The sequence below is a fragment of the Pan troglodytes genome, chromosome 20 (genome assembly GCF_028858775.2).
Source record: "Pan troglodytes isolate AG18354 chromosome 20, NHGRI_mPanTro3-v2.0_pri, whole genome shotgun sequence".
NCBI lineage: Eukaryota > Metazoa > Chordata > Mammalia > Primates > Hominidae > Pan > Pan troglodytes.
The window spans coordinates 59443394-59577134 of record NC_072418.2 but is presented as its reverse complement, the minus strand read 5'-3'; the positions used below and the strand labels follow the sequence as shown (position 1 = coordinate 59577134).

At 42.9% G+C, this 133741-nt stretch overlaps 5 protein-coding genes across 18 annotated transcripts; 1 reads left to right on the top strand and 4 right to left on the bottom strand.

Annotated features, from left to right (window-relative positions):
* Nucleotides 1–8542: 8542 nt before the first annotated feature.
* ZNF71 (zinc finger protein 71) lies at nucleotides 8543–36388 on the bottom strand. Of its 4 annotated transcripts, none has more exons than XM_016936937.4 (4): nucleotides 36182–36372; nucleotides 30359–30443; nucleotides 18026–18152; nucleotides 8543–10706 (listed from the first exon to the last, which is right to left on the bottom strand). In XM_016936937.4, exons 2-4 carry the CDS (start codon nucleotides 30389–30391, stop codon nucleotides 9217–9219), a joined length of 1650 nt encoding a protein of 549 aa, XP_016792426.2. In that variant the 5' UTR covers nucleotides 30392–30443; nucleotides 36182–36372; the 3' UTR covers nucleotides 8543–9216. The 4 variants fall into 4 exon arrangements, with proteins under 4 accessions (XP_016792426.2, XP_016792430.2, XP_063658366.1 ...); XM_016936941.3 differs by having other exon boundaries at nucleotides 36291–36370; XM_063802296.1 differs by lacking the exon at nucleotides 18026–18152 and having other exon boundaries at nucleotides 36291–36388.
* A 12347-nt stretch (nucleotides 36389–48735) lies between these two features.
* On the bottom strand, nucleotides 48736–64611 carry ZNF470 (zinc finger protein 470). Of its 6 annotated transcripts, none has more exons than XM_054673001.2 (8): nucleotides 64110–64172; nucleotides 63602–63765; nucleotides 62756–62881; nucleotides 62177–62416; nucleotides 61274–61365; nucleotides 57110–57236; nucleotides 56897–56992; nucleotides 52856–54920 (listed from the first exon to the last, which is right to left on the bottom strand). In XM_054673001.2, exons 5-8 carry the CDS (start codon nucleotides 61331–61333, stop codon nucleotides 53050–53052), a joined length of 2154 nt encoding a protein of 717 aa, XP_054528976.1. In that variant the 5' UTR covers nucleotides 61334–61365; nucleotides 62177–62416; nucleotides 62756–62881; nucleotides 63602–63765; nucleotides 64110–64172; the 3' UTR covers nucleotides 52856–53049. The 6 variants fall into 6 exon arrangements, with proteins under 6 accessions (XP_054528979.1, XP_054528976.1, XP_063658364.1 ...); XM_063802294.1 differs by adding an exon at nucleotides 57646–57719 and having other exon boundaries at nucleotides 63602–64166; XM_054673004.2 differs by lacking the exon at nucleotides 62177–62416 and adding an exon at nucleotides 48736–48884 and having other exon boundaries at nucleotides 53355–54920; nucleotides 63602–64611.
* On the top strand, nucleotides 63619–86371 carry ZNF470-DT (ZNF470 divergent transcript). The gene is made up of 2 exons (XM_054672944.2): nucleotides 63619–64565; nucleotides 84680–86371. The coding sequence occupies exon 1, from the start codon at nucleotides 63619–63621 to the stop codon at nucleotides 64510–64512; it is 894 nt and encodes a 297-aa protein (XP_054528919.1). The 3' UTR covers nucleotides 64513–64565; nucleotides 84680–86371.
* Nucleotides 74822–93024, bottom strand: ZFP28 (ZFP28 zinc finger protein). Of its 2 annotated transcripts, XM_009436492.5 has the most exons (9): nucleotides 92714–93024; nucleotides 92421–92465; nucleotides 92225–92316; nucleotides 84317–84443; nucleotides 84049–84144; nucleotides 82512–82675; nucleotides 81444–81558; nucleotides 81020–81115; nucleotides 74822–77939 (listed from the first exon to the last, which is right to left on the bottom strand). In XM_009436492.5, the coding sequence occupies exons 1-9, from the start codon at nucleotides 92919–92921 to the stop codon at nucleotides 76231–76233; spliced, it is 2652 nt and encodes an 883-aa protein (XP_009434767.2). In that variant the 5' UTR covers nucleotides 92922–93024; the 3' UTR covers nucleotides 74822–76230. The 2 variants fall into 2 exon arrangements, with proteins under 2 accessions (XP_009434767.2, XP_512926.5); XM_512926.8 differs by lacking the exon at nucleotides 92421–92465 and having other exon boundaries at nucleotides 92714–93023.
* An 8675-nt stretch (nucleotides 93025–101699) lies between these two features.
* Nucleotides 101700–124065, bottom strand: ZNF471 (zinc finger protein 471). Of its 5 annotated transcripts, XM_054672490.2 has the most exons (6): nucleotides 123895–124047; nucleotides 120997–121118; nucleotides 120293–120380; nucleotides 115507–115633; nucleotides 113323–113418; nucleotides 101706–107597 (listed from the first exon to the last, which is right to left on the bottom strand). In XM_054672490.2, exons 3-6 carry the CDS (start codon nucleotides 120323–120325, stop codon nucleotides 105973–105975), a joined length of 1881 nt encoding a protein of 626 aa, XP_054528465.1. In that variant the 5' UTR covers nucleotides 120326–120380; nucleotides 120997–121118; nucleotides 123895–124047; the 3' UTR covers nucleotides 101706–105972. The 5 variants fall into 5 exon arrangements, with proteins under 5 accessions (NP_001092815.1, XP_054528465.1, XP_054528464.1 ...); NM_001099345.3 differs by lacking the exon at nucleotides 120997–121118 and having other exon boundaries at nucleotides 101700–107597; nucleotides 123895–123971; XM_054672489.2 differs by lacking the exon at nucleotides 123895–124047 and having other exon boundaries at nucleotides 120997–121580.
* Between the last annotated feature and the right edge of the window lie 9676 nt (nucleotides 124066–133741).

Below are 133741 nucleotides of genomic sequence, written 5' to 3'. Positions count from 1 at the left end.
GGAAACTGATGCACCAGAGAAACTAATTCACCTTTCCAAAGTTCCTCAACAGAGAAGTGGCAAAACCAGAATCTGAATGCAGTAGTCCATCTCCTGGAAGTGGCAATATGATGTTGCTACTTATACCTCATTGGTTGGAACCTAGTCACATGGCCACACCTAGCTGCAAGGGAGACTGGGAAATGCAGCTAAAATGTAAGGGTTCTAGTACTATGGAAGAAGGAGAGACCAGATGTTGGGGAACAATAAGCAGTCTCTACACACCCACTCTGGATCCTTGAAGATCTAAAAAATCAGAAGTTTGCAGTTATTCCTCAGGATGGGTCAGGGAGTAACTGAGATAAGTGTTCTTATACATTGGTGGTGGGAGTACCAATAAAGACATTGCTCTGGGAAGGTCTATCAGTTAGTTATTGCTGTATAACCAACCACGGCAACATTTAGAAGCTTAAAACAGAAACAACCATTATTTATTATAGTTCATGAAGTTATGAACCAGCTAGACAGTTCTGCTGATCTGAATTTGGCTGATCTTGGCTGGACTTGCTCCTGTATCTGTCCACAGCTTGGACTGTGGGCTGGGGGTTGTGCTGGCTGGCCTAGAATACCTTTGACCAGGATGACTTCCCCCATGGGCCTGTCAACCTCCAGCAAGCTAGCTCAAGCCAGTGCACATGGCTGAGCAGGGACCTGAGAGGAAGAGAGAGCACAGAGGCCTCTTGGGGTTTAGCCTCCGAAGGGACACACCATCATTTGTTGGCAGGGTTGGTTTCCCGGAGGCCTCCCTCCTTGGCTTGTGGATGGTCGACCCTCTGTACATGTCTGAGTCCTAATCTCCTTGTAATTACACCAGCAGATTGGATTAGGGCTGGCTCTTGTGACCTCATTTGACCTTGACCACCTGGTTAAAGGCCCCATCTCCCAATACAGTCACTGTATTGGGAAGTACTGGGGTTAGGACATCAATTTGGTGGGGGGCACAATTCAGCCTGCAACGCTCACCAGCCCAGACCCCTTCGGAGCTGTGCTTTCCTATTGGAGACCCAAGATTTATACAGTGGAGTTGGATGCTGTGTTGGATCATAAATCCTGTTGGCTTAACTTTCTTTTTATTATTTTATTTTTCCATAAGTTATTGGGGTACAGGTGGAATTTGGTTACACGAGTAAGTTCTTTAGTGGTGATTTGTGAGATTCTGGTGCACCCATCACACAGCACCATGTATGTTGTCTTTTATCTAAACCTCGCCTCCCCATCCCACGCTTACCCCCAAGTCCCCAAAGTCCATTGTATCACAGATTTACCTTCAAAACCTACCCAGAATCCATCACGTTCTCACCACCCCTGCCTGGTCCCAGCCACGCTCACCCCTCACTGGGACAATTGCAGGGGTCTCCCCGCTTCACCCCTGCTCCATTCTCCCTGCCCCCAGCCTGTTCTCCACACAGAAGCCCATCACGTCCCTCCTCTGCCCATAACCCTCCATGACTCCTACCTCACCCATCAAGCTGCAGTCTTCACCCCGCCAGCCAGCGCCCCTCCTGATCCAGCCCCCATCTGTTCTCTGTCCTCTTGTCACTCTGCCTCAGGCGTGGGCAAAACCCCAGGCCTCTGCCCTGGCTGTTCCTTCTTCCTGAAACACTTTCCCCCACATCCTCACCCGCCTTGTCCTGCCTCTGAGTTTCTGCTTTCCTGTCTCCTCCTCAGCGGGTCTCCCCACTCCACCTTCTTAAATCTGGAACCTGCCCTGACCCTCTGCATAGTACCCTCCTCTTTCTGAGATTTTTTTCTCCACGGCTTTAAAAAAAATCGTCACTTCCCAGAAGAACATCAACCCCACAAGGGCAGGGGTTTTGTAAGTCTTGTTCATAGCTGTTTCTCCAGCCCTTAGAACTTCATCTGGTTCAAATAGGCACAGTCTGTATGTCTTTCAATATAATTTATTCCAACACAGTCTGTATGTCTTTGAATATAATTTGGCCATGGAGGGTTATGGTCAGAGGAGGGACGTGAAGGGCTTCTGCGTGGCAAACAGGCTCGGGGCAGGGAGGATGGAGCAAGAGTGAGGCGGGGAGACCTCTGCAATCATCCCAGCAAGGGGTGAGCATCGCTGGGACCAGGCAGGGGTGGCAATTTATTCTGTTACTGTCATGGCTCAGAAATGCGCCCCCAAACACTGGGAATTTAACCTTTTATACCTGTACCTGATGTCTACATGTGCTGGTACCACCCTGGGCTTTGGGTAGCAGGAGGGCCAGCCTCCGCTCAAACTCTTGTTTTCTTTTTGGGCTGCTGTAACAATATCACAGACTGGGTGGCTTATACACAACAGACATTCATTGCTCACAGTTCTGGAGCCTGGTAAGGCTGAGGTCAAGGTGCCAGCAGACTCAGTGCGTGGTGAAGGCCCATTCCCAGTTCATAGAGGGAGCCCTCTTGCTGTGCCCACACATGGAGGAAGGAGTGAGGGAGCTCTCTGGGGTCCCTTTCATAAGGGCACTAATCCTATTGATGAGGCCCCACCCTCATGACCTCATCACCTTCCAAAGGCCCTATCTCCTAATACCATCACCTTGGGGGTTAGGGTTTCAACATGTAAATTTTGGGGAGACACACAAATTCAGACCATTGCACCTTTCTTCCAGGGTGTGGAGTTGGTCCTGGGAATTGGCTGACCCCCTACCAGAGACTGCACTTCCCATGACCCTTTGTGTGCAGGAGGGTGCAAGGAACACTGCTCACCAGTGGAAGGAGAGGAAAGCTATGTGTCCAGAAATGGCTTTGCCCTCCCCTGTCTGCTGCCTAGATGTCTACTTGAGAAATTACGGTGGAGGGAGCTTGGATCCCTGAGTCACCCCATGGAGTAGATCCTCCTGCTGAGGGAGAGCAGCAGAATCAGACTTGATGCATGAGGAATACTTTCCAGCGTGGGATATCTCCTGGTCTCTGGGGCTTGTTGATGCATCCAGTCCATGCCAACCAGCACAAGATCTGCAACCTCACCCGGAGCCTAACCCGTGCATAAGATGCTAGGACCATCCCCAGGTACCAAGTGAGCTCAGCAAGCACCAGCTTGTAAGTGATGGAACTAGCAGCTGGGCCCAGGATTCCCTGACCCCAGACCCCACCTGATCACTTGGTGGCCCTACATAGGCTGCAAGCCAGGAGTCAAATCTCCTTCTTCCCAGGGGTATTTTGTGTGGCCTGTCCAGTCCAGGCCCAAAGAGCATATATTTTTTGTTTGTTTTGAGACAGTCTTTCACTCTCCTGCCCCGACTGGAGTGCAGTGGTACAATCATGGCTCACTGCAGCCTCCAACTTCTGGCCTCAAGTAATCCTCCCACCTTGGCCTCCAGAGTGGCTGGGAGGACAGGCACACATCACCACGCCTGACCCAAAATAGCGTTTCTTAATAAATATGTAAATTTTTGCCATTTAGAAATCAGAAACATTGCATATAAAGTCTGGCTTTTCAGCTCCATGATCTCGAACTAATTATTAGTATTCTGAGCCTGTTTCCTCAATTGAAAGTGAGAATAGTATTACCCTATATTAATGATGTAAGCCCTGTTAATGTGTGTAGCTCTTTTATATAAATATTTAAGACTCTATTACAAATATAAACTTTCTATTAATAAATAGTAGTATGTATAATAAAATATTATTAGGGCTGTAAGGTGTGTGTTGGATGGTGCACCTGCTTGACTCAAATCACTCATGTTCATGGCCCTATGCCTGGCCTGTCAGGGGTCACAGAAAAGTCTGTGATCTTGGAGAGGATCCCTAGCTCATCTCATGTAATTTGGAAACTGCCACCACGCTGGGATTCTGCAGGAAGACCTTCCTCCTCTCCCCCATATCTGAGGCTGTGAGCTGAGGCCCAGCCTCTCAGTTGGACCATTCTCAGGCCAGGAATCTGCGGCTGCCAGGGGCATCAGTCCACCCAGGAGGCCCCTTCATCATGCTCTGGGGCAGGCACACTGGGTTCCCGGGTACTGACTGGGATTCCTACAATAACATGGTGTCCAGGCAGGGAGGAGCAGAAGGGCCTTCCCTCTGCAGCCTGGGTCTCCTGAGGCTGCCCCTCAGCCAAGACCTGGGCCCAGAGCCTTCTCCGGCTGCCCATGCTAAGGCCAAATGCAGGGGATTATCTCTGGCTAGAGCAAAGATTGTATGAACCATGCCTTTTATTTTCTGATGCTTTGACATTTTGAAGCCTTGCCGACCTTGGAGGGACTGTCACTCCCAGATCCGGGTGATTCCTAGAGACAGCAAAGAATCCCCTTGAGAGCGTGCCTTTCACAAGCAAACCACCCAACCCAGAGCCCACACCCAGCACCTCCCCAACTGGGCTCCCACACTCAGGGGCTCTGTGCACCTGCCCTCATCCAGGGCTGAGAACCAGACAACAAGGGCAGCCCTTGTGCCCCAGAACCGCTAAATTACTCAGAGAAGCCAATCCTGCTCCTTGCTGTGGAAGCGACAGAGAAGCTCCTGCCCCCGTCTTCCCCCAGCCCCCCCACCTCCTGACCTGCCCTGGGCTTCCCTGTGTGGCCTGGCACTGCCCTCGCCTCTCAGGAACTGTAGCAACTCTCTTTTCAATCCCTGGTGTCTCCTGACCTATGGGCCTCACCTTCTCAGAATAAGAATAAAACCTACATTTTAAATCAGACAGGGGCAGTGGACAAAAGGCTGAGGAATCCAAGTCAGATCCAGGTCTCCAGGGACTATGTTAGGTCCAGGGTGCAATGGGCTGCTGCCTCAGAAAACTCACTTGCTTATTCGTGATTCAGCCAGGAAGCATTTATTGAGCACCTACCATTAACTCTTTCATTCAATGGACATTTACTGAGCACCTACTATGTGCCTGTGACTGTGCCGTGCCAAGTGCTGGGGAAAACAACAGTGAGCAGAACCAGCAACATCCAGATCTCTACCTGAATGCCCGTGATGGAGATGGATGGTAAAGAAAGAAAACAAGTATCAATACAGACTGCAGTGCGTGTGATGGGGAATACGAAGCAGGGGAAGAAGGGTGATCAGGGAGGGCCTCGTTATCAGTTAGGGTTCTCCAGAGAGGCAGTAGTGATATAACTTAATATATTTATATATGTCCTATCATATAGATTGCCTTATTTAGATCATATATATCCCATATAGATATATCATATATATGGTATTATATATATTATGCATTTATTATATATACATTATTTATCTCATATAGATTTTTTTTTTTTGAGACAGAGTCTCACTCCATCGGCCAGGCTGGAGTGCAGTGGCATGATCTCAGCTCACTGCAACCTCCGTCTCCTGGGTTCAAGTGATTCTCCTGTCTCAGTCTCCCAAGCAGCTGAGATTACAGGCACCTGCCACCATGCCCGGCTAATTTTGTATTTTTAGTAGAGATGGGGTTTCACCATGTTGGCCACGCTGGTCTCAAACTCCTGACCTCAGGTGATCTGTCTGCCTCGGCCTACCAAAGTGCTGGAATTACAGGCATGAGCCACCTTGACTGACTGACCTTTTTTTTTCTTTTTTTTAAGAGAGAGAGAGTCTTCCCTTGTCACCCAGGCTGGAGTGCAATGGCATGATCATACCTCACTGCAACCTCTAATTCCTGGACTCGGGCAATCCTCCCACCTCCATCTCTTGAGTAGCTGGGACCACAGGCACACGCCACCACACCTGGCTAATTTTTCTAACGTTTTGTAAAGATGAGGTCTTGCTATGTTGCCTAGGCTGGTCTCAAACTCCTGGTCTCAAGTAATCCTCCCACCTTGGCCTCCCAAAGTGCTGGGATTACAGGTGTGGGTCACCATGCCCTACCCTATATATATCTTATACATATCCTTTTATATACCTCATATTTCTTGTTATACATATGGCATATGTATACTTTTATATATAAATAGATTTAATTTAAATAACCGGCTCATGCTACTGAGGGAGCTGGCAAGTCCCAAATCCATAAGGTAGGCTGGTAGGCTGGAAACTCAGGCCGGAGTTGGCACTGTAATCCTGAGGCAGAGTTTCTTACTCTCCAAGAAACTGGTTTTGCTCTTAAGGCCTTCAACTGATTAGATGAGGCCCAGCTGACATGGGTGGCATCCACATCTATAAAGTGTCTTCTCAGCACCACCGGGACTCACTGCGACGGGCCTGCTGGGCACTGGAGCCCAGCCAGGCCGACACGTGAAACTTGAGCATCAGGGACCTGAGGAAGCTCAGCGTGGGTGCCGGGCCAGGAAGGGAGAGGCCCCTGCGGTGGGAGTGGGCTGGGCCAGCGCTGGGACTGAACGAAAGCACAGTGTGGCTGAAGCAGAGTGAGCAGGGGGAGCGGGACAGGAGCTGGGAGAGGCTGCGTCACACAGGGGTTTGTGAGGAGTTTGGCATTTACTCCAAGTGATAAAGGGGTCATTCAGACCCCACCCAGCACCCATGACCTCTACCTCAAGGCCAGGCTTGGGTCAGGCCTGGGGACACAGGGACACAGGGCCCAGTGAGGGTAAACTCGAAGGCCAGCACATAACCCCAAATAGTGCCTTGGACAGATGTATGGGATAGAAGACTTGTTAAAAAGCAGGTTCCTGACCTGCTTGATCCTTGCCAAACCCACATTTTCAGGGGGGTAAATTTAATTTGGCTTCAGTAAGTACCTGACTGAGGAACTGGGGGGTGGAGTGGTGCCGTGGACTGCAGTCCAGCTTCTGGAGTCAGAATGGGTTTGAATCCAGCAGCTGTGTGACCTTGGGCAGGTGCCTGAACCTCTGCGAGCCTGATTCCCCATCTGTAGAGTGGGGGTGATGAGAGCGCCCCCTCAGAGTTGGACAAGTGACTCCGTCAATGTGGCCATTATTCCAGCCGCCTCAGGGTTCCTCTTGGGGAAACGTGGAGCCCTGAGTGGGGAGCTTGCCCAGGAGGCGGGAGACCAGGGATGTGAGACCCACCTGGTACCACAGCATCCCCCCAGAGGAGCCTCAATGCCCTCCACATCAGCTTGGGTTGCAGAGAAAAGAAACAGGAGGGACCTGAGAGGTGGCCTGGCTGGTTCTCTGGATGGGAGAGGGGGATGGTGGTGGTGCAGCCTCGATCCCGTCTCTGCTTCACACACTGGGGAGTCCAGGAAACCAAGGCCAGGAGCCAAGTCCTGAGGAATTCAATATGTCCATCTCTAGAAGTAGTCCAGTGTAGGCAAGGAGCACGGACCTCGGAGCCCAGGTGGACCCCAGCTCACACCCTGTCCCCTCCACTTCCATGCTGTGTGCCCTCAGGAAGCTTACCTTGCCTCACTGAACCTCAGATTCCTTATCTATACGACATGCACATGAATCCCTACCTCAAGGATCTTGTGAGGGTTAAATGAGCCATTTCATCTCTCCAAAGGGCCTTAGAAGGTCTTCCCCTCCATTTTGCCGCTAAAGAGTAGTAAAATCTTGTGTACATATTAGCTAACATTTGTTGACTGTTTTAACACTCCATTCTCTGCAGTGCATACATATTCTCATTTATTCCCACAACAGATGCAACTAAAGCAATGTCTGATCAAGACTCGCTGCTGGAAACCACCACAATCCCACGTGGGAAGCCAGCCCGAGGATGATGTTAAGAAGTACGAAGGGAGAGCCAGAGCATCACAGAGAACCACAGCTATGGCTCCAATGATGAGAGCCTGAATCAAACCCACCCTGAGGCCCACTTGACTGCCAGAATTTGAAAAACAGTCCACCTTGTTTATACGTGCCCGAGTGGCTGTTTTTCTTATTTGCAGAATGTGCTTGCTGATATAATTTTTTTTCTGTATTATTTATTTGTGTACACCAGTGTCAGGGAGTGTGGAACAACTGGAAATGCCAGAACATTAGCAACCAGTAGTATCAAATAACAAAATAAAAAGTATGGCCTAAAAGGCCCCAGAGAAAGTGCACTTTGGGGAACACTCTTATGTGTAAACAGAGCTTCAGTCGGCCTTAGGAAACTCACTCGAAGTTACTGATATGGTCTGTTGGTGCTTCCCTGTATTCACATATTGGAAACTTGATCCCCAATGTAACAGTATGAAGAGGGAGGACCTTTGGGAGGTCATGAGGTCAGGGCCCTTGTGACTGGGATTAGCACCCTTATAAGGGGCCTGAGGAAGTCTGCCGTTTACAACCACGTGAAGACACACATCAAGACACAAGCACTACCTATGAAGAACATACCCCATCAGACACCAAATCTGCCAGAGCCTTGATCTTGGACTTCCCAGCATCCAGAACCATGAGTGACAAATTTCTATTGTTTATAAATTACCCAGTCTAAGGTCTTTTGTTACAGCAGCAGGAAGGGACTTAAGACAGTTGCCTTCACATTTAGCTGCAAAAATCACTATAAAAATAATCTGTGCTCAGATGTATATACTTATTGAATCCATGCATATTTCTTTCTGAATATCAAACCTGCTGCTGTTTCTTTTCCCTCTTGCCCCTCCCACAATCACTGAAGCCGATTTTGACCAGACAACTGGCCAAAACAGAAGACTGTTTAAAATAACATAGTCTCCCTTAATTAAAAGTTTTATTTTTAAAAAACGTAACAGACCACTCTAAGAAACTTTGGCATTCAAAGCAGTAGTTACTGTTATTTGCTAACTCTGAAAAAAAAATTTTTCCCCTCACAAACAACCGGCAAACTCCTGCCACTTCCTAGCTTGGTGGCTGCCAGCGCGCACTGCAGGGAAACGGTGGGTGGAGGGATAGGAAGGCCCTCACGCTCCCAACCCACCGAGAAAACGCAGATGGTGACAAGCTGCATCTGGACTCCAGGATGTATCTGACAAAGAGGGAGATGTCTCCTCCCTCCCCTCCACCAGCTCCACTTTCCCGCTGAAGAAACAGAGATGTGGAGGCAGGCGTGACCTGTCCCAGCTCGTAGGACAGTTACTCAAGAGGGCTAGTCTGGAACCCTGATGTCTGTTACCAGCGGCCATGGCTCAGCTACAGTGAACCTTGAAGTGTCCCCAGATACGTCAGACATCGAGGGGCTTGCTTTCTGAGGCTCAGTAAGGAGGGGGCATGTGTGATCAGCCAGCCCCTCCACAACCCCACATTCCTGAGCTCCCCTGACCCCGAGTCCCCACCCCAGGGGAGAACTTCTCACAGCACTGCCGACAAAGCGCGCAGCCATCTGGCGTCCGTCTTGGGCACCGCCAGTGAGAGCCCTGCACAGAGGCGCTCAGGTGTGAATCCGCAGGTGGCGCGTCAGGTTCGTGTTGCGGCTGAAGGTCTTCCCGCACTCGCCGCATCGGTAGGGCTTCTCGCCCGTGTGGATCCGCTGGTGCACAGTGAGGGAGGAGTTCTTGATGAAGGACTTCCCGCACTGGCCGCACCTGTACGGCTTCTCGCCGGTGTGGATCCGCTGGTGCTCGATGAGGTAGGCGCTCTGGCTGAAGGCCTTGCCGCACTCGCCGCACACGTAGGGCTTCTCCCCGGTGTGCACGATCTGGTGCACGATGAGGGACGAGCGCCCCGTGAAGTGCTTCTTGCAGATGTAGCACTCGTAGGGCTTCTCGCCGGTGTGGATGCGCTGGTGCTGCGTGAGCGAGGAGTTCTTGCTGAAGGCCTTGCCGCACTCGCTGCACTCGAACGGCTTCACGCCGATGTGGAAGCGCTGGTGCTGGATGAGGTAGGAGCTCTGGCTGAAGGCCTTGCCGCACTCGCCGCACACGTAGGGCTTCTCGCCGGTGTGGTTCCTCTGGTGCAGGGTGAGCGAGGAGCTCTTGTTGAAGGCCTTGCCGCACTCCTTGCAGGCGTACGGCTTCTCCCCGGTGTGCGTGCGCTGGTGCTCGGTCAGGTGCATGTTCTGGCTGAAGGCTCGCCCGCACTCGGGGCACACGTACGGCTTCTCCCCGGTGTGCGTGCGCTGGTGCACGATGAGGTGCATGTTCTGGCTGAAGGCCTTGCCGCAGTCCCCGCACGCGTAGGGCTTCTCCCCCGTGTGGATGCGCTCGTGCTGGGTGAGAGAGGAGGTCTTCCGGAAGGCCTTGCCACACACGTCGCACACATACGGCTTCTCGCCCGTGTGCGTGCGCTGGTGCACAGTGAGGTTCATGCGCTGGCTGAAGGCCTTGCCGCAGTCCCCGCAGGCATAGGGCTTCTCGCCCGTGTGCACCCGCTGGTGGATGGTGAGGGACGAGCGCTCGATGAAGTGCTTCCCACAGGTGTCACACTCAAACGGCTTTTCTCCCGTGTGGATCCTTTGGTGCTTTATCAGGGACGAGCTTCGGCTAAAGGCCTTGCCACACTCGCTGCAGTCGTAGGTTTTCTTCTCCTCGCAGGGCATGGGGGGCTTACTGAGGTCTGAAGTGCTGGAGAAGTTCTTGCCACGCCTTATGGGTGGACAGGCCCCCTTTTCTGTGGGGTCGTCCAGCCGTGGTGGGACCAGGACACAGCTTTGGTTGGCAAATGCCTTCAGTTCATGACATGCGGGTACTGAGCCCCCTAAGAGTTTGTTCCCCTGGGGAATTCCCAATGGCTCCCACTCTGCACCTGCATCTCCCCGCGGCCTCTCTGGCCAGCTGCCTGGTTCCCACACTCCTTCTGAGCCAGGACCCCTGGCACCATTCCTCGTGGGTCCCCCCGTGGCCACCCCAACAACGGAGAGCTTGTCTTCCGAAATGTCATTCTTTGGATCCAACTCTTTCATTTCAGGTCTAGTCTCCCAGTCTGAAAAAAACAAAAACAGAAGATGCAAATACATGTAGTTAAAGATGCTGGGAGTGAGGAAGCTCCACAGCAGGAAGGAGCAAATGAAACCGACCCTAATGAGGCCCAAGGCACAGAGCGAGTTAGCAAAGAAGAATCTTGGATCAGAGAGGGAGGGAGGAGGGAGGCATGGAACTGAGGCCAATGTGGTTTATGAAGCAGAGTCAACACAGGAGGTGAACAGGGAGAGCAAATGTCCCTTCAGAAGAGGGATGACAGGCACTCCTGGAGAGAAACTGCAGTAGTGAGCTGGGCTTGCAGGGAGCAAAGGGCAGGCTCCGTAAACCTGAGTAGGAATGATTGCAGCCGGCTACTGACTTGCAGGGCCTCCTCACTTCATCCTGCAGATCCACAACCAGTCGTGCTCCTCAAGCAACAGTTTTTATCAGAAATAATAAGATGGCCAGGCACAGTGGCTCATGCCTGTAATCCCAACACTTTGGGAGGCTGAGGCAAGGATTGCTTGAGACCAGCCTGGGCAACATAGTGAGACCCTCCACCCCCGCCTCTACTAAATTTTTTTTTAAAAATTAGCCAGGCATGGTGGCACATGCCTATTGTCCCAGCTACTTGAGAGGCTGAGGTGGGAGGATCACTTGAGCCCAGGAATTCGAGGTTGCAGTGAGCTATGATCACGTCACTGCACTCCAGCATGGGTGACAGGGTGAGACCCTGTCTCTTAAAAAATAAATAAATAAATAAATAAATATTGAAAAAAGAAGAAAAAGAATAAAGAAATAATAAATAGCTAGCATTTATATGGCATGTGTTGGTTATTCTCTACTCCTTCGACCCACTTTCTATTCTCCACCCTTCTCTGACCTGCCCTGTGCTCAGGATGCTGACTTTGCCCACTGGCTTCCTGTGTGTTTGGCCAAAGGCAGGAAACTGGAAGTGAAATGAGAGAAAAATCGGGCATTTCTCCTGCCCCTTTGCCACTTCTCTGGTGTGGCTGCCCCCGGGTTGCTGGCTGCAAGATCCCCTCCCCTGGCTGGGGCTCCGGCTCCCGCTAGCTCATCACGCACCTGCCCTGGCTGGCCCCAGCCCTCCCGCACCCCGGCCCTCTCATCAGCCTCAGCACTAAGTGTTCATACACACAGGACCGCTCGCTTGAGCCCACAATAATCACATGACTTGGGGTCTCACAATTGCTTCTGTTGCTCCGTCACACGCTGCCTAGTTCTTGGGTGGCAGGCATTCCGTGGAGCTTGGGTTCAGACCCTCTTCTCTGCTCATCCACCCTCCCTGGCTAAATACCTCTGTGCCCACAGCTTCAATCACCTTCCACGTGTATCCTGTTCATTTCTAAACCTCGATTTCTAGCCTAGGTGGAGTCTAGACTCTGCATCAGGGGACTCATTCCCAGCATTTAAAAGTTGCTGTCCATGTGGCTGCTAGCTCATAAAAAACATGAAGATATGGCCACGTGGAGCCTCATTCTTATGGGCAACAAGACATTGCACGGGGCAGCAGCTGTCCCCCTCCTCCACATAAATGATCCACCTGGTAGTTCCTGAGGCCACCTGAGTTTGAGACCACTCTCCTGAATCACACTGGACCTTCAAAGCCACACGAAGTGAGTCTGGATCTAAACGTTATCCACAGGCTGATGCTGCTCAAACATACACCTTCAGCCCAGACCTGCTTTCTGGGCTATGTCCAAACTGTTCAAAAAAGCCCAGCATCTCAACTGGATAGCCCAAGCCTAACACATCCAATACGAAACTTGGGATTTCAGACTTTCCCCATGAAAAACATTTTTTAAAAAAGCAAAGCCCATCAAAGAGACTTAGTAAAATAAATCAGACATGAAAGGATGGATGCCATGTGATTCCACTCATCTGCGGTACCTGGAGGTCGGATTCCCAGAGACAGACGGTAGAACAGAGGATGCCGGGGGCTGAGGAGTGGGTGGGAGTTGGTGTTTAATGGGGATAGGGTTTCATTTGCGGGAGATGAAAAGAGCTGTGGGGATGGATGGCGGTGATGGCTGCACAACAACATCAATGTCCTTAAGGCCACTGAACTGTACTCCTAAAAGTGGTTAAAATGGTACATTTTATGTTCTCTATATATTTTTCACAGTTTTAAATATAAAATTTTAAAAATTGTTTTAGAGAGACTTAGCAGACACCCTGACTTGCCCTTTCCCTCCCACTGTCCTGACTGCTGGCAAGCATCGCTGTGCGCAAACAGCCTGAATCAGACCAAATCTCCCAGTCCCCACTGACAAAAAGCCAGCTGGCCACCACGGGTCCTTGCCTGAAATGCGACAGCAGCTCCTCTCTGTCCTCCCCACCCCATTCTCACCCCTGCAATGCGTCCTCCACTCCTCCGGGAGTGCGGTCTTCTGAGGAGTCAGATCAACCCTCCCGTGACCTCCCTACGGTACTGAGAATGATGCCAGGACCTCCAGCAGCCTCAGGGACCTCAGCACCCAGCAGGCCTGCCTGAATCGTCCCCTGCCCACCCTCCCTCCCAGTTTCTCATCACCATGCTCTCCCTCTTGTCCGTGTGTTCTTCCTGCCTCAGGGCCTCTGCACCCACTGTCCTGTGGACCTGCCGTGGACGTCCTTATCCTTCAGGCCTGTTTCCCCACAACCCCACGGGAGCCTTCCCAATCCACCCTACGTAAGGAAGGAAGGTCCTCCTGCCCACTTCTTTATGAACACTCAGTGACCTGTGGCAATTTTTCTCTGCCTGTCCCTTGATCTGATTATTATCGGCCCCCAGCAGGAGTCAGCTCCACTAGAGGCAAGGGCCTTGCTCACCCCCCAGCTCCCCACACAGCCTGCACACAGAAGGTACCAGATAAGCGAGTATGGAGCACTGGCAACACGCCTGGCACAGTGCTGAACAATTTGCACGGATCTCTGGAGACCCTCACAATCATACTTGAGTTACATACAGTAGTAGATAGTTATGACCATCCTCATTTTGCTGATGAGGAAACGGAGATACAAGAATGGAGTCAGAGATGTACTCGAGGGCACAATACACCTGAGGCACAGCAGGATTCAAGCCTTGGCAGTGTGGCCCCTGAGCTGTGGCTCCTGAGGAGTGGCTATATTACCATGCATCACTTTTCCCATCTCAGAGGAAAAGAACTGAGAAATACTTCATGCAGGAGAATGATTGTGGTTTAGAGACCCTAGTCAGGGTGTGGCACAATGTCCAGATGCTGGCACAGATGGTAGTGTGGGGTGTAGACTCGGTGGAGAGAAGACTGTCTCCAGGGGTGATGGTGAATTTTGTTTGGGGCCGATGGAGTCTGAGATGCTCTGGAATATGAGCTGGCAGCGATCAGAGAGGACCAGGAGTCTTGGTTGTGAATATAGCTGGAAGTCTCCTGGAGTGAACATGACCTGGAGAAATCAGGAGAGCTGGGGGCAGAATACCAGCAGAGGGACAGCGGGGAGGAAGCCACCTCCCTTTCTCAGGCTAAAACCCTGCAGTAGAGATCATCTGCAAACAGCAAACACTCAGCGCTTAACCACGACAGCTGTGATAACACAGTTCCACACCACCCAGATTAAAACTACCCGATCACACCTTTTCTCTAGTCAGGTCAGCAAAAGAGCAGGAAGTCTGACGGCATGGCCACTGTCATGGGAGACATCCAAAGCTTCTGCAGAGGGCACTTTCGCCAAAAGCCGTTAATGTGCAAAACGCTATTCATTCCTTTTGATACAAATGTAGGTGCATTCTTTTTTCACATTGCTAAATCTCTTGTCCTTCACAGTTTTTCAGTTTTCTGTCTTTCTTTGCTTGTTTCTGATTAGAAAGTAATTCACACTTGTTTTTAAAACATCAAACACCAAAACAGTAATGGAGAAAATGGAAGTCTCTGTAATCTCAGCATATTGGGAGGCTGAATCAGGCAGATCACTTGGTCAGGAGTTTGAGACCAGCCTGGCCAACATGGTGAAACCCTATGTCTACTAAAAATACAAGAATTAGCTGGGTGTGGTGGCAGGCACCTGTAATCCTAGCTACTTAGGAGGCTGAGGCAGGAGAATCACTTTAACCAGGGAGGCGGAGGTTGCAGTGAGCTCTGATCATGCCACTGCACTCCAGCTTGGGCAACAGAGCAAGATTGTCTCAAAAAAAACAAAAACAAAAGAAAATGGAAGTCTCCTGTAATCTTACTCACCAGAGTTAACAGTTTGGTTTATATTTTAGACTCCCCTCCAACGCCTGTACATGCACACACACATTTTTCCCCCAAATGGGGCTTTTGTCCAAGACAGAGTATAAAGGATAAGATTCCCTTGAGCCTAAAACAAAATATATAAAACAATGGTTGTGAAGACATTGAATATCAGGCAATGAAGGGCAAAATCCCTGAGAGAAGAAAATCAAACAAGGTGGGTCCTACAACTGCCCCAGCTAACTGCCTGGGAAGTTTCCAGGCTCTGACAAAGGAAAGGTAAATTGAGGTACAGTCTGGCCAACTCCCCAAGTTGAGGAGACAGAGCTGAGAGACCAAGGCAGATAGAGTTCCCAGGACAGATGAGAGAGGAATGAGCTGCACAGTGTTCTGAAGACCTGCAAGGAACTCCCTCCAGTATTTAGCAGACTATTGGTCAAAACGTGCATGTCAGGAAACTACCCAACACAGGAAAAAAACATCTGAAAGGATTTGAAAACAGTGACCGGAGCTGACACAGGGCTGGGAACAGTGCCTTTTCCTACCAATCAGACTGTAAAACCTTGTCATTCATGGGGCTTTGGGCAGAAAACCCCGAATGATCTTGAGGAGAATGTCATTCTAGACTGGGCACAAGTCATAAAAGCAAGATCTGAAAGGATGACATTGCTTGGTATTGGTGCAAAGGCACACAAACAGATGGACAGAACAGGATTCAGAATTGGACCCACACTTGTATGGACAAGTGATTTTTGATAAAAATGCAAAGGCGATTGGAGAAAGTGGTCTTTTCAACAAATGGTGTTGGACAACTGGACATACATTTGTCCCCCCAACATACCCCAATAAACTTGAATTAATACATCATATTAAGAATTCAACTCTAAATGGATCAAAGAACAAAATGTAAAACCTAAAACTATATAACTTACAGAAGAAAACCTCTGAGGCCTTGGGATAGGCCAAGATTTCTTACAAATGACACCAAAACCAAAAAATTGATAAACTGGACTTCATTGAATTAAAAACTTCTGCTCTTCAACAAATTGCACTGGGGCACCTGGATATTCACATGCAAAGGAATGATGTTGAGCCCCGTTCTTACATCACTCACAAAAATTAATTCAAAATGGATCAAAGACCTCAGTGAAGAGCTAAACCACTAAAACCTTAGAATAAAACACAGGAATAAATCTTCGTGGCTTTGAGTTAGATTGTTTAGATATACCACCAAAAATACAGGCAAGGAGAACAACAAAAAATAGATACATCGCACTACATCAAAATTAAAAACTTTAGAGTCAGAAATGATGCCATCAAGAAAGTGAAAACACAATCCACAGAATGGGAGGTAATATTTGCACGGCATATATCTAAAAAAAATCTTGTATCAAGAATACATAGTGGTCTGGCTCTGTGACGCAATGGATAGCGCATTGGACTTCTAGATAGTTAAAGAATACATAGTGAACTTTCAAAATTCAATAATAACCCGACAGAAAAAAAAAAAACAGGAAAAACACTTGAACAGATACTTTACCAAAGAGAATATACAAACATCAAATAAGCGCAGGAAAAGATTATCAGTATCAAATGAAAAGCGCAGTGATGAGACCACACACCTACAAGTGTCAGTATCAAATGAAAAGCACAGTGATGAGACCACACACCTACAAGGGAGGCTAAATTTAAAAGATAAAGCAATTAGAATGAAGCTTGTGTGCTGCTGGTGGAAATGTGAAATAGTACAATCACTTTGGAAAACAGGTTGGCAGTTTCTTAAACAAGTTAAATATACATGTAGCACATGATCCAGACTTTCCACTCAACAGAAGGAAAAGCAAATGTCTACACAAAGAACTGTTCACAAATGTTCACAGCAGCTTTATTTGTAATAGCCCAGAACTGGAAATGACCCAAATGTTGATCACCAGGCGAATGGCTAAACAAATAGTGGCATACTCATAGAGTGGAATAATACACAGAGATAAAAATAAATGAACTATGAGACATGCAATGACATGGGTGAATCTCAAAATAATGGCAAGTCAAACCAAAAAAAGCCAGACCAAAAAAAAAAGGGTACATACTGTATGATTCCATGTATATAAAACTGGAGAGCATGTAAACTCAACCACAGTGACATAAAGCAGACCAGGGGATCCCTGGGGATGGGGGTTGAGGAAGGGGAGAGAGGGGTAATAAAGGAAGATGAGGAAACTCTTGGGGATGATGGATATGTCCTTTATCTTGATCATGGTGATGGTTTCCTGGGTATGCACTATGTCAAAATGCATCAAACTCTTCACTTTATATATGCGTGGTTAATTACAGGTCAATAATACCTCCAGAAAAGCTGTTAAAGAAATAGGACCACAATCTGATTCCAAAAGTGAGTGTTTTCACCTAACAGTATGTTGTGGGACATCTTTTCATGTCAGTGCCTACAAACAGTCCTCAGCTTTGAAGAGCTGCCTGGTTTCCAACATATCGATAGGCCTTGATACGTTCAGTCAGTCTTAGACAGCTGGGCATTTAGGTCGTTTTCCTTGATTCTTCTTCCCATGGAAAACTTTGCATACTTACGTGAGAATTTCTAAAGGACAGATCTCTAAAAATGGAATCCTTCACTATTTGACTGATAAGGCCAAGCTATCCTCCAAAAGAGCTGTCCCAACTTTATACTCCTAAAATGACAGTCCTTTCCTCTACAGCCGCATAATATGGGCTATTATTCTTTTTTGATCTTTGTGCACTTCATGGGCAAAAACTGCTAGTACCTCAATTTGTGTGTCTCCAGTAGTAAGGTTTAAAAAACTTTTATAAAGTGTAAGTTTGTGTATTTCTAAATCTATGAATCACCAGCTCATAAGTTTGGTCCATTCTATCATTCGCTTAGTCTTTTTCTTATTCCCAGGAGCTGCTTACATAATTATGACCCTTTGAATGTAAAACACGTGAGAAATATTATTTCCCATACCATCATGATCAACTTTATTTTTAGCTTCAAGTAGAGCAAATTTTAAAACTTTCCATGTAGTCAGATCTGTTGATCTTTTTTTTTTTTAATTTATTTGTGGTCCTGAAGTTATGGGCCAATGACGAGTAACTCAACGAAGCTGCCCCTTACCCAGTGAGACCAGGTTCCTGTAGTTCTCCAGCATGACATCCCTGTACAGGTCCTTCTGGGCAGGCTCCAGCTGCTGCCACTCCTCCTGGGTGAAGTCCACAGTCACATCCCTGAACGTCACTGATTCCTGTAAGAGGAAACCCACATCCGCTCATCGCAGGGCCCTCCTTACAGAGGCGTGGAGGAATGGCCAGAAAAGCCAAGAGGATTTAGGGGAGGCAGATGGGATGTAGCGGAAGTGATTTCAATAAGATGCAGAGTTCTAAAGGGATCACTCACAGTTTTCTCTGTGTCTAGTTATATTGGGTTGGCACTCTGACAGAGAAATAAATCCCATATGAAACATTCTGGAACAGAAGGTCACAGATCTGAGAACCAGATGGAAAGGAACTGAAGGCAAAGTGAGTCTAACCCAGTGAATCAACAAATGCATTAGGAGCACAGCAGAGGCAGAGCCCCAGATGGAATCCAGGGGCACAGCTAACTTTTCTGAGCCCCTACTAAGCACCAGGCAGCAAGCCCAGTGCTGGGATACAGACACAAAAGGTTCAAGAACTAGTTCCTCATGGCAGAGGCAGACAAAGACACGTAATTTGGTAAACGCAATCAATCATGAAGGTATGAACAAAGGTCTTCAGGTGCCTGAGTAATGCCAGCTGTGGGGGGTGCCCAGGAAGACTCTGAGTAGTCTGTGAAGAGAACTGGTGGTTGGGTCTTTAGTGGGAGATTCTGGGTAGGGAAGAGAGCTTGGATCAAGACCCGAAGGTGAAAAGGCAGATGAGACTGCTGGGGATGGAGAGAAGTCCACGTGGAAGGAGCAGCACTTTGTGGTAGATGTCACAAGCTTTGTGGTAGATGTCACAAGCCTGTGGACTGAAAGAACCTGGCGGAGCAGGGTGGATGGTGATGATGAGGTAGGCAACACCAGTCATATATGCAGCAGCTGCTATGTGCCAGGTACTACTCTAAGTGGTTGGTATGGGTTGAATTATGAGCCCCTCCAATTCATATGCTGATGTCCCAACCTTCAAGGTCTCAAGAACATGACCTTATTTGGAAACAGGGCTGCTGCAGATGTAATTAGTTAAAATGAGGTCATCCTGGAGTGGGGGTAGGGGGCCCTAATCCAACAGGACTGGTGTCCTTATAGAAAAGGGAAATTTGTTTTTCAATTTTTTAAATCTCAATAGCTTTAGGGGTACAGGTAATTTTTGGTTACAGGGATGAAATGTACAGTGGTAAAGTCTGGGATTTTAGTGCACCCATCACCTGAATAGTGTACATTATACCCAATATGTAGTTTTTCATCCCTCACCCCCCCGCCACCTTGCCCACTTCTGAGTTTCCAAAGTCTATTATACCACTCAGTATGCCTCTGTATATCCATCGCTTAGCTCCCACTCATAAGTGAGAACACACAGCATTTGGTTTTCCATTCCTGAGTTACTTAACTTACGATAATGGCCTCTAGTTCCATCTAAGTTGCTGTAAAAGACATTATTTCATTATTTTTTATGGCTGAGTAGTATTCCATGGTATGTGTGTGTATGTATGTGTGTATGTGTATAAATGTGATATACATATATATTATATGTGTGTGTATCACATTTTCTTTATCTATGGGTTGATGGGCACGTTCCTTATTCATTGGTTGATGGGCACTTAGATTGACTGCATATCTTTGCAATTGTGAATCGTGCCGCAATAAACATACACGTGCAGGTGTCTTTTTGATATAATTACTTATTTTCCTTTGGGTTGACACCAAGTAGTGAGACTGCTGGATCAAATGGGAGATCTACTTTTAGTTCTTTGAGAAACCTCAATACTGTTTTCCAAAGAAGTTGTACTAATTTATATTCCCAGCAGCAGTGTATAAGCATTCCCTTTTCACCACATCCACGCCAATCTATTGTTTTTTGACTTTTTAATAATGGCCATCCTGGCTGGGGTAAGGTGATGCTGTGGTTTTAATTTGCATTTCAGAAAGGAAAAACGTGGACAGAGACAGACATGTACACAGGGACAAGGCTGTGTGAAGAATGGAGTTATGCTGCCACAAGCCAGGGAACTTGCCAGCAAGTGGGAGACAGGCCTGGAACAGAGCCTTCCCTTGAGCCTTCAGAGGGAGCGTGGTCCTGTGGATACTTTGATCAGGGACTTCCAGCCTCCAGAACTGTGACAGAATAAATGTCCTTTGTTTAAGCTGCACAGTCTGTGGTACTTATTTACAGCAGCCTTGAGAAATAGATACCATGCTGGCACATATTGATTCAGTCATTATTAACTTAAAACAGACCTACGAGTCAGGTGCTAACATTATAATATAGTATGCCTGTTTAAAAGTGATTAAGTGATTGTCTTTCATCCCCAAAAGCCCCCCTTCCACACTCTGCACAGAGAACTGCGGGCTTTGACTCTGCGATCCCGTGATGTTTCTGCCTTAGCAGCTACTCCCTGTGAAGCTCTGTCAATAGAGGGCACTGGAGGGAGGCTGGAAGGTAGAGATAAAAGAAACCAAGGCACAGACAGGGTAGGTTCCTGGACCAAAGCACACAGCTACTGCGTGGGACAGCCAGGCTTTGAACCTCATGGGCTGTCTCCAGAGCCCGAGTCCTCATCCTTGCAGGCTGCTGCCTCTCACGAACCACCCAGAGTGGCAGGTAATGAAAACTTGTGGTGCCCATACATGTAGTCCTGACTCTGACCTCTGACCCCCACCCTGTCCCCACACCTGCTCCGCCCCTTGTGCTCTGCTCCAGCCCTGCCAGCCTGCCTTCTCTCCTCGAATATCCCCCAGGGCACTTGCACTAGCTGTTTCCTCTGCCCAAAATGCTCTTCCTTCAGGTCTGGCCTAAGCTGGCTCCTTCTTATTCATTCTTTGGAAGGTCTGAGCAGGAGAGGGACAGAATCTAATTTAGAATTTTACAGGTGCACTCTGTATTTGCACACCCATGTTCCTAACAGCACTATTCACAATAGACAAAAGGTGGAAGCAACAAGTGTACACTAACAGACAAAAAGAAGAAGAAAATGTGGTCTCTATATACAATGAAACCTCATTCAGACTTAATAAGGAAAGAAATTCTGACACATGCTACAACATGGGTGAACCTTGAGGACATTCTGCTCCATGAAATATGCCAGTCACAAAAGGACAAATACTGCAACAACATTCCTCTCTAAAGGAAATACTCTCTCCAACTCAAATACTGAAACATTCCTCTCTGACACTCCTGATAGGAGAACAGACTGGGACAATGTCTATGGAGTGGCATTTAGCAAAATCTATCAAAACTAATATTCAAATTCTTTTGAACACTTTAGACTAATTCAGATATATTAACACACATGCAAAAACATAGATGTGTAAGGATATTTATTACAGTATCAGATGAAGAAGTAAAAAGACTGAACACATCCCAAATGGCCATCAGTAAGGGTTTGGATAAATCAGGTCAGTGAATCCACCACAGTGGAATACACACAACCATAACAAAAAAAAGGGGGCAGCCCCTTAGCTGCAGGTGCAGAATGATCTCCCGAATATACTGTTACATGAAAAAACAGATCAATGCCCAGAACAGTGTGTCTAGTTTGTTAACATTTCCATAAGAGGAAATAATAAAGGGAAATTTACACATATGTGCTTATACAGGCGCAGACCTCTTTATGGAAGTGAATGCAAGAAACTGGTAAGAATGCACAGCTGGTGGGGATGTAAAATGGTTCAGCTGCTTTGGAAGACAGTCTGGCATTTCCTCAAGTGAATAAACACAGAGTTACCTTATGACCTAGCACTTTCATTCTTGGTAGATATCTAAGAAAAATGAAAACAGAGTGCCACACAAAAACTATACACTGATGCTCATAGCAATGCTATTCGCAATAGTCCCAAAGTGGAAACGACTCAAATGTCCATCTCCTGATGAATGGATAAATAATGTGGTTCGTCCACACGACAGCTCTGACACACGCTGCAACATGAAGGAACCTGGAAAACATGACACCAAGTGAAAGATGCCGGACACAGAAGACCATATCGTATGCCTCATTTATACACAATGTCTGGAATAGGCAAAATCCATATCGTATGCCTCATTTATGTACAATGTCCGGAACAGGCAAAATCCATACCGTATGCCTCATTTATGTACAATGTCCGGAATAGGCAAAATCCATATCGGATGCCTCATTTATATGCAACGTCCGGGACAGGCAAAATCCATATCGTATGCCTCATTTATGTACAATGTCCGGGACAGGCAAAATCCATATCATATGCCTCATTTATGGACAATGTCCGGAATAGGCAAAATCTGTATCGTATGCCTCATTTATACACAATGTCCGGGACAGGCAAAATCCATATCGTATGCCTCATTTATATACAATGTCCGGAATAGGCAAAATAGAATGAAGGTAGATATGTGGTTGCCTAGGGGTGAGGGTGGGTTGGAGAGAAATGGGGAGTGACTGCCAATGGGTATGGGGTTTCTTTTTGGAGTGGTAAAAATTTTCTAAAATATTGTGGTGATGGTTGCATAACTGTAAATAAACTAAAAAGCACTGGATATTAATGTGTCTACTTTATATGGATGGATTTTACGATACGTGAATTATATCTCAATAAAGCTCTTAACCAAAATAGAATCTGGTAAGAGCAGGTGATGCCAGTAGTTTCAGGATGGGGAGGGGAAGTGGGAGAATTCATTTTCCCAGTTTACTAATTTTCAAATAGGTGCGTTTTACCTATTGTTTCTTCAATTAAAAGGTTAATATTACACATTTTATGTCTTTAAAATGTTCAGACATTTTACTTCTGGAAATCTATCCCAACAAGATAATCCAAAAATTGGGCAAAGCTTCATGCACAAAGATGTCCACTCCATTTTATTTATATGGGCAAGCCTTTGGACAACCATAACATCCATGGCATGGGATTCATTAAATAATAGCCTACCCTCATGGCCAATTATATAGCTATTTTCATTACAAAATTATGCAGAGCTTTTCCATGTAGAGTTGCTTCTGGGTTTCCAGAATTCTAAATAACCATTTTATCTCAACCACATGAAAACAATACACAGGAAAAAGACGGAAGGAAATGTTTCAAAATGTGAACAGCAGCTGTATCAGAGGAGTGACACTGTGAATATTTTCATGTTTTATGTGTATGTGTGTGTGTGTGTGTGTTGGCAGCCTCCAAGACAGCCCCGAATGATCCCCAATTCCTGGTATCCACAGCCTTATGTAGCCCCTTCACTGTGCCAGGGTGATTCTGTGTGATCAACAACATACAGCAGAGGTTAGTGTGGTGTCACTTCCAAGGAAAGGTTATATGCACACTCACTATTCACAATCGCCAAAAGGTGGAAGCAACCCAAGTGTACGTAAGCACATGAGTGGATAAGCAAAATGCAGTCTGTGCATACAATGGAATATTATTCCGCCTTTAAAAAAAAAATTCTGACACATGCTACAAGGGTGAACCTTGGGGACATTATGCTCAGCGAAATAAGCCAGACACAGAAGTAAAACTACTGCACGATTCCATGATTTAAATGAAGTATCAAGTCAAATTTATAGAGACTTGTGGAATGGTGGCTGCCAGGGGCGGAGGGGAGGGGGATGGAAAGTGTTTGTTTAATGGCTGCAGAGTTTCAGTTTTACAAGATCAAAGAGTTCTGGAGATGGATGGTGGTGGCGCTGCACATTAGGAATGCATTTAATGCCACTCAACTGTACACTTAAAAACGGTTAAGATGGCAAATTTTATGTTATGTGTATTTTAGCACAATAAGAAATTTAGGGGGGAAAAAAAGACAAAAAGGTTATAAAGATCACAGTTTTGGTCCTGGGCACACTCCCTCTTTTTCCCTTGGATTACTCACTTTGGAGGAAGCCAGCTGCCCTGTAGAGTCCTTTGGAGAGGCCCATCTGACCAGCAGCTGAAGCCTCCCACCAATGTCAGTAAGGAGTTAAGGCATCCCACCACCAACCACTGTGTGAGCCTCTCAGAAGGGATTCTCCAGCCTGGGAAGCCCTGAGAAGACTGAAGATCTTGAGCCACAGCCATGCCACTGCCCCACTCCTGACCCTCAGAAACTGTGTAAAATAGTAAATAGTTGTTGCTTTAAGCAACTGAGTTTGGGGGTAACTTGTTACACAGCCACAAGTAATACAGGGGGGTGAGTGTTTTTGTTTGTTTGTTTGTGTTTTGAAAGACAGTGCAGTGTCTTAAGGGCATGTCTGAGAAGTACAAAGACCTGTTATCAAACCCTGGCTTGGCCATTTTCTAGCTATGTGAATGTATGAAAGTGAACATCTTCAATTACCTAACCTCTGCAGGCTTCAGTTTCCTCCTCTGTTAAAAGGGGATAACAGCATCTACTTCATGGGGGGTTGTGAAGTTGTGTCTGCCTGAGCCACCACAGAATCCTCAGGTCCTAGAACAGCGCCTGGCACTTAGTAGGTACTCAATAAATGTTTGTACAGCAAATGACTGAATCCTTAAATTTCTTACATGGTACCTTGAACAGGCCCAAGAAAGCAATCGTATGTGATAGGAAGACACATAAAAAGCTACCTGCTTTGAGTATTTGCCCAAAATGAGCATACAACTCTCATACTCTCAATTATCATACTCTCAGGGCTGTGAATCAGAAATGCCCAGTCCTGCTGCCCAAGCAAGGAAAATGCAGGTACCTTTCCAAGAACCATCAATGAACATATTTAGAATATATCAGAATACGTATTAGATACCATTGATCTAGAATTCCTGTTTAGGGGTTAAAAATTCAACCATGCTTTTCTGGTAGCCCAGAAAATTGTAAATTAAAACACCAGTTAAATTTCTGATCCAGTTATATTTTGCTGGATCAAATTACCCATTTTCACTGTCTCTTTCAATATAAGTCAGCTTTGGTAGACAATATAAGTGGGTAGACTTGTTGAAAATGGCCTCAAATCCTTCACTAGTGGAGTCTAGTTCCCCTATCCTTGAATGTGGGCTGGCCTTAGGGACCTGCTTGACCAATAGAATCTGGCAGAGGTAATGTTCTGGGACTCTCAGGCTAGATCACAGAAGACTTCCAGCTCCTGCCTCAGCCTCCTGGAACACTTGCTCTGGGAGAAGCCAGTCATCACAACAGGTGTCTCATTATGTCTCATTACTCACATGCCATGCTGTGAGGAAGCCCAAGCAGCCACAAGGAAAATCCATGTGGAAAAAAAAAGATGCCCACTAAGGCCTCAGCAGTGCCATCCATACCACAGCAAGAGACAGACATGTGAGCAAAGAAGCCAGCAGACTACTCTAGCCCAGCTGCCATCCAACAGCCACCACACAAGGGATGCCAGGCACGAACTGCCCAGCTGAGCCCATCAACCCCAAAATAGTAATAAATTGTAGTTTTTGAGCCATTAAGTTCTGAGATGGTTACTACCCAGCAAAATATAACTGGATTGGAAATTTAACTGATTAACTTATAATTTTCCGGGCTACCAGAAAAGTATGGTTGAATTTTTACCCCCTAAACAGGAATTCTAGATCAATGGTATCTAATACATATTCTGACATATTCTAAATATGTTCATTGATGGTTCCTGGAAACACACAGAGTGATACTTCACCCTTTCGTGTATTCATTTGACCTATATTTATTAAGTGCCTGCCATGCACCAGGCACTGGGCATACAACTGTGAATAAGACAGACATGGTATTGGCACCAGGTTTCTTCCATACTAATTCATTAGCAAATAATGATAAAAATAACTAATGTTCATTAAGCACATACTACATGCCAGGTATTGTTCTAAGCCCACTGCACACATCATCTCACTTAATCTTCAAAAGAACCCTACTATGTAGGCACTTTTATCAGCTCATCTCTTTTACAAAAGGGGAGACTGAGGCACAAGAGGTCACACAGATGGGAGTGGCAGCATTTTAAACCCAGTCAGCTCAACTCTCAGCCCCAACATTAGATGGCCTCATCCACGTATAATACCAATCTAGCTGGCATCACAGCCAAGGAGCAGTTTAGTTTGGATCAGACCCTGAGATGGATGGCACGTCTTTTGCCTATAAAGAAGACAGTTGGATAAATATCACAGAGTGTCCCAGCTGGCGCTTCTCTTCCAGACAGATCACAAGCGATCCTGAAGCCACTTCCAGAAATGGTGCTTGACAGTCGACCTCCTCCCTAGTGTGATGAAGGCCTGCACGTCTCACATTATTGCTGGCTGATCACATCATCCATGCATGACTCTGCCACATGAAGATCTTGAGCCACGGCCACAGATTAAATTTCTGATCCAGTTATATTTTGCTGGGTAGCAGCCATCTCAGAACTTAATGGCTCAAAAACAACAATTTATTACTATTTTGGGGTTGATGGGCTCAGCTGGGCAGTTCGTGCCTGGCATCTCTTGTGTGGTGGCAGTTGGATGGCAGCTGGGCTAGAGTAGTCTGCTAGCTTCTTTGTTTACAAGTCTGTCTCTTGAGCTGGTATGGATGGCATAACTGAGGCCTTGGTGGGCATCTCTTTTTCTCCACATTGCTTTTCCTTGTGGCTGCTTGGGCTTCCTCACAGCATGGCATGTGAGTAATGAGAGACCTATTGTGTCCTACAGAGGGACCTGCTGTTCTGAACTGATTCAGTGGTACAACCCCCAAGGCACAAGGAACGAACGGGAGCTCTGAGCACACAGCGCATATGAGATGTACCTGGGCCTGAAGCCAGCTGTACACATTTCTATTTTGCTCCTATGGGGGTTTCAAAATTGTTTTTAATTGTTACTCACATGAAAAACACATCCACAATTTACCAAGAAAATGAATTTCTAGTTTCTCTTTAAACACCAGAATATCTGGCCACTCTAGGCTGGAGCTGAGTGGTGGCTGGCCCTTTGATGGGGCAAGAAAGCTCCAATTTGCTACAGGCCCCACCTGCCCACTTATTTATGTAAGACACTCAGAATGGTAATGCATAGCATACAGCAGGCACTCAATAACTGCCAGCTATTGTTACTGACACTCAGAGCTCACTGGCTCTCTCCAGCATACTGAGTCTCCCCACCACCAACTGAATCCCAAGGGGAGGCCTCACCCCCGCTGGCTAGTCCCTCTGTGGTCCTAGGATGCCCTTCGGGGCTTGGGCTCAAGATAGCCTCCTCTGCCTGAGGGGTCACCTTTGATAGAAAGCAGTTGGGCTGGTGGTTCAGAGTGTGGGCTCAGGAACCACGCTCTGCAACGGAATCCTGGCTCTGCCCCTCATGAGCTGTTTCCTTGGACAACTGTCTTTCTCTTTCTGAGCCTCATATGAGAGGCAGGCTTCCTGATAACAATGTCCCCCTCCACAGGGTTGTGAGGTTAAATGTGTACAAATATGGTCCAAGCACGGTGCCTCGTGTGATGGAGGAAGCTCTCAGTAAATGTCAACTCTTGCTATTATTTAATGTTGATATTTAATATATATCTTATGTACAACTATAGATCCTTATATGATATTATTTGACCTTTTGGCCCAATGTATCTTTCAGCCAGCCCAGCTAATAATTCCTCCTTTTCTAAAAATTTAAACTACTTGATTGAGGCGTGACTGATATATAAAAAGTTGTACATATTTAATAATGTACATAACTTGATGAGTTTGCAGATGCATATACACCCGTGAAACCATCACCACCATCAAGGCCATAAACGGATCCATTACCTCCAAAAGTTCCCTCTCACCCCTATATTTATTTATTTTACAAAATTGTAATATAACAATTCCTTCTGGAAGTCTTCCCTAAGTACACCCACCTAATTCACTCAATAACTATTCACTGAGCAGTCTCCAGGCACCAAGCCCAGACTGGCACCAGGGTTGTGCTGAGACACAGAACACAGCCTTCCAGGTCTGGGAGCCCATCGTGTTGGGACAGAAGTGCTAACAAAGGGCCTCTGAGTTCTCTGCACGTACGTGTCCAAGGCCCCTTTTTCTAGTACTCCATCTTTTTCGGTTTCCTGTCTAATGACACAAACCATTTCACCACAGGGAAAACTCTAAAGAGCTGAAACCAGACAGGCTCAATTTTTTTAAAAAATCGAATGTAATTACACTAGTAGTAATTAAAAAAAAAAAAAAAACTTAAACCAAAACTCCCAACCCTGTTGAAATAAAAACAATCAACAAATCTTTCTAAGTAATGTAGGTAAAAGAAGAATTCAAGGAAAGAATCACAGATGAGACAAAAATGAAGGCATCATGGTGCAATCGCTTAGGAAAACAGTCTGGTTGGTGGTTCCTTTACTAGTTCAACAGAGTTAACCAAATGACCCAACATTCCACTTCCAGGTACACACCTAAGAGAACTGAGAACATATGTTCAAAGACTTATACATGAATATTCATAGCAGCATTATTCATAATTCATAATAGCCAAAAAGTGGAAACAACCCAAATGTCCATCAACTGATGAAAGGATAAATAAAATATGTAGAAACACACACTGGAATATTATTCAGTCAAAAAAAGGAATGAAGCTCTATATGTGCTACCACATAGTTGAACCTTGCAAATATTATGCTGAGTGAAACAAGCCAGTCACAAAAGACCACACCATGTATGATTCCATTTATTTGAAATGTCCAGAATAGTCAAATTCGTAGAGACAGAAAGCTGATTACTGGTTGCCAGGGGCCGCGGACTGATGGGGGAAAATGGAAATGAGTGCCAATGGGTACTCGGCTCCTTTTCAGGATGATGAAAATATTCTGAAATGGACTGTGGTGATGGTTAACGCGACTCTATGAATGTACCCAAAATCAGTGAATTGTACACTTTGTGATACGTGATGTGTACCTCAACAAAGGTACCAAAAAAATGAAGACAGAGTAAACCAAAGCTCCCAAATAAGTCTACTGACACATTTATATAGCAAAATCAATTACAGGTAGATTCAAAAGTTCATTGTTAACATTCAAATGACAAATGGTGAAAAGGAAGAAAATATAGCTGCTATGTGACCTGTGGATGGAGAAACCCTTTCACAGCTTAAAGATGAAGAAAGACACCACAGTGGGAGAAACCAACAGATTTGATTTTAAAAATATGAAATGCTTTTATACAGAAAAAATAAAGTAAAATAAACAAAAAGCAAATCTGGGAAGAATATTTGCCACAAATATTTACACACACACATTTCCTTCTGTAAAGTCTTTAAAGCATACTCAGATTCCTGTAGACTGCTAAAGCACAAGACAGATCATTTCCCTGCCCACAGAAATGGCTAGTAAACATTTTCTAAGACTTGAACTTCACTAATAATACAAACAATGCTACTCAGAAATAAATCACGTGGCACCACTTGTCCCCTATCAGGCTCATCATGGTTTATATCATTTGTCATTTATATCCATTTATCATTTATTATCATGGTGCAATATTGCACCAATCTAAATATATCCAACATGCAGAATAAATGCCTGACAACAGCCATATAAATCATCGGAGACCCACTCAGACATGCTGGTGGGAATACATACCACCATAACTGATTAGGAAAGTAATATCAAAATACCTCAAAAACACCCAACCCAATCTTCCTCTTCAAGGAATCACTCCTAAAGAAATCACATAAGACACAAGGAAAGATTTGTGCCCAGTGTCCCTCAAGACACTGTTTATAACCAAAAAAAGAATACTTGGAAACCAATAAAGGTCCAACAACAGAGGAACCATTAAGTAAACCAGGGTATGGCCACTGAACAACACTTTTATGGGATCATTAAGATGGACGTTACAAAGGAGTTTTTAATGATGTGGAGAAATGCTCAGGATGAAATCTCTGATGAAAAAGCAATCTTTAACATTAAAATTGCTTAGCCAGACTCAAACATTCCAGAGTGATTATCTTTTGGGGTAAAATCATGGGTGAATTTGTGGGCCTCATTCCCATAAGCTTTTGTACTTTCATCACACATGTGGGCATTCACAAGGAGCATTTAGTGCGTTTGCCCATTTTAAAGGTCACACATCCAGCATGGTCCTGCGCAAGTTTTCACTCAATGTCACATGTCTAAACCACCACTTCCCACAGGTGCCCACCTGTGTCTCCTAAGAGTCCAGAGAGCTAGTTTGGCCATTCCAAAGCTTCCCTGTCCCCTACAACTGACCCCACAGCCAGGGTCAGCATCATCTGTAAGCACAGCCCTCTTCATCAGGGCAGACACAGCCCCAGAAGATGGGACTGGGGGCCTTGGAGAGGGTTCGAGCAGCAGAGGCTCACCCAAGGCAGGATTCAGCCTTTGGAAAGGAGAGTGACAGGGCAACATGACTCACCAGTGCCTCATCAGTCAGCAGCTGAGCAGCCATCCCTCTGCTGCCCACGGTGAATAGGAAGACAGGCCTGCGGTGGCCAACAGTGCTGTAGGGAGAAGAAAGAGGGAGGCATGCTGAGAGACCAGGCCTAGGCTGGCCTCACAAATGTAGACAGGACAGACACACACCCACTGAGAGACAAGCAGAGACAGACAGATAGACACACATACACATACATCAACAGTGAGTATTTAGAGGGCTTACTGCATGTAGGGAACTTGAATGTATATCACTTGATCTTCCAACCATCCTGGAAGGGAGGTACTACTTCTACCTTCCCATTTCACAGATGAGGAGACTGAGGCCCGAGGAGATTAAACCACTTGCTCAAGATTACAAAGCTGGGACTGGAGTCAGGCAGAGTATGTCTGGGTCCACATGCTTAGCCTCCAGGCTACAATGCCTCACAGATGCACTCCCATGTACACTCCTACAGATACGGTTAACACACATACACTCACACACATTCCCGCAGGCTGCTGAGGGCCACCGGACACCCTGCCTTCTCCCAATGGCCCTGCCCGGATCCCTCCTTGAGTGTGAGTGCTGGACTGAGGCCCCCTGAGATGCCCCAGAACCACCTGTGGCCTCTTTGGGCACTTCCCCCAGACTTCATGGGGTTACCATGAGGTTCAACTAGCAGATATGAGTGTAAGGAACTTCCACCCAGGGGCTCTCAGAGCCAGATTCGCCTAGAGAAATGCATCTTGATTCAATTCTCCTCCAGTTCTCCTGACAAGCTCAGGACAAAGTCTCAAGTGAAGAGATATCTTAACATCCCTGCAACCCATCACTCGCCCCTTGAAACAAAAGAAAAGCAGGAGAATAAGATCCTGTGATTTGCAACAACATGGATAAAACTGGAGGTCATTATGTTAAGTGAAATAAGCCAGGCATAGAAAGACAAACTTTGCAAGTTCTCACTTGTGTGAGCTAAAAATTAAAACAAACTCATGGAGATAGAGACTAGAATGATGAAGAAACCTGAGGCTGGGAAGGGTAGTGGAAGGGTGGGGGGAATGTGGGGATGGCTAATGGGTATTAAAAAAATACAGAGGGTTGCAGTGAGCCAAGATTGCACCACTGCACTCCAGCCTGGCAACAGAGCGAGACTCCATCTCAAAAAAAAAAAAAAAACCCAAAAAAACAAAAAAACACACACACAAAGAATGAATAAGACCTACTATTTGACAGCACAACAGGGTGACTATGATCAATAATAATTTAATGATACATTTAAAAATAACTGGCCGGGCGCGGTGGCTCACGCCTGTAATCCCAGCACTTTGGGAGGCCGAGGCGGGCGGATCACGAGGTCAGGAGATCAAGACCACGGTGAAACCCCGTCTCTACCAAAAATACAAAAAATTAGCCAGGTGTGGTGGCAGGTGCCTGTAATCCCAGCTACTCAGGAGGCTGAGGAAGGAGAATGGCGTGAACCCGGGAGGCGGAGCTTGCAGTGAGCTGAGATGGCAACACTGCACTCCAGCCTGGGTGACAGAGCGAGACTCCGTCCCAAAAAAAAAAAAAAAAAAAAAACACTAAAAATGTCATCAGATTGTTTGTAACACAAAGGATAAATCCTTGAGGTGACAGATACCCCATTTATCCTGATGTGATTATTACACATTGTATGCCTGTATCAAAATATCTCATGTACTCCATAAATATATAAATCCACTATACACCCACAAAAATTAAAAATTAAAATTAAAAAGAAAAGCAGGGTTCAGGCCCCAAACTTAGGGTGACCATAATATCTCATTAGAACTGCCTGGCTTTACTTCAATTTGTTTTAAAGTTTGTTTCCCTTCTTACAGCAAAACTCAGCTTCTTTTACAGCAGTCACACAGAATACCCTTTTAAACTAAGTTGATTTAAATTAAAAACAAAAAAATCAGTGAGCCAAATCAAGTAAATGGCAAAGTAAAAAAATAGGATCCATGACACAGATGAGGACAAATTCTTGGAGTCTGAGACATGCTGGCTCAGTCCTGGCTTCTCCCGTGATGGGGGGCTCACTACCTGTGCCACCAACACCTCTGACTGGAAATGAGTTTTTCTTCTGCTATAAACAGAAACATGCCTCTCTACATCTCCAACCCTTCAGGATCACCCAGAAAAGCCTCAATCCTCTCTAACACAATGCTCTTTTAGCTGGTGCACCAATTCTCAAAGTACCAGAATCACTGGGGATGCTTATTAAAATCTCACTCAGAATATATATTCCTGCCCCCCACCTCAGATCCTCTGAATCAAACTACCTGGGTAGGGCCCCTGAATCGGTATTTCTAAACAAGTTTCCCAGGTGATTCTGACACGTCTTAAAGCGTAAGAACCACTAAGACAAAGAAGAGCCTTTCTTAGGCCAAATGGTCCCAACTTCCACAAGTGAAAAGTAATTTTAATTGTGGGGGGGCATATATATAAGGCAAGTTGGCAGAAGCCTTTGGAACTCAATCGGGAACAATTTTGCCCCGGAGACATTTGTCAACGTCTAGAGACATTTGCCAAACTGTCATAATTTGGCAGGGGGTACTATGGGCGTTTAGTTGGTAGAGCCTGGGGATGCTGCTAAACACTGTACAATGCACGGGACAGGCCCCACAACAAAGAATGATCAGGCCCAAAGGTCAGTAGTGTGGAGGTTGAGAAGCCCTGTTGTAGAACAAAAGGATCACAAAGGTGTGGGCTGGGGGTTCCTACCACTTAATGCCTGTACACAGGCACCACACCTGGCCAACTGTAATCACTCAGTGAAAATGTCCTCTGGGCTAAAACTCTTCAAAACTCTTCGTTGGCTTCCTCCACCATTAGAAATCACTCAAAGTCTTCACTGCTGCCCACACAGCCCTTATGATGTGCCCCTGATGGCCTCTCCCCTTCCATCTCCTCTACTCCCCTCTCCCATGCTTGGCCCCAGGCCCCCTGGCCTTTGCATCTGCTGTTCCCTCTGGAGGGAATGCTCTTCCCATGACTACCCCTGCTTCCTGGTCAGCTCTAACGTCACCTCCTTGGAGAAGTCCTCTACCCCCAATCACCTGACCTCAAGCAGCAACTCTCTCCCCCTCTATTTTCTTGCAGTACAAACCACTATTGACAACTGTCTTTTTTAAAATAGTTGTTTTCAAGTTTGTCATCTGTCTTCCCTCCATGAGAACAGAAGCCCCCAGGGAGCAGGGATGATCACTTTTAGATTGTATTTCCGACATCTAGGACAATGTCTAACACACAGGAGGCACTTAGACATCAAGCTGAATGAACAGATGAGCTAACTTCTAGTGCTGGCCAGGATTCAAAGGAACAGGCCCTCTCACACACTGGTGAGGGAATGTGAGTCGCTCAACATTTTTCTGGAAAGTGAGCTGGCAATACACAAATCCCATAACCCAGCAACCCTGTTCCTGGGAATCTGCCCACACCAATAAAAGCGCCGTGTAAAAGTTACATATAGGAAAAAAAGATATTTATGGCAGCATTGTTTCTAGAGGCAAAAAAAACCCTGAAAACAAAATTAATAAACATTACTAAAGGAATCAAATCAAGGGTAGGGTCTCCATAGTATGAAGTATCAAGTCGCCTCTGCGAAGCAGAGTTAGTTCTGCATCTGTTGACATGTCTGTGGTTTCACTAAGTGAGAAAAGCAAGTTACCCAGTTTTATGCATACCTTTAGCCCCTTTGTGAAAAAAACAAACCAAAACATGTGGATGTGGACACATCTGTACAGCATTTTCCAGCCTGGGGAAGGCTGTGGAATGAGGCTGGGTTGGTGTCTGGAGGGCATGGAGTGGGAATGAGAAGGGGGTAGGGGTTATTAATTATTTTTTCTTTCTCTTCCTTTGAATTGTTTCCCTGGGTGTAGAAACTTCATATTACCATCAACATTTTTGAAACGCAATTTAATTTAAAAAAAACATATTCCTTGCAGATAGTGGTCTCTGACTTTCACCCCTGTCCTATGAGGTCAAGAACACTGGCCCATTTTGCCAGATCACAGCAGTGACCAGAGCCCACTTACCCAGTAGGCACAGAGCATGGGGCCCATGAAACCTTTAGGGGCCCATAGGAAGGTCTTAATTTCTTTTAAAATCATAAGAAAATATCGAATCCAGCCTAGATTACATTTGTCTTCCTATTAATGAAATAACAAAATGTAATTTTTAGTGCTTTAAAAAAACAATGGAGCAAGGGGCCCATGAAGGCAAAGTACCCTTAAAAATCATGCAGCGGCCCTGGAAGTGATTTGCCCAAGAGTATGGCCAGTGGCTGTTGAACCCAGTTTGGCCTTAGATCTGGATTCTTCTTCCTCTGAGCTTTTTGGCATTTCCTTCCTTTCTTCCATTTCCATTGTTTCCAAGCGGGGATTCCCTTGGGGAAAATCCTGCAACCTTGTGTCAGCTGAGCGGAAAGGGAAAAAAGGGATCTCCCATTTGTCTGGTGGTTAATTGTGGGGGCTCTGGAACCTGGATGCCTGAGGTAGCCTTGGGTGAGTACTTAGTCTGAGACTCAGTTTCCCCATCTGTAAGATAAGGATGATGATGGTCTCTACCTCAGAGTTACTGGGACACCTATAAACGGCCAGCACTGGCTGCATACACATTCCCTGAACAAATCAACCTCTCCTTGGTCAGAACAGAGTAGGGCACAGAGACCCTTTGGGAGTCTGATCCCACTTTAAGAAGATCCTGTGGGAGGCAGAAGAAACAGCCTTCCTTTTCCCCTCCTCCACCCGGCCCCTGTCACTCCCAGGCCCCTACGCCTCCAGAGCCTTCTATGGGCAGGAAAAAGCCAGGGAACTGTGGGCGGGCAGACTAGGAGAAGTGTAGGGTGAGAAGGTAGTGGCTCTGCTAGGCTCCCTTGTCCAGGCATATAGTCTTTGGAAGAGGCACACCCAGACGCACCCACCCCTGCAGAGTCACACGCAAACATCAAGAAATACTCTAGACACAGGTGGACACACAGAGATAGGGAAGATCCAGACAGGACTGGCCCCTGGAGAGACGCAGCCCTACACTCGTGCCAAGAGACATGCATGGAAAGAGCAGACATAGTGGACACCCAGAGGGCACCCTCCCACAGAGACACTCATGGACAGAGATCAAGGCTGACACACCCACAACACCAAAGACAAGGACACAGGCAGTCACTCAGAGATATCACCACACATGCATAGGCAGAGACCTGGAGAGACACAGCTCCACAGAGAGACCAAGACTCTGAAGAAGTGGGACACACACACACACACGCTACCACACATGACCCACACGGACACACATGGACACATTCACATTCATTCACAGACCCAGCCTCTGGACGACACGCAGTTTCTCTCTCTGTCTCATACACACACACACACACAAACACACACACACAATCACAATATCCAGAGACACAGCCATACCCTCAGGACGACACAATCTGTCTCACACACACATACAGACCCACACAGACACACACACAGACACATTCACAATACCCACAAAGACACAGCCTCATCCTCAGGATGATATGCACTGCCTGTCTCTCACACAGGCCACCTTCCCCCCAGGATGGCCCTGGTGTTCATGCAACTTTCCTACCTCCAACCCACTCACGCCTCTCCCTCCCTGGCCCCGGCCTCTCCTCAGCCCCTCAGCCTCCAGTCAGCCTCTCCTTAGCCCCTCAGCTTCCCCTCAGCCTCTCCTCGGCCGCTCAGCCTCTCCAGGCGCACCTCGGTCTAGCCTGCACGCCCTCTCCTGCGCCCGCACGCCCTGGACCTGCACCCAGCCCTGCACTCCCCGTACCTGGGCCTGCACGCCGTCTCCCCGAGGCCGCGCCCTCCCCGGGGCCAGGTTCCGGCCCCCGGCCCCCGGCACAGGTAGAGGGTGGGCGGGACCCCGCAGCCACACTCACCGGCTCGCCGCTCTGCCAGGACAATGACCGCGCCCGCTAGGCCCGCCCGACCGCAGTGCGCCTGCGCGGACTGCGCCGGACTACGCTTCCCAGAAACCCGCGCGCGCCACCTCCCCCAGGGTTTTTTCAGCCGAGCCCAGCCGAGCGGAGCCGAGCGGAGCCAACTGAGCTCCTCCATCTCACAGAGGCCTCCGCGGCCAAGGAGGCGGGGGCGAGAGGGAGGATTGAGGGGGAGGAGGCAGGGAAAGGGAAAGAGAGAGAAGAGACGGAGGGAGGAAGGGTGGAAAGAAAGATGGAGGGAAAGGAGGGGCGAGGAGGAGGGACAGGAGGGAAGAGGGGAGGAGGGAGAAAAGAAGTAGGAGAGGTGGGAAGAAGGATGGAAGGGGAGGAGGGATGGGGAGGAGCGGGGAGAAGAGATAGGATGGAGAGGGACTTGGGGAGGAGAGCTGGGGAGGAAGAAGAAGAGATGGAGAAGGAGGAGGGGTTGGAAGAAGGATGGCGGGGAAGGAGGAAGGGCTGGGGAGAGACTAAGGGAAAAGAACAGGTCAGAGAGGAGAGGAACCAACAGAAAGAAGAGGGAGCGGGGTGGGAGGAGGGAGGGGCAGGGAGGCAGGAAAGGAAGAGAATGGAGACGGCAAGGAGGAGGAAAGAAGAAAGGGTGGAAAGGGGGAAGAGAAGGTGGAAAGAACTATAAGGAAGAAGAAAAGGGTGGGAAAAGGAGGAAAGAAAGAGAAAGTGGAGTTGGGGAGGGCAGGACAGCCTGAAGAGAGGAAAGAATGGGTAAGGAGAGGGAGGAGGGAGGAGGGAAAACAGAAAAGGACAAGGGATGGGTGGAGGCAGAGAAATGAGGGGAATAAAAGAGGCGTGTCACATCTGCTGCAGACATTTCTGCAGTCCAGCCAATGGACTGGCCTGAGGGACCATCCCAGGCAACTTTAAACCTGATAATCATGCTTATCTTTAAAGAACATTTTTAAAGCATACAGATGTGCAAAGAAGAAAATGAGCATAGGTGTAGAATAAAATGTATAGGAGACCATCGGTTTGGACTGAGTTCCTGCACTAGGCCCAACAGATCAAATCGAAATGGAGCTACTCATGCTGAAGTTCCAGGCCACCAACTCCAACTAAGTTGTTATCTGACCTCCTCTCAGGAGAGAAAGAGAGAGATAATAGCCAAGTCCCAAACAGGCCAGTTTAGCAGGCATGATAAAAGAAATCCCCTTTGCTTTAACCTTGATAGGGAAAGTAACTTTGAAATGACCTATCCACTCTTGTTCTCTGTTTCTGCTTTCCTCAGCCCGTTTCTGTGTATGAAGCCATATTCCTCTGCTTGGATCACCAGAACACTAGTTCTATTTTATAGAAGGAGGTGTGGCTGGATTCTAGAATTGCAAATAAAAAACAACTAGATCTTTAAATGTCAATTCCCTATATCTTTAGATATAAGAAAAAAAGCATTAATCCTTGTTGTGAGTTTCCTTTGTTCTGACCCCTGGTCTCCACATTTTATGATTTATAAACAATCTTCACAGCCAAGCTACTTTCCAGATTAGTTGGGTAATACAGACAGGGGAGCTTACACAAGAGGAAAGGTAGGAACCAGGTGCCTGGCTGAGACCCTTTTCTATAGTAAACCACAAAGCCAAGTTTAAAAACATTTGCTGAACGTCCAAGTGGCCACAAAACCATCAACAGCAGCTAGCCTTAGGTGGTGATTAATGATGTATTTAAATGAAATATTTTATTCTGAGATAAATGTGGATTTATTCACGTCAGGTTGTAAAACATAATATAGAAATCATACAGAGAGACCTATGTCTCTTAGGTAATTTCACCCAAGGGCAACGTCTTGCAATATCACAAGTAGGATACTGACGTAGGTCCATTCAAGAGACAGAACATTTCCATCACAAGGATCTCTTCCGATATTTCCACAAGGATCCTTCATCTTGCCCTTTTATAGCCACACTCACTTTCCTCCAGACTCAATCATTAGTCTATCCTCCATATATACAATTGTGTCATTTCAAGAATGTTATACAAATGGAATCATACAGTATGTGAATGGTGGGATTGGCTTTTTTCATTCAGCACAATTCTCTGGAGATATATTCAAGTTGCTGTATAGAGAGAACTTAATTCTCTTGCATAACAGAAACTTTATACTCGTTGAGTAACATCTTCTCACCTCCCCCAGCCCCTGGAAACCACCATTCTAATTTCTGTTTCTATGAGGTTGACTATTTTAGATTCCACATGTAAGTGGAATCATAAAGCATTTGTCCTGTGACTGGCTTCTTTCACTTAGCATAATGTACTCAAAGTTTATCCATGTTGTCGCATATGACAGGATTTCTTTTTCTAGGGCTTAAAAATATGCCATTGTGTGTATATGTGTCTGTGTATGTGTCACTTTTTTTATCTGTCCATCTGTCAATGGACATGTACATTGTCTTCATCTCTTGGCTATTGTAAATAATGCTGTAATGAACATGGAAGTGCATTATTCATTGCAACCTCCTGGAGATCTCCTTGAGATCCTAGTTTCAATTCCCTGGCCATATACCCAGATGGGGATTGCAGGAATATATGGTAGTTCTACTTTTAATTTCTTGAGGAATCTCCAAACTGTTTTCCAAGAAGCACCACTACTTTGCATTCCCACCAACAGTAAACAAGGGTTCCAATTTCTCCACAGCCTAACACGTTACTTTTTTTTTTTTGAGAATAGCCATTGTAACTGGGGTGAAGTAATATCTTGCTGTGGTTTTGATTTGCATTTCCCTGATAATCAGTGATGCTGAGCATCATTTCATATGCTTGTTGGCTATCTATATGTCTTCTTTGGGAAAATGTCTACTTAAGTCATTTGCCCATTTTTAAATCGGGTAATTTGTTTTTTAGTGTAATTGAGCTGAAGGAGTTCCTTATATATTTTGAATATTAACCCCTTATCAGATAGACGGTTTGCAAATATTTCCTCCCAATTAGTAAGCTGCCTCTTCCCACTGTTAATTGTTTTATTACAGGATTTTGTGTGAACATAACTCTTCATTTCTCTGGGATAAATGCTCAGTAATGTAATTACTAGGTCGTATAGTATGTTTAGTTTTTTTCTTAACAAACTGTCAAACTGTTTTCCAGAGTGGCTATACCATTTTACATTCCTGGCATCAATTTATGAGAGCAGTTTTTCCAAATCCTAGCCAGATACCCAGGAGTGTGATTGCTAGATCATATGGCAAGGGTATGTTTAGCTTTGTAAGAAATCACCAAACTGTTTTCCAAAGTGCATACCCACAGCAATGAATGAGAACTGCTGTCCACAATCTTGCCACCATTTGATATTGAAAGTTCTTTTTGGATTTTAGTCATTCTAATAAGTGTGTAGTCGTATCTTCTTGTTGCTTGAATTTGCAATTCCCTAATGACATATGATGGTAATATGATGGTAAGCATCTTTTTCCATGCTTATTTACCATCTGTATATCCTCTTTGCAGTTTTTGTTAGATCTTTTGCCCATTTTTCAAGTGCATTGTTTTCTTATTGTTGAGTTTTATGAGATCTTTGTATATTTTGTATGTAAGTCCTTTAGCAGCTATGTGTTTTGAAAACATGTCCTCCCAATGGTGGTTTGTCTTTTAAGTCTAACAGTATTTTTTCACAGAGAAGTTTTTTTGTTTGTTTTTTGTTTTGTTGTGTTTTGAGACAGAGTCGCCCTCTGTCGCTCAGGCTGAAGTGCAGTGGCACGATCTCAACTCACTGCAACCTCCACCTCCCGGGTTCAAGCGATTCTTTCACCTCAGCCTCCCGAGTAGCTGGGATTATAGGCACCTGCTACCACACCTGGCTAATTTTTTGTATTTTTAGTAGAGACAGGGTTTCACCATGTTGGCCAGGCTGGTCTCGAACTCCTGGCCTCAGGTAATCCCCCCGCCTCCAGCCTCCCAAAGTTCTGGGACTAGAGGTGTGAGCCACTGCACCCGGCCCACAGAGTAGTTTTTAATTTTAATGAACAACTTATAAATTTTTTCTTTCATGTATTGTGCTTTTTTTTTCTTTTTTTAAATTATTTTGGATTGTGCTTTTCAATCTTGTATTTAAAAACTCATTGCTAAACCAAAGGTCACCTAGATTTTCTCCTGTTACTTTCTAGGAGTTTTATAATTTTGCATTTTTATATTTAAGTCTATGATCCATTTTAAGTTAATTTTGTGAAAAATGTGTCTGTTTTTTCCATGCAGACATCCCATTGTTCCAGCACTGTTTGTTGAAAAGACTGTTCTTTCCCCATTAACTTGCCTTTGCTTCTTTGACAAAGATCAGCTGACTATATTCATGTGGTTCTATTTCTGGGATCTCTATTCTGGTCCATTGCTCCTTCTCTATTCTTTAGGCAACACTACACTGTCTTGATTACAATAGCTCTGTCTTGAAGTCGAGTAGTATCCGCTCTCCAACTCTGTTCTTCTCTAGTATTGTGTTGGCTATTCTGAGCATGTTTGTCTTTTCATATAAACTTTATAATCACTTTCTCAATATCCACAAAATAACTTGCTGGGATTTTGATTGGGATTGGTTGAGTCTATAGATTAGTTAGGAAGCACTGACATCTGAACAATACCAAGTCATCCTACCCATGAACATGGAATCTCTCTCAATTTATTTAGATCTTCTTTGATTTCCAAGGACTGTGTATCTGAAGTTTCCCTTCTGGGTTCAATCGCCATCCTGACCCTTCCCAGTGGCTTCCAGTGGGGCTTTTCCTCTTTCTTCCCCAAAAGAGGAACTGGATGGTATGGGGGTGGGCCTGGTTCTCCAGCATAGAGATGCCACTGAGCTGCTGCTGCGGCCTCTGCTTTATGTGTGTGTGGGGATGCAGGGAGTGTGAGTGATCCCAAGGGAGGTTCAGAAGGGAGGGGTTGTTGGGGCCCCAGGTTGTTGGTCCTTTGGAACCAACCACAGCTATTCCTCCCCAGATGTTTCTTCCAGAGTGCCTGGCTCAGGATCCACGATTCCAGCTGTGAGTGAAGGAATTCAGTGTAGGTGCAGGAGGGCCTGTGTGTCCTGGTGCCCTGTGCCTCTAACCTCCCCCAGAATGTCCTGTCTGACATTTTTCCAGCTCAGGGGTGTTGAGTCCACGTTTTTAATTTGAATGATCCAGTGGCCACAATGACCCTCCCCACAAAATGTAGGAGGAGACCCAGAGCCCATTTGCCTTCCTGGGGCACCCCCAAACCTATAACTGCTCCCTGAGCATCAGAGATGCCTAGATGGGGGATACAGGGAGGTGCTACGTTCAGGTAAAGAGAGGACCTACTGTCAGATAATGTGACTGAATTAACGGGCTGTCAGTGCATGTGCCAGGTACGGAATTGGTTCTAGGGAGGGCACAAGGGATGGAGTGTGGGCCTCTCACTCCACGAGCTGAGCTGGAATGGGACCCTCTCACCTCTCCCAGTGAGCGGGCAGGAGCAGGCTCAGATTTGAAAAGGGGGCAGTCTTGGGGGATCCCCTGAAGTCCTCTCTGAGTTCTGGTCTCTGCCCCTCTCTCCTCCCGCCTCTGAGCCAGCAGCTGAATGTCCGTGATCCAGAGATCCCGGAACTTTGACACCCAAGGATGGTGGTCTTTGTTTCCTGGGTCTGTGAGGGGGGTTCAGTCTCTACCTCCTCCTGAATGGGGGCTTGCCTGGCCTCCCTGGGCCCCACAACTCCAATGCTCATCCTCAACCCAGAGCCTCCAGACCATGGCACCAACCTCCCCTGCCAGGTGAGCCTCCTCTGGGACTAGTGTGACCTCAGAGAGCCTTTAACTCAGCATTTCCCGAGAGTCCTTGCACAGGTTGTTGGGGGCCTTGAGGAAGCTTGTTAGGGGTTCCTGGAGGCAGAAGCCAGGGCCCCTATCAGAGCAGCAGGTGGTGGTGACTTGGGGGTGGCTATAAGCTCTCCTGGGACCTGGAGCTCAGAACTCAGTGGGTTTCCATCAAGCCTCCCAAGGCCTCTCTGTGGAGTGTGAGGGGCTGGAGGCTGACCTCTGGGTTTTGGGGGTGAGGCAGAGGACAGGACCGCAGCCTTCATTCAGCACCCTCACCTCCTTTTCCTTCATCTCCTTTGCCCAAGGTGGCCTCCCTCCTTGCCCCTGTGGGCTGGTGGGAGCTCTGGCTGCTGGTCCTCACCTGCTCAGAGAGTGGGCCCCCTCCTCAGTGATGCCCTCTGAATATTCCCCACCAGGCAAGCAGACCCTTTACTGCCTCCAGGACTCATTCCAAAACCTGGACCTGGGGCCTGTCTTCCTGGATTCAGCAACGAACTGCCCCTCTGATTTTAAGAACTGTGTGATCTCTCAGAGATGAGGTCCTTGAGATGTGTATTAGGCCATTCTTGCATTACTGTAAAGAAATACCTGGTGATTTATAAGGAAAAGAGGTTTAATTGGCTCACAGTTCTGCAGGCTGTACAGCAAACATGGCATTGGCATTTGCTTGACTTCTGGGGAGGCCACAGGAGGCTTACAATCATGGCAAAAGGTGAAAGGGGAGCCGCACATCACATGGCAAAAACACATGAGCAAGACAGAAGGGGCGAAATGTGCCACACATTTTTAAAGGACCTAATCTCACAAGAACTCACTCATTATCGAGAAGACAGCACCGTGCCATGAGGGACCTGCCCCATGATCCAAACGCCTCCCACCAGGCCCCATCTCCAGCACTGGGGATTACAATCTAACATGAGATTTTGGGCAGGGACAAATATCCAAACTATTTCAAGGGGTGGAGCCAGTGCCTAGGCTGAACCTATACCGCATCCTCAGGACCAACAGCCCAGGGTAAGAGTCCAGCTGGTACTTACCTGTCCCCACTCTCAACATGCATTCTCTATTTCTTTCTTCATGTCTTTCTTTCTTCTTTTCAATTAAGACTTTGTTTGTTTGTTTGTGTTCACTTTCTGGAAGTCTGAGATAATTGGCAACTTTTTCTGCCTTTAGCTATTTATAAAATATTCAACACTTGTGTTGTTTCATGTTGAATCTTGTTCTTAAAGCTCCTGTTCTTCTTGTTCAACTTACTGATGTGGCATTTTCAGGATATCTAAATCATTGTTCCCCAAAGAAGGAAATAGTCAAAAAGTAGATTGTAAAAATACATAGTTACAACTCAGAAGTTCACATAATTAACTTTACAGACCCTCCCCCTACAAATAAAACCCTTATGTCTGTTTTACCTGTTTCCAAATTAGTATGTGCATTCTAAATTATTTTGATTTTCAGTTTTAGCATTCATTTAAGCCATTTATGTCTATTTTGAGGCACATTTTTCCTCTTTTTTGATCATATATTTCCTTTAAAATTACTCAGATTTAATTAAAGCCCTTTGTACTCTTCTGAAAATACTTTATTTAAAACACCAATATGCTATTAATCAAAAACTGAGGAATCAATTTGAGTGACTCTAAATTGTGTGTAACTCAGACTGTCCCTGTTTGGGCACTGTATTAATAGTGCTTAGTCACAAGAACAGCAGCCCTTATGCCCTTATGAAGACTGTTCCTTAATGTTCCATGAGGTACATGCATTCTGAGTTCCAGGCTCCTTGGATACAAGGAACACAACAAACATGTCAGTGTGAAGGCCACATTGGGTGGGTGGTGGGAGTTTTTCCACTGTGATCTAGAAATGTCAATTCCTTCAACTTATCAGATGGCTCCTATGTCACTCCTGGCCAGCTTCCTGTAAAAGTCAAAGTTTGTCCTTCTGGGGTAAACTGCCAGAGACATTGTTCAGTTATTGCCAAGACTTCTCTTTAGTAAGAAATGGGAACTTGTCGGCCAGGTCTGGTGGCTCACGCCTGTAATCCCAGCACTTTGGGAGGGCGAGGTGGGTGGATCACAAGGCAAGGAGATGGAGACCATCCTGGCTTACACAGTGAAACCCCATCTCTACTAAAAATACAAAAAATTAGCCGGGCATGGTGGTGGGTGCCTGTAGTCCCAGCTACTCGGAAGGCTGAGCCAGGAGAATGGCGTGAACCCGGGAGGTGGGGCTTGCAGTGAGCTGAGATCGCGCCACTGCACTCCAGCCTGGGTGACAGAGCGAGACTCCATCTCAAAAAAAAAAAAAAGGGAACTTGTCCTCCTACAATTTAAACTGGGAAGTGCTATAAAGTTGGCAACCTAACTTTATGTTTCCCAAAGGATAGTGATATGGTTTGGCTGTGTCCCCACCCAAAGCTCAACTTGAATTGTACCTCCCAGGATTCCCACGTGTTGTGGGAAGGACCCAGAGGGAGGTAACTGAATCATGGGGCATGGTCTTTCCCATGCTATTCTCGTGATAGTGAAAAGTCTCACAAGAACTGATGGGTTTATCGGGGGTTCCGCTTTTGCTTCTTTCACATTTTCTCTTGCCGCCACCATGTAAGAAGTGCCTTTCACCTCCCACCATGATTCTGAGGTCTCCTCAGCCATGTGGTACTGTAAATCTAATTAAACCTTTTTTTCTCCCCAGTCTTGGGTATGCCTTTATCAGCAGCATGAAAACAGACTAATACAGTAAATTGGTACCAGTAGAGTGGGGTGCTGCTGAAAAGATACCCAAAAATGTGGAAGTGACTTTGCATAGCTTGAGCTTCCAGCCTCTTAAACCTTGCCTGAGAAAATTTCTGTTTGGCCTGATGTTAATTTCTACTTACATGAGAGCCAAAGAACTCCCAGTCCAGTTGTGGTAACAGAATCAGTCTACAATCGTCAATTAAAAATCTTACTTTGATTTTTTTTGAATTACATTGAATGTAAAGATCGATGTGTGTGTGCTTAAAGTAGATCAATATGTGTGCACTTCTTTTTAATAAAGAAAAAACTCTTTCAGTGGGAACAAAGGAATACGTGGCTGGTTCCTTTATGCAAGGTGTTTTGTTAGAACAAAATAAAGATGGAATAAATATGTGTGCACACGTTACAGGATTTTTAGCCCATTCTTCTCATGACTCATCTGATCTGCCTTCATTTTCACAAAACAAAACACCACATTTCCAGCTGTCATTGGAGAGTGAGAACATTGGGAAGGCTCTGTCACCTATCCATCCTCAGGATGACAAAACCCCACCGCAGCATTCCTTCCCCTGTCTGGCCCTTTCAGGGGGCAGATCATTGTGGTTTTGATACACATTTCCCTAATGGCGAGTGATGTTGAGCATCTTTTCATATACTTGTTTTTCATTCATATATTTTCGTTGGATAAATGTCTATTCAAACCTTTTGCCTATTTTTAATTGGGTTATTTGTCTTGTTATTGTTAAGTTGTAATTCTGGATTCATGTCCTTTACAGATAAATGATTTGCAAATAACTTCTCTCATTTTGTGAATTGTTTCACTTTCTCGATGGTGTCTTCTGAAGCATAGATTTTTTTGTTTTTTTGTTTTTAAGACAGTGTCTTGCTCTGTCACCTGGGCTGATGTGTGGTGGTGCAATCACAGCTCACTGAAGCCTTGATCTCCCAGGCTCAAGCAATCTTCTCACCTCAGCCTCTCGAGTAGCTGGGATTACAGGCATGCACCAACTCATCTATTAATTTTTTTTTTTTTCTTGTAGAGACTAGATCTCACTATGTTGCCCAGGCTAGTCTCAAACTTTTCCTCAAGTGATCCTCTCACCATAGCCTCCCAAAGTCCTGGGATTACAGGCATGAGGTACCATGCCCAGCCTTGAAGCATAGATGTTTTTAATTTTGATAATAGTCCAACTTGTTTTGCTTTTGTTGCTTGTACTTTGACAGTTATATCTATGAAACTATTTCCAAATCCAAGGTCATGAATATATACCACTATGTTTCTTCTAAGAGTTTTACGATTTCGGTTATTGCATTTAGATATTTGATCTATTTGCATTCATTTTCATATATAGTGTGAGGTAGGGGTCCAAATTCAATCTTTCTTTTTTTTTTTTTTTTTTTTGAGACAGTCTTGCTCTGTCGCCCAGGCTGGAATGCGGCGGCACAATCTTGGCTCACTGCAAGCTCTGCCTCCCAGGTTCATGCCATTCTCCTGCCTCAGCCTCCCGAGTAGCTGGTATTACAGGCACGCACCACTACACCCAGCTAATTTTTTGTATTTTTAGTAGAGACGGAATTTCATTGTGTTAGCCAGGATGGTCTCAATCTGACCTCATGATCCGCCCGCCATGGCCTCTCAAAGTGCTGGGATTACAGGCGTAAGCCACTGCGCCCAGCCCCAAATTCATTCTTTTGCAAGTAGATATCCAGTAATCCCACCATTATTTGTTGAAATGACTTTTCTTTTTTTTTTTTTTGAGACAGAGTCTCACTCTGTCACCCAGGCTGGAGTGCAATGGCGCGATCTCGGCTCACTGCAACCTCTGCCTCCCGAGTTCAAGCAATTCTCCTGTCTCAGCCTCCCGAGTAGCTGGGATTACAGGTGCACGCCACCACAGCCGGCTAATTTTTTGCATTTTTAGTAGAGACTGGGTTTCACCATATTCTCCAGGCTGGTCTCAAACTCCTGAGCTCAGGCAATCCACCTGCCTCAGCCTCCCAAAGTTCTAGGATCACAGGCGTGAGTCACCGCGCCCGGCTGAAACAACTCTTCTTATCCCACATTAAATTGTTTTGACATCCTTGTTGAAAATCAATTGAGCATAAATGTATGGGTTTATTTCTGGACCTTAATTTCTATTCCATTGATCTCTATAACTATCCTTATGCCAGTACTGCATAGTCTTGGTCACTACAGTTTTGATTTAAAATTGGAAAGTGTGAGTCTCCAGCTTTGTTTTGCTTTTTAAATATTGTTTTGGCTATTCTGAGTCCCTTGTGCTTCCATATGAATTTTACGATCAGCTTATCAATTCCCACAAAAAGGAAATTAGATTGCATTGAACATGTAGATAATGTTGGGAAGCATTGCCATCTTAATAATATTAAGCCTTCCAATGCATAAATTTGGGATTTTCTTTCAACAATATTTTATAGTTTTCAGAATCTAACTTTTGTACTTTTGTTGATTCCTAAGTATTTAATTCCTTTTGATGCTATTGTAGGTAGAATTTTTTAAACCTTATTTTTAAATTGTTCTTTGCTTCTGCCACCAGGAGCCCCAAAAAGCCTCCCCAAGGCCCCAATCTGCCCAAGGACTCTCAGGTCATGCTGAGTTAAAGGCTCTCTCTGAAGTCACATTAGTCCCAGAGGAGGCTCACCTGGTGGGGCAGTTTGGTGTCATTCCCATTTCAATTAGTCTTTTGATCAGAGATGCTCCTTCAGTTACAACCTCTCTACATAGCATTCTTGATCTGCCAGAGAGCTGGTGTAATGGTTTTAAAATCCATTAGACAAATGGTGTTTTTCTCACGGGAAGAATGAATGTATAGGTTTCTGGACTCTTGTCAGGAGACCTGATGTTGCAACACAAGAACCAATCCAGCATTCCTGCCTTTTGAAGTCTGAACAACATCCTTTACATTATGTTAAGAGATTTCTGGCCTTATAATGTAATTTATTAGCGGCCAGCATTTGGTACATGGATGAGTTCAACAAATTCTTAGAACCATGGCAGGCTACTCAAGCTACTTTGTCAATATATTCAGCCTCCTCAAATTTCACTTCCACAAATGCCCCAGATTTTTCTTAATCTACACTAGTAAACTAACTGCCGAAAATTCTTCTAAGATACAGTTACTCTTTGCCCTATTTTAATTTTGTACATATGTATGATTTTATTTATCTATTTTTCAAACAAGGTCTGGCTTTGTCACCCAAGCTGGATTGCAATGGTGTGATCATGGCTCACTGCAGCCTCGAACTCCTGGGCTCAAGCAATCCTCCCACCTCAGCCTCCCGAGTAGCTAGGTGCCACCATGACTGGAAAATTTAATTTTTTTTTAGATATGGGATAGGGTCATGCTACATTGCCCAGGCTGGTCTCAAACTTCTGGTCTCAAATGATCCTCCTGCCTGGGCCTCCCAAAGTGCTAGGATTACAGGCATGAGCCACTGTGCTCAGCCTGATTTTTGCATTTAATGTTATGGTCATGTTAAATTCACTTTGTTATTCCATGTGAGCAACAATGGAATGGGGGAATAAGATGAACTGTTAGCTGTCTCTTCAGAACAGCCGTATGTACCTATGCAAACAGATGTTAACAGGTGGTATATCACACGAATCCGGAAGTTCAGTATATTCCAATCCTTTGGATCATCTCCAATATCACCTTTCCAATAGTAGAGCTATATTTTTTTCTGTTCAATATTCTGTTACACAAGAAGTATGACCATATATCCTGCTTTGCTGAGGATATGAACACCTGTTGTCAAGTGCCCTGTGCAGTTAGCTACTCCTTTCACTCTCAAAAATGTCCCAGTTTGAACAATAAATTATATGGTAATTGCATTAATCAGTTCAGGCTGCCGTAACAATATACCACAGACTGGGTGGCTTAAACAACCAACATTTATTTTCTCACAGTCCTGGAGATTAAAAGTCCAAGATCAAGGTGCTGGCAGGGCTGGTTCCTGGTGAGGTCTCTCCTCCTGGCTTGCAGATGGCAGCATTCTTGTTGTGTCCTTACACAGCATTTCCTCTGTGCACATGTGGAGAGAAAAACCTCTGGTGTCTCTTCCTCTTATAAGGACACTAGTCCTATGGGATTAGGGCCTCACTCTTATGGCCTAACTTAACCTTAGTTTCTTAAAGGTCTTATGTCCAAATACAGTCATGTTGGGGTTTAGGACTTCAACAAGTAAATTTGGTGGTGGTAGAGGCCAGCATTTGGTGGTGCTGGTGGGAACACAATTCAGAACTGAATTCACAATTCAATTCACAGTGACTCTTGTGAATAAAGTATAAAATTTAACCAGCATTCCACTTTAACAATGCATAAAAATAGTCTCTAAATTTGGTTATGAGCCATCTTAACCCTATGACTTTAAACAATGTAAGATATCTTTCAACAATATCATACAAAATCCCTTAGTTGAATTTTTTTTGCCTTAATGCTAGAAATTCAAGAGCTAAACTTTAAGTTATTCAAAGCAGCTAGATACCAGTATTACATATACCTTTTGGATTCAGCATTCTCCATCCTCTTTAAATTATCATTATCCAGAACCCTAGACCTCTATTCATCCCAGGTGACTATAATGAATAATCAGGTGTTTGCTCATTGCACACCATGAGATGCTTTCCAGTCTAGAATATAAGTCTTATTTGCCCCATCTCATCCAAAAAGCAACTCCCAATACCTGATTTTTCCAAAGATTCTAATGCCCATTACCCAATCTTCGTACCAAATTCTGTATGATTGTTTCTTTACTTGCAAGCAACTGACCAACAGGAGGCAAAAATCAAGTACCGGAAAGACAATGGGTAGTTTGAGGAATCACAGACTTGGAAAGTACAAAAACCAGGGTGGTTCCAAGGACCAATCAAAAGAATAACTGCATCAGCTTTTAGGGAGTTGCCATTGGATGACACAGATCCAAATGCCTTTTGAAATTCAGAGACAATTTTATTGGCCACGTCCATCAGAAACATATGGTAGGGTATGGCCAGTTACTCAAAAGGAAAAGATGAGATAGTGCAGCCAAAAGGAGGAGGCAAGGGAAACTGGGCAGAGAAAAACAAATGCCTACTATAATATATATTTTGATTTTTATTTTTGATATCACAATTATGGGCCTATACTACAATACAGGTCTGCAATTTTTCATTTAGTATAGCACAGCTATCTTTCTATGACTACACACATTGATATTTTTTTCAACAGCTGCATAATTCCTATTGAATGGATATATACCATAATTAATTTATTTATTACCCTGATGGACACTTGTTGTTTTAATAGTTTACCATTAATTTTTTTGCCACTAATACATTTATCTACCTTTGTATATGTTGGTTTCCAAGGAATATTAATTCAAAGGGTATATACATAAAGCAATAGATATGTAATCAACAATGGAATTCCCTTGTTTCCACACATTCACCAATACTGAATGTTATCACTCGATTAGTCAGTCTTTTGGGGAAAAAGTAGATAATCACTTTAATTTGCATTTCTTGATTTCTAGTGATATTGGATAATTTTCATTAACTGCTTTTATTGCATCTTTTGTGAATGGGACATTAGTCCATTTTTCTAAGTTGCAGATTATTATTGGTTTGTAATAGTACTTTGAATATCACGAATTACAGTCCTTTATTATATCTGTTGCAAACACTTTGTGTCAGTCTCCCATTTATCTATTGACTATGATGTTTTCCACCATATAAAAGCCTAATGTCAGCTTTGGGGTTATGCATTAGTGCTTAAAGTCTATTTCAAACCAAGGGTACATATATATTATTCTGTTTTTCATGTACTTTAATTTTACATTTAGACCTTTAATCTCTCAGGCATTTCATTAGTGTGAAAGGTACAGATCTGTTTTTCCAGTGAGCTAAGTTTCCCAATGCCATTTGATCAAACCACCTTTTCCCCACTACAATGAAAAATCCTTTTTATCATATATAAGGAGAGTCTGAAAGCTCCACATTCTCTGGTGAGACTACCCATCCCCTAGCCATTATGCTTCTATCAGCAGAAGTGAAGAAGGAGCCCCAAACTCCATTTTCTAGCAGTCATGTACTCTGGATAACGGCTTCCCTCACATGGCCCTCTATACTTCCACAGAAAGCAGTTAAGAGGGAACCCAAGAGCTCTGGGTGCTTCAGTTGAAAAAAAAAAAAAAAGTACTCTTCCAGGGATGGCCATAACTACAAAAGGACAAGGGATTCCTCTTTGAGGTGATGAAAATGTTCTAAAATTGATGGTGGTGATGGTTGCACAACTCCGTGAATGACCTAAAAGCCATAAGTTGTACACTTTAAGTGGAACTTTGGGGCTCCCTCTTCACTTCTGCTGATGGATACAGAGAGAAGGATATGGGTGTTCTCCAGAATTGCTTTGTCTCAATAAAGCTGTCACTCAAAAAATACCCTTCCACCAGCTTCTAAATCAACATTTATATGAGTGAACATAACTGCCATGATCTCTGTTAAACCATCAATCCTCCCTTCCTCCAACACTCAAAGCATCATAAACAATATCTGCCTTGGGACTATCATGACTATTTTCATTATGCCTTTTGTGTCTCACAGTTACCTCTAGTTCTTCCCTCATCCTCTAATACCAACATGTTCTGGGGATAGTAAGGTGCCTGATCCAGCACTCCCTAGCTTCTTTTTTATATCATTTCTCTTTATGGGACATATCATATACTTATCACATGGCATGCATTTAATTTTTTCTGTTCTACTAGATCTGTAAGAGCACGTATTTTTGTCCATCTTGTACCTTATTGTATCCCCCAGCACCTAAAATAGTGTGTGAAACATTAGCAAATGTTCAATTAGTATTAGTACTACATTCCCAATGTAAACTACATTCCTCGTTAAAACCAAAATTCTACAGATGATCAGAATCAGCTTCTCAACTAAAAAATATATGGAAATTTTTACTGGAATATCAATGAATTTACAATTTAGGGAGAAATATTTTTATCAGATTTTCTATACAGAGGCATGTCTAGCCTTCCTATTTTTAAATATTTTAAAAATAAGTTTAAGTTGTAACATCTACATTGAGAAACTAATTGCAGAGTACATATTTTTATGTTTTGGCATGTCTTGTCAATCTCATGGAACAAGATGGAAGGTCTTATTGCATTTTATTTTATGCTAGAACAATTTAAATACCACACGAATTGTCTGTGGTACTTTTATAAAGGCCAAAGTATTGAACTACCCTTTTCAGTGTTTCATGGCTATTAATCTATTCAAGTTTTTTTGGCTTGTTACTTTTAGTTTACTACTACCTACCCTGGTTAGTCCTACATTCTACCAAATGCTTTTGTTCTTTGTTTTCCCTTGAGACAGTGTCTGGCTCTGCTGCCCAGCTGGAATTGCAGTGGTGTGATCATGACTCACTGCAACCTCTACCTCCTGGGCTCAAGCAATCCTCCTGCTTCAGCCTCCTGAGTAGCTAGGACTACAGGTGTGCACCACCACGTCTGGCTAATTTCTGTATTTTTTGTAGAGACAGGGTTTCACCATGTTGCTCAGGTTGGTCTCGAACTCCTGAGCTCAAGCAATCTGCCTGCCTCAGCCTCCCAAAGTGCTGGGACTACAGGCATGAGCCACCGCACCCAGCTAAAAGCTTTTGTTCTAATTGGCTGATTCTCTCTTCTCAGTGTCAGGTCAAGTGAGAGTTGCTCATCAACAATGTCACAGAGGGAGTGATAAGCCACCATGTTACCTTGTGTACCATAAATCTTTCAATTCTGAGTTTGTTCATCTTTCCTCTCTACCAGGAGAGTAGTCTTCTGTCTGCTCTAAAATCTTAGTCTTAGACTTACTGTTTGGTTTACTTGCTGCTTAATATGATAGTTTGTAAGGAAACCTTTACCTTAATGGCTAGCATTTATTTAGCAATAACTATATGCCAGTGTGTGCTAAATCCTTGAAATGGATTAGTTAATATATTTTTCAAATCAAGTGTTTTAAATGGGAAAATAACATAAATATGTATTTTTATTTTTAAAAGGTTAGGCTGCCTACAGTGTTAAACATGTAGTTGATAGGAGCAAAAGGGGCAACAGTTATGCTACTGCAGAAATCCAGATGAGATGGTTGCGTCTTGGACTATGATGATGGGACATGTGCTGGAAAAAAGCAGATGGATGCTAGAAGCATTTACGAGATTGAATCTATAGGACTTGGTGGTATGGGAGGGCAGAGGAGAGAATAACTGATGACTCTCCAGTATGAATTTGCTGATGATGAGCAAGATGTACACTCTGCCTGAAGGCTTTTCCACATTCTTTACACTCATAGGGCCTTTCTCCAGTATGAATTCTCTTATGTAGAGTAAGATGGGCAACCTGGCTGAAGGCTTTGCTACATTCCTTACACTCATAAGGTTTCTCTCCTGTATGAATTCTCTGATGCAGAGTAAGGGATTTACGATGGCTAAAGGCTTTCCCACAAACATTACATTCATAAGGTTTCTCACCAGTATGACATCTCTGATGACAAATCAAGGATGCCCTCTGCCTGAATGCCTTTCCACATTCAAGACATTCATACGGTCTTTTGCCAGTGTGGAGTCTCTGATGTTGAACAAGATATGAGCCATCACTGAAGGCCTTCCCACATTCAATACATTCATAAGGCTTCTCACCAGTATGAACTCTCTGGTGCTGAACAAGGTGTGCAATCTGACTGAAGGCCTTACCACATTCCTTACATTCATAAGGTTTCTCCCCAGTGTGTATTTTCTGATGTTGCGCGAGGTGTGCATTCTGGCTGAAGGTTTTGCTGCATTCCTTACATTCATAAGGTTTCTCTCCAGTATGAATTCTCTGATGATGAGCCAGATGCGTGCTCTGCCGGAAAGCTTTCCCACATTCTTTACATTCATAGGGTTTCTCTCCAGTATGAACTCTCTGATGAAGAGTAAGAGACCCACGATGGCTGAAGGCTTTCTCACAGATATTACATTCATAAGGTTTCTCTCCTGTATGAATTCTCTGATGTACTGTCAGAGATGAGCCATGGCTAAAAGCCTTCCCACACACATTACACTTGTAAGGTCTCTCTCCAGTATGAATTCTCTTATGCTGAATAAGTCCTATGTGATCAGTGAAAGCCTTCCCACAATCAATACAGTCAAAGGGTTTCTCTCCAGTATGATAATATCGCCGATGACGTATAAGAGAAGCATTCTGCCTGAAAGCTTTCCCACAGTCAATACATTCATAAGGTCTTTTCCCAGTGTGAATCCTTCGATGATGAGCTAGGGATGAACAATCACTAAAAGCCTTCCCACATTCAATACATTCATAGGGTTTCTCTCCAGTGTGGACCCTCTGATGTTGAGCAAGGTGTGCAAGCTGGCTGAATGCTTTATTACACTGCTTACACTGATAAGGTTTCTCTCCAGTATGAACTCTCTGGTGTTGAACAAGATGAGCATTCTGGCTGAAGGCTTTCCCACATTCAGTACATTCAAAAGGTTTTTCTCCTGTGTGTATTCTCTGATGTTGAGCAAGGTGGGCACTCTGGCTAAAGGCCTTTCCACATTCAATACATGCATAGGGTTTCTCTCCTGTATGAATTCTTTGGTGAAGAGTAAGGGTTGAGATTTTGCTGAATATTTTCTCACAGTCATTACATTTTAAAAGTTTCTTTTCTCCACGGTCTTGCTTGTGTTTTTTCACAACTGAATGTGTTTTTAAGCTTTTCTTATCTGTATGAAAATTAAATACTCTCTCTTCCATGGGAAAAATCTGTTTTATATAAGATAATGTATTCAGATGAAAAACTATCCCAGATTTGTTAGAGTGATCTCTTTTTTCAATAAGAGTATCTATATGAGTGATGGTCTCTTGCCTAAAATGTGTCTTCTGGTTTACAAGCTCCCTCTCAAACAAGTCTTCACATTTCCAGTTTTTCCCTAATGTTGAACATTCAAGGTCATAGCTTTTAAGTCTTTCCATTATTATTGCCGGGGGTAATTTTTCTTCATAAATATCCTGGTTTAAAGATAATGATTTGGTCACCCACACACACTCCAAGTCTGAAAGATATTAAGAAAGCAAATGTCTCCTTTATTAAATGCTAGAATAATGGAAATTTCGAAAATGAAAATGTGAATCACATAGTTATTGAAACCCGCAAGCAGAGGTACATGTTTTTATGGTTCTTATATAAGATTAGGTGATACAACCATGCTTGCACTGCTGTAATAAATCCTCCTTGGCCATGGTATACTATTTCAATATGACCTTTTAAGATTTTGAACCAATATTGATAATTGAGGTTTGTCTCTAATTTCTCTTTTTGGTGCTATTTTGGTAATTTTGGTATCATAGGATATGCTGTATTCATAAACAAAAATGTTTTAAGCTCTCTTTTTATTCTCTATCCCAGAACAATTTAAACAACATTGATGATATTTTTCCTTAAAGAACTATTCGGGGATGTGGCTTCTTTTCTTGGGGGAGGCAGTTCCTATACAACATTCTACATTTCTCTGATGGTAACTTACTTGTTTAAATGTTGTATCTCCTCTTGGTATCAGTTATGGTAACCTACATTATTATATTCTCCTAGAATATCATCTATTTTTTCAAATTATTTTATGGAGAGTTGAGGAAAATAGATTCACATGATTCTTTTAAGTTCTTATGCATGTGTGGTTATTTATAATTATTTTGTTTTTGTGTTTTCTCTCATTTGTCCTTAGTTTATATACTGTGTTGGTTTTCTAATGAAGTATGTACAATACTTTATTTTCAGTAGCACTACTGTTTCTAATTCATTTATTCCTACTTTTATTTGTAGACGTATAAATCACTACATATAACTTATCTGGGCTTTCCTTAAGTTCATTTTGTTCTTTTTCTAATATTGTGAATCAGATGCTTACTGATTTTCATTATTTCTTATTTATTAATGTACATAGGACCACAAGTAACCCACAATCCTCTTGTTGAAACTGTAAGAACTGAAAGTAGGGCCAGGTGTGGTGATGCATTCCTGTAGTCCTAGCTATTCAAGAAGCTGTGGTGGGAGTATTGCTTGAGCCCAAAAGTTCAACTCCAGCCTGGGTAACATAGCAAGATCCTGTCTCTAATTTTAAAAAGTAAAATAAAATAAAATAAAATGAAGAACTGAAAGTAGGAAAAGTCTATGCTTCAGGCCACAGATTAAACCAGGACCATCTCATTTGAGGTTCATTTTCTTGCAATATATTTCTGTCGTCTCTTATCTAGCTTTCTAAATCAGTAAAACAGCTACAAAGCGAGGCAAGAAAATTAAAAAAAAAAAAAAATTGAATAAAATACCCTGGGTCAAAAACCCCAGTGAGCACAATATAAGTGGGGAAATGATGTACACAGGGAAAGAAAGTAATATTCATGAGCTAATTTCTTCATCTTTTGTAAGGGTATCAGAAGACAATGTTTGGAATACCAAGCAGAAAAATTCTAAAAGATCTTAAAATATATAAATACATAAAGGTAACAACTTGTAGAACTAAAAACTTTTCTAATTCAAAGGGTGGAGTGGTATAAAGAAGAGAGTGAGAAAATAACAGACCTAATAAACAACCAAACAAGAATAAATAACACAAGAAATACAAAAAAGAAAAAGGCAGAGGGAAGAAAATAGCTGTAATACATGTTAACTCAATAAACTCACCTTTTAAAGAAAGGAAAATATTTAAACCAGTTCAAAAAACTAAACATCAGCTTGTCTAAAGGATTCAGAAATGTTTGAAGTCAGGGATGATGACAACAATATGGTGCTTGAGTAGAATTAGGTAAACATCAGTAAAACAAGAGCTCAGAAATAGACCCTGGTATGCATAAGATATCAATAAAGGTAAAGGAGGCAAGTTACACTAGTAGGGAAGAGAATAACCATTCAAAAACTGGTGTTAGAAGAACAAGTTTCAGTTTGGGAGGGAGTTTGAGAGGTGTTTTCCAACACATTTCAGAGACAAGAACATATTGAGAACAGTTCCTTTATCTCTAGGTATCCTCCACTTACCTGGGCACAGGCCTCTGTTCATCCCTCCTTTTATCACCCAAGGGTCTTTCTCTTGCTCCAGTAAGGAGATCACAACTGGTTTAGAAATGCAAAGACCTGCATGTAAAAAGACATATAAAAATTGCCTATGCTGTGGAAAACTATGGGAAATTCTGATAATGGCATAAAAGACTACTGAGTCATGGGGAGGCAAAAGGAGGAAGATACTCTTACCCACTGAAACTAGGTTCCTGTAGTTTTCTAACATCACCTTCTTGTACAAACTTCTCTGAGCAAGATTCAGCCACTCCCATTCATCTTGGGAAAAGTCTATGGCCACATCTGTGAAAGTCACTGAACCCTAAAATGACACAAATATGATCTTGCTCACTCAGTGTTCACATTCCAATGTAGCTCTAGGGTAAAGAGTTATGCTGTTCTCACTTTGGGATTAAAGACACTATGTATAAGTAACTGCACTAAGGGTCTAAATGATCCGGGTCAGGTAAGTTATTGGACAACTTTTCTGCCTAGTTATGCTGTACATATTAGGAAAAAGAAAAAAATGAGATACTCCTTGCTCTTCAAACATTTGCAATTCTAGGTGGCGAGAATACATTACCAATGAAAAAATGCTGACTACATTCAAAACAGGATATAATCAAGTGCTAACGCAATGCTATTCATGTTAGGAGCTAAATCACTTCTCTACATGGAGAAGCTAAAGAGCTCTGGAACTGTGAGAAAAACTTGCAAGGAAGGATGCTGACCTGATGAACATGATTTCAATCTCCACAATATTTTCTAAGAAATCTTAGTGTTCTTGAGATGTTAAGAGGTATGCCTAAAAAATGAAAGGAAAAAAACACCTAGCTACAGTCTTTTCTTCTGAAATAAAAATATATTTGTATTAGGAGAGAAGAACACATTTGAAAAGTTGTTTTTCATTTTCCTTTTTTATTTACTTCTTCATTTTGTAGAGACAGGGTCTTACTATATTGCCCAGGCTGATCTCAAACTCCTGGCCTCTCACAATCCTCCCACCTCAGCCTCCCAAAGAGTTGGGATTATAGGCCTGAGCCAACATGCCCAAAAGTTGTTTTTTGATAATCTAATGGGAAATTATCAGGAGAAATAATGTGATGTGAGCACATATCAAGCAACCTGTGTTTTGTTACATGAGCTCCATTTCCTAACCAACCCACAAAGTGATCCACTGGACTGTTACTGGGAGATTTTCAATTTTTTTTATGACTTCACTTATATCAACATCAGACTTTTAAATAAATACCAGTTTTGAATAAATCAGAAAAAAGGTCAGATTACTCCAATGAATTTGGTCTGTAGTACTGACTAGCTGGGTGAGGTTGGCCAAATTTAACTTCCCTGTGCCTCAGTTTTCCCATCTGAAAAATGGAAATATAGTACTTGCTTCATGGCAGCACTGTGAAAATTAAATGAAGAAACAGATCTAAAATGCCTGGCATGATGTAATTGCTTAAGAATTGTTGCCTATGATAAGGATGAAGAAGGACAGAAAGGAAAAAACAGAGAGAGAAGAAGAGAAGGCCAAGAAGAACAGGTGAAACATTTCATTTAGTATTTCAATCATAATTCTTACATCTTATTTTACCTAACTGTAGTATGCTACAATAGTTTAGACATGGTCTCTGAATCTAGATTACCTATATTAAAATACTGTTCTGTTTAGTTAAGCTATCAGCTTTGTTTTTAACCATTGAAGATATTTTTATAAACGCAAGAGAACAGTCTATTGTATTTACATATAATATTTCCCATTTCTGTTGCACTTCCTTCACCCTGATGCTCCAAGTTCCCTTCTGGTATCATTTCTATCTGAAGAACTCCCTTTAGTGATTCTTGTAGAATTCTGGCAGTGAATGTTCTTAGTTTTCTTTCCTATGAGTAACTTTATTTTATCTGCATTCCTAAGGGCTACTTTCCCTGGACATAGTATTCTAGGTTGACAGTTCTTCATCATTTTTCAGTGGCTGGTTTTTGAGATTTTTTTGTCTTTAGTTTTCAGCAGTTTGATTATCAACTAGAAGGCTTCTCCTGCAGCTCTTTCTGTCCACATCATTACCCACTTGCAGGTTTTGAGTCTCTTGAAGGTAAACGCACCATGGTCTGGTGGTACTTCAAATCTGGGACTTTTTCCCCAATCTGCCTGCTCCTTTTTTTTTTTTTTTTTTTTTTTTTGAGACAGGGTCTTGTTCTGTTGCCCAGACTGGAGTGCAGTGGTACAATCTTGGCTCACGGCAACCTCCGCCTCCCAGGTTCAAGTGATTCTCATGCCTCAGCCTCTTGAATAGCTGGGATTACAGGCATGCACCACCACACCTGGCCAATTTATATATATATATATATATATATATATATATATTTTTTTTTTTTTGTAGAGACAGGGTTTTACCATGTTGGCCAGGCTGGTCTTGAACTCCTGGCCTCAGGTAATCCACCCGCCTCAGCCTCCCAAAGTGCTGGGATTACAGGTGTGAGTCACTGTGTCCAGTCTGCCTGCTACTATTTACTTTACAGAGACCTCAGATTGCTGTTCCAGGCATGCTGTCCTGGTTTTATAGCAACTTTCAGTGGGAAAAAGAGTGGAGTGTGCATAGTCCATCTTAACCTTTATGACAAATTCTGCCACTCTTAAAATATTTTCCTCTGGCAACTGACATGAATGCTTTTGTTTAAAATGTCTAAATGCGCTAAGAAACAAGTTACCTTGGTAGTGTATGTTTCGTGGCATTATACCTAAGGAAAGGTGTCATGCTCTGGCCATAAGTTGTTATGCCTATTATAAAAAAAAAATTTTTGCCAGGCACAGTGGCTCACACCTGGAATACCAGAACTTTGGGAGGCCAAAGCTGGCAGATCACTTGAGGTCAGGAGTTTGAGACTAGCCTGGCCAACATGGTGAAACCCCATCACTACTTAAAAAAAAAAAAAAAAAAAAAAAAAAAAATTAGCCAGGTGTGGTGGCACAGGCCTGTAATCCCAGCTACTTGGGAGGCTGAGGCAGAAGAATCATTTGAACCTGGGAGGTGGAGGTTGCAGTGAGCCAAGATTGCACTACTGCACTCTGGCCTGGGCAACAGAGTGAGACTCCATCTCAAAAAAAAAAAAAAAGACAAAAAACAAAAAGAAAACTTAACTACTCCATTTTAAAAATTTTAATTTTCTAAGTTTGTAAACCAAATTCAATACTTTCTTACAATAAGCAATTTGCTGGTGAAACTAGATTAACAGTTTATCTTAATCAGAACATGAACTGTAGCTCTGAAGCTTCTATTGTTGGCCATAAAAATAATAAAATTTAAAATGTTCTAGGGTAGGGTCAGTTTGAGAAACTTTAATCCACAAGGAATGAAAAACTAGGAATTTAGTCAAAGAAAATAATCAGAGATGAGGGCAAAAATTCAACTACAAGAATAATTACTGCAACACTCTATTAATAGCAGATAATTGTCAACAATTTACCTACGGAACAACAAGGGACTGACTAAACAGATTATGGTATTCAACCTAGAAAGAAGAAAGGATGTAAAACATTCCTTGGCATTTTAAGATGTTCACGGCTCCATGGTCAAATGGGGAGAACAAACCTCTGCATACTCTGTTCAGAATGCCATCAATCCCACCTGTGCCTGCACTTCCTCCATTTCATTCAAGGCGTAACTCAGGAATCACTTCCTCTGTGAAGTCCCCCCAACCCTTCCTGCCCTCAGCAGTGAGTAGGATGGTGCAGGCTATATCCTGCTCAAGGATCCCTCACCAAGGAGGCAGGAAGGAGCTAAAATACGGTAGACTTCCTCTTGCCATATTGTGCGGCCTGTTACAGAGCTTCATCAGTAGAGAGGAAGGGGCACTTTTTTTTCTAATTCACCCAAAGACATGATATGGGCTATTAATGGCCCTTCCCAAGTATTCCACTGTGAGTCTACTCTCTGCTTGCAGCACTTCTCACACTGCGTAAGTGTTTGCTGCCTTTTCATTTCTCCAGCAGATTATAACCTCTCTGAGAATCAGGACTGAGACTTAGGAACCAGGCATGGAAATTTCCTCTGAGGATTGTACTTCTGCTTTGTCAGATGCCTATGAAAAGACTGAGCACGAGGGAAGGGCTCAGACTGGGTCATTTCCTGAATGAAAAATAAACAATGAGCAGGAAGAAGAGAAGGAATCTCTGAGAGGGCACTGGGCTGTGTGAGTCTATCCCTCACTCACAACCCCATCACATATCAGGAAGGGAAGAAACAGGAAACAGGCCTCAGGGTGGAACTCTTAAGCACAATATTTTCAGAAGAAAACAAGTATTACCAAATCCAGAAAAGCAAAACTATTTTAGTGGGGAGAGGGGGAATACTAACTCACCAGGGACATGGCTTTACAAAGTTTAATTCCTGCCACCTCTACCTCTTCCTGGCTCTTCATTTGGAGAAGAGCTTTACTCTGGGATTGTAGAGCTGGGGAGAAAAAGAAGTAGTGAGAAACCAAGTAGCACTAATAATCAAAGTCTGAAAATGCTTTCTTCCCTTCAGCTTCTTCTGTCCTCACTCACAGTCCTCACTCCAACTCCCCCACCCCACAGTCCTGATGCTCTTTGGGAGACTTGAAATATATAGCTGGGGTTCCCCTCTGCTCTGGGTTTTCAGGATGAGCATAATATCTCTTGACCCCCTCTCCCCATCAGCCACCAATTCATTAACAACAGATTTATTAATACTAGCCTGTGTGTGTGTGTACATTTTTTTTTTCTAAGACAGGGTCTCACTCTGTTGCCCAGGTTGGAGTACAGTGACGTGATCATAGCTCACTGTATCTTCAAACTCTGGGCTCAAGGGATCCTCCTGCTTAGGCCTCCTAAGTAGCTAAGATTACAGGCATGTGCCACCATGCCCAGCTAGTTTTTTTACTTTTGATAGAGATGGGGGTCTCACTATATTGCCCAATTGCTCACTATATTGCTTGAGGCCAGGAGGTGTCAACCTCCTGGAGTTAGGTATCTGGTCAACCTCCTGGCCTCAAGCAATCCTCCTGCCTTGGCTTCCCACAGTGCTGGGATTACAAGCATGAGCCACCATGTCTGTGCTGCATATATTAATAGTGTCTTTAAATCTCCAAAATCTTCAAACAGAATCGGGTATATTGTCACCATTTTACACAAGAAAGCTCTGGGAAGTCAAGTCTTTTTCACAAGTCACACAAATTTGTAAATAACCTAGTCACCAACCTAGGTCTGGCTGACTCTATCACAAAAGTTATTTGCTCATATACCAGAAAATAACAGAAAATAAGTCCTCTGTGCAGTTGGCCAGGATTTGTGAAGATTCTATAAGACAAATTCCGTGGAGAATTCCATCTTTTCCAGAGAGAGGCATTCCTTTCGTTACAACAGAGTCCATGTGACTTGCAGACAACCAAATGAAAAAATCCTCATGAGGCCCAGGATCTCATTTTCTTTTGTGACAAACTACAGTGTTGAAGCAGTCCCTTGACTCCACTGAGCCATGTTTCCTTAATTAGGAAGAGGATAAAGTATCTGAATTAATTCTACTTTCATCTAAATTCCACTGCCTTCTCAAAGGATTATCATAATGATGATAAAAATGAACACATTACATGGCAGGGACTATACCAAGTGCTTTACATGTATGAGGTCATTTAATCCTTATGACAGTACTGTGAGGTATATAATATTAACATCTCCATTTTACCTAAGAACTTAGAGTCATAAACTTTTTAAGAAAAAAACCCCAAACCTGCTCAGTGGAGGTTCTGGGATATGAACTATTTAGTTATTTAACCCTTTCAGAGTCAGTTTCTTTAATTGTCAAAAGTGGCTAAGAAACCTACCTGAGGCAGTAGTTGAGGAGACTACATGACAGCCAGTGACTCTGGAGTCAGCCTGTTCTGGATCTGAATCCCGGTTCTTCCACTTGCTAGTGATTACTTATCCTCTCTATGCTTCTGTGTCTTCATCTGTAAAAAAGAGGTAAGGTAGTTCCTACTTCATAATGTTGTGAAGTTTGGTGCTGATACTCCCAAAAGGTCTTAGAACTGTGTCTGGCACATAATAAACACTCATTAAACATTAGCTATTACTATAGCATGCAGGAAGCTAAACAAGCACAGAACAATATGGCTAAAAATAGCCCTTCTTCCCCCTTTCTCTTTATTGGAGTGGGAGGCCAGAGGGGAGGGAGAGACGCCCAAGGAATGGGGATATCTTCCGTTATTGACTAGAACGTGATTAAGCCATAGAAAGGCTGGAATGCCTCAGCATTTCTGGGTGAAGCTGTGAATCTCGCCTTCTTCCCAAATCCTACAGTGATAGATGGGACAAGGCTCTGACGGGTAAAAATCTAAATGCTGAGCTATTCCTTCAACAGCAGCAGAGTACCCAGAAGTAATGCTATAATGGGTAATATTACGGGTAGTGTTCTCTCCCCTGGGCCCTTAGTGATATACCAAGGACCTGAGTCAGGTTATCTGGTTAGGTGTCTCTGGCCAAGTCAAGGTCCCTCCCTAACTAAACTCAGCTCCACTCTGACCCAAGGTGACCCTCCAAATCTTTCGACTTCCAGGTCCACTAGCCTTAGAAACGGGGGACATCCTCCTCCAGCACCTGAACCCCGAAAGACAGCACCCAAAACCTCAATGTCCACTCCGGCAGCCGCATCCGTCATCTGTCACTCTTACCTGTGTACTCAGTCCCCATGGTCTTCGCTCCTCGCTGTCCTGTGGACATGGAGCCCTGTCCTGGGCTCTGCCCCTTCCAGATAGGGCTGACAGGAAATGCTTCAGCCGAGGCTGCCCCGCCCGGGCAACTTCCCCGGGCTCTAGGACTTTGCCCACACTGGGCTCTACGCAGTCGATACAGGGGAGAACGGGGTAAGCCTCCTCCGGCCGGGTTTCCTGCTCTTGGCCACTTAAAGTGCTTCACTCATTCCAACACACACCGCCTTCCGCACGCCGCCGGGACATGCACGCAGGCGCAGATTCGCGGCCACACACCGGACAGTCACACACCGGGCCGCCATCCCCGCGCGCGCTCGCCCCTCCTCAGCGCAGCACCGCACGCTCACTATGTATGGGCACTCACAGCCACCAGGCCACACGCGCACGCTCACGCCCGCCGCCCACACAGGAACCAGGACACCGCCCCCGCCGCGCCCCAGTCCAGCCTCGGCCGCTGCCCCGCCCAGACCTCCCTTCTCCTCAGCAACCGGCGGGACGTGCACTCGCCCGGCTTTGGGTCCTTTCCGGAAGTGGGCGTGTCCTCCGCCGCAATAGCCCCTGGGAAGTGTAGTCCCGAACGGAGGCGGCGTTCAGAAATCGGGCGCTGGCTTTGCCAGGAGCGGCTCCTCTCCAAGCCTGGCGGTCACTGCCCTGTGTCCCCTTTGGGGCCTCTCCTGGTCCTCCTGGTTGGATTAGGAGGCCTCTCAGCCCGGAGTCTGGGTCGCCGAAGTACAGGCCCCTTCACTGAAGCGACCCACGGCGCAGGGGTTTCTGGAAGCCATCGCCAGGCTCCGAGTGTTCAGATGCAGCTGCCAGGCTCAGGACGCAGAGAACTGGCTTCCAGCTCGCAGGCGCCTGTCCGTGGTGGGTAGGGTCGCAGGCGTGGGGTGTGCAGGAGCAGTGGGACAGCACTGAAACGCAGTCGGTAAGGCGTAGCGGCTACCCTCTGGAGAGGAAAACCATGACAGGGCGGGGCTTGGGGCGCGGGCGGGGCCTACGCGATAGAAAAGTGAGGAGATTGGGATTTGTCTGCTTTGCACACTTGTGACTTTCTGATGGTGCGCGTGTGGAACCTGTTTTATTTCATGCCTACTAGTTACTGCTCTCTGATATACGGTACGCCCCTCACCTCCCCCCACCCCATTTTATCTCTCCCTGCTGGAAGGAGGGTTCCAAGAAGGCACACAGCTTCCGTCCTGTTCAGGGTTATATTCTCAGTGACTAAAACAGCACATAGTAGGTGCTTAGTTTTTTATTTTTATTTTATTTTTTAGGAAATCACGAAATCTAGCATTGCCAGTCTCACCATGACACAACATGTTATGGGCTGAATATGTCCTCCCAAAATTAATATGGTGAAACCCTAACCCCTAGTGTGATGACGTTAGGAGGTGGGACTTTGGGGAGGTAACTGGTTTTAGATTAGGTCATAAGGGTGATACCCTTATGATGGGGTCAGTGCACTTATTAAAAAAGAGGAAGGAGGGGTCTCCATGTTTACACAACCACCAAGAAAAGGCCATGTGAGGACACAGCAGGATGTAACCCATTTGCAAGCCAACAGGGCCCTCACCAAGAACTGAATGCGCCAGCACTTTAACTTCCCAGCCTCCAGAATTGTGAAAAATAAAGTCTCTTAGTCAAGTCACTTAGTCTATGATATTTTGTTATAGCAGCCCCAGCTGACCAAGACACAGCATCATAGATACTGGCTCACCAGAAATTAACTCACCCTCCCAGTCACACTCAATCACCCAAGGCCACACAGTGACATCTAGACTGGACTCTCCTGGATCCAATTTATGTCAGACATCATAAACAACATAATAAAGCCAAGTCTAGCTGTGAAGATACTTTAACTATGAAACAGCAGATATCATCTTAGAGCTTGTAACGTTTGTGGTTATTTGAGTTGGATAAAAATGATAATATTGTCATTTTAGCTCTGGCATATAAAGAGCTCGGAAGCCTTCATTCCCATCCTCACAACAACAAAATCATTCAACAAACTGAAAATCAACTTTTCTTAGATCCATCAGAGAACTGAAGATAGAAAGGTAACTGACACCCCAAAATCCTGAGAAAGAAAAATACATAAAATTACAGCCAAGATTAGCTTACTTGAAGCAGAAGCCACTGGAGCTATAAACTGGTAAAAACTTTTATTTTTTATAATTTTGATGAATTGCTGGAGGCTTAGTGTGGGCTAACTTGTGAGTTAAAAACTCCTAGGGGCCTAATCTTAGATGGGCCCCCACACTTTCGTGAATTTTACCTCCAGAAATCCTATCAAATTATCTCAGTGAAGAATGGGGAAAAATCTCAGGTTTTTGGGCAAGGGGAGGAGAAAAGTAAGCACCACATTTCCCATAATAAACACCTGCACTCCAAGAAAAACTACTTACTAGAGTCTTGTTGGACCTTGGGGAGAGGCAATTGGCCAGCTCCAGTCCCTCTATAGCCTGTCTGTCTCAGTAAGGCAGGATTTTTGAAAGGCTAAGAAGTGCTTCTGAAGATCACAGTCCAAGGCCTCAAGCCCACTAGAAAAATAGTATTTAATAATAAGATTATAGAATGCTTCCCTCCCCACTGTACCTCACTGCCACACTAATGGGGCTCTGGTCAATAACAGTAGATTACAACAGAGAAAACTGCAAGGCACAGACTCTATTTAAGAAGGAGTTCTTAGGGAAGCCCACAGAAGGAGAAGCATCTTGGAAAAAGTAGACAACATGCAAGAACAGATGGGTAATATAAGCAGAGAGATGCAAACTGTAAGAAGGAATCAAAAGGAAATCCTAGCAATTGAAAACCATTGTAACAGACATGAAGATTACCTTTAGTGAGCCCCTCAGACTAAGACACTCTGAGAAATGAATGGGTGAGCTTGAAGATATGTTAATAGAAATTTCCCAAACTGAAATACAAAGAGGAAAAAAAAAGAATGAAAAAAGAAAAAGAACAGAATATCCAAGAACCATGGGACAATTACAGAAGGTGAAATATATGCGTAACTGGAATACCAGGAGGGGAAGAGAGAAAGGAGAGAAAATATTTGAATAATGACTGAGAATTTTCTAAAATTAATGACAGGACACCAGGCCAGTGTGGTGGCTCATGCCTGTGATACATACCAGCACTTTGGGGGGCCAGAGTGGGAGGATTGCTTGAGCCCAGGAGATTGAGACCAGCCTGGGCAACATAGTGAGACCCCATCTTTAAAAAAATACAAAAATTAGCTGGGTGTGGTGCTGTGTAATTGTAGTCCCAACTACTCGAGAAGCTGAGGTGGGAGGATCGCTTGAGCAAGCCATTATCCTGCCACTGCACTCCCTCCTGGGCAACAAAGCAAGACCTTGTCTCTAAAAGCAAGAAAACAAACACCAAACCACAGATCTAGGAAGATCAGAGAACACAAAGCATTATCACAAGTCACCTTTTGACATTATCACCAGCACTATTCAGTCCTTTTAATTTCTTTCAATCCTTTTTGTTTCAGATTAAATAATTTCTATCTATATTCAACTTCATTAACTGTTCTGCCACCTCAAATTTCCTGTTAAACCTATCCAGTGGATTTTTACTTTCAAACATTGTATTTCTTAGTTTTAGAATTCCCATTTTCAAATTGATTTACTCATTTGCTGAAATTCCCATCTGCTCATCCATTCATAGCATTTTCCTTTATGTCATTCAGAACAATTATAATAGGGGCTTTATCATTCTTGTTTGCTAATTCCAGTGTTTAAGGATTTGTATTGCTTTCTTCTCTTGAATGTGGCTTATGTTTTCACATATCTAATAATTCTTACTCTATGAGTAACACACTGTAGAGACTCTGTTGTCTCTACAGACAAAAAGTCTGTCTGAATTTTGTTTTTAGTAGGCAGTTCACTGTGTTGAACTCAATCTCCAACTCTTGTCTCACTGAGACAGGTAATGCTAAAGCCTTTGTTGGGATGCTTGGAGTTTGTCCAATACTTGTATAGAAAAGGGACTGTCCAGAAATTTTGGGTCTTAAGTGCTGGTGAAGGCTAAAAGGATAGTGAGAAATACTCCATTAAAAACTGGAGGAAAGAGGGTCCTTGTTATGTAATGGCAGAAAGTTTAGCAGCCTGTTATTTGCAGCTAATGCAGGAAGAAGAACTGGGTGACGTAGCTAAGATTTTCAAGGAATGTGCTGAATGTCCTGTTGCTGTTGTTTTCTTGCTGCTTACAGAAACATGCAAAAGAAGAGATATAAATTGAGGGAATAACTGTTAACAAAGAGGACATTAGGATTTTGAAAATTCTTAGCCTCTGTAGGTGGCAAACAATGCCAAAAACAAGAAAGGGCTTCCAAGCAAAAATGAAATCCAAGTTACTGCTAGGAAAACTGGTCTAGATAAAAACTAAGGGCATGGCTGTAAAATCCAGAACCTCAGAAAGACCAAAGCTGGTATCTCAGTACTATTTAACCACACAAAAGCTCTGTAAAGAGATTAAGGCGACCTGACAGACACTCTTATTCAAATAATTAGGCCTCTAAGAAGCTTATCTCAAAGAGATTTGTGGCTGTGGCTTTTGTCTTGTGCAGTGAACCCCAATGAGGTTCTCATGAAGCCCACAACATTTTCAGAAGATTCAGTAGAAACTCTGCCAAGTGGAGTGAGAGGGACAGAGACAGCACAAAATGAAGAGACGCCACTAGATTCCTAAAACTCTAGTAAGCAAGCTAAGAAAGCTATTGATAGCGTTTGGAGAGATACCTAATGTTAAATGACGAGTTACTGGGTGCAGCACACCAATATGGCACATGTATACATATGTAACTAACCTGCACGTTGTGCACATATACCCTAAAACTTAAAGTATAATTAAAAAAAAAAAAGCTATTGAACTGCAAATGCGTTTCAGGAAAAAAGGATTCAGAGGGCAGAACCAAGAGTTCAGATGGTGGATAATTATCCCAGGCCATGTGACCTAATAAAGGAATTTCCAAACATTTGTCTGGTTAGATTTCAGAATTGCTATGGAGCAGTGATTCCTCTGTATCGGTTAGGGGTGGTGGAGGAGAGGAGACAGATAACTTGTTCTTTATTTTCTTTAAGTCTAAAGGTCTGCAGATCAATACCCATACTTAAGAAAGTATATCTTATGGGCTTCATTAGCACCTGTACCTATGTTAGATGACAAGATTATTGACTTTGAGGTGATCCTGTAATGAGGTGAGACTCTGAGAGGAGCCTTGGAAGGAGTGAGTGTATTCTGCATCTGGAAGGGACATGAATCACTGGGAGGTGGGGATGGAGGAAGACTGTGGTGGACAGCCATTACGATGTCTCTCAAAGTTCCCCACCTCCTCTTACTCAAACTATTTTGTAATCCCCTCCCCTTGAAGGTAGGCTAAACCTAGCGACTCCTAGTTAACCAAATACAAAGATGAGGGGATATCACTTCTAATATTAGGTTACAAAAGGACTTCATCTTCTATCTTGGGCATCCTCTCCTGCTCACTCACTTTTCAAGGAAGCCACTTGCCATATTGTAAGCTGCCCTACAGAGAGGCCCACATGGAAAGGAACCAACATGTCCAGCCAAAGCCTGTAGGGAACTGAGTCCTGCCCACTTACTTGAGCTTGAAAGCTGATTATCCTCTAACAAAATCTTCAGATGACTGCAGCACTGGCTCACAGCTAAGACTGTAGCCATCTGAGAGACCTTGAGCCAGAGGCACCCAACTAAGCTGTGCCTAGATTCTTTCCCCAAAGAAATTGAGGTAATGAACGTCTATCTGTTTTCAGCCACTAAGGTTTGGGGATAATTTGTTACAACAACAGGCAACTAACACGCCATCACAGTTCCTACTCTATGACTCAGGGAAAATAGGAATTCTATCATTAGTCAAAGGTATTATATTGATTAGAATTATAGTAGCTGCTATTACAATTGAAATCCAAATATCATTACCTTAACACAATATAAGTTTATTTCTCACTCATATAATAATCCATTGCTGGTGTTCCTTGATGACTGGGGAGCTTTCCTCCAAATAGTGGTTTAGGGACACAGAGTTCTATCTTTCAGCTTTGCCATTCCATATGATTAAGATTCTACTTCCGTCTGGACAGAACATCCTTTTCTTAAAAACCAAGCCCTGAGTGCCATATTGCTTCTATTCACACCACACTGAAGAAAATTCATCTGATAGACAAAACCGGAAGCAAAGGTGCCTGGGCAGACACATCCCAGGATCAATTCCAGACAATAGAAAAGAACACAAACTTTTGGTGGTCATCTAGTCACATCTCATATCATAGATATCATTAACAAATGCACACCCAGGACCTGGAAAAATAGCCACAGTATGCATTTGTGGTCTCAATAGACCTTGTTCTAAGCTACGCTTGTATAAGGATTCTTCCATAAGCCCTCACTCTGCATAAATGCAAGTCTTTTTCGAATTCCCATGGAATTGTTCATAGAAATTTTAATTACAGTCATTGAGACTCCTGAATGACCCAGTCCTGTGCCACTGATTTAAGTCAATGTGAGATTTGGATGCCATGCCATGGAGTGTTTTTAATTAAAATAAAACCTTAGTGCAGTTTCAATGCTGGGGATCAATTATTAATTACAGTGGAAATATCAGAAATCAGAACACTCTTAGAGTTCTGAGGTTTGTTATAACCTTTTTACTTTCTTCTCATAGTTAATGATTGCCCTATAATCCAGCCACTACACATGCCACAGTTCTACACAAATCGGATACCCTTTTCAAATGTAATCACTCATGAAAAGTCTCTGCACCTAAAGGTGGAGATATAGGGACATTTTTCAGTGCTTCTTTCATGTCAAAGGAATATGGAAAGGCTATTGGGCCCTGATGGGAACTTGCAGATGAGTGAAGGGCATGGACATAAATGATCCAATCCAGCATTATAAACTTCTGAATTCTTTCAGTCCATATATATTACGCAAAGTAATTTCTAACCCTGAAAATACACTTGCAACAATGTTCCCTAGATTTTTGATGTTACAATTAATGAAGGAAATTAAATATTTCTCGGTGAGATTAATCTCTTTCCTTTCTGTATTTCAAACTACAGGTCATACTAAGCTGTGATTTTGGTTACCAGCCAAGCAATAATGGTGACCGTGTGAGAAAAGGGACAATCAAGTTTTCAGTCACAGGCTGGGTATGGTGTCTCACACCTGTAATCCCAGCACTTCAGAAGGTCGAGGCAGGCAGATCACTTGAGCCCAGGAGTTCAAGACCAGCCTGGGCAACATGGCACAACTATCCACAAAAAATTTAAAAATTCTGGGTGTGGTGGCACACGCCTGTAGTCCCAGCTACTCGAAGAGGCCGAGGTGGGAGGAACGCTGGAGGCCAGGAGATCAAGGCGGCAGCAAGCCATGATTACATCACTGCTCTCCAGCTTGGGGGATAGCAAGACTCTGAGAAAGAAAAGAAAAGAAAAAAGAAAAGAAAGGCGGGGGAAAGGAAGGAAGGAAGGAAGGTTTGTTTCCAGTCACAAGGGAAGCATGGAGAGTAGAATCAGTGGGGAGGTTGCTTAAGGGTTGAGAGGGAGAGTCAAGGGAGAGTCAAAGTTTTCTAAGATCCTTGAATCCTTCTTGTTAGTCTCATTCCAATAATCCAAATTCCAGTATTTCCCTAATTGCTTAACAGAAGTGACAAGGTTGTGAATTCACTGTGGGGAAAAGAGAGATCAGACTGTTACTGTGTCTATGTAGACAGAAGTAGACATAAGAGACTCCATTTTGTTCTGTACTAAGAAAAATTCTGCCTTGAGATGCTGTTAATCTGTAACCCTACCCCCAACCCTGTGCTGGCAGAAACACGTGTTGTGTCGACTCAAGGTTTAATGGATTTAGGGCTATGCAGGATGTGCTTTGTTAAACAAGTGCTTGAAGGCAGCATGCTTGTTAAAAGTCATCACCACTCCCTAATCTCAAGTACCCAGGGACACAAAACACTGCAGAAGGCTGCAGGGACCTCTGCCTAGGAAAGCCAGGTATTGTCCAAGGTTTCTCCCCATGTGATAGTCTGAAATATGGCCTCGTGGGAAAGGAAAGACCTGACTGTCCCCCAGCCCGACACCCGTAAAGGGTCTGTGCTGAGGAGGATTAGTAGAAGAGGAAGGAACACCTCTTTGCAGTTGAGATAAGAGGAAGGCATCTGTCTCCTGCTCCTCCCTGGGGAATGGAATGTCTCGGTGTAAAACCCAATTGTATGTTCCATCTACTGAGATAGGAGAAAACCGCCTTAAGGCTGGGGGTGAGACATGCTGGCGGCAATACTGCTGTTTAATGCACCAGATATGTTTGTGTATGTGCATATCAAAGCACAGCACATTTTCTAACCTTGTTTATGACACAGAGACATTTGTTCACGTTTTCCTGCTGACCCTCTCCCCACTATTACCCTGTTGTCCTGCCACATCCCCCTCTCTGAGATGGTAGAGATAATGACCAATAAATACTGAGGGAACTCAGAGACCGGTGCAGGCGTGGGTCCTCCGTATGCTGAGCTCTGGTCCCCTGGGCCCACTTTTCTTTCTCTATACTTTGTCTCTGTGTCTCTTTCTTTTCTCAGTCTCTGGTCCCATCCAAGGAAAAACAGGTGTGGAGGGGCAGGCCACCCCTTCATTCAGTAAGCATCATTGTTGAGCAAATAACTGCATCTCCTGCTGCCTTTGATTTTTAGCAAATACAGCCCCATGCTTAAAAGGAGTATGAGATTCTTCCCAACACAGACATACAGGTACTGATTCAATTCCTTAAGGCCAGAATTTCAAGTAGCCTTGAAATTTTAATTACCCAATTTCATTATAAACAGGTATCATATATACTTTTGGGAGTAGTATTCCTCAATACCTTTGTTTTTGGTAGGAGCTATCCAGCCCCTAGTGCACAATGGGCTTAGGATCCTGCTATATCATGAATATCCTTTCACAGCACAAAATAGGATTAGGAATTCATCTGTGCTTTGATCTGTCTCACTGGACATCCATTTTGAATACTCTGCTTCTCTACAGTCTAGTAATCGTTCTGTAGTATAAATTTCTGTATTGGCTAGCTCTCTTTGCTTGAGAACCAAAGAACTTGACTCTGACTTAAAATGAGAAATATTAGAATACCAGGTAGTTCACGGATTCAAAGAATTTAACTCAAAACCAAGATGTGAGAAAGCAGGAATCATCTCAATGGATCTCAGTGACAGGTGGAGGAATCCTTAGGTTGCTGCCAAAGGATGACTTAATTCAAACGAATTCCAGCCTAGGAGTCATATCCCACATACTTCACAGCAGGTATAATAAAGGTCCCACCAATCAAAATGAATATTGACTAAAACAAAACATCCATTCTGGCCATACTGGTTCATAAAGCTGAATATTGGCCCTGTTCCTGTCCCTGTGTCTCTAATCAAAATACAGAGAATGAATCTGGTTGGCTTAATTGGAGCATGTGTCACTGACAGTTCATCAGAACAATACAGAATGAAGAAAGGGAAAGTGCCCGCAAAATGCTAGGAAAAGTCTGTGTGTTAAAGACAAAACCAGATTTCAACATAGATACTGAGGCTGTGCATGTGTTTGTATGTACATACACACATATATATTCAGTATTAATTTTGACTCTATGACTAGGTCATTTTACCTGTAAGGTTCTGTAAACCACATATTTCATTAAATATGTTGTAGACGCCACTCCATAGAAGTATATGTAGAGCTTAACTGCTTTCTACTAATCGCACAACACAGTACTGAATAACTACAATTTAGTCAATCCACTTGGCAGGGCGCTGAATTCTTATTTGTCATAATTGAAACAATTCTACAAGAAAACAATATTTATATCTACCTATTTATTCCAATGGGATAAAATTCCTAGATCTGGAATTACTGTTTGAAAAAAATTCACGTTTATAATGTTGATAGGTCATGCCATCCAAGGAGATAGGGGACGAAGTTACACTGCTAATAATGATCAAGTACCTGTTTTCCCACACTAATACCATTACTGGATATTATCCAAATTTTATATTGTAATCTACCTAAGAGCCAGGAAAATGTGGTTTCATTCATATTCTTCTGATTAATGAGGTTAAGAATTTCACGAATTTTCTTTATCCATTTGGATTCTTCAGGGTGATTTGCCTATCAGTGTGCGTGGCCAGTTGTTCCCCCACTGCTCTGTATATGTAACAGCATTCTGTTATTTTCTATAAGTTGTACACATTTCCCTTCAACTGTCTTTTACAAGTTTTTGGTGCCTTTCACCATGCTGAAGTTTTAGATCGTTGCATAGCCCAACTTGTTCTCGATTTCTTTATGGCTTCTAGGACTCCATGTCCTACTTGATAATAGGTTCCTTTTTTCTACATTTGCTTCTAACATATTATTTTATGATTAGATATGTCAAATATGATAGTCATATTTCTCTGTAAGGTGTAAATGTGCTTCTAACTTTTTTCTTGGAGAGGGTGGATAACCAATTGTCAAAACATAATTTCCCCGATATTGAAATAATAGTGCCATTATATACTAAAATCTCATATGCAAAGAAATCTATTTCAAAAATTTTGGGGAAGGGTGAGGCAGGAGAATCACTTGAGGCAAGGAGCCCAAGACCAGCCTGGGCAACAAAGCGAGACACAGTCTCTACAAAAAAATATTTTAAGGTTACAGTGAGCTAGGATCTTAGCACTGCACTTCAGCCTGGATGATAGAGTGAGGCCTCCATCTCTTAAAAAAAAAAATTCTTGGCCGGGCGTGGTGGCTCATGCCTGTAAACCCAGCACTTTGGGAGGCCAAGGCGGGTGGATCACAAGGTCAGGAGTTCAAGACCAGCCTGGCCAAGATGGTGAAACCCCATCTCTACTAAAAATACAAAAATTAGCCAGGCGTGGTGGCAGGTGCCTGTAATTCCAGCTACTCGGGAGGCTGAGGCAGAGAATTGCTTGAACCTGGGAGGCAGAGGTTGCAGTGAGCCGGGATCACGCCACTGCACTTCAGCCTGGGCAACAGAGTGAGACTCCATCTCAAAAAAAAAGAAAAAAAAAAAAACTTCTTGCTATTCTTGCCTAATTATGCTTCCCTGTTACCGTCAAAGTAAATATATCTTACTGGGACTGAATTATAATTTACAAACATTTTAACAATATTGAGTATTTCATCTAGAAAAATATCATTTCTCCTTTTATTGACATCTTTATTTTTCAATATAGTTTAATAATTTCCTTTCACCTCTATTGATAAATGAGTTCCTTTATCATTTGTTTTCTTGTTTCTGATGTGACAGTTGTATTGCCCTCATAAAATTAGAATCTTTTATACATTTTTCTCTACTCTAGAGCAGAGGTTGGCAAACTTTCTGTTAAAGGATAGGAAATATTTGCAGTTTTGCGAGCCATATAGTCTGTCACAGTTGTCTAAAGCAGCCATAGTCAATAGCTAAACAAGTAAGCATGGCTGTGGTTTGATAAAACTCTATTTACAAAAACAAGCAGCAGATAGGATTTGGTCCATGGGCTTTAGTTTGATAACCTCTGCTCCATAGCAGGGATCACACACATTTTCTGTGTAGGATCAGACAGTAGATATTTGGGCTCTGCAGGCCACATGGTCTCCCGTCACAACTGCTCAACTGCTGCTACAGCCTGGAAGCAGCACAATCAAGGTGTAAACCACTGTGTGGCTGAAGCCAACAAAACTTTATTTACAGACACCAAAACTTAAATTTCATATAATTTTCATGTTGAAAATATTCTTTTCACTTTTTTCAACCCTTTAAAATTTTTTTAAATTCTAGATCATGGACCATACAAAAACAGTCAGTGAGACTGTGGCCATGAGTCATAGTTTGCTGACCCCTATTCTGGATCAGTTTACCTCACAATGAATGGTTCCTTAAAAGTTTTAATACGGTTCATTTATAAATGTGATTTTTAAACAGGTCAAATCTTGCAAAGTTTTCTAATTCTTGAGTAACGTCAGTTGTTTTAACTTCATGCACATAAATCTTGCATTTTTCTGATTTTTTAAATTCATTTGTCCCAGGTGGCCTATTCATTCATGGTCCCTAGACTTTCTAAAACGAATCAAGTCAAATGTAAAGTTTAATTTTCTCACCAACAAGGTCACATCACCTTACATTCACATAGGGTCAGATGGAAAGCCACAAAACTAACTTGGCATTATAGAATCAAGTTTTAAAACCAACAAAGGCAAAACCTCACCCACTACTGGAGAATGCTGTTCCTGATCGAAAATGTGCTTTTTCCTACCCTCACCCTACTGCATCATTTTTTTATCAGAGCTGACTACTGTAACTTTTCAATGTTCAAATACAAAGTTTTTAAAACAGCTAAGTTTACTGAGCACTTACTATGGACCAGGCACTGTGCTGAGCACATCTCACACATTAACCAATTTAAAGAGACTGTAAGTTTTACAAGAGGAGTGAATAAGTTACATTTACACTTATGTGAAGAACAAACTAATAAGGGACAAAAAGAAAACAAAAGGGCAGGGAGATGGGGTTTTAAACTGCTGGAGTAGTCAAACAGAAATGACGTCTCGAGGCTATGGTGATGGGAGGGAGGATGGATTCCAGACAAATTTGGGAAACAGATCCACAGGATTTGACGTGGAAGGTAAAGAGGGGCATGTTGACGACTCTCCAGTATGAATTCGCTGATGATGAGCTAAGTGAGCAGTTTGCCTGAAGACTTTTCTGCTTTTCTTATAGTTATAAGATCTCTCTCCAGTATGAACTCTCTTATGTTGATTAAGGTGTCCAATTTGGATGAAGGTTTTCCTACATTCCTTACATTCATATGGTTTCTTTCCAGAATGGATTCTCTGATGTACACTAAGGGATTGACGATGACTAAAGGCTTTGCCACACACACTACATTCATAAGGTTTTTCTCCAGTATGACTTCTGCGATGACAAATAAGGGAGGATTTTGTCTTGAATGCCTTTCCACACTCAATACATTCATAAGGTCTTTGGCCAGTGTGCAGTCTTTGATGTTGAGTACAGGATGAGTTATCACCAAAGGCCTTCCCACATTCCATACATTTATAGGGTTTCTCACCAGTGTGAACTCTCTGATGTTGAATGAGGTGTGTGGTCTGGCTGAAGGCTTTACCACATTCCTTGCACTCATATGGTTTCTCTCCTGTATGGGTTTTCTGATGCTGTGCAAGGTGAGCCTTCTGGGTGAACGCTTTACTACAAACCTTACATTCATAGGGCTTCTCTCCAGTATGGATTCTCTGATGAGTGGCAAGCTGAGAACTGATGCTGAAGGATTTTCCACACTCCGCACATTCAAAAGGCTTCTCCCCAGTATGAATCCTTAAATGACTGGCAAGGTGTATATTCTGCCTAAAAGCTTTTCCGCACTCTTTACACTTAAAAGGCTTTTCTCCAGAATGTACTCTTTGATGTTGAGTGAGGGATGCATGATGGCTGAAGGCTTTTCTGCAAACATCACATTCATATGGTTTTTCTCCGGTATGAATCCTTTGATGTACAGTAAGGGAGGAACCATACCTGAAGGATTTGTGACATACATCACATTTGTAAGGTTTCTCTCCAGTATGAATTCTCCTGTGTTGATTAAGCCCTATGTGGTCACTGAAGGCTTTCCCACAATCGATGCAATCAAAGGGTTTCTCCCCAGTATGATAGTATCTCCAGTGACGGATAAGGGATGTGTTCTGTATGAAAGCTTTCCCACACTCAATGCACTCATAGGGCTTCTTGCCAGTGTGACATCTCTGGTGTCGGGCAAAGGATGAGCCGTCACTAAAGGCCTTCCCACATTCATTACATTTATAAGGTTTCTCTCCAGTGTGAATTCTCTGATGAACAGTAAGAGATGAGCTCTGGGTAAAAGTTTTCTTACATTCATTACACTTGAAAAGCTTTTTTCCTGCATAGATGCCTGTTTGTTTTATTACCACTGAACTTTTTTGAAAATTTTTAATTGAATCATGATTATGAACTTTCTCTTCTGAATCGTCCAAATAGAACCATCTTCCAGATTTGTTATATGTACGTTCTCTTTCCTTAGAGAGGGTTTTGTTATGAGTAATTGGCTCTTGCCTGAATTGTGTCTCTTGACCTACTGCAAGCTTCCTTCCAAACACATAGTCAGAATCCCAATTTTCTCTGAAACTGGAACACTCAAGTTTAGTGTTTGAGGTTCTGTCTGTTACCCCTTCAGCATATGAATCTTGCTTTGGAAATAATTCCTGGGTCTCACGTACAGATCGCTGGCCTGAAAGATACCAAGAAAACACATATTTCCTTTTTCGTGTGCTAGGAAAAAGGAATCTGCCAAAAGGAAAACTAGTGAATTAATTCACTAATTGGTGAATTCATCAACATACATTTTACAGCTCTAAAAACTATTACATTTAGGGCCAGGCACAGTGGCTTACACCTGTAATCCCAGTGCTTTGGGAGGCTGAGGTGGATCACTTGAGGCAGATCACTTGAGGCGGATCACTTGAGGCCAGGACAACATAGCCTGCACAACATAGCAAGACCCTATCTCTAAAAAACTTTTTTAAAAATTAGCCAGGCATGGTAGTATGTGCCTGTAGTTCCAGCTACTCAGGAGGCAAAGGCAGGGGGATTGCTTGAGCCTAGGAGGTTGATGTGGCAGTAAACTATGATCAAGCCACTGCACTCCAGCCTGGGGAACAGAGCCAGAATCTGACTCAAAAAAAAACAATTATTTTCACATTTTCCTGGTTACTTCCACAAGCCTGAAAACATCCTCAATTCTCTGGCCATTCCATAATGAAGCCTTGCAATTTCTCTCTTTTTGGCAGTATTTTTCCAGCTTTATTGAGGCATAGTTGACAAATAAAAATTGTATATATTTAAGGTATAAAATGTTTTGATATGCTTATACATGGTGAAATGTTTGCCACAATCAAGCTAATTACCATGTCACCTCACATAATATACTGTCACTGAATTGTACACTTCAAAATGGTTAAATTTTATGTGTACTTTTCTATAATAAAAATATGTAAATAAAACAAACAAAAAACAGACCACACAGCAAAATACAGAAGAGAAAGGTAAGGAAAGAAGGGAAAAATGAGAAGGAAAGAAAGAAAAGGAAGGAAGGGGATAAAGGAGAGAGAAATAATTAAGTTACAGAAGGTCAAACAAATGTATTATATGATTCAAATGGGACTATACATCTATTCATTTTTTTAAAAGATAGGAGTGAAACAAATGAAAAAATCAACAAAGTACGTGCTTCTATAAATGAAGATAATTCCCAAGTTAAGCTACTATATAGTAAGAAATACCATATGCAAACTTCTAGACCACACAAAATTGGGGAAAAATTTTATCAAACTTATTAAAAAATAGCATTCATATCAATGTTGCATAAATACAGGAAAATATACAACCCAATAGAAATGTGACTAATGAGTATAAACACACTATGAATAGAATACAAACTCTAAACAGATTTAAGAGCACATATTCTCAACATCGTAAGTAGTTGGGGAAATGCAAATTAAATAAAACATTTTTCATCTAGCAGCTTGGCAAAATTTTTTTTAAACTACAAAATACCCATATTGGTGATGATGTCTAGAAACAGTTATTCTCATATATTCTTTACCAATGGTACAGCAAAATATCCATGACACTTTAAAAATACGTATACTTCGACCATGCAAATTCATTTCCAAGCATATATCTTCAAGAAATATTCTGACATGTAAGCAAGAAGATATGTACAAACTGGGCCACTGTTGATTATAGGTGAAAACTGGAGAAGACCTCCTAAATGTTTAAATATACTCAACAGTAAATAATTTAAATAAATTATGTATATTCATATAATACTAAATAGTCATTAAAAATGAAATAGAACTATATGTGTCAAGTTGTTAGCCACACAAATAGGAGAAATCACATTAGAAATAATATACTGGACTATATAAAAATTGAAAATTTTTACATGTCATAATTTTAAAGACCTAATTAAAATTAAAACTCTTATTGCCATATGTGAAAATAGTTTGAGACAATATATCACAGAATTAGTATGCTTATATACATAGCAATCACTGAGACTGTTAAGAAAATATTTAACACACAAGAGAGAACTGGGTACAAATGACAGACATTTTACAAGAAGATAAGAGAAAAACCAAATTTACGAAAAAATGTTCAACTTCTTTCATAAAAAAAGAATAATTTTAGTGTATAATCTTTCAACAAATAATGAGCAAAAGTTTTCATGTAAATAACCAATACTTTCAAGATGCAATTAAACTTATACATCTAATTGTTGCTAGTCACCAAAAACAAAAAAACTTTCAGAGCCTAGCAGGTGCTCATGGATATCCAGGAATACAGCAATCCCCAAAATGTGTAGTTTTCACTTAACTTGAAAAAAATCTATTATAATTGTATCTTTAATACTAAGAAATGTAAAGCAACCTAAGTGAGCAATGGTATATACAACGTGGAATCCATATGAAAAACGTGTATGCGTAACTGAATATACACTGTAATTTCTACTATGTGAAAAAATGTGTGTTTATCCTAACTTAAATGGATCTAAGGTGTATGTTGTGATAACGTCACGGTTTTCTATTCTTTTGCCAAACAGTAAACAATTACATTTTCTACAAACCATTATTTTCTATGGAAATTTCCTTTCTTTCCCTTGTGTATCAAGAGGAAAAGATCCTTTACTTCCACCTTCTTGCAATTCAACTTCTACCCACCTGTCCTACTAGAACATAGACACCACTGCGAACAACATCTCCTTTGTCTCTATAATGCCCTATTTGAAATTCTGCAAACTCTACTTCATGCAAGCTATCCATAAACATGTCTTATCCTTTCCATTAGAGTAATTCACTGATGGCTTACATTTATGTGTAATTCTCCCTTTTTCCAGTCGCCTGCCAATACTCAGCAGAGTGGCTCAATCCCATAACTTTCAATTTGTGGTTCTCACAGGAATGGATGCATGATGAAAACAATAAGCCATTTAACCATAGAAGAGAAAACCTTTGGAAGTCAGCTCAAAAGTGCATCAGGGTCCGGAAGAGATCATTTAAGGAAGTGAGTGGATGATACACGTCCCAGTGGCCAAGAAAAGAAGGAACTTCAGGGAAATGGGAGTTACTGGAGAGAAGGGGGCAAAGGAGGAGGAAAGAATTATTTGGAACTCTCAGAGTTCAATTTTCTTTCCAGACCCAGAGAGCCTGGGTAAAGTTTCCTACTGTATATTAGTGAGGATGCAGCCTTTTTGGTAAAAGCTCCGCTCTCTTGCAGTAGATTTTCCACACCAGGCTCTCCTGCACTCACCTGAGAACAGGCTTCCTGTCAGCTCTCGCTTCACCATCCAGGGCTCCTTCTCTTGCTCTAGTAAAGAAACTAAATCTGGCTTAGCCACACAATGTCCTGAAAAAGTGAAAAGAGATGAGGTTTGGCCAATAGTCTTGGCATCCTAAAATTGAGAACCACTTCCTTGATGATAGAAAAGTGTTACTGCTGAAAGAAACAGAAAAACAGGTGAGTAGGATCTGAAAGACACAAGAAGATAACGCTTAAAGCCTAACAAAGACACCAACTTTCACCTCTACAAATGCCAAACTCTTATCTTAGGAATCCACAAAATTCAGGCCAGCATGTCAGAAGACACCCCCTCCCTCCTCCATAATTCAAAACTGAAGTTTGAAAATGGAGGTACCCGACGATAGATTCAAATATGGGAGAGGGACACCCTTACCTGCTGATCCCAGGTCACTGTTGTTCTCCCATATCCCATTCTTACAGAAATTCTTCTGAGCTGGGTGTAGCTGTTGGGGGAAGTCAACAGCCAGGTTTTTGATAGTCACCAAGCCCTGCAATGGTAAAAGCACGTTTTTTAAATCAAACCATGTTCGTGAACTCACCTGGTCTTAGTGGGATGGACTGTGTCCACACTGCAAAAAAGGCACTCCATACCAAGAACTGCAACTTAAGTTCTGGTACACCAGGTCAAATAATGACAGGGCTTAGTTATAGCATATATGTTTGGGGAAAAACACAGAAAAATAGGAGAAACTTTCTGCTATGGAGAGTTTGTCATACTTACACACAGTATGAACCTACACACAGTATGAACCTTTTAACACAGACGGAAGGCTTTCCCATATTCATACAAATTATTCAACAAGTCCACAGACTTTTTCTCTTGTATGAAATCTTTGATGAAAAGGAGGGGTTGATATTCTGCTCAAAGCTTTCTTTTTTTTTTTTTGAGGTGGAGTCTTGCTCTGTCACCCAGGCTGGAGTGCAGTGGCGCGATCTTGGCTCACTGCAAGCTCCGCCTCCCGGGTTCATGCCATTCTCCTGCCTCAGCCTCCTGAGTAGCTGGGACTACAGGTGCCTGCCACCACGCCCGGCTAATTTTTTGTATTTTTAGTAGAGACGGGGTTTCACAATGTTAGCTAGGATGGTCTCGATCTCCTGACCTTGTGATCCACCCGCCTCGGCCTCCCAAAGTGCTGGGATTACAGGCGTGAGCCACCGCGCCTGGCCTCTGCTCAAAGCTTTCTTACATTCATCACAAGTCAAACATTTCTGACCTTGACAGATTTGTTTGTAATTCATTACAACTCAATTTCCCCCTCCACTGTTCTTATGTGTATCGAGATTAGGCACTCTCTGTTCTGAGGGGATAATCTGTCTATAAGAAGTATTGTATTCAAATGAAAACTTCTCCTATAGTTATTGTAGTCATGGTCTCTTCCCTCAAGAAGAGTTTCCTCATGAAGGATCCTTCCTCTTGCCTGAAATTTGTCTTGTGACTTACCGGCTGTGTCTCAAACAGAGCATCATAATCCCAGTGTTCCCCTAACAGAGAGTACTCCAGATTATAGCTTGTGAGTCTCTCTGTTATCACTGCCTGGGATAGCTTTCCTTCGCAGAAGTCCTTCTTGAGAGGTAACTCCTTGATCTTCCACACAGCCTTCAAGTCTGAAAGACGTAAAGAAGGCAAATGTATCTTTTATCATGTGTTAGTATGAAGAAAAATTCCAAAATGCAACCGTTAAATTAAAAGCCACAAAAAAGCATATAGTCATTTATTTTTATGGAAGAAAATGAAAAGCATATCATTTTGAAAGCTTTCTTATATTACTAGCAATATTCAACCAACCCTACATTCCCAAATTTGTGTAGCCATAGTCCTAAAGGCCACAATAAGACCTTTCCCACCTAAAAGTTGAACAAGAGTTCACATTATGTTTTTAGCAGAAGACTGGAAAAAGCAATTAAAAATCAAGAGATAAGGGAGCTCACAAAGACTTAAATGTAAAATAAAATGTCTAACATAAAGAGAAAGTGGAGGCTATAGAAGAAAACTGCCATATGATCCTTATTTCAGCTTTTTTTTTTTTTTTTTTTTTTGAGACGGAGTCTCGCTCTGTCGCCCAGGCTGGAGTGCAGTGGCGCGATCTCGGCTCACTGCAAGCTCCGCCTCCAGGGTTCACGCCATTCTCCTGCCTCAGCCTCCCGAGTAGCTGGGACTACAGGCGCCCGCTACCACGCCCGGCTAATTTTTTGTATTTTTAGTAGAGACGGGGTTTCACCGTGTTAGCCAGGATGGTCTCGATCTCCTGACCTCGTGATCCGCCCGCCTCGGCCTCCCAAAGTGCTGGGATTACAGGCGTGAGCCACCGCGCCCGGCCCTTATTTCAGCTTTAAGTCAACTCCTTTTCACTCCTTGTCCATTTCATCTAGAAAAAATTTCATCTCTATCTCTACATACCTCCTTTTTTTTTTTTTATTACGATGCTAACTAATAAAAGTCCAGATCCTGGCCTTAAAAATGTAAGTCTTCACAATTAACTAGTCTCAACAAGAGATGAATGATCTGCAGGAAGAAAAAACAGTTCTATCTCATTAAACTAGCTCAAAGTATGTGATTTCATATGATGTTAAATTGGAAACTTTCACACATTCTTGTTCTCTTATGCTATATGATGACCCATGTGAGTCACTTTAATTTATAACTGTCAGTAACTTGTCCTGTTGTCAATGCAAGCGTTTCCTTTGAAGTGTGAATTGAACAAAGAAACCTTGTAAGATTCTCAATGCTTTAGAAACTGTAACCATTTCCTGTTAGGATAAAACCTCTGAAAGAAATCTATAATTCTAATTCCTTGTCTTAATAATTTGCTGTTCTGGAAATAATACTGTAGTTGAAATTTCTGTATTCCCAAATAGTAAAAATAACAGATATTCCTAAGCAAGAGGCTTAGGAAGAGTCTGCTGAAGATGTTGCGTGTCTGAGTCAGCTGAACTGTGACCAGCAGTGGCCTTACCCTACCTGGTTCTCCCACACTCACCTGGGCACCAGGCTCTTGTCATCTTTCGCTTCACTGTCCAAGGCTCTTTTCCTTGTTCCAACGAGGAGATCACATCGGGCTTAGAAACACAAAGTCCTAGACACATAAAAAACAACCTGGTCATACTGTGTGGCTGTCCAGACTGAGATGCAGTCCCCTTGGCTTGACGCAAGAGGGCAGTGCAGGTCTTGGTGATAAAGGCATGAAAGGCTTCTTAGTCCAGGACGTGGGTAGGGTGAGGGGTGGGAAAAGGGGTGGGAGCCCTTACCCAGCGATGCCAGGTTCCTGTAGTTCTCCAACATCACCTTCCTGTACAAGTTCCTCTGAATGGGGTTCAGCCACTCCCACTCCTCTTGGGAGAAATCTACAGCCACATCCCCAAATGTCACCAAGCCCTGAAATGATATAACCATGTTCTTGCTCAACCAGTGCTCATGCCCCCACATGACTGGGGGTTTGTTATAGAAAGAAATGTGTCCCCTGAAAAAACTCCTACATTAAAGTCCTAATCCCCAGTACTTTTGAATGTGACTGTATTTAGAGACAGGGCCTAAAAAGAGGTAATTAGGGTTAAATGAGGTCATATGGGTGGGGCCCTAACCCAATCTGTCTGGTGTCCTTATTAAAACAGGAAGAGACACTGCGGTGTGCAGGCACAGGGAAATGGCCACGTGAGGACACAGAGAGAAGACAGCCATCTGCAAGCCAAGGAGAGAGGCCTCAGGAGAAACCAAACCTGCAGGCACCTTGATCTTGGACTTCCAGCCTCCAGAACCTTGAGAAAAGAAATTTCTGTTGTTTAAGACACCCATTCTGTGGTATTTGTTCTGGCAGCCCTAACAAACTAATATAGGGATCTAAAGATTCCTTGTCTTCATTTTGACTAAGAGACTATAAACTCAGAACTGTGGAGATCTAGTTAGGTATTGTACAGCTAGCCTCATTCTGTCTTAAACTCCAGGTAAAAGAGAAAAATATGGAGACAGCCCCTGACTTTGGAGAACTTGCAGTTTTGTGGAGGTGAAAGGAGGCAGCCACCAGAAAAACCCCTGACATCAATTCAAAACTATAAATAACAAAGACTAACTTGTTCTATGCACAACAGGTACTACAGCACTGTCCAACATAGGGACATTTGAGTGGCCTGAAGCAGCACAAGAACGGGGCAGTAAACTTGAGATGAACCTCAAAGCATCAATATTATTCATGACTAAACTGGGTTCTAAGAATTTCTATTTTTACTCTCAGTGTTCAGTAGAGGTCATTAAAAAAAAATCTAGCAATTTTCTAAAATGAATATGTAATAAGAATGAAAAACAAAAGGCACTATAATGTTTTTAATTAATGAAATGCCTTTACAAACCAAGGTGCCATCTTGGAGAAGCTAGGCATTATGAGGAGGTATCAGGAGCACATTTGCTAACAGCTTGGCATGAGCAGGATTTTCTTGACCAACTGGCAAGATGGGGCTGCTCAGCTCCTGCTGGCAGATTTTTATGGAGCATAGTTTTACAAATTCAGCCTACAACTCTGATACGTTCCAATGTATTTTAAACATCTATTCAGTTGCAACTCTAATCCCAGGAACCTGTGGCTAACAGAAGGCAGATTTAACTGACTAGCAGCTATGGGATTTTCAAAGTCTAAACTGAAATGAACATGCGAAACAGTTGGACTACCCCAAAAGCTGAATTACAATTCCAGCACTCACCAGCTCTGAAACCTCACCTGGTTACCTAACGCCTCTGTGCCTCAGTTCCCCAGCTATAAAATGGAAAAGGCAACAATACCAACCTTGTAGATTATGTTTTGGATTAAATGAGGCAACACATACACAGCACTTAGAACGTGCAAGGCACAATGGAAGCATGCAGTGAACATGACTTGTAATGATGCTGACTGTCATAACTCTCATTCATAGGGATGCTGCCTCTGCTTGTCACCCTTGACCTATATATTTTCAGGCAGTCCTCACCCAGTCCCCATTTGTGTGTTCTAGATAGAAAAGGCCCCATACTATGAAATGACTACTGTCCTTCTGCATGAAGCCTGGTGAACCTGATAATGTAACCTTCAAGTTCCCTTACTGAGCCTTGAGCTCCCTTCAAAGTATCCAAGCCAACCCTGTCTTGGGAAACTCACCTAGATAATGCCTTGAACCCCAATAAAGGCTCCAGCCCACAGGTCCCTCCCTCTCTCTTGGTCCCCACCCTTTGGCTGGGCATGTGTGTCCTCAATGTCTCCAAGCCCTTCCAGTAAGCCCTGCAAGGTGTGCTGGCCACTGTTCTCTGGAATCTGTGAGTAATAAACAATCTTTTTGCCATTCTGCTCTGAGTGTCCCTCACCATGCTGCATCTGACTACACAAAACCTAATTTAAATACCTCACTTAACAAACCACAACACCAACCAAGAGCTGAACCTTTTAAAGATTCACATTATTCTACTAGAAACAAAAGTCCCTTTGAGGTTTGATATCTGCTGAATAATATACAATCACTTGTTCTTTAACCTGCTACCAAACTTTAAGGACATTTGTAACTGAATTGTGTAAAGATAGGTCAAAAGGGTTTTGTAAGTGATATCCCAATTTGAGTGAATATCAACTGCAGAGGGAGTTGAATCAGTCAACTGCAGAGCTACACTCTTGATGGTAAACTCATCATGGAGAAGTCTCCTAAGCTGGGGACTGAAAGGCCCCCTGCGGTGTAAACCATGAGGTAATACTTGCAGGAAACAGCCAAGAACTGCTTAATGTCCTTAAGCAAAAGACACACTAATATGGCTACCTGAGCAAGCTAGTCTAAAACAAATGCTGGTCAGCTCTCAGCAATAATTTTGCAAGTTGAAGCATCTTGGCATAAAAGAAGAGGAACTTATTTGCTTGCCAAGAAGAATCAACCCTAGTTTCCCAGGTTGATCATGCTTATGCATTAGTGATCTGCTTTTGTACCAGTGGTTTGTTAAATGCCTTCAATGTAATCACGTAGAGGGACCCAACGTTAGCAATATACATATATCCTCCTAAGACATTTTCTGTTTATTCGGACAGCTCTTTATGTATAGAATCAATGACTTTTGTTTTAAAAATGTCTTTTACTGTAAATAACAGCAATAACAATAGCTGAAAGCACTTACAACACTTCAGACACAATTCTATATACTTATATATTAGCTTATTTAATCCTCACAACGATCCTAATAGTCAGTACTATTACTATTCTCATTTTACAGATGAGAAAATATTGAACTGTAATGTGCCCAGGATCACAGACAGTCAGCTGTAGAGCTGGGTTTTGAACCCAGGAGTCTGACTCCACAGTCCATGCTCTTAACCTCCACTTCAGGTGTCAGCAAAGTTTTTCTGTAAAGAGCCAGAAAGTAATATTTTAGGCTTTGTGGGCCAAATAGCCTTGGCCACAACTCTTCAATTTTGCCACTGTAGCACAAAAGCAGTCATAGATAATACATAAACAAGTATGTTGTGCTACAATGAAATTTTTTTTATGGACACCAAAATGTGACTTTCATTTAATTTTCACGTATTCTTCTTCTTTTGATTTTTTTCAACCACTGAAAAATGTAGAACTCATTTGTAGCTGGTGGGCCACATAAAAGGAGGTGGTGGTGGGCTGGATTTGGCCTATAGGCCATAATTTGCCCAGTTCTGTCCTATATTAAACACTTTTTTTGAAGTACGCCATCTAAGTGTCTTGCCTGTAAATTTCTAAAACCGTCATGATGACATGAGGATGCTGCCAGCTAACACTAGTAAGTCCTTACTATGTGCCAGGTACCTCAATCCAGGCACTATACACATCTTAATCCTTACAAGAACTGCTTGAGGCAGGTCCAATTATTTTCCTGATTTTACAGATGAAGAAAATGTGGTCACTTGAGTTGCCTGAAGGTTACGCAGTGATTAGATGCTAGGGCTAGCATGTGAACCTAGTCCATGACCTTTGACCACTTTGCCATTCTACTTCTATTAAAAGGTTCTACTTTGATAATAGCAGTAATACTTAGTATCCATTCACCCTGACAGTGAAACAAGTTCCAGTAGAAAACATGTTTTCAGATAAAAATAAAATGAACTTTCCCTAACTGATGTCTGGATCAACCTACTTAATTTAGGTGGAGACAAAACATTGTCAAATGTGCAGGTCCTGTTCTTATTCCTGTTGCTGCAACATAAATGTGCAGACTTCAAAATGGGTTTCACATTTTTACACTATACCACAGAGAAAACATTATACAGGCACAGAATCTACTCCTGATATAGGCATCTGATGTAAGTTAACTCATCTTAATATACATATGAACTGGGTATGGTGGCACACGCCTATAGGCCCAGCTACTCAGAAGGCTGAGGCAGGAGAATTCCTTGAGCCCAGGAGTTTGAGGCTGTAGTACACCATAACTGTGCCTGAAAATAGCCAATATACTCCAGTCTGGGCAAAACAGTGAGACTCCCATCTCTTAAAAAAAATTATATATACATATATATATAATATACATATATTAATATATATAAAACATACATCTATAATATATTCTATGTAATATATAAACACACGCACACACACAAAGATAGAGACATTAAAAGAATACCAACAAAAAATAAAAGCAACTTTATACTTACAGAAAAATCTTTCTGTTGAAATTTCATAGAAAAGAATGAATATGAAGTACTTTATAGAAAAAATACACTAAAAAGATTTGTTTAAATTCAATTCAGTTAATTTTTAAAACATACAAATAAACATTTATTTGGTAATAACTATTATTCCTGATGAAGTGTACATTTTTTTCAAAACATGAATTCTAGCTTTTGAGGCACCACTGCTGTTCTATCCAAAAATAATTTTAGAAGTATTCCGATTTCACATAAGCTTAGGAAACCTTAATCCATGAGGAAAGAAAAACTTCTAGGAATGTATTCATACAAAATAATCAGGGGCTGGGCATGGTGGCTCACACCTACAATTCCAGCTCCTTGGGAAGCCAAGGTGGGAGGATTGCTTGAGGCCCGGAGTTTGAGGCTGCAATTAGCTATGACTGTGCCACTGTACTCCAGCCTAGGTGACAGAGTGAGACCCTGTCTCTAAAAGCAAAAAAACAAAACAAAACAAAAAAATCAGGGACGAAGCACATTTTCAGGTATAAAAATGACTATTCTAACACTATACTAAATATCAAAACACTGGCCACAAGAGAACTTTAAGACTATATTCAAACATTCATCCACCAAATATTTTCTGTATCAGACATTAGGCAAAACTGCCCCAAATCCTTGCCTATGAAGTAAGGAAATGAGACAAGAGAAACTGAGATAAATTAAGTAAAATACATTTGACCTTCGAACAACATGGATCTGGGCTGCAAGGGTCCACCTATATGCAAATTTTTTCGACCAAATGCAGACTGAAAATACAATTATTGTCTGGGCGCGGGGAATCACACCTCTAATCGCAGCAATTTGGTAGCCCAAGGCGGGCGGTTGCCTGAGGCCAGGAGTTCGAGACCAGCCTGGGAAACACGGCAAAACCCCATCTCTACAAAAAATACAAAAATTAGCTGGGCATGGTGGCACATGCCTGTAATTCCAGCTACTTCGGAGGCTGAGATGGGAGCACTGCTTGAGCCTGGGGAGGTCAAGGCTGCAGTGAGCCGTGATGGCACCACTGCACTCCAGCCTGGGTGACAGAGTGAGACCTTGTCTCAAAAAATATTATTTGTGGTATGGAAAACCTGTGTCCACTGAGGGCTGACTTCTCATATCTGCAGGCTCCACATGGCTGATGAATAAGTGCAAATTTCGGTATACGTGGGATTTCTGTATATAGTATGTTGAAAAGTACTACAAGGGCCAGGCACAGTGGCTCATGGCTGTAATCCCAGCACTTTGGGAGGCTGAGGTGGGCGGATCACTTGAGGTCAGGAAATCGAGACCAGCCTGGCCAACATGGTGAAACCCTGTCTCTAAAAAAAAAAAAAAAAAAAAAAAAAAAAAATTAGCCTGGTGTGGTGGCTACTCGGGAGGCTGAGGAAGGAGAATCATTTGAACTCAGGAGGCAGAGGTTGCAATGAGCCGAGATCACGCCACTGTACTCCAGCCTGAGTGACAGAGCAAAACTCTGTCTCAAAAGAAAAGTAGTAAAAGAAAAAAGCAAAGCAGGGAAGAGGGATGTGAAGAACAGGTAGGAGGCTCTGAAATTCTAGACAGGGTGAGCAGGAAAATGAGAAGGCGATTTTTCAGAAAGAAGAGAGTGATGTAGATGTCAGGGGTAACAAGGAGCCAGGTGATGTAGGGCCTGGTCAGTAACAGGAAGAGTTTTGGCTTTTATTCAGAGAAACCACTGGAGGGTCCTGAGCACAGCGTGACACAAGGTGACATGTTTGAATAGACCCCTCTGGCTGCTCATCGGGAAGGGGCTGTGGGGAGCGTGAGCAGAAGCAGGAGGTCGCAGAAGCACAGTCAAGAAGCCAACAGTAAAAGGAGGACTTGGACCTGCTGCTGGTGATAGATGTGATGAAAACTGCCAGATTCTGCACATAATTTGCAAATAGAACTGATGGGATTTGCATCAGGACCAAATATGGAAGGAGAAGGAAAGGAATGAGACAATAATGACAAGGCTTTCGGACTGAGTAACTGACAGGATGAAACGGCCACTGACTAAGACTCAAACTGTGGGAGGAGCCGGTTTACGGGAGACTCTCAGGACTTCGGGTCTGGACAGGCTGTCTTGAGTTACCTATCAGACACTCAGGCAGAGGAGTGGAGCAGGATACACAGGCCGGCGGCTCAGAGGAGAGGTTTGGGCTCACAATGTGAATTTGGGAGGAGCCACCATGTGGGTAGGTTGTACAGACAAGGAACAGGCTACTATCCCCAGGAGACAGCATGCAGACAAAAAAAGAAAGGGCCATGAGCAGAGTGCTGAGGCACACTCTGTTCAAGTCAGGGAGGTGAGTAAGAACTGTGGCAAAAACTGAGCAGTCAGGAAGATGAAAGTCAGATGAGTGTGAGATCCCAGTAGCCAAGGGAAAAAAGGGGGCCTATTGAAGGACAGGGATGAGCTATTTCAGGGATAGGTAGCCACCTGTTTTGTAAATAAAGTTTTACTGGAACACAGCCCATCCATTCATTTACATATCGTCTTTGGCTACTTTAGCTCTATAAGAGCAGAAAGGAGTAGATGCAGCAGGACTTTCAAAGCCTAACATATTTTCTGCTGTGGCCTCATCCAGCACAAGTTTGCCAGCCTCTGAGCTATTTCAAATACCAATGATAGTCAAAAAAGACTAAGAATTGAGCACTGCATCTGGTAATGTGAAGATCACAGTAACCCACTCAAGAGCAGTTTGGGTAGGACAACTGGAAGCTGGTTCATCTGTACATATATTTTTTGAGGCCTCAGTGGAAGTGAAATGGTTCATCTATTAATGAGCTAGCTATGATATTTATAGGACACAGCCAACCGAAACAAACACAACTATTTACTGGCATTTTTTAAAGCCACAAAATCAAGTGGGAAAGCCTTTCATATTGCGCCTCCTCTCCCTAAAATGTTGTCTTTCTTTACTGTGCCTCCCAAACATCTTCTCTCCCTTCAAGGCAAGGCTCAAAAATCACCTTGGTAAATAGGCCTACCCTTCCGCTACAGGAGGCTGGAAGCCAGGAGCGCCTTGTAGTCCTCGCTCATAATACTTGGCCCAAGGATGATCACATTCTAGAATCTTGCTTGTTTCCTTGACATTGGGTCAACAGGCTGTGAGCTCCAGAGCAGGGAATAGAGCTTAGCTATTGGTTTGTTCAGTGGCTGGCACAAAGTGGTCACCAAACAAACCATGTATAGCAGAAGGGTCTGCCGTGTTCCTCAAGGGGCACAATTCCTCCATCAGAGTCCCTCCGAGAAAAGCGGTACAAGGGAGAGGCTGAATCATTTCATCAATCAAGAATGAAGGCTGACTGGGATGAAGAAGAAGCAGGCATCGAGGCCCCGGGCACTTTAAACTTTTCCCCGTAGCCCATCACTTCACTAGAACGTGAAGAAATAGAAACCCGCGCCCAAACAGGTCTCTTAAACTGAAAACTTTGAAGAAAATAAGCAACATTAAGTCCCGAAAAGCAAGACTGCATTTCAGAGACAAGAGATGAAATGCCAACTCACCTGGGACATGGTTTTAGGTTCAATTCCTGTCCCCACAGCCTCCAGCTTCTTGTTTCTCTCCTGGGGAAGAGCAGTGTCCCTGGAAGGCAGAGCTGGAAGAGAAAGGAGTAGCTAGAGACCAGGTCTACACCACAGTCCCAAATCACCAGCCTAGAAACGTCCCTTCCTGCATGAGCAGGTGGGATAAGATCATTACCCGGCCTAGGGACTGCCACAACGTGGAGATAGGTTTTTTTCCTCCCTGGGAGCACGAAAAGAGGAAAAGTGTCTAGTTAGAGTCACCCTGGGAAAGTCAACACCCTTTACCGCGGCTTGGTGCTCTGAATCAGTTGAGCTTCCAAATCTTCAGATTTTCCCACTCCACCAGCTTCAAAGACCAGGGGCACAGTTCTCCAGCAACTGGTCCCCGAGAGCCCAACCCCCTCCCAGATCTCATCCCGAGATGAATTCGTCCCTGTCCGCCCGGCCCCAAACACCTGTCACTCTCACCTCTGTGCCCAGGCCCCGTAGTGGCCACTCCTCGCTGGCCTTTGGATGCGAGGCCATTCCTTGAGCGCGGCCTTCCCCGGGCAGGGAGGGCCAAGGTGGCTGGAGTCCCTACAGTCGGGCCTCGGCCCGCCCGGGGCTTTGTGCGGGGGGCGCCTCTACCCGGGAGCGGCGTCGGCTCGCGGGCACTCGCGCTCGCCGCCCCCCGCATGTCACCCGAGGCCGCGCGACGCCCTTCCGACCGGTCCCTCACAGACCCACACCCCTGGCCACACCCGCCCGCCACGCCCAGCGAACAGCCCCGCGCGCGCTCCCCCATGGCCCGGCATCCACTGGGCCGCGCCGCGGAGCCGCCCCGCCCCCGGCCGCGCCCCGCCCCTCCCCACCCCTCCCCGCTGCCCCGCCCCGCCCCGCCCCGCCCCGCCCCTCCCCGCAGCCAAGAGAAGCCCCGCGCTTCCCACTTCCAGTGCGCAGGCAGCGCCGCCGGAACCGGGCGTGGCGTCCGCGCAATGCCCGCTGGGAAGCGTAGTCCCAAGCAGGGACGGATGCGGCGGCCCTCGAAGCTCAGGTTGCAAGATACGGTTTGGCCCCGGGCCTATGCAACGCCCGTCCGTCCTGCCCTCTGCGGGTCGCTCTCACTTGTCCCTGGACCGCAGCCGCCGCATAAGTGGTGGCCAACGCTGGGCCTGGGTGTGGCCGGAAGTAGTGGCCGCTCTGACTACACACCCACCCCCCAAAGGCTTCTGGGAGTCGCGCAGGCGCAGCGGCAGACCGGGTGAGGCGGGGCTTGCGGCGAGGGGTGGGACCGCAGGGCCGGAGTAAAAGGGTGCTTGGCTGTGACAGGTGCTAAGGGCCTGGGCGTCAGCTCCTTGCGGGAGCGTCACTGCCGACCGGGAAGGGAAAGGCAATCTTGGGGGCCTCCGGAGTCCGGAGGGTCACTCTGATGGGTGATGTGTGTGGGCTAGGAAGGGGGATGTAGAGAGCTTGTGGGATTGTTTTGGGTGCCCCCTCACCTTCTCCCATTCTCTCTGGCTACACGGGCCTCCCATCCTCCAAAATCCCATTTTCCATTTTGTAACCTATGTATTTGCACGTCCTAGGTCGAAATAGTCTAACCCCAAATTTTCGTCTGGGCTGGCTCCTTTATGCCATTCACTTGTCATCGCCTCAGAGAGGGCTGCCTAACGTCTCAAAAAGACCAGCCCTGGCGACCTCTTAAAGTTCCCTTCCTGTGTGAATCACGGTCTGAGGTTAGCTGATGGATTTATTCTTGAACATGTTTAGGACCGGTCTCTCCCCCAGGGGCCTTATCAGAACTGGAGAGCTTCATCCTGGGAGCCAAGGGCCTTGCTGGCTCACAGGCAGTGATGCTGTTACACCAGTCATCACAGATGCACTGACCTCTGCACGCCCAGTCACACTGCACGCCTGGTCTCCTTAATCTTGAATTGATTTCTATCAGGTCTCCTGGCCTCAGTGATGGAATTAAGATGACTTCTATCTCTGAATCCAAGGGTGACTGAAAGCCACAAGCTGCAGAAAGGACAAGGTCAGCATTTCTCTCAAAGCACTTCAGTCTCTAGAAAAGGCTTAGTTTCAGTCAGGTGGACCTAGCCATGTAATAGCTGTGGCAGACGCTGCTAATAGTCTCTCTGGTGTCTATTTTGCACTCCTTCCACAGCAGAAAATTGATGCTCTTCAAGTGGCCATCTGCCCAGCTTATAATACTCACCTCCCCAGTCTCCTTGTAAGGAGTAGTGGCTCTGTAACCAATGAATTTTAAGTACAGATTTGCTGGGGGTTTGGTGGATGTGTGGAAAGAGACACAACTGGCATGTAACTCTGGCCTTTTGTCATCTCACACAACCTTCTTCCTGCTTGGGTATGACACAGGATGTCAACAGGTAGAACAGCTGTAGAGAGCTGGCAAAGGGATCGTGACCAACTCAACATTCCACTGGAGGCTATGTGATCAAACAGCAAACTGTTTATCATGAATGCAGAATGTGGGCAAAGTCGCTTCTGCTCCAGCCACCAGAAGGTTTGCTGAAGGCAATCACTCCCTGGTGCCATGCTCCTTGAGGTTATCTAATGGGACATCTAGAGCCTATTGGTTGACGAATGCAGTCTTGCAAGCCTGCTGTAAATCAAGCTACTGACCGACAACCACCCCCCCCCCTCCCTATTCACTCTAATAAATACGAAGGGCTGTAAAGGCTCAGGGCCCATGTTCACTGGAAGCAAGGAGCCCCCAGACCTCTTCTTCCAAATATACTCTTTTGTCTTTGTCTTTATTCCCATGTTTGTCATCCTTTGTTCAGTCCAACAGGGATAGGGTCCGCTGCAAATAGCCACCTTCGCATCATGAGGAGGAAAGTTATGCTAAAGATGGCTTAGCAGAAAAAAAGAGAAATAAACAATCAAAGAAATGGTATTAGAAATGAAAAAGTGGACATAATCACGGAAATTTTTAGAATTTTGCAAATACTATGATCACCTTATCTCAATATATTTAAAACATATGCAGGGGCTTACCGTAGAGAAAATTATAAGTACCAAAACTGACTCAAGAAGAAATGGAAAATCATTAAATAAGTTCTCAGGCTTTTCCATGAATACCAAAGCAATAAATAATCCCTATCCTATAAAACTATACTGGAGAATTTAAAACTAGACACCCTTGATACCAAAACTGGACAAGGACAGTAGGGAAAGAATTTAAGTAGGGAAAGAATTCCAAACTTCAGTGACAACATACACATTAAAATCTTACCTAAAGTGACAATAAACAAAGTCCAGCAATACCTAGAAAAATATGTCATGTCCAAGGAAGATATGTCAGAATACTTTCATGTTCTGGAATGTAGAGGCATCACCTATGTGGATAAAGACAGCATCCTGAGTTGATGGAGAAATGGCATAGAAGGAACCAGGTCCTTTGATGACATCATGGAGCAAAGCTGTCTTCTTGCCTTGACCTGCTACCTACCTACATGGGAAGCTGTTACTTGAGAAGGCAATAAAATCTATCTTCTTTATTGACAGAGTTGACAATACCTTTTTTATCTTATTGTAGCAGTCACTTATCCTCAAATGACTGCTATATCCTATTTTCCTATTATATGGGGCTATATGCGTCCTTGTTCATATTTAGCAGAGAAGCAACAGAAGCATACTAAAGAATTATGAAGAAAAATATTTCAATATATCCAAATTTTTAGAGAGCTATAAGAATAATTTCATTATTAAGTTCTCCTGCAGCAGGAAGATGACAAAATATCTCACCTTAACCACCAGGAGTTACACTGTGCTTTTTTTATAAACCCAAAACTATAGCTTTTTGAAAAACAAAAACCAACAAGAAAGATGAATAATCTCCTGGCTGAATCATTTAGATTAAGCTGATACAACTTATGAACTACTGCCAATCTTCACATTTGCCATATTTATAAATTGTTTTATTAATTTTTTAAAAATTCAGTATAAAGAATAATATATACTCACAATAGGCAAAAATAAAATTTATAGCACAAAGAAAGGATGTCATATGCTTAGGTGTCAGATGTTTAACAAACAGAATGTACAACATAATGACACTTGATTTGGGAAATAATACTTAGTCCAATGAATTTAGTTATCCAAGGAATCTGATTAAAAATATGAATTTTCTATAAAATCATAATTTCTGATTCTATATTTTTCTCTGGAGAGGTATTTTATGTTTTATGTCCATTGGGCCTTACCACATCATGGGACATAAGTCTTTCCTTAGTCACTCAGGAAAAGCCTTGTGATATCTGCCTAAGATGAAGGGCAGTCTACTCCTGTCACTGGGAATTCGGTCAGCTTTCGATGAATCATCTGAGGGTGGAAGAGACACTTGAGCACAAGTTGAGTTTTGTTAGAAAAGACAAAAAGGAGACTGGATGCCAAGCAGGTAACCAACAGTACATACTGCCAGGAATTTGTCACAGGAGTGCCACGGTGGGGAGCCTGTTAATATCATTCACCACTATTAATAAATAAGGATGAAACAGTTCCTGGAATCATCTCAATAGATGATTGAGATAAAATGCAGCTCACACCTGTGATTTTAAAAAGAAAAAGCCTTAGCAAACTAGGAATGGTGGAGAGCTTCCTTACTTGGATAAGAAGATGGAATAAAATTATTATAAACCCCAAATACTTTCATTCAGCTTTGGTTAAAATGGTCTGTCAACATCAGACTGGAAAGCAAAGGTTTCCATAGGTAGTCCTGAAAATGGAAAGCAGTGGCATAGACTTTGTCTTTTATTGTAAATAATATTTACTCATAACTTATTATTAATTGGAAAATGGAAAAAAAAAGCCTCAGACCAAGAGGTGAAACCTCACTTAGGTTAGATTTTGTGAGCCTACTTTAAAAGCAGTAGAGTGATAAATTGGCCTTCATCAAACTGAGATACACAGCATGTGAAATAAAAAATTCACTGGGCTTAAAAGCAGAATGGAAACAAAAGAAGTAAGACTAAGTGAACTTGAAGAGAGATTGATGGCAATTATCCAATCTGAAGCACAGAGGAAAAAAAGTTGGGGGAAAAAAACACTGCTTCAGAGCAATGAACAGGCAGTAACTAAAATTCAAAATACAATACCATTTCCGATTATGAATTTTAGCTCCAGATCAACTGCAAGAACAAACCAGAAATCTTCCAAGAGTACCCACAGACCCTCTGAAGGTGGCAGGAGACACCCCACATACTGTGAGTGCCCCAACTTCGGAAATGGGAAAGAGAGATCCTCCTCTTCCAAACATACCCCACCCCAACTGGAGAAACTGAAGGTCTGCTTGTGGGAGAAGTTTCTGACATTTCCTGGAGCTGAGTCAATTTAGAGAGCTGAGCAAAATACAGGGGTAGAGGAAGCAGCGGGAAAGACCCTGGGAGCTTGCTGGATCCCAGGCAGGCCATTCCTGCCTGGCACCACAGGGATCCATTGGGAGGGCACCCAGGTGAGAGGGGGAAAACACCAAAGGGAGAAGGAAATCTCCAGCTGCACTCTGTGACACTTTGAACTGGGTGAGAAGCCTCCTGGTCAGAACTTGAGGCAGGGCACAGATCAGGTGTGCAGACTCTGCAGGCAGGGAAAGAACGAAGCCCTTTTCTTTTGCAGTTTGGAGGCTCGTAGCCTGGGGCAAGTTCTCAAGCCTGGTTCATCCACTGGCTGGAAACAGACTCAGTTCTGTTGGGGGGGTCACAGTGGGAGTGAGACCGGTTCTTTCATTTGTGTGGGAGCTGGGTGAGGCCTGTCACTGCCAGCTTTCCCCCACTGCCCTGACAACCAGCATGACTCAGCAGAGGCAGCCATAATGCTCTTAGGTACCCAACTCCATTCATCTGGGAACCTCACCCACATCCCCCACAGCAGCCATAGCAAGACCTGCCCAAGGAGAGTGTGAGCTCAGACATACTGAGCTCAGACATACCTGGACCTGCCCCCACCTGATGTTCCTTCCCTGCCCACCCTGGTAGCTGAAGACAAAGGGCTTATAATCTCGGGAGTTCTACGGCCCCACCCACCAATGGTTCCTCTCCAAACTGCCACAGCTGATGCTCTTTGGAAAGTGCCACCTCCCAGCAGGAGGCAAACCAGCACAAAAATAGAGCATTAAACCACCAAAGCTAAGAACTGTCACAGAGTCCATTTTATACCACTGCCACCTCCACCAGAACAGGTGTTGATATCGACGGCTGAGCGACCCATAGGTGGTTCACATCACAGGACTCTGTGCAGACAATAGCCAGTACCAGCCCAGAGCCAGGCAGACTTGCTGGGTGGCTAGACCCAGAAGAGAGACAACAGTCACTGCAGTTTGGCTCACATGAAGCCACATCCATAGGAAAAGTGGGGAGAGTACTACGTCAAGGGAATAGAAAAAGAGTGGTAGAAAAGAATCTGAACAACAGCCTTCAGCCCTAGACCTTCCCTATGACAAAGCATATCCAAATGAGAAGGAATCAGAAAACCAACTGTGGTAATATGACAAAACAAGGCTCTTTAACACCCCCCAAAATCACACTAGTTCACCAGCAATGGATCCAAACCAAGAAGAAATCCCTGATTTACCTGAAAAAGGTTAGTTATTAAGCTAATCAGGGAGGCACCAGAGAAAGGTGAAGCCCAATGCAAGGAAATCCAAAAAGTGATACAAGAAGTGAGGGGAAAAATATTCAAGGAAATAGCATAAAGAAAAATAAAAATAAAAAATGCAAGAAACATTGGACACTTATAGAAATGCAAAATGCTCTGGAAAGTCTCAGCAGTAGAATTGAACAAGTAGAAGAAAGAAATTCAGAGCTTGAAGACAAGGTCTTAAATTAACCCAATCCAACAAAGACAAAGAAAAAGGAATAAGAAAATATGAACAAAGCCTCCAAGCAGTCAGGGATTATGTTACATGACCAAACCCAAGAATAATCAGTGTTCCTGAGGAAGAAAAGAAATCTAAAAGTTTGGAAAATATATTTGGGGAAAACATCCCTAGCCTTGCTAAAGATCTAGACATCCAAATACAAGAAGCACAAAGAATACCTGGGAAATTAACTGCAAAAAGATCATCACTAGGCACATTGTCATCAGGTTATCTAAAGTTAAGACAAAGGAAATAATGTTAAGAGCTGTGACACAGAAGCCAACAAGCAACCTATAAAGGAAAACCTATCAGATTAACAGCAGATTTCTCAACAGAAACCCTACAAGCTAGAAGGGATTGAGTCCCTATCTTCAGCCTCCTCAAACAAAACAATTATCACCCAAGAATTTTGTATCTAGTGAAACTAAGCATTATATATGAAGGAAAGATACAGTCTTTTGCAGACAAACAAATGCTGAGAGAATTCACCACTACCAAGGCACCACTATAAGAACTGCTAAAAGGAGCTCTAAATCTTGAAACAAATCCTGGAAACATATCAAAACAGAACCTCTTTAAAGCATAAATCACACAGGACCTATAATACAAAAAAAAAGTTAAAAAGCAAAAAAAAAAAACCAAAAAAAAACCAAGGTACACAGGCAACAAAGAGCATGATGAATGCACTGGTACCTCACATCTCAATACTAACATTGAAAGTAAATGGCTTAAATGCTCCACTTAAAAGACACAGAACTGTAGAATGGATAAGAACTCACTAACCAGCTATCTGCTGCCTTTATGAGACTCACCTAACCCATAAGGACTTCACATAAACTTAAAGGGTGGAAAAAGGCATTTCATGCAAATGGACACCAAAAAGAAGCAGGGGTAACTACTCTTATATCAGACAAACCAAACTTTAAAGCAACAGCAGTTAAAAGAGACAGAGGGATATTATATAATGGTAAAAGGCCTTGTCCAGCAGGAAAATATCACAATCCTAAACATATATGCACCTAACACTGGAGCTCCCAAATTTGCAAAACAATTACCAATAGACCTAAGAAATGAGATAGAGATCAACACAATAATAGTGGGGGACTTCAATACTCCATTGACAGCACTAGATAGGTCATCAACACAGAAAGCCAACAAAGAGGTCTGGCATAGTGGCTCATGCCTGTAATCCCAGCACTTGGGTAGGCTGAGGCAGGCAGATCGCCTGAGGTGAGGAGTTCAAGACCAGCCTGGCCAACATGGTGAAACCCTGTCTCTAATAAAAATAAAAAAATTAGCTGGGTGTGGTGGCAGGCACCTGTAATCCCAGCTACTCGGGAGGGTGAGGCAGAAGAATCACTTGAACCTGGGAGGCAGAGGTTGCAGTGAGCTGAGATCATGCCATTGTACTCCAGCTTTGGGTGACAAGAGTGAAACTCCATCTCAAATTTTTTAAAAAAGAAAGTCAACAAAGAAACAATGGAATTAAACTATACCTTGGAACAAATAGACTTAACAGATATATACAGAACATTTCATCCAACAGCCACAGAATACACATTCTATTCAACAGCGCATGGGACTTTCTCCAAGATAGACCATATGATAGGCCATAAAACGAGCCTCAATAAATTTAACAGATAAGAAACCACTTTCCTAAAACAGTCCTTCTTTGAAATGTGCCTAGCATCCTATGGATGGCAAGTAAAGCACTCCATAGAGGTAAAATGCTGCTCTCAAGCACAGGTTCAGGAAAAGCTTTTCAGCTGTTTTTAGCCGAGGTTTTTCCCAGCAGGCTTAAACCCAACCAGAGGCCTTAAAACATCCCCAGGCACTGATAGATATCTAAGCATCATCTAGCCTAGATGTATGAGCTGGGCTTGTGCAAGAATCACCACCCATAATTCTTCAGAATGACTGCAACAGAAGTCTACCTTCCTTAGAGCTCTCCCAGAAATACTATATCCCTTTCTTCAGTATGTGCATACCTTAGTTACAGTTCTTTTGGGACTACTCTGCCAATTCAGCAGGAGAAAACAGGTTTACAACCTGGCAGAAGCATGAATCAGGTCAGGTCTAGGGAGCACAGCAGCACAAACTCATATACCATCTTTAAGTCTTGGCCAAAGGATAACTCACATTCAACTTCCCCCATGTCTCAAGGACTATCTCATTTGATTTAAATGAACCATATACAGGCTGGAAGCGGTGGCTTATGCCTGTAATCCCAGCACTTTGGGAGGCCAAGGTGGGCAGACCATGAGTCAAGAGATCGAGACTATCCTGTAGTCCCAGCTACTCAGGAGGGTGAGGCAGGAGAATCGCTTGAACCCGGGAGGTGGAGGTTGCAGTGAGCCGAGATCGCACCACTGCACTCCAGCCTGGTGACAGAGCGAGACTCCGTCTCAAAAAATAAAAACAAAAAATGAACCATGCGCAAGAAGCAACACACAAAAAAACTCATGGAATAACATGAGAGCAGCTCACCCCGCCCGCTACCAAAAACAAAACAAAACAAAAACAACAGGGAAGGAGTTCTTCTATCTGTGTGCATAGTTTCTATTTGTATTGTAAACAAAAACAACAAATAACAGATACTATGAATGCATTTTTTAAGCTTTATAAAGTTTATGTAGTTAATAACGATGTCATCATGTTAGTCATGAAATTACATCTCCGTTCATAAACTGCAAGACATCTTTGAGTAGAGATCCATCTCATTTTCCGTAACTACACAGTGATCTACTAAACTGATTTTCTGTAACTTAAGTAACCCATAACTTTACTAGCACTAAACATTTTTTCCAAATTTTTCACAATTCTGCAACACATTTGCTTATGCATCTATATTTCTGCACTTGTGCTTTTTGAGAACATAACTGACTAGGTGTAGAATTGTGGCAAAGGGTAATTATATTCAAAATGCTGACAGGTAACACCACATTGCCCTCTAAAATGGCTTTCCTCTAATTTACCCTCTCAATATATGAAAATATGGTTTCTCACATCTGCGACAATACTGGATATTATCCAAACTTCACATTCACATAAAATTTCTGCTGGTTTGTGTTGGTGGGGATGAGGACTTTTACAATCTGCACTTATCTGATCATTAGTGAGGTTGAGAACTTCTTCTATTTAACCATTTTAATTTCTTCATCCAATAAATTTTGTTGACATGCTCTGCAAGACTGTGCACCTTATCCTTGCTGCTTTCCAACAGCCCTTTTTCAAGGGCTATATCCTTTCTAATGTATGTTTAAGATATCTCTTAGCCTGTCATATGCCTTTTAACTTTGCATACAGTATCTTACGCCATGAAAAAGATTTAAATCTTCTACACAGTCCTGTCATTCTCTCTTCATGGCTTCTGGACCTTGTCCTGCTTATCAAAGACTTCCTGAACCTAAAGGCACAGAAATACTCTACATTCTCCTCTACCATCTTAACAGTTTTTCCTCTTACGTCTGTAATGAGTATAGAATGAACTTCTGTGTAAGGAGTCAAATGGGATGCTGACTTTATTTCTAGTTGGATAACTGTCAAAGACATTTAATCTCCCCCAATGATACATCGAAAACACTTTTCAAATATAAAAAACCCATGGATACGACCTTCTACAAAACCTCCCTTCTGATTCCTGCCTAATTAACACTCAACATGAATTTCAGAACTGTCAATGTAAAAGTAACTTACAGGATTACAATATTGAAACATTCATGTAGGATCATGTTATGGATCTCCATTTATTCACAGCCTCTGTTCTCCATCAGCAGAGGCTAATAATTTCCTTTTGTATATAACTAAGTAAACTCACCTATAATTTCATTTCTTTCCCCTTGGTTTAATATCAGAGTTGACTTAGCCTCATGAAAGAAGTGGAACATTTTAAGTGGTTTTTTTTAAAAAATATACTCCAGAACAACTTTACTAGTGGAACAAGTTTACTTGGAAGGTTAGAATAAATCTGTGAACCCACATGTTGAAATAGAACTATATTATTCAATTTCTTTCTTCAGTTAAACATTAGTGATTTTTTTTTACTTGACTAAATAGTCTTGTATATATTCTCCGCAGGAATTCTAATTCTTTTGTTCGTTTTATCCAGAGCTATATAGCCACTTCTTAAAACATGTTCTATGTATCAAGTCATAATTAATTTCCTCACCAACAAGGGAACACAGCCTTAATCATGATACAGCCGCTGTGATGTTTTATTATAATATTAAATGTTAAGCATACTACATGTGCTAATCACCATCTACCTTAAGATACTGTTTTAAGTTAGGCTGGTTGCCTGTAATTGCAGCCACTTGAGAATGAGGTGGGAGGGTCACTTGAGCACAGGAGTTTGAGACCACCCTGGGCAACACAGAAAGACACCATTTAAAACTTTTTTTAGCTTAAAAAAAGATACTGTTTTGGTTCCAAAATTTTTATGACTGCCATACTGCTTTCAAGAATACAGTGTTTAAAAATAATTTACATCAACTCTGAAGAATACTTATCTAACATTTACTAAGCACTTAGTATGAGTTGGTCATTTTGCTAAGCACTTTATGTACATCAAGTATTTTAACTAGAGTTTTAAGAGTAACTTAATTTGCATTTTTGAAAGGTCACTGTGGCTGTAATGTTAACTCAAAAGGGACAAAAGAGGATGAAGTTTTAGAATTCACGGGTATGCAACCCATTCAATGTGAGGACTTTTTTGCTTATCGGAGGTGGTGTATCACTAAAACTATGCACGGACTTTTTTTTTCTTAGCTCATCAGCTATTGTTAATGTTAGTGTATTGTATGTGTGGCACAAGACAATTTTTCTTCTTCCAATGTGGCCCAGGGAAGACAAAAGGTTGGACACCTGTGTAATGATTGAAATACTCCAGGTGAAATGACTGTGTTTTGGACTGGGGAACCAAAAGAAGTGGATAAATTCCAAAAATATTTAGCAGATATATCCACAGGTCTTGGTCATGTAGTGGGTGAAGAAGAGCTGGCTGCCTGAAATGAACTCACTGATGAGCAAGGTGTGCATCTTGTCTGAGGACATTTGCACATTCTTTACATTGTTAAGACCTCTCTGCAGTATGAATTCTTCCATGTAAAGCATTCAATCTGGCTGAAGGTTTTTCTTCTGTATGCTTCACGAAGTTCTCATGCTGTGTTTTTCAGCTCCATCAGGTCATTTATGTTCTTCTCTAAACTGGTTATTCTAGTTAGCAATTCCTCTAACCTTTTTTCAAGGTTCTTAGCTTCCTTGCATTGGGTTAGAACATGCTCCTTTAGCTCAGAGGAGTTTGTTATTTCCCACCTTCTGAAGCCTCCTTCTGTCAATTTGTCAAACTCATTCTCTATCCAGTTTTGTTCCCTTGCCGGCAAGGAGTTGTGATCCTTTGGAGGAGAAGAGGCATTCTGGTTTTTGGAATTTTCAGGCTTTTTGCACTGGTTTCTCCTCATCTTCGTGAATTTATCTACCTTTGGTCTTTGATGCTGGTGACCTTCAGACGGGGTTTCTGTGTGGATGTCCTTTGTTGATGTTGATTATATTCCTGTTAGTTTTCCTTCTAACAGTGAGGTCCCTCGGCTGCAGGTCTGCTGGAGTTTGCTGGAGGTCCACTCCAGACCCTGTCTGCCTGGGTATCACCAGTGGAGGATGCAGAACAGCAAAGACTGCTGCCTGTTCCTCCCTCTGGAAGCTTTGTCCCAGAGGGGCACCCACCAGATGCCAGCCAGAGCTCTCCTGTATGAGGTGTCTGTGGACCCCTGCTGGGAGATGTCTCCCCGTCAGGAGGCATGGGGGTCAGGGACCCACTTGAGGAGGCAGTCTGTCTCTTAGCAGAGCTCAAGCGCTGTGCTGGAAGAACTGCTGCTCTCTTCAGAGCTGGCAGGTAGGAATGTTTAAGTCTGCTGAAGGTGTGCCCACAGCCACCCCTTTCCCCCACGTGCTTTGTCCCAGGGAGATGAGGGTTTTATCTGCACTTTTTTTCAAAGATGCACTGCCCAGAGAGGAGGAATCTAGAGAGGCAGTCTGGCTACAGAGGCTTTGCTGAGCTGTGGAGGGCTCTGCTCAGCTGGAACTTCCCCATGGCTTTGTTTATGCTGTGAGGGGAAAACCACCCATTCAAGCTTTGGTAATGGTTGGCGCCCTTCCCCCCACCAAGCTTGATCATCCCAGGTTGACTTCAGACTGCTGTGCTGGCAGCGAGAATTCCAAGCCAGTGGATCTTAGCTTGCTGGGCTCAGTGGGCATGGGAACCACTTGGCTCCCCGGCTTCAGCCCCCTTAACAAGGGAGTAAGCGGTTCTGTTTCACTGGCATTCCAGGTGCCACTGGGCTATCAAAAAAACTCCTACAGCTAGCTTGGTGTCTGCCCGAATGGCCACCCAGTTTTGTGCTTGAAACCCAGGGCCTTGGTGGCATAGGCACCCAAGGGAATCTCCTGGTCTGTGGGTTGCGAAGACCATGGGAAAAGCGTAGTATCTGCGCCGGAGTGCACCATTCCTCATGGCACAGTCCCTCATGGCTTCCCTTGGCTAGGGGAGGGAGATCCCCGACTCCTTGCACTTCCCAGGTGAGGTTACGCCCCTCCCTGCTTCAGCTCACCCTCCGTGGGCTGCACCCACTGTCTAACCAGTCCCAATGAGATGAGCCAGGTACCTCAGCTGGAAATACAGAAAGCACCCACCTTCTGCGTTGATCTCACTGGGAACTGCAGATCAGAGCTGTTCCTATTCGGCCATCTTGCCAGCCTCCTGGCTGAAGGTTTTTCTACATTTCTTATATTTATATGTTTTTTATCCAGTGGGACATCTCTGATTAACAGTAGGGGATTGATGATAACTAAAGGCTTGGCCACATGCACTACATTCTTAAGGTTCTTCTCCAGTATGACGACTTTGATGACAAATTAAGGATAACTTTCTTCTGAATGCCTTCCCACATTCAAAACACTGATAGGGCCTTTGGCCAGTGTGGAGTCTTTGATGCTGAGCACAGGATGAGCTATCACTAAAAGCCTTTCCACATTCAGTACATTTATAGGGTTTCTCTCCAGTATGAATTCTTTGATGTTGAGTAAGATTGGAAGTTTGGCTGAAGGCTTTCCCGCATTCATTACACTCATAAGGTTTCTCTCCTGTATGAGTTTTCTGATGTTGGGCAAGGTGTGATCTCTGTTTGAAAGCATTTCCACATTCAATACATTCATAAGGCTTCTCTCCAGTATGAATTCTCTGATGAGTAGCCAGCTGTGAACTGATTCTAAAAGCTCTTCCACATTCTTTACATTCATAGGGTTTTTCACCAGTATGAATTCTCAAATGACTAACAAGGTGTACATTCTGCCTAAAGGCTTTCCCACATTCCTTGCATTCATACGGTTTCTCTCCAGAATGTACTCTTTGATGCTGAGTGAGTGATGCATGATGGCTAAAATCTTTCCCACATATATCACATTCATAAGGTTTCTCTCCTGTATGAATTCTCTGGTGTACAGTACGGGATGAACCAGAGCTGAAGGTTTTTCCACACACATCACATTTGTAAGGTTTCTCTCCTGTATGAATTCTCCTATGCAGAATAAGTCCTATGTGAACACTGAAGGCTTTCCCACAATCAATGCAATTAAAAGGCTTCTCTCCAGTATGATAACTCCTCCAGTGACGAATAAAAGATGTGTTATACCTAAAAGCCTTCCCACACTCAATACATTCATAGGGTCTTTTGCCAGTGTGACATCTCTGATGTCGAGCAAAAGACGAGCCATCACTGAAGGCTTTGCCACATTCTTTACATTCATAGGGTTTCTCTCCAGTATGAATTCTCTGATGCTGAGCAAGGTGTGCAGGCTGTCTGAAGGCTTTTCTGCATTCCTTACATTTATATGGTTTTTCTCCAGTATGAATTCTTTGATGCTGAATAAGGTGTTCACTTTGTTTGAAGGCTTTCCTACATTCTTTACATTCAAAGAGTTTCTCTCCAGTATGTGTTCTGTGATGTTGAGCAAGGTGTTGCCTTTGCTTGAAGGCTTTTCCACATTCCTCACATGCATATGGTTTTTCACCAGTATGAATTCTAAAATGAACAGTAAGGGATGAGCTATGGGTGAAGGTTTTGTCACATTCATTACATTTAAAAAGCTTCTTTCCTACATAGACTTTCTTGTGTTTTATTACCATACAATTTTTGGAGAAGCTTTTTTTATCTGATGTGTGATTATAAATACCCTCTTCTATGTTTTCCAGATGGATACATTTCCCAAATTTAGTATATTTGAATTCTGTTTCCTTAGTGATGGTTTCTTTATGAGTGATTATTTCTTTCTTGCTAAACATCTCATGACTTCCCATCTGCTTCTCAAAAAGGTCTTCCCATTTCCAATTTTCTTCAAAAGTGGAACACTCAAGTCCATAGCTTGTAATTCCCTCCATGCATGCATCATTATACATGAACTGCTTCAGAGGTAATTCCTGTGTCACATATATAGATTCCCAATCTGAAAGATATAAAAAAAAAGTGAATGTTCCCTTTATCATGGGCTACAACAAAGGAGACATTGTGAAAAAGGTAATTTAAAAATATTTAATAAATCTCACAAAACCTGTTATGTACAGGCATGTCAACTGGAAAACATGCAGGGAGACCCCAAGAAAGACAGCTCATGAAGGAACATGGGAGAGGTGACTAAGAAAGCGAAATGGGCTAGGTGTAGTGGTTTAGGCCTATAATCCCAGCACTTTAGGAGGCTGAGGTGGATTGCTTGAGCCCAGGAGTTCAAGACCAGCCTGGGCAACATGGCAAAACACCATCTCTGCAAAAAACACAAAAATTAGTCAAGCATGGTGGTACATGCCTATAGTCCCAGTTACTCAGGAGGCTGAGGTCAGAGGATCACTTGAGCCCAGGAGGTTGAGACTGCAGTGAGCCATGATTGCCCTACTGCACTCCAGCTTAGGCAACAGAGCAAGACCCTGTCTCAAAACAAAAACAAAAACAAAAACCTCAATGTAGGATGAAATCCTAGAGAAGTAGTCTGCAATGGTAATATTTCATGCCTGTATTGACCTAACAGACTATAAATTAAGCTCTCTTCATCTACTCTCTTCCACTTGTAATTGGTTTTCATATACAGTTATGTTAACTTTGTTTAAATACCAATATCGTATCACTACTGCTGCTGAAAAGTCTCTAGAGATCTCCAGTAACCATATACCCTATGGCTTGTGATTATCTTAGGATTTAGGTGAAATCCTATGGTTATCTTTTCTAAATGTGAAAATGGTGTTCCTATGAAATCATCTACATGTTTCAATACAGCAAACTCTTCAATTCTCAGAGTTCCCTGAACTTTAATCTGCATATTAAGAGATTTTCCCTTTCATCTTACTTTCAACAGCCTGGTAAAATTATCACCTCTTAGACCACCTTTTTATTAAAAAAAAAAAAAGAGGGTTTCACTCAGTTGTCCGGGCTGGAGTGCAGCGGCATGATCATGGCTCACTAACTCCTGGGCTTAAGCAATCTTCCCACCTTCTCTTGAGTAGCTAGGATTACAGGTGTGAGCCACTGCACCCAGCACCTTAAGCCACTGCTTAACAGGGTTTTACCATTTCCCCTTTTGAAGAAATGAATTTTATAATGATATGTAGGTTGATATAACTACTATTAATCACATTCTTATTTACTACCACGAGTAACTTTCTTAACTCCTGACCTAGAATATAAGTTTACAGAAGGAATAAATGTGCTTTAAAAATTATTGCAACATCGGCCAGGTGCAATGGCTCATGCCTGTAATCCCAGCACTTTGGGAGGCCAAGGCGGGCGTGTCACCTGAGGTCAGAGGTTAGAGACCAGCCTGGCCAATGTGGTGTAACCCTGTCTCTACTAAAAACACAAAATTAGCGGGGCATGGTGTCACCTGCCTGTAATCCCAGCTGCCTGGGAGGCTAAAGCAGGAGAATTGCTTGAACCCAGGAGGCATAGGTTGCAGGGAGCCAAGACTGTGCCATTGCACTCCAGCCTGGGTGACAAGAATGAAACTCCATCTCAAAAAAAAAAAAAAGAAAAAAAGAAAAAATATATTGCTACATCACTTACCATAGATAGAAGAAATCTGGGCATATATACAAAGTTATCAGTAAAATATAAAGAAATTTGTATTGAAGAGATGATACTGAGAGAAAACCTGAGGGAAAAGGTGGTTTCAAGAAAAGGCAAAGGAAGTGCTTTCCTTTTCTATGTCATCCATAGCAAATCATCGACTAATCCAATATTTCCTAAGCAATTATACATTATGCACTAAGCATTTGTGATATCAAAGTAATGAAGGAATTGTTCTTGAAAAGTTTAGAAAGTAATTTAGGAAGACAAGACAAACAAAAAAAGTTTTGAGAAGATAATACAAAACATAATCAAGTGTGAGATAAAGATTAAATTGTTATAAAAGTTCAGAGATGGGAGAGATCAAATCCACTAGAGCAGTCAAGAAAGGTTTTGAGGTATTAACATGCTTTGTAGTCCAGGTCTTCACGGTATCAGGAATATCCAGTGTCTTGAATAACTTGGGTTGCTATAACAAAATAGTCTTGTGTCACTTAATGATGGAGAAATGCTCTGAGAAATGCATCATTATGGATGGGCAATTACAGAGCGTACTTATACAAACCTCGATGGATGGTGTAGCCTGCTGCACACTTAGGCTATATGGCCTACTGCTCCTGGTCTACAAGCCTGTACAACATGTTACCACTGAATACTATAGGCAACTGAAGCACAATGGTATTTTTGTATCTAAACGTATACAAACATAAAGAAGGTACAGTAAAGTATGCTAGGAGGACATTTTATATATATTTTTTGAGACAGGGTCCCCTCTGTCATCAGGCTGGAGTACAATGGCATGATCACGGCTCACTGCATCCTCAAACTCCTGGGCTCAAGTGATCCTCCTGCCTTAGCTTCCTGAGTAGCTGGGAGTACTAAGTGCATGCCACCATGCCCAGCTAATTTTTTATTTTTAGTAGGGATGAGGTCTTGCTGTTGCCCAGGCTGGTCTGGAACTCCTCCTGAAGCAATCCTCCCACCTCAGCCTCTCAAAGTGCTGCGATTATAGGTGTGAGCTACCATGCCCAGCAATAGAAGAGTTGTTTTTTTTTTGAGACAGAGTCTCGCTCTGTTGCCCAGGCTGGAGTGCAGTGGCGCAATCTCGGCTCACTGCAAGTTCTGCCTCCCGGGTTCATGCCATTCTCCTGCCTCAGCCTCTCGAGTAGCTGGGACTACAGGCACATGCCACCACGCCCAGCTAATTTTTTTGTATTTTTAATAGAGACGGGGTTTCACCATGTTAGCCAGGATGGTCTCAATCTCCTGACCTCGTGATCTGCCTGCCTGGGCCTCCCAAAGTGCTGGGATTATGGGCATGAGCCACCATGCCTAGCCAGAAGAGATTTTTTAAAAGTTATACCTGTATAGGGCAGCTCCATCATAATCTTGTGTGACTGTCTTATATGCAGTCCATAATGGATAGATACATTGTTTATGTGGCCCATGACTGTACCACATAGTGGGTAGCTTATTGATGTGGTTTGGCTGTGTCCCCACACAAATCTCATCTTGAATTGTAGTAATACCCACATGTCAAGGGTGGGGCCAGGTGGAGATAATTCAATCATGGGAGCAGTTTCCCCCATACTGTTCACTGGCAGTGAATAAGTCTCACGAGATCTGATGGTTTTGTAAATGGGAGTCCCCCTGCACAAGCTCTCTCCTGACTGCCACCATGTAAGAAGTGACTTTGCTCCTCCTTTGCTTTCTGCCATGACTGTCAGGGCTCCCCAGCCATGTGGCACTAAAAGTCAATTAAACCTCTTTCCTTTATAAACTACCCAGTCTCAGGTATGTCTTTATTAGCAGCTTGAGAACAGACTAATACACTTACAAACAACACTTATAACTAAACAGACTAATACACTTATAAAAAATTAGCCGGCCATGGCTAATTTATTTCTCACAGATCTGCAGACTGGGAAATCCAAGATCAAGGCCCATGGCATGGGCTGGCTTTCTCACAGATGGTGCCTTCTTCCTGTTTCCTCACACAATGGAAGGGGCAAGGAAGCTCCTTTGGGCCTTTTATAAAGGTAATAATCCCACTCATGAGCCCTCATGACCTAATCACCTCCCAAGGTCCCCACCTACCACCAGCACTCTAGAGAAGATGATTTCAACATGAATTTCAGGGGCACACAGACATTCAGACCAAGGCACCCCTGCTTCAAGAACTGAGGCAATGTGGGGTTAATGAACTAATCACCTATAATTTTTCCTACGTAGACAGACTGAAGAGAACAATACTAGAAAAAGACACAGAATGCTGAGTCCATCATCTACTGTTTTCTCACATTTTACTTTTTTGTCACATGAAGATTGTCTTCAACTCCAATTTCCTACAGAGAGCCATGGTTGTTCCTCACTTCCTGGCCTTTTTTAACAGACACTAAGATATCTTATGCATACAATAATACTTTTATCTACACATTGACTCAGCATCCCACCAGACTTATAGCTTCTTCCTTTTCCCCCTTTCCCTTCTTCCACTTGTTCTTCACAGGGCCAATTATCAGGAAAGTTCTTTTCTGTTTCTCTATTTGAGGCAGATGGCATCTTCATACAAAACCAAAGTATAAAGTGCATCCAAGCAGGGTCTATTTCCCTTCTGATGTGTGAGTATAGTCATCCCTCCTTATCCACAGTGGATACATTTCAAGACCCAGTGGATGTCAGAAACCTGGAATGATACTGAACCCTATATTCACTACACACAACAGATCTGAAAAGCTAGACGAGACTAAGAGACTAAAAGGCAGGTAGGGCATACAGCATGGATGTGCTAGACAAAGGGATGATTCATGATCTGGGCAGGACAGAACAGAAAGGTGCAAGACTTCATCATATAACTCAGAATGGTGCACAATTTAAAACATATAAATTGTTTACTTCTGGAATTTTCCATTTAATATTTTTGGACAGTGGTGGACTGTGGGTAACAAACTGCAGAAGGCAAAACCTTGAATAGGGGGACTATTGTATTTGGAGGACACGGGAAATTTAGGATCCAAATTATTCCAAAAGATCAAACACTGTTACAGAAGGGAAAGGAGAATGCTTTAAGCCATAATTGTAAGGGCATATATTGATATGCCCTTTTCTTTTGGAACTTTAATTTCAGTGGGAGAGGCAGAATATAAGCATTAAACATAAGCAAGTTAATTGTAGGCTTTCCTGAGTGTTAGAAAGAAAATAAACAGTGGCTTGGTGGACAGTTATTGGGTTGGGATGGGGAAATGTTCATCACATAAGGTGGTTAGGGAAGGCCTCTGATGAGATGATTTTTTAGCTCTGATTTGATATTCAGGATAGACAGACCCCAGGAGAGGAACATTCTGGGTAGAGGAAACAGGAAGTGCATATGCCTGAGTCAGTAAAAAGCTTGGTGAGTTCAGAAAAGTTGACCCTAATATGACATTTGTAAAACACAGGTGGAGCAGGCAAAAGAATGATACTGCCTGTGACTCAGAGGCAATCAGATTTGGAATTACCTCTGGAGCCATCTAGTCTCCCAAGGCTCTTGAGAGACTCAGTAGCTTGGTATACCTGTAACTCACTTGAAACATACCCTGGGTATCTCACATAATTTAGCAAACTCTGGACTAAAGTATAATGAAAAAGCTAAAAAGTAATAAAGAATGAGGTTACAGAAGTAGGAAGGAGCTGATCAGGAAGAGGCTAACAGGGTTCAGATTTTTCCTATCTGCTACAGGAAAGGAATGAAAGAGCAGCAGGGTACATTATAATTTGTAAGCAGTACCTAATTCAAGAGTTAAGAAAAGATTTAAGAAACATAGAAGTTTATATAAGTCTGTATGGCAAAGAGAAAGACGGGATGGTAAGGAGCTGGATAATGATTTTTGCAAAACAAAAATCTTAAGAGATTTAAGATTCTCTAATCTCTACAGAATATTAGTTCTTAGAGAGAAGGCAGTCAAGTGGAAGAGAAGATATTTGAGGGGCCCATGTGAAGCATAAAGTTTCAGTTTTCTCTCCAGGCCTGTAAGGCTTATGAAGAGTTTCTGAGATGCATAAGTGAGAAGGTATCACCTCTAAAAATGGCTGAGCCATTATGTCAAAAAGATTCCCCTCTCTGGTTCTTCCACACTCACCTGAGAATGGGCTTCTTGTCATCTCACTCGTCATCTCCCAAGGCTCTCTCCCTTGCTCCAATAAGGAGATCACATATGGCTTAGAAATGCAAAGACCTACATATAAAAAAAAGACATGAAAATTGGTCATGTTTTGGGTTATTTCAGAACTAAAAGCCAGTACCTTAATTCTGGTGGAATGATATAGTAGGAATACTAGATAAGAGATAAAGCACATCTGAAGGACAGACTACATAAAACTCTGGAATAGCCTAGTAAGACTGCTAACAGTTAACTCTGTGAACTATTTTATGAGGGGCTTGAGGGCAGAAATTTAGCCCAACATTTTCTGAATATTATCACACAGTAGTAAATGAGGTATTTTAAAAGGTCTCTAGAAACAGTTTGAAGTTTTGAGATAATTGCCTGCTTTAGAAAAAAATCAATACTCTTTAGGGGAATATGACAGAATCCAGAGGCTCTACAATGTTGTATTTACAGTATACATGATAAAATTCAAAATTACTTGACATAAGAAAAGGAAAAAGTGAATCATGCCCATTAGAAAAAGCAAGCAATAGACGCTCACACTGCAATAACGAAGAAGAAATAGCACATGATTTTAAAACAGCTATTATTATATCAATACTTAAGAATATAAAGGCAAATATGCTTGAAATAAATGTACACACAGGATATCTCAGAAACGAAACTACAAGAAGAACCAAATAAATATTATATAATTCAACAAATATAACATCTGAAACTTAAAAATTCACTAGATGCACCTAACCAAACATTGAGGGTAAGGATAGAGTCAGGGAATTTGACTATGAATCAACAGAAATTATCCAATCTGAGCTGGGCACAGTGGCTTACGCCTGTAATCCCAGCACTTTGGGATGCTGAGGTAGGCGGATCACCTGAGGTCAGGAGTTCAAGACCAACCTGAGCAGCATAGTGAAACCCTGTCTCTATTAAAAATACAAAAATTAGGTCGGGTGCAGTAGCTCACACCTGTAATCCCAGCACTTTGGGAGGCTGAGGCGGGCAGATCACGAGGTCAGGAGATCAAGACCATCCTGGCTAACATGGTGAAACCCCATCTCTACTAAAAAAATACAAAAAAATTAGCCAGGTGTGGTGGCGGGCACCTGTAGTCCCAGCTACTCAGGAGGCTGAGGCAGGAGAATGGCGTGAACCCAGCAGGCGGAGCTTGCAGTGAGCCGAGATGGTGCCACTGCACTCCAGCCTGGGTGACAGAGCGAGACTCCGTCTCAAAAAAAAAAAAAAAAAAAAAAAATTAGCTGGGTGTGGTGGTGGGCACCTGTAATCCAGCTACTTGGAAGGCTAAGGCAGGAGAATTGCTTGAACCTGGGAGGTGGTGGGCCAAGATTGCGCCACTGCCCTCCAGCCTGGGCAACAGAGCAAGACTGTCTCCAAAAAAAAAAAAAAAAAAAAAAAAAAACAGAGCGAGAGAAAAATGAAAACAGAACAAAGATTTTTAAAAGTGAAACAATCCTTAGTTACCTAGGGCACAATATCAAACAATCTAACATAGGTGTAACTGAAGTCCAAAACAGAAAAGAACAGAAAAAAAGATTTGAAGAAATAATGGCTAAAAATTTCCCAAATTTGGTTTAAGATATAAATTTAGTTTCAAGAAGCTCAATGAACCACAAGCATAATCAAAAGGGCTTCTAGAGAACAGAAAGCTAATCTAGCCAATGGGGTGGCCCCAGTGCTTAGAAGAAAGGTCCATAGGAATTTCCCTAACAGTAAGTGATCTGAAGCCATTTTCAGTTTGTGTCTTCAGTTTGTTACTTAATACAAAGATACAGATTTTAAAAGTGATATTCTGAATTTATAGTAATCTAGCTATATATTCTTTGTGAACCTTGTTGTTGTCTAGCGGTGATAGTAATTCTGTAGGAGAGAGAGAACAAGGAAACTGAGGAGACTGGTGAGATTCACATTGTGTCTTGTGTTCCCAATTGCCTTAAGGGTGTATGCATGGAATATTTGATATTCTCCAAATTCACTAACTCTAAATCTCAAGTTTTCTTCAGTCCCTCAATATCCTCTGTTTCTCAGATTCCATTCCCAAATTCCATTCTGACCTACATATAATAAAAGCAAATTTAATAATATATAGACAAAAAAGTTCCTTAAAGGTAGATTATGCAGGAGGGAAAAGATCCTCACCAAGTGATACCAGGCTCTGATAGTTCTCCAACATCATACTCCTGTATAAACGCTTCTGAGCAGGGTTCATCCATTGCCATTCTTCCTGGGAAAAATCTATTGCCACATCCTTGAATGTCACTAAGTCCTGAAGTGACAAATATATTCTTAACCAACCAATGCTCATGTCCAAAGATAACTCTGAGTTGATCCAAAGTGTCTCTACTTTAGGTGAGAAATAACTCATAGGAGAGAAAAAACATAAATAGGAAGATCCAAGCCAAAACAGTACTTATGGAAGTGTTTAACTGCATTGGGTACAATGGGGCCAATCGATTCCGAACATAGGGAAATATGGGTGCATAACTACAAGGCAGTGAAGACGGCTTCAAGGGAGAACACACACCTGTGTTGAATCTTCAGAAGCATAAAAGGAATATCTAAATTGATATTTTTCAAATGATACTCCATGGGATCCAAGTTTTATTGGCAGGGGCTGGAGAAAGGCATTGAACTAATGTGGCTGATTTTTCTTAAATAATAAAAACATGTTTAAGAATGCAATTTTCTTAGGTCTGCATCAGTGAATACTGTGTTTTCCACCCACGGTTGGTAGAACCCACAGTTGCAGAACAAAATGAAATTGAAGTTATAACTTTTAAATATTCTTAGAGAAAAATTAATGACCAGTTATAATCACCAGCAGCTTGTAAGAAATTTTAAAAGTTATTGTGGGCATTTTTCACCTTCAGATTTACTTCTGTTGAAAATGAATATCTTCTTAATCTTAGTGCCTGATTTGCAAAGTTATCAAAAATATAACTAAAGACAAGGTTATGAGCACATTTTAATTCGCTTTAAACAGTAATCTCTGTATCATGTCTTTGTTCTAAAGATTAGTGTTTAAAAGCAAATTTTAAACAGATATTCAATGTACGGGACTTTAGAAGATATACATACCTTTAGGAAAATGCTTAATATATTTTTCATATAAAAGAATTACAAAATTGTTTACATTTCTCTGTGTACTCACAGTTTTACTGAATTCTAGTTTTCACCTTCTAGTGAGTTGAGAACTAAGAACCATCATTTCACATATTCTTATAAAATGAGATGTATTCCTCAATGCAAGCAAAAGGTGCTTACATTCTTTCCGATATTTAGGATAATTTTGCTGACTATTAAGGACAGAGGAGCTTTGGCTGTTCCCACAGAAAAAACTGCTTTTGATCCTGGTACTTATGGTTAATAATCTAGTATATATACTACCAGAATTTTACCAATATCTATAGAATAACTTTACATATATGTATGCATGTATATGTAGTGATTTTTTTAAACTGATAATGCTATAACCAATGAAGTAAATCCCAATGGATGGCATCTGAAGAGCTTGTAATTCTTTTTTCTTTTTAAGGAAAAAACCATTTATTGCAAGGTATCAGATAATTTATGAAATTTCCAGGAGGATTAATACTGAGTAAGTGACTAAATTAAGACTAAATAAATAAATGAGGAAAATAGGCAAATATCTCATTTAGAAGATCTTTCAAATGATTTATGTTTGCCCTTAAGGAGGTAGAACATAATTTCCCACTTCTGGAGTGTAGGTTGTGCATAGTGACTTCCTTACAAACAGTACAGTATGGAAAAGTGAGGGAAAGAAGAGTAACCTTATTATAAAGAAACCTGACAAACACTACCTCAAAGTTAATTAAGTTAACATCTATTAACATCAACAGTAATAAATCATGTTTACAGTGTGCACCCCTGATTTGATGTGATGAAAAAGGAACTTCACCTCTGCAGTCTTCCTCCCCAAAACACAGTACCCTAGTCTAATCATGAAAAAACATCAGATTTGAGACATTCTACAAAATAACTGAGTATTCCTCAAAGCTGACAAGGTCATCGATAAGCAAAGTATGAAAAACTATCACAGCTAAGAGGAGTCTTAGGAAATATGACTATTAAATGTAATGTAATTTCCTAGATAGAATCCTGGCACAGAAAAAAAACATCAGATAAAACCTAAGAAAGCCTGGCCGGGTGCAGTGGCTTACACTTATAATCCCAGCACTTTGGGAGGCCAAGGCCGGTGGATCACTTGAGGCCAGGAGCTCAAGACCAGCCTACATAGCATGGCAAGGACAACATGGCAAAACCCCACCTCTACCAAAAATACAAAAATTGGCTGTGCATGGTGGTGCATGCCTATAATCCCAGCTACTTGAGTGGCCGAGGCACGAGAATTGCTTGAACTGGAGAGGCAGGTTATAGTGTGCTATGATCCTGCCACTGCACTCCAGCCTGGGTGACAGTGAAACTCTGTCTCAAAAAAAAAAAAAAAATTAAAAAGTTAAAACAATGAAAGAAAATCTAAACTAAGCACGGACTTTAGTTACTAATAACATATCAATATTGGTTCATTAATTTTAACAAAAGTACCACACTAATGTAAAATATTAATAGGGGAAGCTTGGTGTGGTATAAGATTTCTCTATACTATCTCTGCAATTTTTCTACAAATCTAAAACTATTCTAAAAAATAAAATTTATTTTTTAAGTAAACCTTCTCAAGAGGAGGACATCAAAGCTTCAAACTATCTTTTAAAAATATATAAAGTCTAGCACTAAACCCAAAATGAGGCATTTAAGACAAAAAACAAGATACTTTTCAAAACATCAGAAAATAGAAACACATAAGAGATCCAGATAATGGAATTATCCAACAAGGATACCAAAATATTATGATAATATTTTTAAGGAGCTAAAAGGAAAGGTAGTGAATTCAGGAAGAAAATAGAAAATTACATAAAACAATTAAATAGAAATTCTAGAACTAAGTATGCAATAACAGAAGTTAAGAATTCCATTATGGGCTTAACAGGAGATTAGAGAATTAAAGAGAGAATTAAAGCATAAGTGACATATAAAACAGTGTCAATTATGTATATAATTGTAATCTTAGAAAAAGAGGAAAGTTTCAGAATATTTGTGGTTGAAAAATTTCCAAATTGATGAAAGACACCAAGCTACCCTGAACACTGATTTAAAACAAAAATAGTGAATAATGTTTACAGTCTATCAAATAAGCATGTGTGTGTGCATTTCAGGTGGTGGGGTTAATGGACTGCATCTTTATCATCTATAGTAGTAGGTTACTGGATCGTTTCTAAAACTAAAATAATCAAGAAATAGTGTATGGAACATTATTCAGGAGTATGAGGTTAAATATCAAAACTAAAGACAGTAAGTTGTATTGTGGAGATCCCAACTTACTTCTATAGGGCAAATTGGAGGGGACTAATTCTGTTGTGTATGGTGCTTGTGACTTCAGGTAGAATTTTAATGACAACATGAGGCACACAAACTCTAAAAGGTCTGTATCTTTGGAAAATTATGTTAGGTAACTCACAAAATGGTTTTAATGCTGAGGAAGACACAGATGCCCAGAATCCATGTAAATATTTTTTAATATCTCATGAACTCTGACAGCGCAAGAAAAAAAAGCAGTGTTTCAAAATTAATTTAACGTAACTTTCCATATGAAGCATATAAATTAATTAAGCATTAATTATGGACATCTGACACTCATGTATGTCATGAAAACACATTTTCCACTTAGAAAAAATGTGAGGAGGGGAATTTCACAGTGGGAGAATTAAGGATTCCTTTTTATACATTGTTTCTTATACATGTGCAATATAATATTTAAAAATTAAAAGATTAAAAGCAGAAATTCAAGTAAAACTGAGTGTAGTACAGCAACAGAACCAAATATACACAGGAATTTAGTGCATGATATAGGTGGCATTTCAAATTAGTGAGAATGAGATGAATAATTCAATTAATGCCATTGTGCCAACTTGAAAAAATAAATCTCTGCCTCACTTATTATAAATTATACATTTAATATAAAAATTTAATGTAAATTAAATGTAAAAATCTAATGTAAATTAAATTTAACATAAAAAGTTGATGTAATTTCAGCCCTACCATGATAGAAAACCACAAAAATCAAGTCTAAGCTTACCAGAAACTTAAATGTGAAGGATAAAACAAATCTTAGAAGAAAAATAGGACCTAAAGGTAGACAAAAATTTCATCAACAAGACACGAAAAATCATTAACTTTGAAGGGAAGAAAGTATTTTTGTATACACACAAAGGCATAACATAGCTCTGAATGAGATACATGGTGAGAATAACTTCTTAAAATAACTGGGAGTTAAGGGTGAAATTTGTTTGTAAATTTTGTACCATGTGAACATCTCACCTATTTAAATTTATAAAATTTGCAAAAATTAAGTAGAATAAGATTTTTCAGGTGAACGAATGAGGTTGGTAATTCATACTTAAAATGTAAAGAAAAACTTTTAAAGAATTTATCTTAAGGACATAATTAGAGATTTGGACAAAACTTCAGGTAGAGGAATAATTCCTGATGCATTCTATATATAGGAAACGCACTGCATGCACATTTAACCTGGAGCCCAACTCACTAGTACTAACATATCCACATGTATAATTCCACACAACATAAATCAAGTCTTTTCACAAGAGTCAACACTAAATTTAAAATGTACACAAGGTGGGAAGAGGAATCTCAGAGGGACCTCCATGACTTTTTATACTAAGCTATTACTCACTCATTAGGTAATTAGAGTTAAAGACAGTGGCCCCTGAGAGAAGTGGGAACTAGGCTCCTGGACTGTTAATCAGGGAATTTTCAAAAGAAAAGAAGCATTACAAAGTCCTAAACAGCAAGACTGCCTTTCATGAAGACAAAGAAAATATCCACTAACCTGGGGCATGACTTTTACTACTTCAACATTCATTTTTGCCTTCTCTTCTGGTCTTTCTCTTGAAGAACAGTGTCTTGGGAGGGCAAGGCTGAAGGAAGGGAAAGGTTAGAGAGAGATGAGGCCAGAGATGCTGCACTCCCAGAATCACTAGCCTAAAACTGTCTTCTTCTTCCCAGCTTTGGTTGATCCCACAACTGGGTATGAGCAACCTATGGCCACTGAAGGGCTATAACTCATAACGGTTTTTTTTTTTTTTCATGCTTGAGGTCCTAAATTTAATCTTTTTCAAAGAGCTACCTTCCCATTCAGATGCATTAGGTACTCTGCATAGATTAGATTATCTCGCTTTATTTTTCAAATAATCCTATAAAATAGTCATTTCCTCTATTTTACAGGTAAAGGTGGAGTCATTCTCTTCTTGGGTCTCTGCTTCATGCTTTGAAAGTCTACTGTTTGAAAATCTGGCTCCTTTCTGGGCCAGATGGATGGGGTTTTTGGGGAAAAAAAAACAAAAGAAAAAGGAAAATCTGACTCCCAAATGCCACCAGAGGCCAGGGTTATCCTCCTTCTTCACTCAATCCCCACCACTGCATCCCTGACCCACCCCCTGGCAATGTTTCACTTTCCTCACCCTGAAACGATGGAACCTTTAGCACTCAATTCTGCCACTTTCACTCTCACCTCTGTCCCAGCCCCTTGATTACCTTCCTGTCACACAGAAGTGAGGGTGTCTCCTGCTTCAGTTAGGAGCTTCAGTCACCCCAGCTTTTGCTTCTTACTGAAACCCTTGGACTGGGGACAGGAATTCTATTCCACATTTCCTATCCTGGCAACACACAATTCCAAACAGCCACACATAAAGAATCCAATCCTATCAATCTCCCAAGTAGTCTCTCCATACACAGCAGTCATACAGGGCCACAATTATGGGTATACAGGGTGACATACAAACACTAACACAGGTTTCGTGGTCACACGGAGGACACAATCACAAGCACCCCAAAACAAGCACATATACACAGTCACATTTCCATTGTCTGAGGACATGAATATAAGCACACGTGGTGATTCACCAACACCTTCACACATACCCCCAATCTTACTTCTCTCACACACACAGCTCACTGTCCCTTATCTCTGTCTCACTCACACATGCATGCTTCACAACCTCACAGAGGTTATATTTGTAAAGCTTTTTGGATAACACACCATGGTTCACATAGTTTCTCACCCATTTTGGTCTCTCACACAACCACATCACTAGTCTTTCTCTCCCTCTTTCACACATATAAACATGATGGTCTCTCATACATACACATTCAATGGTATCTTTCAAAGAGGCCTCAGTTACTCAAATGCTCCAGTGTCTCACACAGATACACAAACACACTCTGATCTCTCATATTCCAACTGCTTTATCTCATGCACACAAAATACATACTGGTCGCTCTCACTCCAATCTTTTTCATACTGTGATACACCCTCTCACAACCTACCAGTCCAGACAGAGACATACTCTAGTCTCTCACATACCCATTGGTCTCTCACACACTCACACCAACATACCCCAGTCTCTCCCAATCACTGAACTCTCAGTCTAGTCTCTTGCTTTTACTCAGACACACACATGATCTTTCTCAGACTCCAGGGAGCCTCATACTTGTTCATCTTTCACACAGACACATCTATTTCTCTCACACATTGATATACTCTGGTCTCACACTCTGGATTCTCACAATCCAGTCCCTGATAACACACTCAGGTGACAAAGAGGAAAAACAAACTGTTTCTCCTACTCTACTCACACAACACAAAACAGTTCTAAGACCAGATGTGTGGGGGTCTACACACACACACACACACACACACCAGGCAAGCAATAAGTTCTTCAGTGAATACCAGGTGGGTGACCTCTAGGGCAACCCAATTCTGACACTATCTACCTGGAGACAGCATAAGATCCCACAGGTTGAGGGCTCAGCCCTACAAAATTGCTCCCCACTTCCAATGCCAGTTGCAAACCCCAGGTTGTTTTACTTGTGCTTCTGACTAGCTATAAATCGGGGTTCCTATGACCCCCTCCTTGCGTTCAATTAATTTGCTAGGGCAGCTCACAGAACTTAGGGAAACACGTTTGTAATAATAAAGGATATTACAAAGGATGCAGGTGAAGAAATGCATAGGACAAGGTTATATAGGAAGGGGCTCATCCTACAGGAACCTCCAGTGTTCAGCTATCTGGAAGTTTGATGAACCCAGTCCTTTTGGGTTTTTATGGAAGCTTCATAATGTAGGCATGACTGGTTAAATCACTGACCACTGATGATCAGTTTAACCTGTGGCTCCCTTTCCTTTCCCTGGAGATTGAGGATGGGGCAGGTAATCCCAACCCTCTAATCCTGCCTAGATTGTTCTGGTGACCAGCCCTTACCGTGATCAACATACAGGCTGCCAGCCCACCAATCATTAGCATGCAAAAAGACACTTAATACTTTGGAGATTCCAAGGATCTTAGAAGTCGTAAGCCAGGAAACATAACTTTGTCCTATACTTTGATCGCCTCCCTCTCTCTCACAAACTCATAACAACATACCCTAGTCTCACTCTTTGGACTCTCACAGTTTAGTCTCTTTCTCTCTCTCATACACACACACCAGCCTCTCAAAGAGCCTCACATAATGACTGGTCTTTCACACACAGCCACGTGCTCATCTCTCTCACACTCACTGGTCTCACGCTATGTTGTCTCTCACACACACACGAACACACCCTGGTCTCAGTCTGTCAGACACACATAACACGGCCTCACACACTGACGGGTCTTTCACCCAAAACACCCATTTCTCACACTCACTGGTCTCCCTTTCACACATTAACACACCACAGTCTCACACTCTGTTCTTGCACAGTCCAGTCTCGCATACATGGTGATTCTTCTCTCTCTCGAACACACACCGCCCTCTCATTGAGCCTCACACACCGACCGACCGGCCTTTCACACACAGGCACACGCCCATCTCACACTCACTGGTCTCTCACACTCCATCCAGCCCGTCTCACTCTCTCACACGAATACATCCTGGTCTCACGCTCTGGACACCTGGTCTGTTACACACTTACACACCCACACACCTCGCAACCTCTCACTGAGCTTCACACGCTCCCTTTCAAATGCAGGCACATCCCTCTCTCACACTCACTGGTCTCTCACACTGGCCCGTCTCGCTCTGTCACACACGAACATACCCTGGTCTCACACTGGACTCTCGGTCTGTCACATACACACACACACAGAAACCGCACCCTCTCACGGAGCCTCACACTCTGACCGATCTTTTACACACAGGCACACCCCCATCTCTCCCACAGCTCACTCCAGTGGTCCCGCCGCCCCAAGCCGCCCCGAACGCCCAGCAGCCCCGAGCCGCGGCCTCCGCCCCGCAGACTCGAGTACGCGCGCCGCGCTGGCCTCTGGGAAATGTAGTCGTCCTGGGGACAGAGGACGCGGCTGGGCCTTCGCGACCCGCGTCGGAGCCGCCCGCCTCGCCTGCCCTTCCTGGCCCAGCCCTCGAGCTCGGACTCCCAAACCACCCAAAACAAACCCCCGGCCTCGTCTGGCACCCAGAAGCTCTCATCCGAAGGACTCCGTGAGTCGACGCTGGAACCCCCATCGCGCAGGCGCCAGCCTCTCTCCAGGGGTCGGAGAGGGGCGGAGACAAGGCGTGGCCTAGTGTTGAGGGGCTCGTCCTCGGGCTGCTGAGGGAGTGAGAGGGACCTTAGAGCAGAGCGGGCGCAGTGCGTGATTATGCGAGCCGGGCGTGGCCCAGGGTTCCGGCGGGTAAGAGCAGGAGTGTGCGCAGGCGCAAAGATTGAGCTCTCCCCCTCTCCTCGCCTAGAGACCAGAAGCGTCCCTAGTTACTAGTTCCTGGGGCCTGGGAGGGAAACGCGCGACGGCTGAGCCTTCGGTGTGAGTACGCGTGGGGCTTTGTGACGCTGTCTGTGCCTCTGTGATCGCGATGTCATTCGGAGGCGGCCTTCTGTGCCAGTCCGTGGGAGTGTCATTATCTTTCTGTGTTAAGCTTATTTTGGAATAAGACAGCGACGAGGAACCCCGACCGTGTTGTGACTCTGGCAAATTAATACCTCTTTCAGCTGCAAATGGGAATGTCACTGATCAGAGGCAGTGAATAACACGACGTTTTTGGAACCAATCTGCTAGGCTTGAACCGCGTTCCGCCCCTTAACAAAATGGAAATGGTCCCCGTTTTAGGGGACTAGCCCTGACTAGGAGAACTGTAGAATTAGTATTGGAAGGTGAGACAAATAAGGAAAAGCAATTCAGGGGGATACAGCAGAGAAAAAAAAAATCCCTGCCCTCTTATTATGTAATTTACTTTGAAGCGGAGAGAGACAAGCCACAAATTCATGAGTTAGATAAACAGTCTGATGAACAGTAAAAAGGGCTATGGAGAAATATAACTCAGAGAAGATTGTATCGTATACATTTTTTCTATTGTCTCTTATAATGTCTTAACATGTCAAAAAAACCTGTCTGCAGCAGACACCAGCCAGGTGACCGCTACTCCAATTCAATTCTGACGCTACCTGGAAAACATCAGATCCTACAGGTTAGACAGCTCAGTCCCACAAGACTGTCCCCCACTTCCCATGCCAATTCCAAACTCCAGATTGTTGTACCTGTGTTTCTGAGAGAGGTGCTATAAATTGGGGCTCCCACAGCCGGCTCCTTGGGTTCCATTAGTTTGCAGAACTCAGGGAAACATTTATGTTTACTGGTTTATTATAAAAGATATTTTAAAGGATACAAATAGCCAGATGAAGAGACATGTAGGGCAAGGTCCGAGAGAATCCCTAGTGCAGGAACTTCTGTGCCCGTGGAGTTGGGGTGCACCACCCTCCCAGCACGAGGATGTGTTTTTGTCTACCTTCTTGGAAGCCGCTTGAACTCAGGCCTTTTCGGTTTTCAAGGAGGTTTCATTATGTAGATGTGATTGATTAAATCACTGGCCACTGGCGATCAACTTAATTTTCAGCCTCTCTTTTCCCAGAAGTAGAGGGTGGAGCTGTGAGTTCCAGTCCTCTGAGCACATGGCTGGTTCCTCTGGCAACTAGCCACCACTCCCCCCAAATATTGGGATTATCTTGAGAGTTTCCAAAAATCACCTCATTAACATAAACTCGTGTGGTTGAAATACTGTCTTTCACCTTTAGGGCTCTGGAGCTGTTCTGGAGCTTTTTCAGGAACCAGGAACAAAAGGCCAGATATTTTAACAAAAGATACTTTATTGCTGTAGTCATTTAGGAAATTAAAAGAGCTGTAGGAACTGAGAGCCATGAACTGTACCTTTCTTTCTAACTCCACATTCAGTGATGTCATATTGGTAGATTGAAATCCACCACAAGGGGACTATTTACAGTATGGAAATACAGTCTACATCGCTAAAGGATGGAGATACATTCTGAGAAATGGGTTCTTAGGCAATTTCCTAAGAACCTTGTTGTGCAAACATCATAGAGTGTACTTACACAAACCTAGATGGTGTAGCCTACTACACACCCACACTCACTCAGACTGGGACAACTTAGACATACCAGTTAACTTACTGTGCACATCTTTGGGATGTGGAAGGAATCTGGAGTACCCAGAGAAAACCCATGGAGACATGGTGAGACTAGTCAGATTGTATTAGGACCCACCCTAACGACCTCATTTCAACTTAATTCACTCTGTAAAAATCCTATCTCCAAATACAGTCACATTCTGAGGTACTGGGAGTTAGGACTTCAACATGCAAAATTTGGGGCAGACAAAATTCAACCAGTAACAAGAGATTATTTTGATTCTTCTGTCCTCATTCATCCCACCAAGGAAGTAAGGGGTATTTCCATTATCATACTATATATTAAATTATCATTACATTACATATATAATGTTTTCTTTATCTAATTTTTACTTTATATATACCACATTTTTGTTCATGGGCCATCAAAGGTATTATCTCACGTAATTCTTGTAAAAATAAAATTGAATAACTAACTTTACAGTTGAAGATTTAAACAATAAGGGACTTCTTCCAAAGCCACACATCTAATAAGTTTCAAAGGTATTACTCTAATTCAAGTTTCTTCTTTCCAAATTCAGAACTCTTTCCATCCTGTAACAGTGCACTATTTTTAAGCTTAACTCCTTTCTGAAGAATATCAAATTTAACAACAGTGTTGGTGACCAGGTGAATTTGGATTACAAAATAATTTCTAGGACAGAATATGATATTCACAACTTTTGGAACTTCAGGTGAGAGTTGACCAGTTTTCCCCACAGGCTCCATGTGGTCAACGTTATTTGTTTAGAATTGGAAATGGCCTTGTATGACACAGGATCCAACTTATCCTAGCTTGGGGTCAGCTTTATTAATTCAAACAAACTCTTTTTTGTTTTGAGAAAATGCAAAGTTTGTTTAATCTCTTCAGGTTTCACAACCAGTGGTAGCATAGTGAGTTTATTCACGCCATCATGTTGAATTTTATAAAAGAATCTTACTTATGGTTGACTGCTAACATCTACTTGCTTAGTCCCTGAGATTTGCTTATATGGGACAGAGTAGGAATTCCTACAAAAAGAAAGAGAGGTCTGAAAGATAAAATTCCTGGAGTAGCACTGAGTCGGAGTCTCTGGCAGAATCCCAACAAACTCACAGTTCCTGATTTACAGCCCAGGGATTCTTAAACAGTGGTGCCCAAGTGTAGTAACATCATTTGATTGTCCAAACATTAGTTAGCCTCTTCCCTGCCTTATATTATAATGTTCTTCAGGGCAGAAATGACCCGTATCTTGTCCTCTGTTCCTTCTACAGTGTCTAAGTAGATGTCAAGCACATAGTGGGTTATCAATACACTTTGTTAAATGAATGAATTAAAGAAGGACAAGCTATAGCCAAAACTTTAATGGGAGTTTGATGTTTTTTGCCTTTTGCAAGAATCTTGAAGCAAGAAGAATGGATACATTGATTCTTATTATCTCTCTTTTTCATTTAAGATTGTTTACCTAGTGAGAAATCCCAGAGATGTAGTTACTTTTGGTTATTATTTCTGGAGAATAATGAGGATGGTCAAAAATACGGAGTCATTTAAATAATATTTGGAATGGTTTCTTCAAGGATATGGTGAGTCTGACTCTAAATATGGGTTCTTGGCCAGGTGCAGTGGCTCACACCTGTAATCCTAGCACTTCGGGAGGTCGAGCTGGGAGGACTGCTTCAGCTCAGGAGTTTGAGACTGGCCTGGGCAAAATGGTAAGACCTCGTCTCTTCTAAAAATCAAAAAAATTAGCTGGACATGCTGGCCCATGCCTGCAGTCCCAGCTGCTCAGGTGGCTGAAGTGGGAGGATTGCTAGAGCCCAGGAATTCAAGGCTGCAGTGAGCCATAGTCACACCACTGCACTCCAGCCTGGACAACAGAGCAAGACCCTGTCTCAAAAAAAAAATGGATTCTTCCAGGTGCAGTGGCTCACGCCTGTAATCCCAGCACTTTGGGAGGCCGAAGCAGGAGAATCACCTGAGGTCAGGAGTTCGAGACCAGCCTGACCAACATGGAGAAACCCTGTCTCTACTAAAAATACAAAATTAGCCGGGCGTGGTGGCTCATGCCTGTAATCCCAGCTATGGGAGGCTGAGGCGGGAGAATCGCTTGAATCTGGGAGGCGGAGGTTGTGGTGAGCCGAGATCACGCCACTGAACTCCAGCCTGGGCAGCAAGAGCAAAACTCTGTCTCAAAAAAAAAAGGATTCTTGAAGGGGTAGTGGAGTTTCTGCACCTCAACAGGTATTACTGTCTCACAGTTTAAATGAATGTTGCCATCTAAACTTCTAAGTGTTGTTAAATATCCAATACCTCCAGTTAGCAACAGAAGCTCAGTCAATGTGCTTTGTCCATACAAATTATTCTAAGTATTATGAACATTAAAAAAGATAACTTATGACATTCAAAATAAGAGGAGTGTAATTCACACTACACTGAGATACCATTTCTTACCTATCATACTGAGAAGTGTATTCATTTTTTTAATCTCCGCTGTAACAAATTACCACAAACATAGCAGTTAAAGCAAAACAAAACAAAAAATTACCTTATGTTGTGTAGTTCAGAATTCCAAAATATACTTTATGAGCTAAAATTAATGTCAGGGCCTAGCTGCCTGCCATTCCTGAGGCTCCAGGAGAGAATCTACTTCTTGCCTTTGCTGGCTTCAAGAGCAGTGGTCCTCAACCATTTTAGCACCAGGGATGGGTTTTCTGGAAGATGGGTGGGGCAATGGTTTCAAGGTGAAACTGTTCCACTTCAGGTCATCAAGCATTAGTTAGATTCTCATAAGAAGCGTTCAGCCTAGATCCCTCACAGCGCAGTTCACAATAGGGTTCATGCTCCGGTGAGAATATGCTGCCACTCATCTCACAGGAAGCAGAGCTCAGGCGGTGACGTTCGCTCGCTGCTCAACTCCTTCTGTGTGGCCTAGTTTCTAACAAGTCACAGATTGGTACCGGTCTGCGGCCCAGGGGTTGGGGACTCCTGTTCTACAGGCTGCCCTCATTTCTTGTCACAAGGCTGCATCTCTCTTGTCATCAGGTCTCCTTTGCTTCTTACACTTCAGCCTCCCTCTTATAATGACCCATGTGATTACAGTGCCTTCACCTGAATAGTCCATGGTGCTCTCCCTGTTTGAAGATCCTTTAATCACATTGGCAAAGTCATTTTTGCCTTGAAAAGTAACAAATGCACAGATTTTGAGATTAAGACATGGACATCTTTGGTGTTGAGAGCGGTGGGGAGGCTCCTTCCTACCACACAGCTAGCATTCAAATTATTCAAATCACTCTAGTGGAGAGACCCTGGGTAGACAGGTATGCTCATATGTTGGCGGTTAGAAGGAAAATGACACAAGTCTGTGTAGGATAAGTTTGCAAATCCTCACATTCTAACACTTAAAATTTACATTTTCATGCAGAATTCCCCCTTCTCCAATGAAAAAAGTATACAAGCAAAACCACAAAAAAGGTAGATTTACAAAACTATTCAAATGTTTCTTATTTGTAATAGCAAAAAAGAACCAAAATTCCCACCGACAATATCCTGGAACAGCACCCAACTTACAACAAGAATAAGGAATACTGCCACACCACTGCAGAGTGGCCTCTAGGATCCCCTGTTAACTTAAAAAGATTAAGGTATGGAACAAAGTTTGTGACTATTCTACCAATGAACCAAGACAGAGGACAACCCAGAAGACTGCACAGGGAGAGCAGAGCTGGCACAGCTTGGAGTCAGGGTTGGGAGTCAGGTGTGGTCAAGACATGAAGCTACTAACGTCTGCATGGTCGATATCATGGAGAGCCTTAAATACAGAATTAAGGAGCTTGGATTTTAACCTGTATTCCGAGTTTAAAAAAATACTGTTTCTGACAAGTACTCTCAGATTTTGGCAGTGGAATTTTTATAAAAGATATTTTAAAGGCTGTAATGCCCCCACCCCCAAATTTAAAACGTGTTCTAGTTTTGTCAGCTTATCCAAGTCTCTGGCATCTTGCGAGGTTCCCCTATGAACCCATGGAGTATCCATATTTTTAACTACTTCAATTTTGGTATAGCAGCATGGCATGGCCCCAAGGTCCATGATCTTGCATGTTCCTGCATAAATGCTCTCCTTTCAGAGCTCCAAGTGTCTGCATTCAAACAGTGACTATCCAACTTTTTACTAGCTGTTTTTCGGCAGAAAGATGACATAACTTCTATGAGCCTCAGTTTTCTTATTTTTCAAATGGGGATTGGGACTGTATTCATTGAAATAGTGCTGAGACCCCTTCCATGCATAAAAATAATGTGGTATCTTCAGTGTAAGATGAACAAAAGTCTTCATTTTGGTTTTTGAAGATCTTGGAGTTTATTATCTATATCAGGTTGAACACATCACTTGGTTATTAGAACGTTAGATCATGTCCACAATCAGAGCTCCTATTGGATTATTCCAAACCCTGAGTTGCAGACAACATTAGACATGACAAGGAATTCAAGCAAAAGGGAAACAGAAAACACTGTGCTTTTTCAATGAATCCAATGTAGGAATTGAGCTCCACCTTTTTCAGGAATAGCTGCAACTGTGGAATCAAACAGAAGTCCCTAAATCTCTGCAGTTTTCTGCTTGAATGTTTCATTTTCTAGGTCTCAGTGTAAGTTTCTATTATTTTGTGCCCACATGACCTGAATGTGACCTGACCATTTCTGAGTATGAGGAATTCGATTTTATTGTCCAGATATACAGAGAGAAACAAGTTCACTGTTGATACAAAGAGCAAAAATGTCGAGAGAAGAGGCACTGGTGTGCATACGTCAGATGCCCCACTCTGCAAAAATCAATAATATCTAATAAGATTCCTCAGGACATGACCCTCCAGCCACATTCATCTGAAGAGAGTACAAATGTGAGGGGAAAACTCCTGATAACATGTGCTGTCCCAAAGGTTTGTGTGAGTGGAGGATAAACTAAAGATACGTGTTTGCTGCAGTTAAGTACATCATTTTCTGGCATAGCAGAGAGTAGCCAGATTCACAGCAGAAACGACAAAGTCATTGACTCTAAATTAGAGGACATTTAAGTTTAGCTCCTACATTGCTACCTGCATTCTCTTCACAATTCACAATCTATTTCATCACAGACAGAGGTGAGACTCATCTTCAATACTGTATCTCACACAACACCCACTGCTCTGCATCAAGGCTGTAAAGGCAGAATTCTATTTCTGCAAATGAGGGAAACAGGAAAAGAATACACGTGTGTAAACGGTAAGTAATACTGTTCAAGACAATTGCAATGGGGGAGAGACAGTGAACTCAACTCCCCAATATAGCAACAACAGTTGGTTTTGTAGCCAACTATAAGAGTAAGGGGGTCAGTGGGTGGGAAATCACAAACAGGAACTTGATTAGGTATTAAGGGTAGAATCCTGCTAAAGGCAGGCGAAGGACTTAGACATTAAGGGTGGAAGATGAGGAACCTGATCAAGGATAAGGGAATTCTCACTAAACCTACTTAACAGGATTCTTGCTAAAACTGGGTACAGCAAGGATGGACACAGAAATCCAAGGTCCAGGCCTACTCAAGAAGAGGGCTCAGGGAAGCCTAAGAAAAGTCTGGTCAAGGAGAGGTCTGGGGCTCAGGAGGACTTACCAGTTCCACCGGAGGAGAAGCTTGAACTCAGTGGGGCTTCAATGGGCCCCTGCTGGTACCTCAGCTCCGGTTTCGGGCAACTCCTTCGGGGTCCTGAGTCTTCTCTGAGGCCCCACTTTTGGGCGCCAGATTATTGTTGACGAAGAGTCAAACTCTGTAAAATATTGTAAGAGATTTATTCTGAGCCAAATATGAGTGACCATGGCCCGTGACACCGCCCTCAGGAAGTCTTGAGAACATGTGCCCAAGGTGGTTGAGGTACAGCTTGGTTTCATAGATTTTTAGGGATGCATGAGACATCAATCAAATACATTTAGGAAATACATTGTTTTGGTTCAGAAAGGCAGGACAATTCAGAGTGGTGGCTTCCAGGCTATAGGTAAATTTAAACATTTTCTGGTTGACAATTGGTTGAGTTTATCTGAACACCTGGGATCAATAGAAAGGAATGTTCAGGATAAGATAAAGGATTGTGGAGGCCAAATTTTATTGTGCAGAGGAAGTTCTCAGCAGACTTGAGAGAGAGAGCAGGTTGTAAAATGTTTCTTATCGAGCCCAAAAGGGTACCTGGCTCTTAGTTGATTATCTCCTGGATCTGGAAAGAAATGAAGGAAAACAAGGGGGAAAGGAGATTCTCTATAGGATGTGGGTTTCTCCCAAAAGAGACTTCGCAGGGCAGTTTCAAGGTATGGCAAGGAAATATATTTTGGGGTTAAATATTTTTTTCCTGGTCTCATAATGTTATGCCAGAGTTATACTGAAAAGTAACTCGTGATGCGTAGGGCCAAACAAAACCCATCTGATGAGAATTTATAGTTTGTAGGGCATGACTCCTTAGACCCCTTAGGTAGGAATTTGGGCAATATAAAAAAATCAGAGCTTAGTCCTCATAGCATAGAAGTCTAGTTCTTTTTTTTTTTTTTTTTTTGAGACAGAGTCTCCCTCTGTCGCCCAGGCTGGAGTGCAGTGGCACAATCTCAGCTCCCTGAAACCTCCGCCTCCCCAGTTTAAGCAATTCTCCTGCCTCAGCCTCCCGAGTAGCTGGGACTACAGGCACCTGCCACCACACCTGGCTAATTTTTGTATTTTTAGTAGAGATGGGGTTTCACCATGTTGGCCAGGACGGTCTATCTCTTGATCTCGTGATCCACCTGCCTCGGCCTCCCAAAGTGCTGGGATTACAGGTGTGAGCCACTGTGCCCGGCTATTTTTTATTTATTTTATTTTACTTTATTATTATTATTATTTTTTGAGATGTAGTCGCGCTCTGTCGCCCAGGCTGGAGTGCAGTGGCACGATCTTGGCTCACTGCAACCTCTGCCTCCCGGGTTCAAGCCATTCTCCTGCCTCAGCCTCCTGAGTAGCTGGGACTACAGGAGTGTGCCACCACGCCCAGCTAATTTTTTTGTATTTTTAGTAGAGACAGAGTTTCACTGTGTTAGCCATGGTGGCCTCAATCTCCTGACTTCGTGATCTGCTCATCTCGGCCTCGCAAAGTGCTGGGATTACAGGCGTGAGCCACCACGCCTGGCCTATTTTTCACAGTATAAAATTCAGTGGCCTTGTTATAATCAGAGTTATGCAACAACCACCACAATAGTTGAGAATACTTTAACTACTAAAGAAATCCTACCCACTAGCCATTACTTTTTATTCTCTTCTCTCCCCAGTCCTTGGCAACCACCAATCTAATTCCTCTGTTTATCTATTTGCCTACTCGGGACATTTCATACAAATGAGATCACAATATGTGGTGTTTTGTGTCTGATTTTTTTTTTTTTTACTTAGCATAATGTCTTCAAGGTGCACCTAGATTGTAGCATGCATCACTATGTCCTTGATTCAACATATCCCACTAAATTAAAGGGTCAGTTGAGAAACTGATTAAGCCTGTTTGAGCCTATAGTTTCCTTGTGTAAACTGAGATAATGCATCCACAGTGCTTTGTACCATAGAACATAGGTTGATGTGATGGTTAATTTCAGGTATTAACTTGAATGGATTAAGGAATATGTATGTAACTGGTAAACATTACTTCTGGCTGTGTCTTCAGGGTATTACCAGAGGAGATTGGCTTATAAATCAGTGGACTGAGTGGGGAAGATACACCCTCAACATGGGTGAACACCAGGCTTACCTTCATGATCTATAAATAGCCTTCAAATCAATGCTCATCCACATTTCTTTGACTCACTATATATTTAAGTAAA

Excerpts from the sequence above, each read along its gene's own strand:
- ZFP28 (XM_009436492.5), bottom strand. The coding sequence starts at position 92,921 with ATGCGGGGGGCGGCGAGCGCGAGTGCCCGCGAGCCGACGCCGCTCCCG. Across the intron at positions 84,444-92,224 it reads AACCTAAAACCATGTCCCAG|GGCTTGGTGACATTTGGGGA; the intron begins GTGAGTTGGCAT and ends ATATCATTTCAG. Across the intron at positions 77,940-81,019 it reads GACAGGAAGCCTGTTCTCAG|GCCAGCGATCTGTACGTGAG; the intron begins GTGAGTGCAGGA and ends GGTATCTTTCAG.
- ZNF71 (XM_016936937.4), bottom strand. The coding sequence starts at position 30,391 with ATGGCTGCTCAGCTGCTGACTGATGAGGCACTG. Across the intron at positions 18,153-30,358 it reads TGCTGACTGATGAGGCACTG|GAATCAGTGACGTTCAGGGA; the intron begins GTGAGTCATGTT and ends TTCCTCTTACAG. Across the intron at positions 10,707-18,025 it reads CAGGAACCTGGTCTCACTGG|ACTGGGAGACTAGACCTGAA; the intron begins GTAAGGGGCAGC and ends TGTTTTTTTCAG.
- ZNF470 (XM_524412.9), bottom strand. The coding sequence starts at position 61,333 with ATGAAGAGCCAGGAAGAGGTAGAGGTGGCAGGAATTAAACTTTGTAAA. Across the intron at positions 56,993-57,109 it reads CAGGAACCTAGTTTCAGTGG|GTCTTTGCATTTCTAAACCA; the intron begins GTAAGAGTATCT and ends TTTTACATGCAG. Across the intron at positions 54,921-56,896 it reads GAACAGAGGCCTGTGCCCAG|ACTTGGAGTGTGTGTGGGTG; the intron begins GTAAGTGGAGGA and ends AATATCTTTCAG.
- ZNF471 (XM_054672490.2), bottom strand. The coding sequence starts at position 120,325 with ATGAATGTTGAAGTAGTAAAAGTCATGCCCCAG. Across the intron at positions 113,419-115,506 it reads TCAGAGCCTGGTATCACTTG|GTCTTTGCATTTCTAAGCCA; the intron begins GTGAGGATCTTT and ends TTTTATATGTAG. Across the intron at positions 107,598-113,322 it reads GACAAGAAGCCCATTCTCAG|ATTGGGAATCTATATATGTG; the intron begins GTGAGTGTGGAA and ends TATATCTTTCAG.
- ZNF470-DT (XM_054672944.2), top strand. The coding sequence starts at position 63,619 with ATGGTCTTCGCTCCTCGCTGTCCTGTGGACATGGAGCCCTGTCCTGGG.